Source organism: Poecilia mexicana, unplaced genomic scaffold, assembly GCF_051168715.1.
Source record: "Poecilia mexicana isolate PSO_F unplaced genomic scaffold, ASM5116871v1 scaffold_14, whole genome shotgun sequence".
Lineage (NCBI taxonomy): Eukaryota > Metazoa > Chordata > Actinopteri > Cyprinodontiformes > Poeciliidae > Poecilia > Poecilia mexicana.
This window is the reverse complement of record NW_028263383.1, coordinates 26,069,884-26,214,062: the sequence shown is the minus strand read 5'-3', so window position 1 is coordinate 26,214,062 and position 144,179 is coordinate 26,069,884. Positions and strand designations below refer to the sequence as shown.

General features: G+C 40.3%; 3 protein-coding genes and 2 long non-coding RNA genes across 7 annotated transcripts; 3 read left to right on the top strand and 2 right to left on the bottom strand.

The window, feature by feature from the left end:
- Positions 1 to 48,078: 48,078 nt before the first annotated feature.
- On the bottom strand, positions 48,079 to 53,259 carry LOC106926512 (protein sprouty homolog 3). The gene has a single exon (XM_015001483.2). It carries the CDS (start codon positions 53,137 to 53,139, stop codon positions 52,255 to 52,257), a length of 885 nt encoding a protein of 294 aa, XP_014856969.2. The 5' UTR covers positions 53,140 to 53,259; the 3' UTR covers positions 48,079 to 52,254.
- Positions 53,260 to 66,481: 13,222 nt separating this feature from the next.
- LOC148155614 (uncharacterized) lies at positions 66,482 to 68,270 on the top strand. Its single transcript, XR_015765260.1, has 4 exons — positions 66,482 to 66,693; positions 67,179 to 67,226; positions 67,329 to 67,382; positions 68,011 to 68,270. It is a non-coding gene; the product is annotated as an uncharacterized LOC148155614 (long non-coding RNA).
- A 13,981-nt stretch (positions 68,271 to 82,251) lies between these two features.
- pknox2 (pbx/knotted 1 homeobox 2) lies at positions 82,252 to 116,634 on the top strand. Its single transcript, XM_014986063.2, has 10 exons — positions 82,252 to 83,770; positions 86,177 to 86,313; positions 102,112 to 102,283; positions 103,275 to 103,460; positions 103,598 to 103,733; positions 105,411 to 105,508; positions 108,849 to 108,968; positions 109,246 to 109,322; positions 113,396 to 113,574; positions 114,737 to 116,634. Exons 1-10 carry the CDS (start codon positions 83,684 to 83,686, stop codon positions 115,012 to 115,014), a joined length of 1,470 nt encoding a protein of 489 aa, XP_014841549.1. The 5' UTR covers positions 82,252 to 83,683; the 3' UTR covers positions 115,015 to 116,634.
- A 2,434-nt stretch (positions 116,635 to 119,068) lies between these two features.
- On the top strand, positions 119,069 to 128,972 carry panx3 (pannexin 3). 3 transcript variants are annotated; one of them, XM_014986065.2, is made up of 6 exons: positions 119,072 to 119,319; positions 119,626 to 119,818; positions 125,519 to 125,661; positions 125,933 to 126,147; positions 127,230 to 127,981; positions 128,316 to 128,972. In XM_014986065.2, the coding sequence occupies exons 2-6, from the start codon at positions 119,635 to 119,637 to the stop codon at positions 128,372 to 128,374; spliced, it is 1,353 nt and encodes a 450-aa protein (XP_014841551.1). In that variant the 5' UTR covers positions 119,072 to 119,319; positions 119,626 to 119,634; the 3' UTR covers positions 128,375 to 128,972. The 3 variants fall into 3 exon arrangements, with proteins under 3 accessions (XP_014841550.1, XP_014841551.1, XP_087868560.1); XM_014986064.2 differs by lacking the exon at positions 128,316 to 128,972 and having other exon boundaries at positions 119,069 to 119,319; positions 127,230 to 128,305; XM_088012434.1 differs by lacking the exons at positions 119,072 to 119,319; positions 128,316 to 128,972 and having other exon boundaries at positions 119,353 to 119,818; positions 127,230 to 128,305.
- A 2,205-nt stretch (positions 128,973 to 131,177) lies between these two features.
- On the bottom strand, positions 131,178 to 131,642 carry LOC148155613 (uncharacterized). Its single transcript, XR_015765308.1, has 2 exons — positions 131,354 to 131,642; positions 131,178 to 131,262 (listed from the first exon to the last, which is right to left on the bottom strand). It is a non-coding gene; the product is annotated as an uncharacterized LOC148155613 (long non-coding RNA).
- Between the last annotated feature and the right edge of the window lie 12,537 nt (positions 131,643 to 144,179).

The following is a 144,179-nucleotide window of genomic DNA, read 5'->3' as shown; positions in this document are numbered from 1 at the left end:
TGGAGCGAGAATAGAGTTTTTAAATCAGTCAAGGAGACCCATCAAGACCCTAATATTTAATTTCAGTACAGTGTAGAAACATGCAAATCCTTCAGACCCTTTTAAAATGCCTGTAACTGCCTATTTTAATAGTTCAAACACCAAACATAGCAGAATATGCATTAATATGAATAGTGGAAACCACCTTAGCATGACATAGAAGCTGATATCTCCCATCTTTCTTATTTCTGTTCTCTGGATGTTACAGTCAATCAGTGACAAGAAAAAATAAATGGTGGTCCAGGATTGGTTGCTTTGCGAGTTCCAGGCAGAATGTCAATCAGCAGAAGGTCTAAGAATCTCATCTTCCCAATCAACCCCTATTTTATTTCTATTTTAAAGTTTGAAAATAAAGGAAATAACACTCAGCTGAATCATGGGGAAACAGTTGGTAAATAACAACCGTCAATAGGATTTATCCATTCTCTTAAAAGGTATTTTGAGATTACTTGTACTTTTAATGTCATTCTCTTGTGGAAATGCAATGCAATCATTTCCTAAAAAAATAATAAAAAAACTGCTAAAGCTGATATTTACTCTCTCTTTATTTAAAAAGAATCAGTTGGTTCAATTTAAATTACCAACTTTATTTTTGCTTTTTTCAGTTTTAGTCAATGAGCCATAGTGGAAGGTCCAAAGAGCCAGTTGTGGCTCCAGAGGCTCATGTTGAAGACCAACTTTTCTTGACCAAAATAAGATCGTCTCATCCGACTAGCCGCACAGAGGACGAAAGGCCTCATGTCATTAGAATATTCAGGTATTAAAAGGTATATTTGAATTTTGACAAGGCTGTTCGAATGCAATCGTTCTTGGAGTAAGGTCAGACGCACACAAGCTAAATGGAAAACATTTCAATTTCACACTTGATGTGTCCTTAAATATCTGTTCCCATATCCAACACGTGCACTGGAGAAAACTGTCAGTCACTCATCGCTGCACTTCTCCACAGATTACTGGATGTACAATCAATGGGACGATCTGTGCAACACCTGAGCCAAAACTTTACCATCAGATGCTGTTGAGAAACATGTCCAGAATGTAAAGTTTTCATTCTCTCAACATGCCATGGTTTCAGTTTGGGATAAAGAAACTTGAACTTGCAATCATCTTCTTAAAGAAAAAGAGTGCTTCAGCTGCTGTAGACAGGGAGGTCCAACGAAATGTCTGATCATATGATGGGAGGCGAGTGATATGAAAATGAGCTTTCGTCAGTTTTAAGACAACAAAACAGCATCTCCACTGAGTGAATCACAACAATTTTCTCCACCGTTTCATTTGAAGTTACTGTGAAGTCCCAGACGGAAGATTTTACATCTGATGGTTTTGCTGACTTTAACCTCAGGTCATGTGGAAATAATCAAAACACTAAAACTTCTCCTTTCTGTAGGCACTGAACCGTGATGAGATTATGTTGTTTATTTTCTAGAAAGTCCCTCCACTTGTGTTTAAATCTTTAAATCTGATAAAACCAGAGCTGTGGTTTTCAGTGTGTCATGTGCAGCTTTTATCATTTTTACCAACAATTTAAAATTGTTCTTACACAAAGCTACCAAAACAAATACAATGATTTAATAAGAATCTGCTTTATTTTTTCAACTCTGATTTAAGTTTCTTAAATAACATTTTATTTTGAGCTCAGTTGTTGGCTGCAGTTTCTTTGCAATGTTACATAGTTCAGTGTTTGCTAAGAGAGTGAAGAAAAAGAAGACCATATATATTGTCTTATTGTCTTCTGGGGAATAGCTAAGATGGTTTTCACTGCACACATTATTGCACAGTAAGTTATATTTGATGTTGGAACTATTAAAATAGGCAGCTACAGAAGCTTTTAGAGTAGGTCTTAAGAATTTGTGCATGGATTTCTAGTATATGCAAGTGGTTAGGGTCCCCAGCCCTGAATACCCGGGTTCCTCTGTAATCTGTTTTTGATTCCTACTGAAGGAGGCTTTTATGCATTTTATCTAAATGCTTCAGTGCAAATTTAGATTTTTTTTTTGTTTGTTTCAATTTGTTTCTTTCTGTGGTATTTTATTCTCAGTGCTGCCCTCTTTAGGTTTAACAGTGCCTACTACAGTTAAATGTTTCTAACAACAGTATAGATTTACGTCACACTGCCCTGTTCGGGTATAAAACCATCTCCCTCAGACACACACCCCCAGCGATGTGCCACTAGTTGGAATTACAAGCATGGAGAGCATTGATCAATAGTACTTTTTAGCTTTCCACAAATGTGATTAATTTGCAAGTGGACATTAAATTGAATGGGTCTCCTCTCTGTTGTGACTGATGGTGGTTTGGTGCAGGATGACTGTAAGACTGTCTGTAGTGCATAGGGAGTGGAATCGGCTCACAGAAGCAAACTCTCAGGTCCGAGCAGGGTGATGGGGTGAAGGATAAATGGTGCTTTCACATGTTGTCACCATAAAAGACTCAAACAACACAGAAAAAAGTTGATAGATTTTTCCCTAGTCACTCTTTTTGGAAAAAAAAGGCATTAGAGAGGTTTGAAAAGTCACTAAATATAGCAACAAAGTTGGTAAGTTGGCAACAGTGCTTCTCTTGTCCTGACTGCAGCTCACACTTGGCCCGGCCCCTAAGTGTTGGTATTGTTCAACTATTTTCTGGAGGAGGGGTTTTGTTTTCACAGGGAGCTTGATTGACAGCACTAAGGCCCTCCTCCTGAATCTGATTGGTTGTTTCTAGTTAGCATGGGAGCACTAGAAGAGGACTTGATTTTTTTTTTTTTTTTACGGACTATGAAAATGATTGAATACTGTCTCATACTATTCACAATGTCATGACATGGTGACAGTTTTAAGAAATATGAAAAGAAATACATGGTAAAACTTGATTTGATGGGGTGTGCATAAGACTGACATGACACTGTGATAAACATGACATAACACCTGTCATGAATATGAAGAAGTCTTTATGAATGTCTGACTGTTGTCATGAAGTGTTATTTGGTAAATAATGACACTTTTAATGCAAAGTTGCTCTAAAAGTTGCCTTGAAAGTCCATTAAAAGTAACACCTTTGCTTTAAAATGTAATTATTTACAAGATAATGCAAAGTTTTTCACTTCAACTTTCAAGGGTAACTTCAACTTTAACTCCTTGATAGTAAGATAAACTTGAATCTGCAAAATACTGCTTACAGAAATGTTGATGTTTGATTTAATAGCATCTTGTCAAAGTATCTGCTTCGCTCCTGAAGTTGTGACTAATTTCCAACATAGCAATTTAAATATGTATTTAAATTTAAATTTAAATTTAAATATATATAATTTAAAGATCTTAAACCAAAACACAACAACAATGCCTTTATAAAACCTGCTCTGCTTATAAACCATGGAAGTCAGCAGCACATCTGAACCTCCCTTGTGTGCTGGCTTTACACAAAACCACTCTGACACGTTTACTGTACAAGGAGCCCTTCAAACTGTGTGTCCTGCTGCCTGTTGGACCTCCAGGCCTCATTAATATTGTAAACTTGTACTTAGCGGACAAAAGATGGCAAAGACCAGAGGGGAGGACACCTGGGGCAGAAAGAGCAGAGAGGATGTGGGAGAGAAGTGGTAACTCTGTTTATCCATCTATCCGATTGGTCATGTGTGGGTGTTTGGACAGATGGATGCTACATCAGCAGAAGTGTACTTAAATCTAAAAGCTTTATGTGTTCATGCTCGGGTCTCAGTGGGCAAGATTTTATAATTCTGTGTTGAAGGGGCAAAGCTTCAGCCATGTTTTATTTTGGGCTATTAGTGATGTGTTTTAATGCACAAGTTTAAATTGAAGGATTTAAACTTGTGTGTTGTTCTGACATTGGAAATGTTGAACAAAAATTTAATGTGATATTCATTCACCTGATGAGTGGTTGTAAATTGGGGTGGGCATGCATGTATAATTTATTGTGATACATTTATTATTATAAGAATTTGCATAAATAAGTTTCAAATGATGATGTTTGAAAAAACATGTCTTATTGTTCAGAATTGTTAGTTTTACTGACTGTTTATTCAATGAAAGCATCAATAACTACCAACACATTTTAAAATACAGTTACCATGTGCAGATTAGTGATACAAATCACACCTCTTCATGTGACTGGTGTCTTAAATAAATGTAGTACAAATGAGAATGTTTTTCAAGAGCAGTATTTGTGTTTGTGGGGCTACAATTGCTGTGACACCTTTTCACAATCAAAGAGTTACCTAAAAAAAGATGCAATTGAATCATTTTATTTTATTATCACAATAGAACAGCAAAATATCATGATTAGACATTCAGCAGTAAACGTCGAACTTCGAGCATATTTCTTTTGTGATGTTTTCCTCCAAAATAATCAAATTATAACTGAATGAAATGATGAAAAAGCTTTTACTTTTTCGTGTGCAGCAAAAAATATGTAACAGAAAACTAGGGAAAGAAGGCCTTGGTGAGTGACAGAGAATCAAAAATGTGAAGGGATGTGTTTATGTCTCCTTGAGCTGAGTCTCCACAGCATTGGCTCAGTTAACAAAATCAATAAGGCTGCATGTGTGTGGACGTGTCACGAGGAGTTTATGAGTGTGTGGAGGGAGGAGGCTTGAGTGTGGACAGGTGACAGAGTTGTTCCCATGGCGGGATGAGCCTATCCATCCGCATCAATTATTGAGGCTTCAGGACACACTGAGAGCTCTGAGGAGAGTCAGAGGAGGGCAGGCGGGTCGGGGGGGTTACAGGTCAGGAGACCAGGACTCAGAAGGGCTGCAGTGTCCCTCAGCCACATACACACATGTTCATGCAAAGACGGAAAAAATGGTGCGCACTGTTTTATCGTCTCAGTGTCTTTTGGTCAGTTCGGCCCTTTGTAAGGGAATCAGTTTATTTTCCCATCCCATTACTTTCAAAACCACTAAAACAGAATTCTGACTTTTTCTCTCAGAATTCTGACACACTGAGAGCTCAGGTTTCAGGTCAATCATTAAGGAATGATTGATCTGAAACAAACTCCTATATATTGCTAAAAAGTTACCTGTAAGTTAGTTTTGTCTTATTTCAAGTGCACCAAGATATTTGCACTAGAAACAGGACAAAATACTTGGTAAGATTTTGTGCTTTTGCAGTAAATGTCCCTTTTGTCATTCCTCCATGACACCACTCTCTTTATTTTCTCCAATTCCTCCATCTAATGTTCAGACAATACTAGCCTAAGACAAACCGCTAACCTCCAAGTTTTCCTACAACTCAGTTTTCAGGCCTCCCTGACCGGAGTTATTATCTGAGAAACATCATATTCTTTTGTTTTTAACTGAATAATGATCAACAAAATTAGGAGAAGCTGAACTGAAGGTGTTCTTAAGAGATGCAAAGACACGGTAAACATTTTTGGTAAAGTTTCTCGAGCAAATATCTTAGTACACTTGAAATGAGACAAAATTAGCATACAAATAACTTTTCATCAAGATATAGGAGCCTGTTTTAAGTCAATAATAATAAAAAAGTACTAGTTTCACTGGCAGATTATTTCACTTATTACATGGGAACAATGTCTTATAATGGAAATAACAATGGAGATGGTACATTTTATAGTCAATATTAAGGAATTATTTACCTAAAACAATCTTACTTGTAAGTTAATATGGCATATTTTCAAATGACTAAGATATTTTCACTAGAAATTAGACCAAAAATACTTTGTAAGATTGTTGTCATGTTCTGTGGAGGTTGTAGTGAATCCATTTGCATGGATGTTGAAGCATCAAGTGAATTTGAAGATTTAATGAAAATGGTGAAAATGCTAACTTACAAAAACCACAGGGAGCCAGGGCAGAACAAAAACCAGAATCCACAGAGAGGAAACAAGCAAGGAGGTACAGAGAGTACACATGGGGCAGTAACGGAGTTTAACAGGAAGAACCAGCTTGGAGTCAGAGGAGAGAGGTGCTTACATACATGAAGACTGATTGCTGAACAAAAGACGTGGGGCTGATGAGCTAATGGGTTGCAGGTGTGGGCACAGAGCAGAAGGCAGACTGATGAGAGAGAGAGAGAGAGGAAGAGGAAGTGACACGGGGCGAGGGAATGAATGTAACCAAATAACTAGACAAAGAAACCTAATAAAACTGTAGTAACTAAGAAAGGACAAGACGCAAGAAATAAATATAACTAGAACTAGTAAGTAGGAACTAAATTAAAATTAGAAACAAGGCAGAACTAATATAGATAAGAAACTAACACAAACAACGACAAAACCCAAAAACAAACTCAAACATCCAAACCAAAGATCCTATCAATTTTGTGTTTTTGCAGTAAGATGTCCCTCTTGTCTCTCTTTAAACAAGGAAGAAGTCACTCTTCCATGACAGCACTCTCTTCATTTCCCCCAATTCCTGCACCAAATGTTCTGACTACCCAGCCTCTCATCCTTCTTCCCCCGCCCCCCACTCCTTAACCTCCCACCTCTCTCACCCTAGCTTTCCCCTCCACTAGCGCTTGCTACATTAAAGGCAGGGATGGCTGATGCATGTAGCGTTAAAGGGGCGGGCGGCCCAGCTGTGCCTGCCTGCGTCTGGGCCGGGCCCTGGCTCATGAAATATTGACGGCCGAGTGTCCCTTCCAAGAGCTGGCCCGCTCAGTCTTGGGAGGAGACGTGGGGGGGGGAGCAGGAGGGACACATTAATATTTTAGACTGCAATCTCCTGCTTGACAAACTCCCCCGCGTGATTGGCTAAAAAGCCGCTCACTTTGCCTAGCAAGCACTGGCTTTCTTCGCCCCACATCACCCTCTTTTTCCTCTTCTTACCTTTTTCTGGGTCTTCTCAATCTCAACTATTTACCATATTTGCGGTCACTCCTCTAAGATTCCTGAGTGTGGAGTTTGGCATGGAGATGCCATGGAATGAGCTGACAGCGTGTGTGTGGACGCAGGAGGTAATTAATTATGGCCGGTGATTTGGTTTGGTAGTTATGGAGCCCCCGAACTCGGCTGACCGTGGCCTCTTGAGGGAGGGGGGTTTCTGCCGGCAGGTCCCGCCAAATGAAGTGGCATTCATTTTTTATGAAGAGCAGGTTATCCTATTTAGTCGGATTAAAACAAGCGGTGGAGGAGGAGATGACAGCGAACCAGAAAATAATAATAATAATAAAAAAATCTCATATTTTCTCCCGCTTTCTTTACTCTTAAGATTTTCTCACAAACATCCCCCTCCTCCCTTTTCTCCATCTCCACCACCTGTCCCATCAGCTCCATCTAACACACTCCCCTCCCACGTCTCACACACCACCTACCCATTAACCTGGTTATGGGTGCAGAGTGCTTTGCTGACCCTTTGCCAGGTGTGGTGCAACCCTTCTGCATCGCTGCTAATCTCACATAAACCGTGTTTTTTTTTTTTTTTTTTTTTTTACTGCTATTTACTGCTTTGGTTTTATCGGCACCTTATAGTTTAACGTTTGGTAGCCGATACACATGTTTTGTTCTTGCAGAGCGAGTTAACACCGTTAGCATTTCTTCGATAGGAAAGAACATTAACATGAGAGGAAATTGCAGCAGAGAAAATTAAAATTAGCTGTGAATAATTTATTGACTGGAATCATTTCTGCCTTTGCTTTCACAGTGGATGAGTAGATTCAGCCTTTTCTGCTTTTTTTAATCAACCAGTGAGATTATCTCTGTATTGACGGCAGCGCTTCTGTTGTGTATCTAACTTTGGTCTCCTGACTCCAGTCTTCTGTCTCCAAACAACATGAATATTGGACATTTTTCTCTGAACTGAGTCAAATAATGTGTCTAATTAGTATATGAGGAAAAAACATAAGTCAGGGTGAGAAATATGATGGAAAATGATAATAAAAACTAGTTAATGGCCAAAAGCAGCACACAAAACCCAAAAAACACAGATCTGACACATGAATTGAAAACCAGAGGTACTTACACTGGGAAGAGTGATAGGATTAATTATAGGATTAGTAAATTTAACTTCACCCACAAGCTTCAATGTCATTCTTGCACTTTTTATCATGATTTATTATGATTTTAATGTTTTAGACCAACACAGAAGCTGAAATGAAACTGAAATAGCCTAGCCTCAGTCAAATTGGGGAAAGATGATCTGTAAAGAACAGTTTAAGTCTTTCCCCTTATTCTCAATTAGATTCAGCCCTATACTTTGACTAGACCATTTTAACCCATAAATATGATCTAAACCATCACATTGTATCTCTGGCTGTATGTTTAGGTCAGAGGTCAGGAACCTGTACAGGGCTAGGAGCCATTTCTGCCTTCAATAAATAAAACTTGTTTAGAGCCGACTCTATTTTATTTACTATTTTTTTTAAAGATTTTTAAGAATCTTAAAATCTATTCATAAATATATTATTACTGTTATTCTTATAGAAATGCTATAAATATATTGCATGAAAACATCTAGAAAAAGCTACTAGAATTAATACTTCCTTTAAAATGACCTTTACCTTTTGGAGCCTTGGTCAGTCCTTTGCTATTTTTGACTAAAGCTACTAGGAGCAACAGAGAAAGGTCTAAAGAGCCACATGGGGTACCAGAGTAAAGGAATACAAATGCATGACACAATTGTTTAGTTTTCTTTTTTTTTTTTCATGATTAAAAATGTGTCAGTTTACTTCAACATCACAATGCAATGCTTCTTTGTGTCGCTCTGTAATAACATAAATCTGTAGAGTGAATCCCTTTTACTTCTGTTCAGCTTTACGTTTCAATTGTGTGAAGCATCCATCCTGCAGACTGAGCAGGATGAATGATTCAAGGGCAGCTGCCGGGATAACTTACCCTCCTCACAGCAGAGGAGGTGTGAGGAAGATCATATTCATATATATAAATAAGACTTTTTCCTCCTGGGCTTTCATCACAACCAGGAAACATCCCACTGAGCTCTACCAAGAGCAACAACCGCCACCCAAAAGTCTAAAAGCTGGATGAATGAGTAACTCTTGCACTTGTGTCGTTTGCTGAAACATTTAGGCGATGAGGAGCAGAGAGGATGAATCATACTATTGTGGGACATATGTAGAGAGAAAGGGCAGCTTCTCCACAGAGAAATGTTTTTAAAGGTGGTTTTAACACAGAGAGCTATGCTATCTGGTAAATGATTCACATGAGCTACTGGTGAACATGAGAAGGACGGGAAACACACCCAGATATCAAATACAGTACAGTCATCACTGGTAAAATAAAAGATTAGGATTTGAAATGTGGAAAATAAAACTTGCTATGATCAATATTTATAACTGCATAAATGTGAACTTTAGATGAATAATCCAGTCTTCTTCAGTTTGGTACGGTCATCATTATAGAAAATAAGTGATTTTTCAACTCTAACTTAAAAAAATGTGGTTTCCGGTTTACAAACACAACACAGATTTTACACGGTCATTTTTAATTAAGTCAGAACAGAAAAGCTTTTTCTGGAAAATGAAGTACATTAACTGATTCAGGTTTGTTGAATCATTTGTTTTCTGTCTGCTTTTTTATATGGATTCAGTTACAGTTACTCTTTATTCAAATGAGAATGTGATTGTCTATTTTACATGAGAAAATTTGATATTGATTGATATTTCTGTTTTTCATTGAAGAAATCTTTTGATGCAGGTTTATTTTACCAAATGGGATTTTATTCTCTAAACGTTTTGTGCTTAACTCGTAGTAAATGTGAACTAACTGACTGACAGGTTTTCAATATGTTCAGATGAAACAACTTGATGTCAGTGTGCTTCAGTTCTTCATCACCGTCTGTCAAGGTTGGGACATGCAGGCACTTTGAGTTGACCTTTGGAATCGCTCCACAGAGGGCCAAACACAGCTTTTTGTCAGAGTACAGGTGTTTTCTCAATGCACAGAGTTTGCATTCTTGTTGAGGTTGGGAGCTTTAACCCCTGAGGTTTATCAATCTTAACAAGAAAGAATGTTTTCCGACAGAAAATCACGTCACATCCGCAAAAGCACAACAAATATGGAGCTGGCCATCAAACTAAAGCACACTCAAACCTTTTATGGCATTAAGGATTTCAGTATAACTTTTCAGGTCATAACAACCTTATAAAATAAAGATTTAAATAGTCATATGATTTCCGCCAGCAGGAAAGACTAATGTGTCTCTTCTCAGTTTTAGTTTGCAGGCTGCAGGGAAATTAACACAACACACTGCAGGCGGCTCTGTGCATTAAGCCAGTTGGAATAGGAAATAAATGAATTAATTACTGATGAGTTCAAAAATTTCATCTGATGTTCATTTAATGTTTTTGGAAGGGCACTTATGTTTACAGAGAGTTTATAATTCATTTTATTTATAGTTTTGTTTGTTTATGGTTTTTATTTCCACTTTATCCCTCAGTTTCATTTGATGGCTATTGTAAATATCCTCCAGTTCCAATGTCAAGTGTTCTTTACAAAATCAAAGTTTATTGATCTTTGATTAGGCGAACTTTCATTCCATTATTATTTTATTAATTGAAAATTATCTCAAAACAACATTGATATAATTTATCGCAATTACTTCTGAGACAATTTATGGTCCAGAAAAATATAATGCCGTGACGGTTCTGCTCTGCATATTTCAAAAAGAAAATAATTTCACATGTTTGTTTCCCTCTATGTTACACTGTATATGAAATAACGTAGGGAATAAACATGTACATAAATATATAAGATAGTTTTCACATTATTTGATATGTTCATTACTATCCAGTATTTTTGCCAGTTTATTGAAGTTGTACTCCAGCAAAGACAGTGAGAGAAAATGTTTGAACGCAGTGGCAGATTATTTTCCCCAAACTAAGATGATGTTATTTCTTTTTCCCTTTGCCCCTCTCTCCACCTCTTGTCTTTCGTTTTGTCTTCTTTTGTTATTGTCTCCATCCCTGTGGCCTCACTCGGCCCCTCCTCACCTCATCCCTCCCCACCATGTTTTCTTCTTCTTCTACCTGTCTGCTGTCCCGCTTTGGGAGGATTCTGTTAAATGATGCAGGAGACTGCAGACAGAACTGTAACACGGCAAAGCCAATGGCACGTAAAAAAAGAAAAGGGAAAAAAAAAAGAAACGAGCATGGCCAGCATGAAAAATCCTCTTGGGGTTGGAGGTGGAGAAGAAGAGCAGGAAGCGAGTCAGGTGGAAGCCAAGAGGTGGAGAAGAAGAACAGGAGCTTTCTGAGTCTGTAGTGAGTTCAATTTTAGTTCCAATGATTGAAATATTACTAAAGACACTTTATGTCTTGATATTAATTAGTTGAAGAAGAGGCTAACATTTTAGTCACTTGTCAAGTTAATAGAGAAATATGAAAACAATTGAAACTTTTCTTTTGCTTTTATTCAGTGCCTGTAAAAAGTATTCACCTCCTTCAATGGTTTAGTCTTTTTATTGCTTTTACAAATCAGTCATGATTAACAAACTGTGGCTTTTTTAACAAAGAAAAATTACAAAAATCTATTTAATGTCAAACTGAACACTGATATCTTCAAAATAACATTTAAATAAAAATCTGTAACATAAACAGCAAAATAAGTGATTGCATAAATATTCACCCCCTTCAGGTTAGCATCTAGTACATGTATCTCTAGGTCTCTGCCAGGTTTGCACATCTGGATGCTGCAGTTTTCATTCTGTACTGGTCTCCATGGATACTGATAAACCATTGAATGTACCTTCCAGACATGTGTCTTTATACTACTGTACACACACTTCACTCCGCTGATCTCCATTCAGTTCATTGTGAGACAGCACCAACTGGCTGGAGCTCTGTTGAATTTGTCACTTTTCAGGGCTTGAATATTTACTCAACTAAATATTTCATCTTAAATATTTTTATTAAGTTATTGTTATTTTGTTGAAATCAGTTTTCACTTTGACATTAAAGGGTTGTTTTTAGGTGTTAAGTTAAAAAAAGCCTAATTTTGTTGATTGCTTTACAGAAGTAATGAAAAGACAAAACATCCAAAGGGTGTGAATACTTTATTGGCTCTGTAGAGGAACACTTTGTGATGAGCTGAGGAGGTAAAGAAGAGATTGAAGGCAAACGACTGGGTAGGAAAAGATTACTGGGAAGCTAAATAATGAACACACACATTCACAGATGCACACACTCATTCTGGCGTGACTCTCTTGAACTCTACTCTCTGAGCAGAGCGCTGAGTTGTCTCCGTCTCTCTCATCTCTCCCCACAGAGCTGCCTGAGTAACAGAAATCATGGCTGAGGGTTAGTGCTCCGAGTCCAGCCATGCGGACAATTTGTGGAAGTAAGTCGGGAACACGCGTGGAGTTACACGCGCCTGCAAACGTCCTAACAGGGCACGCTTTGAAGGACAAGACCGGTGGGAACGTCAGTGAGCAGGAATCAATGAGGGCTGAGGCTCAGTCTGCCAGACAGACTGAGGGCCGCATATAGGACAGCTATGTGTCTGTGTATGTGTGTGTGCTCTTAGCCATCTCTGGATTTATGCTCAGCTAGTTCCCACAACTCTCTCTTTGTTTTCTTTACATAGCTTCAAAGCTTAGTTGTGTCTCTTTCCATGTTTGTGTCACTGATGGAAGTGTTGATGCCATTTAGTCTTTTGTTTGGTTAAGTTACAGTTCCATGGAGCAACTGAAGGACTTTAATGGGATCCATTTGCTTGTTGTTTTGTTTTCTTCATGGGGTCCGGTTCATTTGGGGAAGTACGAATGCATGATTGAATTCTGATGCAGACTGAAAAAAAAAAAAATAAAACACATTTTCAGCCTGCAAATTTTTTCCTTGTAAAACTCAAGGGCTCAGTTCGATTGAAGTAATCTGGTTTGGTTCGAATGCATATGTGAACAGACTGGAGACTGTTCCTAAAGCAGGAAGTGGACTCTAGATTCTAGTGCTAGCAAGAGAAATGGCTCAAGGACAAAAGAAAAATCCTTCATCCGCTAAACTCTGACGCCACTCCATTTACATTCAGCAGAAGTTGCTCTCAGCGTCTTCTTCTGAGGTATTTGTATCATTTCAGCAGATATTGGTGCAGCACCCCTACTGGCAAGGTGAGGAACAGGTTTTTCAAAGGTTTTGGATTACTGAAGATATAACAAATGTTACAGTTTTTGGACCCCAGACTTTCTGGTGTGAAAAAACACTAAATCTGACTATGTGACTGGATTGCATTATATAAACTGAACTGAGTCTGAGCTGTATTCTATTTAACTGAATGAGAAATTGACCATTTAATCTTGCTAAATATCTTGAGATCTTTCTTGTGCTGAATTAAAGCTTTAGGCAAGGCAGTTTTATTTGTATAACACATTTCAGCAACAGGGCAATTCAAAGTGCTTTACATTATTAAAAAGAAAACAAAACAACAAGCAAACATTTTGAACTTCCGATTGCTACCATTGGCGTTGTGTTTTCTTAGTTTATTGCTCGTATGATGTAATCCTGGCCCCAGTTCTGGTGTATTTGCATTTTTTTTCCCTCAAAGTAGGAAGCAGTGATCTTTCCTGTGACATTATAAAATATGTCCACATCAGCTGAGGTCAAGTCTATGTTTAGATTGTAGTAATTATGAAATATGAACGCATGCATCTTTAAGCTAAATTTGAAATCCATCTCTTTTCTCTGTAATGGCTGGTTTTCCTGCCATCACTAGTAAATTATTGGACAGCTTTAGCTCTTGTCTCACCTCAAAACAGGAAGCTCTTGTGGATTTTGCATTATGAATTTACTACGTTCAGTTCATTTGAGGACTCCCACAGAATCCCCAAAACAAATGGCCCTTTTAGCATCACCTTATCCTGAGATACTCTCCAGCCGTTCTGGATGATGGATGATGGATGGATGCAGTTAAACGGAGCAGAAGGTCCAACTCGACTCTCACATGTCCCTGATGCCAGCGCAGGTTGATGCTGAAGAGAATACAAGTGTCCTGGTGTCCTCAATTCTCCACAGAGATGTCACAGCCTCGATCACATTTGTAGAGAAAAAACACAAAACAGTCACTTCACTGGACTGTATCATCTTTCTCTCTCTCTCTCTCTCTCTCTCTCTCTTGCATTGGACTGACCGGGAAGACTTCCATTTCAGCTCATTTGTTGGACATCTATCTTTACAGCAATGAACAGAAATTAGTTTCCAGCTTCTTTTCCGTTGTTCTGTTATTATGTTTCAACCCAGACGTGTTAAAGTGAAGTTACAGTGGAAAAACATGAAGAAAACCACATAAAAACTACGATCAGGCAGGATTTCTCTATTAATGGATCTCCGCGCCCCTTTCCCTCGCATCCACCCCCCTCACCACCTACCAGCACTCTTACAGTACTCTTTCACCTTGTGAATTATGAATGGAGAAGCCCCTTGTTTTTCTGCCCCCGGCTTGCCTGGTGTCCACTCAGAGCACTCTACTGTACGCCCACACATCAGTTTTAAACACAGAGCAAAGCAGGACGAAGGGTGAAATTGAACGATCCGATCAATATGGATGAAGTTTGATCAAAAGTTTCAATATGATGTCCTTGGCTAATAAAAAAAAAGGGTTTGCAAATGTAAATTTATCACATATTTGGAGCCACTGGGAAATGATAATGATGTAATTGCAAGTTTTGTAGTTAAAAAACATAATTTTTAACTGCACAGGATTTTAGTTACTTTTATTATGTTTCTTTTATAAATGTTGACAAAATCGCTTAAAATAATGGCGTCAGACTAAACCAGGTTGTCCATATCATTGTGTAATCAAAATCTAATTTTGGGGTAAACCATAGATTTTCAGTTATTTTCATTCAACCAAACTGTTTGTTTTTAACATAAATTAGACTGGTGTCCCCCAAAGTGTAAAAATGTTGGAGTGTCATTTTTGAAGAAAAAAAAAAATAGAATCCGATTTTATTTTAATTTTACTAAAAGTTCCATGACAAAATAATTGCATCCAAATAACTAAAATCCACATATACTCAAGACTGTCTCTTATAACTGCTTATTTTATATAAACTCAACGAAAAAATCCATGAATAGATCAATTTCCCAGTGAATAACTTGAAAATACAGTTACAGAAAGATTCTCAAATACTGAACCACAAATTGGTGGGGGCTCCGCTGTACACCCTTTTCAATAATTGTTGGAAAAACCCTTATTTAGCTTACCCTTATTTTTTGTAATCAGATCGCTGCTGCTGTGACTGGTTTAGCAAATGCAGCTATTCCTTCAGAATAGAACAATGTACTATTCTGAAGAAATAGTACAGTGTTCTATTTAGCCACAATCTAAACAAACTCTGAAAACTGTTGATTGACCCAGCCTCCCAGCTTTGCTAGTTACAAACAGGTATATCTGTTTTGAAGGAAAAAATAAAGAAATTAGTGCAACATCATGCCCATTAAGTCAGTTTTCTGATAATTTGTTCTTTGTCAAATTCAAACAGAAATCTGTTTGTTTAAGCTTTTTAAACTAAAGTTCAAAAATCAAAGTTTAAAATTTGAATAAAGTGTCAATTCTTGAGTTATAATGACTTCATTCATCACCTCGCTGGTTGCCACAACCAGTCAATTCTCCTGTAATGAGGCCCCGGCAGCTGTAATTATGAGCCGCAGACATAATTAGCCTCCTCTGAACGACTTTCCGAGTGTTTAATTGAACTTAATTAGCTTTGGTATGCAAGCCAGTGAGCGGACTTGCAAGCTCAGACGCACGCCGTCGTGCACACACAGACACACACATAGGTCTGCACATTCACTCCCTGCAGACTCAGCCCTGAGATACTGCGGTAAGGCGGGCTGAGAGTTTAAGAAAAGCATTTGGTTTTAAAAGTTAAATGCCACTGTGTAAATATATTTCCAGATGATATCTAGGGAATAATCAAGTTTTAATTTAGCTGCTAATCTAATTAGCTGCCACAGTGCTCGACTATCTCCCTGAAGGGATTCAACAGAAAAGTGAGAAGGAAAGAGAGCTGAAAAACCTACAAGGAAATTGCTTTAAAAGAAAAAAAAAATCACTATGAGAAGGTTTCTCAGCCTCTCTGTCCGGGGGATATCTCTACATTTGTAGAATTACAATAAGGAGAAAAGTCAGTAAAGGGAGTGGAAAAATGATGAGAGACTCTGAAGAGTTTTGCCTGCAGATGTGAATCTCCATCCCTTGTTAACTACAGCGAAAGTTGATGCAATAGCATATTAAGTCAGTCAGTGGATTATATCATGACCATGATCCATTAATAGACAGCAGCCTGCAGCACAAAACTGCAGAGTGGAATGGGCTGAGCTAATAGATTTTATATATGTTGATGTGCTGCAGGTTTGATCATCTGCAGCCCAAGAAACAGGAACAAATGTTTTGTTAAATGGAATTAATGGTTTAGAGCTTTTAGGAGAAGAAAGAAGCAGATGAGTGGAGCTAATTTACTTTTAGACTTGTAAACGTTGTTCAATCTGTATCTGTAAAGGACAATACACATTAGTAACACAGTTTTACAGAACTAAATATGTTTTGACACCACAATGAGTATACTCACCACAATGATAACAGTTGTGTCAAAACTATTTGTGTTTAAAGCCAAACAAAATTTTTTACCTAATAAACATGCAGACACTGGTTTTAGATAAAAGTGAGGATGCAAAAATCGTTTGAAATATCTGTATCCTGAAAATCTCTCTGAAAACTGTATTTGTATTTGAATCTGTGGTGTCAATATGTAAGATCTGTGTTGAACTCCAGGTTGGGTGGAACAAGTTTAGCTAAAGCTTCTAGTAAAAACATTCTCAGTCTATGTTTCTATTCTATTCTCATCTCTCTGAATAGTGAATGAAATGAAGATGTTTCTGCTGTTACTCTCTGTTTATTCATTCACTTGCAAAGCTTTAAGTTATGAGATGACTAAAGACTGCATATGGCCTAGCAATATTGAAAAGGTTGAATCAACCTAAACCTCTTAAATACATGGTATATATTAATTAGTTTTTAATAGGTTTGCTCTGTAAATGAGCATATTTAACGTGTGGTCTGGTGTGCGTATTTAAGCCTGATAACAGTTGTGTAGTTTGTTTGATTCGAACGACTCCCATCATGTTCAGTGATCTAATTATGTCCTGATTAATAGGCTTCTTAATGGGATTAAAAGCAGCACTGCTAGTATTGAGGAAATTCAATTAACACAAGCCTGATGGTGATGTGAGGCTCCTGGATGGAGACCGGCTGTTTGGAGCTGCACCTACCAAAGACTCCGGGAGAAGTGGAAAGGGTGGGCCCCGCAACTCACCATTCTACTTTCGGACCCCGCGAAGTCTATAAACCATAAGGTGTGTGTGTATGTGTGCGTGTGTGTATTCCTCCTATGAAAAGGTTTCAGCAGGAAACTGAGCAGATCTTTGTCTAACTGCAGGGAAGGATGTAGATCATGCACAAGAATTAGGAAAAATCAGTGACTGATTTCATCATTGCTGAAAGTCAATGATTTGATGCAATCTGCTGGGTTTCCTTAAATGGAAACTTTTGCTTTGAGACACCATTTTTGTGAATTGGCGCTATATAAATCAACTGAATCAAACTGAGTCATTTCATTTTTTTATCTTCATCTTAAAACCCTTCATTCACAGACTGATGAGAGTTGACAAAATGCTTTTTAGATTAAAGATGCTGGATTAATCGAGGCAGTTGCAACTCTTAATCTGTTATTTAAGATCTAACAATTTCAAACTGGGAACACCGAATGATTACAGCAAAAGAGTAGAATTCAAATAAAGAAGGTCTTTGGACTAAGCCTTGTGGAACACCACATGAACAGAGAAGAAAACATGTTTTTCTAATGGAAAAGGTCGAATCAAATAATTAAGAGATAGCTGTCAAATCTATTGTCAAAAGAAGCAAAAGCAGCACTCAATTAAAAGACAACAAAAACTTTATCTGTTACTATAAAACATCATGATGTGAAAATCAGGCTGAAAAGAGTCACACATTGGTACGCTACATACACGTGGCATGCATATCGCCACAAATATTTCCAATAATTTACCTACAGTTGGTAATTTTGCAAAAGATGCAAAGTTACCAATAAATCTCTAATGAAGATCAAGAAAGTTTAATTTAACCTCAGTTTTATTTATTTCATTTGCCAATTTTTGTTGTTCAATCTCAAATCTTTAAGCCTGGGCAGCTGTCTCTGCAAGGCTAGAAGAATGTTTTATGCTTAAGAGCTTAAAATGAAAACCTCACAACAGCAAAGATGTTTTTTTTCTTTTTTTTAAAATCTGGTGAGGCACTAGAAAGAAACAAATCTACTGAAATGAATTAACATAAAAACTGTGTCAGCTTTAAAAAAAAAAAGCCTGTTTATGCAAATTGGTGAGAGCTGAGATTTTTCTGAAAGCTAGTTAGTTTCTACTTTACAATAAAGATAACCAAAGTGATCAGGTATCACATACATAGAAACTGCTAAAAATGTTGTGTTTTTTTAGTGTTAAAGCAGAGCATTTTATTGCCTCAGGTGAAACTCTCTCGTTCAAAACATGACATTTTTTCGCATCATTGACATTTTTTTCTGCAGCCTGTGTTGAGGAGGCCGGGGGCTTCATTAGAGAGATCTGGAGGCCGACCCTATCAGCCCGGGGGTATGAGGAGGAGGGAGTGAGGAGGGATCTCTGCAGGAGACGGGCCTGGATCCCCTGGGCTCCCCAACGACCGACCTCCTGCTTCTGCGGACGGGGCCAGAAAAATCAACGGCGTTCCCCCTTGAACAGCCTCTTCCTCCTCTTCTGCTTCCTGCTGCACTTTTTCTCCATCGCTCTCCCTCTTTCTCCCTTTGCTCTCTCAATCTTTCTGTGCTCCTAATGAATGATTCATTTAACCCCTCCACCACCTCCACGGGCACCCAACTCCTTGCCTTTTCAGCCAACCACCCATTCTGCTTCTTCTCCTCCTTAGCACGTTAGTCTTTTTCTGTTCTATTTTTTCTGCAAGCGGGGCCTTTCTGTCTTTCTTTCTTTCTTTCTTTCTTTCTCTCTTTCTTTCCTTTTTTTAAATAGTACCCTTGGGTGGCAGTACCAGCGATGGTGGTGGTGGTAAGGTTTAGAGGAAACAACAAAGGGGTGAAGAAACGCTCCTTTGTGTCACAGATCCCTTCGCGTATTTCATTAAAGGCAATGTTTGACAAATTACTTTACACAGCTAGGATTGTGATTTCCTGTGTGTGTCTGTGTGTGAGTGTGTAAGCCGATGAAGCTACGGTCTAGTGCATACACTTCACTCTGAACCGCTAATGAGGGCAATATGTTAGAAAAGGCCTTTAAATGAGGTGTAGCCACACACCAGAGCTGGAGAAAAAAGGAGGCTAAAAACGAAAGACCAAGAAAAAAAAATCAATTACCGTCCGTATTATCTTGGAAGAGTCGTTAATTTAATGGAATAATTGGTCGGGACACGAAAGGGCTAATTGCCATGATGAAACCAAATTTCTAACATGAAAGAAGAAATAAATGAATCTAGATGGTGGACTTGAAAGGCCTCCAGAATCTGGGGACACTTTCAAAGAGGGGTTTTTATATTCTTGGTTGGGTTCTCCCTGGGCTCCGACTGGCAGGCTCAAAGGGAAGAAAACAGGCGTAATTTGATTGGAGAAGAGATCTCTTTTAACTCCATGTCAGCTGGAGAAAATAGAACGAGGAAGGGCAGAGCCAACCGAGGGGAAACTGGGCGGAAGGTTCTGTAATAATGCTTGAAAATGAAACACAGTTCAGGGCATTATAAATGGTTGACATAAATTTAAAATAAAGCATGTAAAATAGAAAACTATTTAAAGTAGTTCAGAATTATTAAGATATGCCTACATGTCATATATCAAATATAGGGAAAAACTGGAAAGGTTACTTATATTATTTCAAAAGGCTATTTAGGATATTTTCACACAGCAGAATTTGATTAGGGGCCCCGTTTGACAACGTCACCACAACTAACGGGAGTCAAGACAGATTTGCTGGAACCTGGGAGAGACGGTTGAGTTTGATTGGATGAGCTTGAAAGCAGTCAGAGATAATTGTTTTTTTGTTGTTGTTTGTTTTTTTGAACAAACAAATCCAAACAAAACTCAGCATTGGACTGTAACTATGGTGACTCAACAATCAAACAGTGGAGATAATTCTTTGCATTTTCACAAGTAAACTCCTAAATCGTAACTGTTACTCAATTAAGTCTACTTTTAAATAATGATAAAACTTTTTTTTTGAAAATCTACAAAACCTTTTTCACTCTTAACCAACAGACCACTTTGATCGGGAGTGGAGCTCTCCTGACCTTTGGGCCTCAGGTCCCTTTAATCCAAGTTGCTGCACAATTCGTAACAAATAAATAAATTTACAAACCTAGAGGGAATAATATTTGATACCCAGTGGTGTTTCTGTCAAAATTTGATAGAAATCCTTATAACTGAACTAGGTTCAAGGTCATGGGAGGTCAAGGGTGAGCATGTTGAAAAAAGTGAATTCTGAAGTCAACATTATTCAGCAGCAGTGGTGGGCACCATTAACCCTTAATTAAAACACACGGTTGAATTTAGTGCTGATGCTGAAGCGCTAAATTCAACCATGTCTAAATGGCATGTATTAAAATATTACTCTCAAGAATGTCAGATTTGTGATTACACTCCAATCTGTACAGTTTGCAGTTCAGGAAATGATTCTTTGGAGCAGAACACAAGAACAAACTACAGAACTGAACACGAATGAATTAGGTGATATGGCAACAAACAATAATGAACACGGAGAAATAAATAAATCTGACAAGACCTACTGAAGATAAATAAACCACAAGGAAATGATCAGTTCACCAATCAAGTTATGAAACCAATAATGAACATTTTATTTTGTCAAACGCCATCGCTAAGATCATCGACCCGTGTTGGTCCAGTGAATTTGGGTTGAAAGCAACTCTAAACAGGTGGGATTAGAGCTTTGATTTAAAGGAACTCAGGGTTTCAGCTGTTCTGCAGTTTTCTGGAAGTTTATTCCAGTTGAATGAAGTTGAATGTTGCCATTTTGAAATGATCAAAACACAAAAGAAAACCAAACTAAAGATCGAGTCCTGTTGAATAGTGGCAGAAGGGAATCTGGTACACTCTTTTGGAGTTAACCAATTTTAAAGATGGAAAAACTACTAAGCACAGTAACTTTAGGGTAAGCTTCCTGTCTGATAATGACATTTGTGGACTTTGTTAAAAAATTGAACTGAATAAGACCTTCCTTCTGCCATCAGTTGGCAGAGAATAAAGAAACTTGGATCTTGCTGTTCACATTGGCCAGATTGTTTTTGTGTGAGCAACTGTGATGTTTGGCAGTGACATCTGAGCGACCCCAGAGAGAGAGACGAGACACAACAGCTTCCGGCCACTCTTGGCCTCCCCACCTCTTTAACAGCCCTGAAGACGACTCCACAGCCAAGTGGCAGCTCTTCAGAAACCAAGATGGTGGCCTGCTCCTGCTGTTCCTGTCTAAATATAATGTCAGAGCTGCATTCAGGACAAAAACATGCTCCATTAGTCTCCCAGTCATTCCATTGCCTCTATCTTCACTGAAACTCAACTTCAAAGTTTTCGGTTCTTTGCACCCAAAGCACCTGGTTTCACCGTTAAAGGGGTCGTGTTGTACAACTGCATCAAAAACAGGCAACTTTGCTAACCAGATCCGGACACCCACTGGAAGTTTCTGCTGATTGATGTGTGTTTTCTGCCTTTTGATCAGCGATTATCTCGAATGAATAATTTAAAGTACTAAAAAGTTAATAAAAATCTCTCCGATTTGGACTTCTGAGACGAAAGAGAACATTTGATGGACACGGAAGGACGCCCGTTGGTGGAGCGGACGTGGGAAATAAACATGAAAAAGGATGACAGGGAACCGGACAGAGGACGGGCGGAGGGAGAGCCGAGCCGGGAAGAGGAACGCTGTAAGAGGAGGAGGAGAGGTGTGGCGGAACGGGCCGAGGGGAACCCGCCCCACTAATTGGTACTTAACACCCGTGCCGAGCAGAACTGTTGCTATCATAAGAAATTGATGAATTAACTGAGTGAGGGATGGGCAGAGAGAGAGCAGGAGACTGTGGGACGGCTGAACGAGAGAGAGGGGGTTCTGAATCTTTTAACAGGATAACTTACTTGGGCAAAACAGCTGTTTATGCATTATTTGTGCAGCAAGCCATTTACCGCCGTTTAGGATAAAAAAAATCCTTGGTTCCCGGGCTGCAGGAGTTGCCCGCAGGGACACAGAGGGGTTTGGGAAGGACCCGGCGGCCCATCAGTCACTGATAAAGGATGAAAAATTAATTTGCTAGTAGTTTCGTTTTAAAGACTCAGATATTGGCCTGTCAGTCTGTGAGGTTTCGTTTAAGTGACAAACTGGTGTGCAGGGATTCATGCAAAAGGAATGAATGCAGGAAAAGTTTATGTAGCCATCCACTTTTTTTGTCCAAGTGGATCAGATATGCTTCAAATTGTTATCTCTTAATAAACTAGTCTTCATGCCCCAAAGACAAACTGTCGTAGACTGCAGAAAGGTTGGCGGCAGCCTAAGAACTGATGAAAAAAGGTTTCTTTTGAGTGATTTGTTAGCATCTGTAGAGTTAAAGTAAATCAAATTGTTTTATTTTGTAAAAATACTTTTATTGTGAATATAACAAAATAAGCCTGAGGTTCCTGGATCATTTTCTTTAAAGATTCCAGAATTTTTCAGATTCAGTTCTTGTGGTTTAAACACGGAACGTGCAAAAAAAAAAAAAAAAAAACTGCAAGGAAGTTAAGGAACAAAAGAAAGGGATGAGGGGAGGACAGATAGAAGGAAATGAACTAGGTAAACCAGGTGAAAGTAAGGACACAAAAAGGAAAGGAGGAGGTACGACACAGGGAAGGACACAGGAAAGTAAAGAAAGGAAGTACGCAAGGAAGAAAGGAAGGAAGAGGGGAGAACAAGGATGCAAACAGGGAAGCAATGAAAGAAAGGACAGGAAGTAGGACACAAGAAAGGAGGGGGAGACACAAGGTAGGATTCAAGAAGGCAAATAAAAAAAGGACATAAGGAAGAATATAAGGAAACATAATAGGAATGATGCAAAAAGGACTGAAGGTATGACAAGGAAAATAGAAGCTACACAAGGAAACAAGAAAAGAAAGGATTGACAAAAAATGACAGGACGAAGAACAAAAGGAATAAATAAGAGAATGACAGCAGGAAGGAGGATGGAGGTAAGGAAGAAAATAGAGGAAACAAAGGAAGAACAAAAAGAGGAAAGGATGGAGGTAGGACACTTGGACAGGTTCTCCTTGGAAAAAAGTTTTCGGAATCTGTGGGATAAAAGTTGAATGAAAAAAAAAGTTCTGTATGCAAGTCAAGCATAAAGACATACCAACCAATCACTGACACATGCTCTTATTCCTGAAACAGGCTTTTGGCTGCAGGATGAAACCTGGAAAAATCTCAAGAAAGCAAAACAAGAACATACAAACTCCACTCAGGAACATCCGGGCTCCTCAGGTTTTGCCCAAATCTCCACTGACATTCCCTTCATTGTTTCCGCTTCACCCAACTCCACACTTCACACACAACCTGCAGGGTAAAGTGTGGTTCAAGTATGAAAACTCAGCTCCAAAGTGAAGTTATCAGCAGAAAAATCCTGGCTTGTTGAACAAAGCCTTCTACCTTTGAGCCTCCTTATCGCCAAGGGTGGTTGATTTTCTGTCTCTGCTTTTGTTAGGAATTACTTGTGAGGAAAATTGTTGAAGCAAAATTAATTGCAAATGTCTTCTTTTTATTTTACTGGTGTAAGAATGCATTTTTTTTCTCTAGTCTTACATGAAAAACTAGTGCAAATGAATGAAATAAAATTAAAATAAATATATATATATATATATATATATATATATATATATATATATATATATATATATATATATATATATATATATATATATATATATATATATATATATATATATACACATATAGTTCTTTACTCAGGAATATATTTAGTTTAATGTTAAAATCTAAGAAAAGGCTGGATTTATTAAATCCTGGATACGTTTCTCTGTGATGTGTGGAGAACACCGGTGCAGCAGAGGTGTGTCATGCCTTGAATTGAGGGACGGGTAATGACCTCCCTAAACTCTGTCCAGAGGGACGATTTAAACCCGCCACTGTTTCACTTTGATGTCTTCAAAGAAAGCCTTGAAGTCGACGCTGGAGAATCACACGACATGCAGTAAAACATGCGCCGTCACACATCTTCAAATGCCTTTGCCTGTCACTCAAAAGTCCCAGACACAAACTGCAGTTCCGCGTGAAAACAGGAAGAGAAGGAAATTAATGTGAGCCAACCGGCAAACAAAGATGAAATCTCCAATAAAAGGAAGGGGTTTGAATAATATGTGGATGTTAGATACTATTGATTTTGAAATATAGGTGAAATAAGTTGTTGCAAGTTGCAGATTTGTGAAGCAAGCAGCAGCTTGCCTTGTGATCATTTGAGGAAAATGGACAAAATCCTAACTCCATGCACATATTTCTCTCAAAAATCTGTAATTTTGTAAAACTGTTGGGAAAATCTAGAAATCTACATTTGAAAACATGCTATAGTTTAAAGGAAAACTTTGCTGAATTCTCAGCAGTGGATATTTGCCGCTGTAAAGGGGTCAGTGTTCAGGTGGAGGGTCGTTCTGCCACAGCCTGCCTCCTCTCCTGTCATCCCGTTTGCCTCGGGTTGACAGACACTTCAGCTCTGACGCTGATCAGTCCTGATGTTGGGAGCTTTGTCCCTGTTTGTTCACCTAAAGCACCGTCATGTCACAGCACCACCTGGACGTGTAGCTGTCCCTCACTCTGACACAGTCATACCTGAATACCTGAGTCCTTTTGACTCAGGTAATACATTTGACTGAGTCCGTTTCCCCTGAATTATCTGACCTCTGATTATATTCTCTCATTAACAGTGGCTGATCTCTTAATGAGAGACCCATTCTCACTCCTGCTCTGTGTTTTATTCCTTTCCCTTTTCTCCTGTTCAATAAACCTCATTGTTGGTTTGAAATGCGCATCTCCTGATTGTATGAGGGGCCGTTTAGGACAAAATTTACGTTTTGTCTCTCACACACTACCAAAAACTCTCACATACTCCAAAAAATAGCCACGCACACTTGATTCATCTGTCACTATTGTTCGACTGACTGACTTGACATCTAAATAAAATGGATTGGATCGGACATGCTGACCACTTTCCTGACTCTGGTAGTTTCTCCAGCCTCCAATGACGTCATATCTTCAGTTATTGCTGCTTTTAACTTTGTTTTCTCATCTTTACTTCCGTTATATATGCTTGGCACTTTCTTAAAGGCTAGCCTACTGTTGCCGAGAACTTCATGTTATGTTTCCATAGAAGATACAATTGTCCCTGGTTTTCTCCCACAAAGAAATTTGGCAGATTGCTGCGAGTAACTTTGTACTGTTATTTATATTCGATAAATTTCACAACCCCATCTGATCTGATCTGTTTAGTTGTGTTTCTCTCCTCCTCTAAATAAGCCGCTGATGCCATTAACTTTTTGCTTTTTCTTTAACATAGAAAATACTCCTAGACCAGTTTATCTGCTCTAACTACAGTGATTATAAGAAAACTCATTTCCACTTTCATCACATTTATGCTCAATATAAAGGTTTGGTGGGCATTTTCACCTGGACATACACCACCAGTCTTTTTGCTCGTAATGAGAGTCAGGTTTTAATGGAGGAGTGGACTTTTCCTGGAATATCACCATTCAGACTGGATGTGCTGGATGACTTGTGATTAGCCGGCAATTTATTCTGGTGGGTACGATTGAGAGGAAGGGGCCCTGAAATGGTAATGTGTTTAAATGTCAGAGGAAAGGTAAGGTTCTCATCAACCTTTGGTCACCCGTCCGCTTTGAATATTCTTATTGCCATCATGTATTAGTAATGAGAGTTGAAAAGTAAGTAAAATTTAACCTTCGCTGTACCTGAGGAAACTATGAATATTAACGAAGCCTATTATGTGTACCTGATCTGAAAGAATTTTAACCCTGCTCCTGGATCGCTCACTTGCTGAAAATTAAATTTCTTTATTTCTGTCCCCATCACTTTTCCTCTCCTTTTGCATTCCCTATTTTAACATTCTTTACCTTTCCTGCAATCTTCTCTGTTAGCTTTTTTGGTTTCCATTGTTGTTCTTTTTAATAAATTCATCTCCACACGTGTCATTTCTATTATTTTATTTCTCAGATTGACTCCCATCTTTTGTTTTTTAAGCTTAATTCAAACTTAATTTAAGTTGATCCACAGCAAACATCATCTCAAGGCACTTTACAACACTAACCAGGCCCATTTTATGAAATCCACATCAGTCTGAATTAAATTCAAATCATCCAGTTCACCCAAGACAATCATATAGTTACAGTCCAGTTATGGTTGGTCAGTAAATTTGCACCAATAACTGGGAAATGTTCAGCAAACAGAGTCAATAATTTTGCAGTAATCCATTTGTCTGAAGAGATTTCATAAGTAACAGTTGGTGGAACAGTTGGGAGAAGATGCTCTTACTATGACATTTCTGTGGAACTCGTTTGTGTAACTTACTTATTCCTGGTGCAAAATCATTCAACTGCAACGAGGATCTGAACCCCAAATCACATATCTGTCAGTTAACAAGTTCTGCACCTACTTTTACTGACCCCACACAGCCTCGTCCATGTGCTGGAAACATTTCGTTTGCTAACATGTTTCTGCCTGATTGAGGCCGAAGTAACAGCTGGACCAGATGACACCCTTCTTCTTCCTTTCTCTTCTCCTCATTCTTTGGCTCTCTTCTCTTTCTGTCAGTCTTTTCTCTCCGTCTTCTCATTTCTCACGGGAGGGGAGAAAGCTGTTTGCCATGCAGAAATGCTGTTTGCATAGATCAGGCCAAAGTGGGACGTGTGTGTATGCGTGTGTGTGGCTTTTATTCCCTAGATTGAGGCTTGATCAAGGCATCATCAACACGCACACACAAACACACACATGATCGCACCGCTGAGAGTCTGGTGCTTTGACACGTCTTTCTGCAAAGAACAACAAAGATTATTACTGTTTCATTGCAATAATTAGGCTCTAAAAGTGAGGCGGCATGTTGTCTGTCTTTAAATTAAACAGAATGATGTGAAAAGACGTCATGAAGCGTCTATGGGTATGCTTAATAAAAGATTTTTCAAAAGGAAACACTGCAAAACCACACAAGTGTATTTGGTCTACTTTCCAATGCAAACATCTTAGTACACTTGAAATAAGGCAAAACTTAAAAGTATCATTTCAGCAAGACATAAGGACGTGTTTCAAGCAAATAATTACTTAATATGAATTTTAAAAAGTACCAGTGCTAATGGCAGAGTGTTTAAATTATAACAGGACATGTTTTCTGTGTTAAAAATAAAATAATCTGCCAGTGGAACTAGTACTTTTTCATGAATATTATAGATTTATTGACCTAGAACAAGGTCCTATCTCTTTCTAAAATGTTACCTGTGAGTTAGTTTTGTCTTATTTCCAGTGTACGATATTTTCACTACAAACTGCACCATACAGTTAGTGAATACATTTAGAGCCCCTTCTTGTTTAGTAAATTTGGTAACTGTCTTTAATCAATCTGTCAGTCACTTCCAGATGAAACTGATCAAAACCTTTTCATCACAGTGAGCCGGACCAAAGAGTTTTCCAAAGAAAGAGACAGAGGCTGGAATGGAGAATGACGCCGTCAGCTGGAAGATGCTGAGAAGCTGCTGTGATTATTTGGAAAAGAAAGAAATAGCTAACTTCTTTTTGGTCAATCCTACGTCATGGAGTGACGATGGTCATATCAGAGGTGAAGGATCAGCCCTTGGTTACATATGAGGAGCTTGTTGCTAATCGGAAGAGAACTACTAGTCACCAAGACTACCAATTACATTGGTACTCCTGGTTACTTACTGAAAAATAATGTTACAAGTTTGTGTTTTTTGTTTTAAATATCACAATTTTTCTTGATATGTTTGTCTGTGTTTGTCGCAGGCACTTCCTCTGCTGTACCGCTCGCTCTGTTTGATAGGAAGATTAGATCAAATGTGTCTAAAAAGTTTTAATAAAAAATCATCTTGCCATCATTAAACCATAGAAAACTTGAGTCTGTCAGTCAGCCTCTCATCATTCTGCTCATCACTGAAACCATCCTCACCCTCTCCTCCTCCTCTGCTTCCTCCTCCCTTCTTCACCTCTTCCTCCTCGAGCCCTTCACACCAAATTCAGTCAGATTCCCGCTCTGAGCTGGGAGCTATCGATTTGCCGGAGTGATAGAGGTGGGAGGTGTGCTCACAATGCAGCGGGGGTCCGGCTGCTCAGGCTGAATCTTTCACAGGGCCCGATCGATACCAGCTCCTTTTCTCCCCCTTCAAAGGTTTTCATTCATACAGACAAACACAGAAGAGGGAAGAGGAAGTAGAGGAGGCACGAGGAACGAGTGACGAAGAGGGCTGCTTTTCTTTTCTGTCCTTACTCCTCGTTTCTCGACGGAATCGTCGGCTGACCTCAGGTCAGACCCAGAGGGGAAATGAGGAGGAAAAGCAAAGGGGAAAAGTGAGCTATTTTTAAGGGAGGAAATGAAAATGTTAGGTAGAGGGTAGAGCTGGAAGTGAAATGGAAACCAGTTTATAAATGACCAGTAAAACGGTGACAGATTGGGACGACCAGAGGAGATGAAGCGTTAGAGACTTTTTCACGTAACGAAGAGGAATCCCGAGGACGCTGAGGATCTGAAGCAGGGAGTGTGAGAAAGTTTTCCCTCAGCGAGGGTTAAACTTCTATAGGTTTTTCTCAGTAGATTCTGCCTCAAGGTTATTACATCAGCTTTCTTCTTCCTTTATCGTTCTATCACCTTTCAATGCTTTCCCACCTTCTGCACCCTTCTGCACAAAACTTTTTTTTCTTCCACCTGTTCCCCTGTTGCTCCTTTTTTTCATGAACATTGGATTGCTTCCAAGCTCGGCAGGCACCACCGCTGCCGTATTGGAATAGAGAATCTCCTGAGTTATAAATTTCCCTCTGTAGATAAATATCTATAAACCCAAAACCGAGCTTGACAAGGTTACACCTTCAAGTTTCAGAAGTTTGATTGCTATGTTTGAGGGCAAAGCTGCTCGTATTGATGTGTATCGATTAGAAGATCCTTGAGAATCTGAATATCAATTTCTGTGTTGGTGTATACAATGACATGTACTCCATTTTTATAGAAACTTGAGCTAATTGGGGGATTTCAAAATACACAGATTTGCAAGTCAAGGTAAACAAATGTTTTTCCATCTTAAATTTGAGAAAATATTCTGCAAATCAGGCAGAAAACGATCAAAACAGAGAAAAAGAATGTCATAAACATCACATATTACCTCACTTTATTAACAATTGGATTTTATGACATATAAATACATTATTAATGTTTTGTCTCGAAACAGATTCTACATTCGTGTGACAAAGTGGTAAAGACTGTATTTATTAACAACATATTTCTAATTTATTTGATCTCCTTACAGTTGTCCACAATGATTTAAACTTCCTGTTGTAACTTATATTCTAGCCCAGGGGTGGGCAACTCCAGGCCTGGAGGGTCTCCTGCAACTTTTAGATGTGTCTCAACTTCAACACACTTGAGTCAAATAATGAGGTCATTAGTAGGACTCTGGAGAACTTGACTGCTCTAAGGAGGTGATTCAACTGCTGGATTCAAGTGTGTTGGACCAGGGAGACATCTAAGAGTTGCAGGACATCGGCCCTCCAGGACCAGGATTGTCCACATCTGGTCTAGCCAGAGTATTTTTGTGGTATATTATATTACAGTTTAAAGCTAACACTACCGAGCCAGTAAACACATTTCAATGTTTCTTCTGTTGCTTGGTTTGACCTATTTTCTAATGGTGCAGACTAATTGAGTGCAGGTGTGTTTCCAGTTCTGTAGGTAGGAAACCAGTACTGAGAGGTTAAGATGTCAGAAAATAAAACCCGCCATTATACCTGGATGAGTAACTCTTCAAGGCTCAACTGAATGTCTGAATTGGAGGTTTCCAACCACCGAAGGCACAAGGTTGTATCTGAACCAACACACTCAGAGGCAAAGGGCTGGGATTTGTAAGGCTAAATCCTGCCCATTAACAAACAGGAAAAACAAAGCCTTGATTATTCAAACACAGACGCCACTCTGCGGCCTCCTGAGGGAATTCTGATCCCGGGCATCAAAGACTTCCAGCGTGTTCGCTGAGCTGTTCCGCAGAAAACAACCTTTCTTCATCAGCTTCAGCGGGTGTCTTAAACCATGACAGACCCTGAAAAGATGATACAATGCAGAGGAAACCATCTGGTCTCTCAAGCTGTTCTTTAATGGTGTAATTCAGTGGTATGGATACAGGAATGTCAGTTGTAAACTACAACAGGGCTGTCTGTGGGCTTTCCATGAGAGCGTCTCAGCTTGCAGCGTTATCCAGGGCTCAAAGCATCAGAGACAATTACACATTGGTGATATCTCTTCCTTTCTTCACCAGAGGTTCTCGCTAATTTGATGCTCTGGCGAGGAAGATTGTTGGCTTTAATACAAATCATGTTTCAATCGTTACTTGAAGACCTTAAGCCCCAGCGCCGGCTCTCCGGAGAGCCGTGGTAATGAGGCCTGCTGGGATTTCAATCATTTTTACATCTGTTGAAAAAAGAGAAAAGGAAAATAGCAGAGAAGAGAGAGAAATCAGCCCCCCCTCCCCCAAAACTCCCTCCCAACCTCCCCTTCATCTCCTCCTCTCTCTGTAGAAAAAAAAATATTTGTTTTAAGGACTAGTGATGAAAAAAAACTAAATGAAAAGCTTCTTTTTTTCAAATTTGACTTTTGTTTTCTCAAATTTGTCTTAGGCCTTGGAATCGCTCGATGCTGGAAACTCCCCACACGTTTCATTCAAGCCCTCTTCTCGCCTCCCCCTGTTGCTGAATGAATAAATCCTTCAGTAATTGGGTTTCAGGCACCTCTTTATCACACAAACCTCTCATTTTGGGCTTTAATGATGTATGGTATTTTTCCCATCTCCATGGAAAAGATTTATCCACACGTTTTCATTTTTGCTCCATTTCAAGCTTCAGAAATTAACTAAACTTTGTCAGTGTTACGCTAAAAAACTGTTTTGCATTTGCAGTGTTTCCATTAGCGAAGAAACGCAATTAAAATCATATAAATGAGTTTGTTAATGTGGTAAGTTATTAAAAATCATGCCACGCCATCATTCTCCTACCACTTCCTGTCATCTTCTTCTTCATGGTTTGCGTCACTGGCAACATCTGATGGTTAATCGTGTGACTCTTATGATGTAAAAAGTGTTTTCACTGCAGTTTTACAAAATTAACCAATTTTTATTTGGCTATAAAAACAACCTCATCCTAGCACCAAAACCTTTGTATTGAAAAATGAACATTTTTTTTTTTTTAAATGAACTTTTTTTTTAAATTGATGTATTCCCTTAAGAGAATTTATATATAAAATGACAGGACAGAGACCCACAGGAAAACGGGACTGAACACAGAAAATCTCAAAAGTAAACACACAGAAACACGGATCATGACAACTACAACCTATCACAAAAAGAAAAGAGAAATCCTAACAAAAACTAACTAAATCGTTCATAAGTTTGTACATTTCAGATGAACTAATAAACAATGTCTTGGCTCTTTTCTCAGTTCTGGAGTCTAAGTTGGTCAGGATGTCCAGCAGGATGAGAGTGTCTGAGAAATGTGGAAAACTAAGCAGCTCAGAAGGGTCTCAGAAGGGTCTCTGCAGCCTTGCAGCTCTGATGTAATGCTTGCAGGGTCAGTCGTAGTCGGATTTATCACGTCTCCAAATATCATCAGTTTCCTTTCGTTTTTACTGGAAAAATGCCGGGAAGTTTTTAAAGAAGCCAAGCAGATCATGTCTTTTCTGTGCAACCATTTTATAGTTTATGGATTCTGTTCAGCCTCATTTGGACCTTTACATAGCTGGGCACTTAAGTTTACATACCCTGAGAGATTTTTCCTATGGAACATGAACAACATGACAAAATGTTTTCTCTAACTCATCGGTGTTCCATTTTTAAATCTAAATGACAGAAACTACCCAAATGTCCCTGATCAACAAAATATAACTTGGTCCTCAACACGGTAAAAACTTTGTTAGTTCCACTGGCTGATTATTTCACTTATAACAACACATTTTTTTGCCATATTTTTGTGAAATAATTTGAGAGGAACTAGGACTTTTTCATCAGTATTAAGGGATTATTGACTTAAAACAAACCCTTACATAGTTGAAGAGTTACTTGTAAGTTAGTTTAGTCTTATTCCAAAAGTACTAAGATATTTGTTTCAAAACTAGATTAAAATACTCAATAAGATTTTATGTTTTTGCAGTGTGGTTGTGTAATTAAGAACAAAAATCTCTTCCTCTCAGCAGCACAGTACAAGAAGTATATAAAATATACGCTGTGAAAAACATGAGCGATATTTTTCCTTGCATTCTTCAGCTGAATGTAACGTTCTTTCAAATGGAGCCATTTTGGAAGGTTTTCAGTGGAATCTGGCTGCTGGAGCAGCCTTTGAAGCAGCACCAGGGGGCTCAGCTCTGGCTGCAGCCCCTCTCCGGCTGAACTGAAGTTTGCGTTAACACTCCACCTCCACGGCGGATCAGAAGCTTCCTGCGGGGAGACGCCTCACCTCGTCTCCGCACCATCAGAGGCGCTTCTCGCCTCCCTGGGAGCGCGTGGCGGCCCTCTCTCCTTCCATCAGGATCTGGCTGCTGCTCTCTGTTCCAATCATTCCTCCTGTGAGTGTTTTTCTTTGAGCTGCTTCTCCTGCATCAACTCTTGACAGTCTGCTGGCTCGGCTGTCACTTTGACTTCTTTCTCCATCTCATTGGTTCTCTAGTTTGGCTGAGAACTGTGTGTACTCCAGCTTCATGTCTCGGTTGTCAGCTTGGTGTGACATCTCAACCCTCTTGAGTTGCATTTTGCTTCCCGTTCCGACTTCCTGTTGTTTTCCCTTCAGCTTGACAGTAGAAGCTCCTTTTCTGTTGCACAAGGAGATAATCTGTTAATTCATACAGGGAGCACACGGCTTTCATGCTGTTGTGATTTATTAAATAAAGTTTGAGCCAAAATGAAATGGCTGTGTGTGAAAAGTAAGTATGACTGAGTGGCTTACAGGACTATAGTTAAGCAGCAAAAAAAAAATTAAAAACATTTCCAAGCTGCTTTTTAAGAATTAAAGCATAACATTTATGTTAAAATGGCCTTTAGCTGCTGAAATAAACATGAGGTTTGAGGCAGAGATAAGGTGTTTGTTTCCAACTTTACACAGTGGTGTAAAATAAGCAGTTTAAAGTGTCTTTAGAGGACCTGAGGGAAGTTGCCACCTTCACCTACTTCAGATTAAACAAAATTGGCGTCAAACGTTTGTGCAGCAAAATAATTTGTGTCACTAAGACACAAACAAATTAACACAAACACGAAGAAGCTGTTATGTTTATGTTCTGTCAGCCCTAATCCTTGTCAATACTGGGGGTTCACTGTGATGCAAAATTCAACAAGTGACCAGAAACATTCGTGAAAAACAACAAAGAACGAAACAACATGAAAGTCACAATAATAAGAAATTACACTCAAATCTGCACAAAATGCACTTGTTATGAAAAGAAAAACAAGCCAGCAGCGATGCATCTCTGGGTGTTTCACTTTTAGTTTAAGCTGATTCTACAAGCATGACGCCTCTTTTGACACGTTAAAAAGTAACGAAGGGCCGGAGAAGCTCTTGATTTTCCACTTTATTTCTTATTTCAAACATTATAATCTCTACACCGACTCAACAATTGCCCTTTCTTAGATCAGTCATTGGAAGAAGTTGACCTCCACTTTTGTCCTGTATCGCCAAAAAATAATGTTCCAAAAAAAAAAAAAAGCTGGAGAATCATTTTGTCTATCACGACTGAAAGTGAATCACCAGATCATCAGAAAACCGGCTCTGAACACAATCAGTAGGTCAGTCAGTCAGTCAGTTCTGGTGCTGCAGGCGCTCTGCAGCAGTCAGACCCTGCAGGAGTGACAACTAACCTCCCTCAGCGCTACTTATTGATCAGCTCCATGCTGCTGCTGCGGTGCGTTCACGCTTCAGTTAAGTGTGAGTGTGAAAGCTTCTCAATGACATGCCTCACTTTGGGTTCAAGGGTTGTAGTTTGTTTACCCGTATTTGAACACCGTAGTCAGCTCAACAGGTCCAGACAGCGGGGAAGTGTCTGCCGCAGAGCTGAAAGCGATTTATTTTCCTTTAAGGTGCTGAGAGCTGTCTCTGTGTTGTTTTCCTACAGAAGTTTAAAAAGTGCTTCTTCACAGTCAGGAATAACACTTTGACCTCAGTGAAAGTTGGGTTCTGGCTGCACAGATGTAGAGTAAAACACACATATATTCATAATTCCATGCAATTTAGTATCACTTGTTTAGATAAAACATTGATCCAAACCTACCTTGAGATTTTTCTCAAGGCAGGTTAGGGGTACGTTTTGGTGCACATGTGGAAATAACACAGCAGGAAATACCAGAAGACCCAACAAATTGTTGTTGAAGTGTATTTTAAATCATATTTTGAATCCTAGAATAAAAAAAGCCTCAATTATGTCAAAAATTATGAAAAGATGTCCAAAAACAGGTGAGATTATCAGCAATGTTCCTGAAAATAAAACAAAACACTGAAGTAACTGAAGACTGACAACAAGCTAACAGGTTGTGATTCTGCTGAATATTTTATATCATTAATCAAAATACATGGATAGAAAAATATTTGTGCTCACTAGGGATTCACAACATCAGTATTGACAGATATTAGTCATTTATTTAACATATTGTTTTGGTCTGATAAATTACACTGGGCCAATTTTTAACAACTAATATTTTTTTTCATCTTCTTGCCGTTTTTTTGTAAAGTGAGTGGAGAGGATTGGTTATTTGATATTTGTTTGGTCATGTGACAGTGACAGTCACGTAGCACAGGATTATGGGTAGCTTAAATGAAGCAGTGATCAGTCAACAGTGTGGTGAAGTCAAAGTTGTCAAAAGAATATTGTTAAATATCGGTTATTGGATATTTTGTGTTTTTTAATTTAACCTTTATTTTTATCAAGATAAAATTCCATTCAGATTTAAAACCTCTTTTCAAGCTAATAGCAATTTTAATATTGGATATTGATATTAACCTAAGGGCTGCACGGTGGTGCAGTTGGTAGAGCTGTTGCCTTGCAGCAAGAAGGTTCTGGGTTCAATTCCCAGCCTGGGGTCTTTCTGCATGGAGTTTGCATGTTCTCTCCAGGTACTCTGGCTTCCTCACAGTCCAAAAACATGACTGTCAGGTTAATTCAAATCTAAATTGTCCCTAGGTGTGTGCATGGTTGATTGTCCTGTCTGTCTCTGTGTTGCCCTGTGACAGACTGTCAACCTGTCCAGGGTGTACCCTTCCTCTTGCCTGAAACATTAGCTGGAGATAGGCACCAGCAACCCTTCCGACCCCACTAAGGGACAAGAGTGTTAGAAAATGGATGGATATTGACCTAAATTTTCATATCAGTGCCTCCCTAGTGCTAGCTCCTACTGCAGCAAACCATGGCAACAAGTAATCACTGGAGGATGTTTATGAACAGTGTTAGATATTTCCATAGATGTTCAACAAGTTTATCATCAGGTCTCTGACAATAAGAATATTTAACAACTTTTGAGTGCTATTAGCTCATTTTTCAAAATAATTTTCTTTTCAGATGAGTAATGCGCTGCAGCTGAGGTTGTGCCTTCTAATGCGGGCCGGTATGTTGCACTCCAGAAGTTCAAAACAAAACTGATTCCCCTTCATGTGTCACAGTGGCCATGGTTGTACCGATTTAGAGCTAAATACAGCAGGACAAAAGGCACCGTTTATGTCTCATCTACCCAAAGAAATGTCTCACAATGATCTGTCTCACAATGATCTAAAGTCTGTAACTATACTTGCTGCTTTGCACCTTTCTTTTAACAGTTGTTCCTTGCGCTAAATTTTCCATTAAGTTTCCTTCATTAAGTTCTCTGTGATGGCCATTTATTTTTTATTTTATTTTTTTATTTTTTTAACAATCTTCTTTGGGCTCCTTTTCAGGAGAAGTACAGTATTTATTTAGTGAGCTGCATGCTTCATATTTTAGAGCTCCATCAGGAACGGACAGATGGTGTATAACATGACATTTCTGTGTAAATGATGCATGATTTGAACTAAGCATGACAAATAAATTATGACAGATTTATATGATAAACAACATCGACAATGTGGCGTACAGTAACATTTGCTAAGCACCTTGTCTATGTTGTGTCCAGGACGCCCCTCACTCTGTTTTTGCATCATTGGGAGCGCGTTGAGCCACTTCTGTAAAGTATCTATGGTGGCTCAATACTGCCACTATGTGGTCACAAAGAATATAGCAGCTTTACTCATTTATGATCATGTTTATGTCTATTTAGTTTGTTCCTCGGCTCCCCGAGGTGATCATCACAAAAAGTGCTAAAGAGTAAAAAAAAAGTATTTGGTGGAAAAACTACTCATGTAGGGAAAAATCTTTCGCTACTACTCACTATATGTAGTAGTGATTAGATATTTGGTGGAATATCTAATCAAATATTTTTTAAATAATATTTGACAATAATATGGGAAAATGTCCATGTTTTAACCTAGTATGTCAAAAAAAATCACACGTTTTAAATAAATAGTCGTTGATTCATTCTAAGCTTAATTTATTTGTTATTTTGGAATCTTTTTTTTTTCTTTTTTTTCATAAAGTTTGGGCAAATTTCTAAAGAGGTTTTTAAAGTTACATTTAGAAAAATATGTGTCCAATGTTTATAATTTTAAGGACATTTTCTAACTGAACAGGCTGAAAGTAGCTATGGTCCTATAACCGTATTGGCCAAGTTCATTTTTTATGTTTATGCTTTTTATTCCAAACTGATGAGAATTGTTTGGGGTGGGGAGAAAAGAAAGTGAATGACTGAGGTGAATGAAAGATGTTTCTGTGCATCCAGCTAATAACTCTAATATTGTGTCATTAAAGTTATTAGTCATTATGTATACATGTAGAAGTGTCATGTTACATTTTAGTAATTATTTAAACAAAATAATCTATATTAAATTTGACTAGCAGTGTTTTATCTGCCAGTGGATTTCCTGTATTTTTACTCAAAAGATCTTAACTGAGACAAATTGTTATTTCAGTTAACATTGTGCTAACTTTGTTTCTTTCTGAAATCTGTGAGCAAAATTACCTGCATCAGACTCCAAGGATGCATTTATAACTGAGTCCAGTAGAGGGAGATAGAGGATGATGAAAGCAGACTTGGTGTCACTTCCCTCAGCCTCATGGCTAACTAACAGGCTTTCTACCAACTTGGACCAGTGTTCACTAGGAGAGAAAACATGACGTACAATTGAACAGATATAACGGCTACATAAAGCGTAATTTACTGGTGTTATGTCATACATATTTTAATTATAGACACGTTAGTATCAAATCTTTAACTTTTTCAAGCTCAGATTTGTAGTGACGGATGGAATTAGACATTTTCTTTTCATATTTCAACCTACTTGATCAACTGAATTTGAGCTTCATTAGTTTGTTTACAGATATTTTTGTAGCAGGTTTATCACAGCTGTACCTCTGGATTTTGGATCTTATTTTACATCCAAAACCGAACTGAACTCATGTTGAGGAACTAGAACTATGTATGTTTTGTGAGTTTATGGTGATTGTAAATGACACATTTAGCTGCTATAGCATCTTCTGTGGTTTGTAGACAATTGTATTCACTGTGTTTGTGTTAGTGGTTGATGGACCGATCCAAATTATCAGTTATGTATCAGTTCTGATCAAGTAGAGATGTGTTTGGTACACTGAAAGAAGCTGACCTCTAGTCGCTCCCAGCTGGGACGTAGGTCCTCAGAGCAGATTGTTATGTAGATGAGTTCAACAGGAGCTGTCTTTGTCTGTAAACTGAGGCCACCAGCTGGACATCTGAGCTAAAGAAAAACTAGCTTCAAAAAAAGAAGAAAAAACTTTAAAAAACCTTCAGAAAGACGGAGGAAGTATTGATCAAGAGCCCTTTATAACATCGTCTGAAGGATCTTGCTGATTGGACCCGAGACTTCTGCACAGTACTTTGTTTAAAAACTGACCAGCAGAATAGATGTAGACAAGAAGGCCTTGGTATTTTTAGACAGGCCTGTGTGTGTTGAGCTGATATGGTGCTTGTGTGTGTGTTTGCACTGTGACCTCTCCTTCCTGTGGAGTCAGTGGGTCGTCTACCCAGAGTCCCCTGCGGGGCCAGCTATCAGGGCCCTCGTCCAGCGTTGTCCAGCTCCGACTGTGGGAAAGTTGCAGCTCTGGTTTGTCCCACAAGTCTCTCTAATATCTTAACAACCACCTCCTTTTTCCCATCCTGCTTCCTGAGCTTGACGTCTGAATATAACTCTGATAGGGCTGTGAATTCCCCGCTTTGTCCCGGAAAAGAATTTCACAGTTGAGATTTTCTATTTCTTCTCTCAACTGTTGTTTCAGAGTTTCTGCAGCTTCAGCTGCTGCATTTTCCAGGATAATTTGATGTCCATGTATTTAAATAATCCAGCAACAAACCCAACCATGACGGGTGGACAGACAGATGATTGGTTGGCTGGTTGCATGGTTGGCTGAGCGCTCAGAGCACTTAACCCCATTGCTCAATACCACACCATCATCAGCACCATGGGCCATTACTGTCCAGGAAATATGTTGAATTATTCAATCACTTCCTCTCTGCGTTGTCCACAGGATGCAAACCTTCACAGCAGCGATGCTCAGATTGGTGCTGGTCACAACCTACATTAGAGTTAAAGAGGTTATGCACTTCAAGAAATATATATACATATATATAATTTACTTTTTATACCTAAATGCAAATAAAGAAATTTTACTTTGTAATAATTTCTATTATTATATTTTAGCCTAAACAAGGATGCTTTGTAAAAGTATTTTTGCACCTTTGAACTTTCTCACATTTTGTTTCAAACATCCATTCATCCATTTTCTAACACCCTTTTCCCTTAGTGGGGTCAGGAGGGTTGCTGGTGCCTCTCCAGCTAACGTTCCGGGCGAGAGGTGGGTCATCCTGGAGAGGTCACCAGTCTGTCGCAGCATTTTGTCTCATTTCAATCACAAATTGTATTTCAGTTAGGATTTTATGTGGCCAGTCAACGTAAAATATTGTACAGTTGTGTCCACTTTGGTTCCGTTTACACAACAACGTTTCCAAAAATGTTTTCCATTGTGTATAGAAAAAAGAAAAAAAAGCATTTACACAACAGTGGAATGGAAATGCTAAAGGTACTAGAAACAATGTAGTGCACATGCCAGGCCTCTAGGAGGCAGTGAAACTTTGAAAAGTGTGTTTTCGTAGCGCCTTTTCTTATACAGAAGTGCACATAATGAAAGAACGGCACCAACCATGACTGTGACTTCAGGCACCTGTTTACCCATGTCTTATGTTATTTGTTTTTTGTTTGGGACAGGCTGCAGTAAAATGTCAGGTTGATGACATGGCTGACACAGTCGCATCCAAATGGTTTTGGTTTGTTGTTACACTGATATGACCAGCATGCTGTCTCTTGGACCTGTGGTTTCCAAGCTTCTGAGCTTCCACTTCACAAAGTAGCCCTCCCACATGACTCTCTCACAAAACCCCTTCAGACTAGCCATCAGCAATTAGCAAACACCTGGTGGACCTGGTGAGCTCATTGTATGAGTTACTTCTCAGTAAATTTCTGGTAAAAACTTTATTTAAGGGTTAATAAGAGCGCTGTTGTGATGACTTCCTCACTGCAGAGTTTCAGAAAGAGCAGGAGATTTTAGAGAGACGGAGATCCAATTTCAAGGCGTCAAAAAATGAAGTAACATTTCTTCTAAGTCATATTTAATTTATACAACATTTTTATACGGACTTGAAGTAAAATAGTAGCATGATTTTGCTATGAAATGACACTATTTGACTGGAAAATACATAATACATAATACTGCCCCTTGGATAAATAGAGCAGACTTGATTCACTTGGCACTAAACATTTTGCACTTAGGCTATAATCTATGAAGCCAACAGACCCGAGTTTAAAGCCTGTTTTTGTTATTTCATGTGTATCACCTAGTACAGATCTGATAAGGTCAAAGCATTTAAATCAAATCATTGTGCTTCCTCTCTGCCTTGAATTTTGAAATATCTGAAATTTGAGTTGCTGGAAAAACAATTTGGGAGGAATGAGTGTGATGATGGATGTGATTTCCAGATTCTAGAGAGAGGAGATGTTTGTCATCCCAGAAGAAGAAACAGGAAGAGAGTTAAAACCACTCTCCTGACCTCTTGACCTGACAACGTTCCCACCCTCCTCCATCTGTGCACCCTGCCTTATTCCGAGGGTTTTTCTTTTTGAGCTCCAGTCGTCCCACTGTCCGCTTCTAAAACTGATTCTAAATTATCCACAGCATTTCAGTTGTAATTTCTGAGGGAGGAATGTGCAACTGAGTTGATTAAATTAAAAAAATTACATAATGTGTATGTGTCTTTGAGCATTAAAAAGACAGACTATGTACAATTAATGATAATAAAAACTGTGCAGTAGCTATACAGACTTTTGCTTTAGATTAATTCTAAATAAGAATAATGTCAAGCAAGAGTCAATAGCAGAATAAGATGTTTGGAATTGGAAGAGAGGGCTTGGTAAGTTTCTTATTTGTGCAGCTCAGTACAGCTGAACACAGAAACGTTTATCTTAACCCTCTGATGCGTGAATGACTGACTATACAGTCTTCCGTGAGTGGGTCCTTTTTGACCCGGGTTACAATCAATGTGTTTTTATGCTACTTTTGTTATTTTGATTCAAAGTAATGTTTTGTATAATACTTTCTACTGTGTTTTATTTCACACAAGAATTATTTCATGTTTGAAATATTTTTATTTTTCACTTTTTTAAACGTTTTTAGAACAATTTGTAGAACATTTCTGACAATTTGTAGAACATTTTTAAAACAAAATGACAACAGCAGCAATTTTACAACAACGATGATGAAATGTCAATAATGGACAATGTTAACATCCATTATGTGTGTGTGGGTGTGTGTGTGGGCATGGGGGGGCTGCAAAAGAGCACGTTTCCTGAAACTAGCTAGCTAACTAAGCTAGCTAACATTATTGTCTCTAGTCTATTATGCTATGTGTATCACGCATGTGAATGTATGTATGTGTGTGATTTATTCATCCATCCATCCATCCATCTCCATCCATCCATCCATCCATCCATCCATCCATCCATCCATCCATCCATCCATCCATCCATCCATCCATCCATCCATCCATCCATCCATCCATCCATCCATCCATCCATCCATCCATCTTCTGTTTATCTGGGGTCGGGTCACTGGGTTAGCAGCCTAAGTAAGAAGGCTCAGACTTCCCTCTCCCCAGTCTCTTGTTCCAGCTCCTCTGGGGGAACCCATGGCATTCCCAGACCAGCTGAGAAACATCGTCAGCGTGTCCTGGGTCTTCCCCAGGCCTCCTCCTGGTGGGACGTGCCCGGAGCACCTCACAGGGAGGCATCCTGACCAGATGCAGAGTCACCTCAACTGGCTCCATTCAACATGAAGGAGCAGCAGCTCTACTCTGAATCTCTCCTGGATATCTGACCTTCTGACCCTATCTCTAAGGGAGAGCCTAAACACCCTACAGCGAAAACAAATTTTGGCTGCTTGTATCTGTGACCTCATTCTTTTGGACATGACCCAACACTCCTGACTATAGATGAGGGTAGGAACTTAGATCAACCGGTAAATCAAGAGGTACGCTTTTTGGCTCAGCTCTCTCTTCACCACGACAGATTGGTACAGCACCGCTTCACTGCAGACGCTGCACCAATCAGCTTGTCGATCTCCTCCTCCATATTTCCCTCATTGGTGAACAAGATCCTGAGATACTTGAACTCCTCCACTTGGGGCAGGACATCCTCCCCGACCCAAAGAAGGCACTCTATACTTTTCTGGCTCATTTATTTATGCATTTATTTCTATAGCTATGACTTTTTATTTTATTTATTGAGATGATAAAAGAAAGAACCTTGAACACATTGACCAACAGGTTTTGCATCTCATTCAACACATTCTCTCTCTTGGTTTTCTCATCCAGGGTTTCAGTCACACACAGAGACACACACAGACACACACACAAATAATACATATGCACAATAAAGTATAGGTGGTAATGTTAGCTAGTTGGTTAGATAACTAGTGTTGGCTAACTTTGAAGAAGGCTAATATGTTGATTCGTGACAATAACGCTGTCACAGTACTCAGGATTGACACACAAACACATTTGTGAGATAAAAAATAAAGATAATACTTACATGTAAGAGTTCTTGCTGTGTAAAATATTATTACTCAGGGGTGACACTTAGGTCTCAGTGTGTTTGGTTCACAAAAAAATGTTTTCCTGACACTCACAGTTGGTAAGAAACAAAGATTCCCATTAAATTCCATAGGAAATGAATGCGGGTCATTTTGGGCCCACTCACGTAAGAATGGGGTAGTGATATAAAACATGCTATTTCTTAAAATGTATTAAAGGTAAATTAAAAATTTGAATTGCATGATATCAATAACATATTTCTTGAGGAATTCCTTGAATATGAAGTGATGAAAACTTTTCATTACAAAGATATTGCAAAATAATGACCTCACCGGGTCAAGAAGGACCCATTTACGCATCAAAGGGTTAAAAATGTGTGCCCATTTCAAGGGAAATAAAGAGACTTTCAAATAGTATAACATTTATTGTCAAGAATCATTATTACAATAAAACTAATTCGTGCACAAACAAATTTTCTCACTCTTTCTGCTAATATACAAAGATGCAATAAAGACACTTAGCAATAGCTGTAGAAAATAGACAAACACTTTCATTACACAAGTTTTGAACTTAAGTCCTAAACAACTTTAGTGCATTTCCTGCAGCTTCTTCAGGGTTCATCTTTTCTTCTTCTTGGGTAACAGATGTGAGCGTGACATTCTTGGAGTCATGTCATGATTGTGAAATTAAAAGTTATAATTTTTAAAGTGTCTGAACAAAGCCGGGTTCCTGTCCCCCCCAATATTGAAGAGAGCCACATTCGTCCCCCCCAATAATTTCTCTGCTGTTGCGAAGAATTTTAAAATCTTCCACTCGCGTGCTTTTATTTTGAAGGCGCACAACAGCGCATTCAGCGGAGCGCTTCCTCCCCCTCCCCCCTCTGAACGGCTCAGAGTAAAGGCAGCAGCAGACGGAGTCAGAGAAACTCCGTTTGAAGGAGGTAAACTGTCTGTCAGGAATGTTGCCATGAATATCGCTCGTTTATAACATCTTGTTGTCAGTTTACTTTCATATATAGAACTAAATCTTTTAGGTTAAGCCGTTTTAATTCTAGGATAGTCACATGTCCAAAATTTTACTGCTAACTTTGTTTAAAAGTTAGCTAGTCTAGTCACAATGATTTAGAATGAGACTGAAACAGCAACGAAATTAGCCTTTTTATTATTTAAAGTGAGCAACATCTGATCATACTCGACCACTTAACGTGTAATTATATATTATATTATACTATATTATATTATATTATATTATATTATATTATATTATTTAGATATTTAGGAGAACAGCAGTGCTAGAATGATGTTGAAGAAAGGTGAAGAAGCTCTGGTGAGATCTTCATTTAGTTTACTGAAATATGTATTAACTGTTTTTAATTTTTAAATAAGCTAAACTATTTTATTATGAGAGGAGCAGATCAGGGAAGACATAAGAGAGCCAGGTGGAGTTTCAGTGTAAAGATATAAAAATTATATTAATTAATTATATTAAAATTATATTAATTACAGGAGACAATAAGAAAAGTGCTTGAGGAGAGGTTTAAAGATAAATTAGTGAAAATTTTTGCTACACAGTAAATAGAGTTGAGATGTATAATAATGCATACATCTGAAAATTAAGTTGTTTAAATTCTCATTCTGTATGATAAAAACATTTTTTTATATATTTAGTTCACATTCTGACGCTGTACATTACTGTAGTGTCTGTTGTAAATACATGAATCCATGCAGGAACATCAGGCTGCAGAGAGTCAGAGGGAGGCAGAGACAGAAACACATATCTGTAGATATTTTAGTTAAATGTTTGCTGAAAATGACAGGAGAAAAAAAACATTTAGTCTTTTTGCTTCAGTGTTTTTCATGGATCTTTAGTAAGTTACTGAATGCAGAGCTGGAAAGTGAGACTGAGTTAACAGTGAGGAGCTAAGGTATCTGTTAGACATGAAAAGTATAATTTTTATTTATTTTGTAGATCAAACTGTTGCACTGATGTAGAGAGATGTTCAAGAAGAACAAAACTTGTTTAGATTTTGTTTTTGTTGGTCAAACTGCTGTATTGAGTTTAAAACTGCGGAGTCGTATTTTATGAGCTGTTTTTACTTTGGTTTTAGAAAGAGGTAGAACCAGTTCAATTACCAGTCAATTTATATCAATGCATTTTGACCAATAATCAAATGTCTTTTGACCAATAAAATATATCAGAATCTGGTAGCCTGTCTGTGCTACCATAATATTTAGCTTGCCAGTTGTGAGGCAAATGCTAAAGTGAGTGTTCATCCTGGAATGACGGTCATTGTACTATGCATAACTTTAATCTGATTATTGGATTGTAAATAGTAACATGTTAGAATACTTGTTACTGAAACAAGGGTCAGATTAGAGTAACGCGTTACTGATGTGTTGATGGCATCAGGCACGTGCAGAGGGAGGGGCTGGGGGGGCTTGAGCACCTGCCCCTTTTGCTCCTTGCCCCCAAGTGCCCTTTTGGTCAAACTTTTTTTTTTGGTCTTATTTTCTAAGCCCTCTTCTGACACATAATAACGTACTAAAATTATTTGTTGTTTACATTTTTAATAGTTTAGTTCTGTAAAGACAAAATATGTCTGGTGGTTTAGCTCTGATTTACATATCCTGCTAAACTGCGGGTTTGAATATGGCAATACTTTCTTATAACAAAATAGACCTGCAGAAAGAAATTACTAATAAAATATCTTACATATGCATAGTTGTATGGTCTTTTCCTTAGCTTTGATTGTGTATCTCACAATTTTGTAAATTATCATTGTTTATTAAACTCTGAAAGGTGTGAGGCTTTGTTAATATTCTGTCCTAGAATGCGGTGAGATGTACCCTTTTTTTTGAGCACCTGCCCCTTTAGTGGTCCCTGCACGGCCCTGGATGGCATAATTGTTTGACAATTCTGCTCAAGCTATTTACTGATCTGTCAGGTTTCCGATATGCGTCCCCCCCAATGACAGACTCGTTCCTACGCCCTTGCTTATGCAGCAGCTTCCTGTCCTTTATCCGTCTTTAACTGGTTTTTTTCACTTGCCTGTGAGAGTCAGTGATTAACTGCATGGACTCTTGATGGGCAGGTGATTTTTGTTTCAGGTTTCTTTGACGTAGGTTTAGAAATGATTATGCAGCTGTGGATTTTATGCTAATTTTTCTATTCTGTAATAGAAACTTTGACAGTAATAGAGACTGTTCAACTGGTTTTTCTGCATCTTCCTCAAATTGTCTTTGAATATGTGCTGAAAAATGTTGGGATGGAGGGAAAATTGTAAGTATTGTTTTACCATTTGATTTGAGGACAAAGTGCAGATCAAGTCCCGATACGGCAATGATCTTGATCTCTGTGTTTGTGACCGAATGTCACCCCAGACATGGCACCACAGAATTGTGAGCTGGTAAATGGGGTTTATTGGTAAAAGCTTGTGGCGAGCGTGCATTATTGATGTTCTTTATGACACTTTCATTGCTCACACACAGACGGTCGGCAGAGTGTGTGTGTTAACTTCTATTTCACGTATAGCTGCATGTGCAGGGCTGTGTGTCGAGTGTCGTCATGGTTTGTTTGAGGTTGCTGGGGGCGGGTGCAGAGGAAAAGATGCATTTAGTCTGCTGAGAAGTATTTTGATTTTAGGTAATAAAAAGGGAACAGATTTGCATAAAAAACACAACACACTCTGGTGTGTTCCCATTCAAATATATCTCTTCTAGGTCTCTTTTTGTGTTTCTGTAACTCCCATCCATTTATATTCACTTCTTTAGGAAGCCATTAGTCTGAGCCAGCCGTGATTACTTATTTATGGGCCCAGCAGAGTACATTGAGGGGAGTGGAGCACCAGGATGGGGGAGCAAACTGTTGTTTGACTCCTCCGTTGGATTTTACCTGCAGATGATATTAAGGTTCACAACAACGCCAGCAAAAACACAAGCACACTGAATCCACACCCTGTTTCAGGAGATGTTTAACTTGATTGCAGGTTAGGGACATGAGGTCAGAATGGGTCATGTTCGGGATCTTCATAGCAAATGAAGCTTTAGGGAAATCAGACCCGCTAATGGACACCAGTAGTGATCCATTTGTCGGAACGCAGATTGTGAATGAAGGGTTATCTGGGGCCAACATGGATGCTGGAACGCAACACAACACTTAGTGTAGGCATTTAAGTGTCAAAATATGTCAATTTAAATTTTGGTACTCTATTTTTGTTTTGGTACTCCTCATCCTTTCCCCTGCTCCGCATTTTGTTTTGTATGCAACAAGGAAAAAAAAGTAAATTGGACTGTCTTGTTGACGCCGTGGTCGCTGTTATTTTTTGGCTTGTTACTTTGTGTAATATGACGCCCCATCAAACATTTCACTTGACATTGTAAAACTGATATATTAATAATGAAAATTTTATTAATGACCCACCTAACTTTAAAACTGATTTTGCAACGTAATTGTGTTTAATTATATTTGTCTGTTTTTAATAAAAATGCCCTTGTATTTGGACTTTTAGGGGTGGAGCTCTAAGGGTGAACAGAAAGGCCTACTGGCAGGGACAGATCTTATGTGATATTAAGAAGTTCATAAGACGTTGTTATGTTTGGAATTCATATTTTATGTAATTATTTGGCAATTACAATATACTTTTATTGGTTCAATGCAGTCAAATCTGTTTTCAACTTTATTTTTATTAGTATGTTTGAGACTTATCAGATAGCAGGCAGATACTGGAACACTTCCTATCAAATTAAGAGCGTGCCATTTCAAAAGAACCTGATCTCAATGTGTTTTACAATTTGAAAGAACACAGATTAACATTTAACTCCAAAATGATAACATCCCCCATCGATTGCACCGATTAATTTTCTTGCAGCACTTCTCCAAGTATGAATATAAAACAGCAGCCACTGACTCTGAAGCAATCCCTCACACTGAGCAAGAATGTAGAAACAGTGAGAAAAGAAACTCTCATTTAAAGAGGAAGAAACTTTCAGCAGAAGCTGGCTCATTGTGAGTGTCTGTCTGCCGCCACCGACTGACGTTTGAGAAGCAGCTAATGACAATTATAGTGGCTTCATTTAGGTAAAACAAACACAACATACAGGAGTTTGTGTTATATGAATAATTCTTTAATAAAAAGTAGCAGTTCCACAAGCAGATGATTTAACTTATAACAGGACATATTCTCATGTTATAAGTGAAATCATCTGCCAGTGGAGCCAGTACTTTTTTATCAATATTAATAAATTACTGGCTTAAGCTCCTAAATTTTCCTGAAAAGTTACTTGTAAGTTAGTTTTGCTTTATTTCACTAGAAACTAGACGAAAAATGCTTTTTGTGTTTTTGCAGTATGCCAGGTCCTTGCCTTGCAGTTCTCAGTCAACCTTGCCTTGCCTGCAAGTGCAATCCTGCAGAACGTTCATGAGACGGTTGATGACTCAACCGTAGATGAGACAGGATGAATGGAAGTTAGTCTGGCCTCATCGTTAGAATAAAACTGTCATCTTGATTACTGGTAAGATGGAACAGCTGCATGATAAAATCAGACCATATGAACTCAGCGTTCGTTTGAAAACTGTTGTTTTATTGGTTTGTCTTTTGCCAGGAGGGCAGCAGCAGCCACACCACACTGAGAGGAACAAAGAAACTCAAACAACAACATTGGTGCTCTTGGCTTTCACTGAGTGCTGTAAAATAAATACAACATGGTTAATGTTAGCACAATTGTTGCAACCATTCAAATAAATATATAGATGAAGCAAAAACAGCAGTGAAACCAACTGTGAAATGCATATTGCCTATATATATATATATATATATATATATATATATATATATATATATAGATAGATAGATAGATTTCTTTATATATTTGTTCTATATACTCTCCCTAGATTCTTTAACAACTTACAAGATGCCAATTAGCACCAGGAACGATGCTTGCTACGACCCAAGCAGAAGTGGAGTGGTTATTGTGGGAGCCTTCAAACATTTAGCAGCAGACAGATTCCTGACGATGCATAGGATTGAATTCATACAGACACATACAGAATCATCTGGTCAGGGGAGTTGAGGAGAATGAGGAGCAGCAATGCGTGCCAATCAAAACTCTTTCAACTGAAATTAGTTCTTAGTCAATGTTTCGTCATTTTTTTAATTGCAAATTGAAAGTGTTTCTTATGATTTTACAGAAAATGTATCTATTGAGGTCAGGATTAAAATATAATACTTGCAAGAAGCAAAAACAGGAAGACATTTAAGACGTGAGGAAGCAAGGAATATGAAGTAATAAGAAGAGGAGGAAGAATAAAAGAGTGCACTGTAAAGAAACATGAAGAAACGTATCTAATTTATGGTAAAATATCAGCAGCTGTGGTTGCCAGAATTTTACTGTATTTATATGGTAAAATTGGAGATGATTTTTTTTTTACAATGTAAACAGGACAGAAAGAGGGACAGAAGAATGAGGAAGAAAAAGCAAAGTGAAAAGAGGGAGTAAAGAGAGAAAGGAAGGAAGGAAATGAAGGATGAAGAAGGAAAATGAGCAAAAGAGAAGGATAGAGGGAGAAGAAGGAAAAGGGTAGAAGTGAAAAAAGAAAATGAGAAAAAAGATGGAAAAATGCAGGAAATCAACAGGAATAAAGTTAGGAGAATCATAAACTCAGTTCATGATTCAGAACATTAACATTAGTTTGCCAGGATGTGCCAATAAAATATGAACACTTAAAAACTATTAATTTAAACTACGTTTGTCTGGAACTGAGTTTGGCTGAGTTTGACTTCTCCTCCACAGTTCCCCTCTCTGTGTGTTTCTGTACACAACAAACCAAACAGCTAAAGAGTTCAAGCTAAAGCGTATCCAGAATGAAACAGTTGTTCCTCACATGCTCTTCACAAGCACCAAGGTTTGACTGCAGGCATTCAGCCACTGAAGCAGAGATTCTGTGCAGAATCCATCTGAGTCCACAAAAATGAAGATGCAATTGAAAAACATTATTTTAAAAATGTTTACCCGAACACGCCAGTGTTTTTAAATCAGGCACCCAAGCTGTTCTGCTGCTTTTGAAGCATAGTCATTCACAGTTGCATGCATATACCAGCAAAGTATCAAAAATGGCTCCAATGAGGAACTTCTTTTTTGTTTTCAGAAAGCATGGTTTTATCTGTCTAGAATATAAAAATGGGTCCTCATATGTATCTTCATTGATGTGGACGTAACACTTAGGGATTTGATTACTGAGCATCTGATTATGTTGTTTGGACTATTTGCAGTAATTATGGCGGAGACAATAGTAAATGCAGAAAAAGTTGCAACATTGTGACTTAAAAAAAGGGAGGAAAACATTTATAAGTCAAAACTCAACTTTCAGTGTAGGATCAGTGATGTATGGAAAAATCTAGGGCAACTCTCAGGCAAAAACTGGACAGTATCACTTCATAACAGAGACATGAATAACAAATGCTGCTAAAATAATATTACAGTGCTGGAATATGTGTTTCTTATTATTTTTATTATACTCAGAAGTTTTCAAGTGCGTATCGTGCAGAATAATATCCCCTTTTACCATTTTTGTCTTTATTAACTAACACAACAGGCCTATGCTAGCTGGTCAGGCTTTCTGCTCAGGTACCAGGGCTGCAGTTGGTTTGCTAACAGACATGACATTTCGGACACTGCACCTTAGTCAACATTACCATGATTCTTGGCATAATAGCTCATTTTCATCCTTTGTCCTAAGACAAAATTACAAAATGAGCAAAAAAATAATGAAACAACTCAGTGCACAATGAAAATAGTTGTTTGAGACACAGACCTTCATAAGGTTTTTCTGATGTGGCTCACTGTGGGACCAGGTGCACAAGGCAAAACCCATTTGTTGCTAACTGCACATGTCAGCTGGGTGTTAGACTTGTTTCTAAAACCCATCATGCTTGTGAGAGTTGCCCTAAAAGTTTCAGAAAAGATCACAATTGTGTAGGAACACAGGAAATTTCTCACTTTAATGGAAAACAATATTACTGTCTGAAAATAACACTGAATAAAAATAGTTATACAGCTGAAGGTCCACAATTACATATAAAAATATAGCAAAGTAATATTTAACATATCAGGTCAGTGTGTACGTCTGTGCTTATTCATGCACAGACAGGCTAAAACGTATTCATTCTTAAACCTACACACACACACTGTAAAACATATGCACACGCCCAACCCTTCACACAAATACACACCCATACTCGTGTGACTGTTGTACTCATTCGCCTTAGATGCTCCCTTTTTGAGAATGTCTGTTGCATTTCTCTTGCTTTGAAACCTGAAATAAAAAAGGATGACCTCATTGCAACATCAACCACCTCTTTTTCCCCCTCTTAGCATCCCTCTCTCCATCTGCCAAACACCACAACTCCTCCTGCATCCTGTCCACCCTCTTCCCTCCCACACTCCAGTCTTCTATGGCCCATTAAGAGCTAACAGGAAGCTAATTGCCTGTTTGATCAACTCTCTGTGGGCCTGGAACTAGAGGCTTTTAGCCGACTGAGCTTTAGAGGGAAGACAGATGAGGCAGGAGGGAGATACAATATAAATGCCTCGTGTCTACTTTCTAGTTGGATTGTCTTATTCTCTTCCATCTGTCTGGGTTGAGCCTTCATCAGATGTCATTATGACCGAAAACTTCAAACAATCAAAAGGCAAGCTCTTCTCGTGGTAATTTTGCTTATTAACAAATCTAACCCTCATAAACCAAGGTATTACCTGATTGGTGGATGAGTAAATAGATAAGAAAAAGAGGAGTGGAGAAGGAAGATGGAGTTCGGTCAGTGGGGTGAGGCTGGCGACAGACTGACTTCAAGAGGAAACCTGACCAGACTCCTGGAGCTTGACTAAAGCAGCACAGCTAAAAATAAAGACAAGGGAGGCTTCTTCTGCTGACAAAACAACACACACACACACACACACACACAGGTTGTACAGTAGGAGGAGACACACAAACACATTCGCACGCTGCCTTGACACAATGGATGCATCCTCTCTGGTTTAATAATCCCCAGTTCAGTTCTGGGTGGAAAACATTGTCCATCCACCTCACAGTGCTTTTCTTTTACAAATGAGCTTAATAGCATTTAAATTCACTTAGTCAGTACAGTGGATGGTCCCATTTTTTGGTTTCAGATTGTGAAGACAGTCACTTTATGGCCTTTATGCTTTGCTTAGCCCTAGTCAAGCAATCAATGTAGCAAAAAGATTTAATGTGTTCCCTTTTTGTCCTTAGATTGCAGTAAGTCCTCAGAACATCACTTCAGGATTAGTTTCAGTACTTGCTCTGAAATTCTGTTTCTGGAGAACGGAACTCCTGTTGGCGAGGATTGTACACACCGCCGCGGGTCAGTCACTCCTCTCTGTGCTCCACTCGAACCTTCTGCAAAGGGTGGGGAGGAAGGAGGTTTAACAATAAATAAATAGATTTTATCACGCTGAGATAACAAGACAGAAGGCAAAGAGAGGTTGTTCTTGTCTGAGAGTCTGGGTTAAAGGTAGAGCTCTTGTTTTCAGGCATTAAGTCTCCAACATGAACAGGCACAGTAGGTCTTTGGTCCCCCCTGAGTTGGAGATCTAAATTCAAAGTGTTTTAGGAGAACAACACTTGACGTTGGGTTTGTTAGGTTGGTATTTATAGGCAGGTGGACCACAATGTCACCATTTTTTTTGGTTTGATTTTCTCCCCCAACTCTAAACGTGTCATAGTGACTTTTCCAGGTCTTTGCTTCGTAGCGGTGGGTGACCGGCGTTAGGGTTGGAGGCAGAAATTTTGCGGCAGACTGTGTTGGTGTTGCTGCACCTGCAGCCAGGCCGTGTTGCTCGGTCATGTACGCACTGGCATAGTGCAAGACACATCTTGGCAGGGGGGTAGCAGCAGAGGCAGGGCAGACAGAGTGCCAGCAGTGCCATGGTGCTCCAGCGAGCGCAGGCGTGGGCTGCAGAGCAGGAGCATGGCCGATCAGCGCAGTTATCCTCGTCATCTTGGGCAGAACAGTGATAGAACAGGCCTTTCACACAACACAAGCATGTACCATACTCCACGGCGCTCTCGGCAGAGCAAAGACAACGTTGCTCACAGGCCCAGCATGAAGGCAGGCGGCGGGGGCTGCAGCATTCTTGACACTTGCAGCGGCCACATCGTTCACAGATGAACAAATGTTCAGCTTCCTCGTCTGTCAGGCCTTTACCAAAGGAAGTGTTGGACTTAAGCTCCCCTTTAGGCTGAGAGTGGATGACTGAACTGAATCCGGAGTGAGAGGGCGTCAAACCTGCCAGAAGCCGCTGATCGGATGTGGCACTGGTCCGAGAAATCGAGGAGCTTACGGTGCTGGAGCGGCTCAGGTGTGCCAGATGAGCATGCTGCTGCTGACTTTGACTGCGGGACAGAGCAGAGGAGAAAGAAGAAGGCTGGGAGTGATGGCTGTATACTATACGGTCCTCGTGGGCATAGTAGAATCCAGATTGGGATGCCGGTTCCAACGCCACTGGTCTGTCCACATAGTCATTGTTCGCCCGGATGGTCCGTATCTGGTCAAGTGAGAGTACTGAGTCCTGCTCATTTCTCAGGGAATGAGTGTGTTCCATCCTGGGGAGCCAGCAGTGTGGCACCGGGGCCGGATGCCAGGGCAAGGGGCTCCCAAATCTCAAGGGACATCAGACATATCTGCAAATACACATAAGAAGAGAGAAAGCTGCTTCAGTTGTTGGTGCTTGAGTTATCTGAGATGATCAAAAGTTGTCAAAACATTTCAAGTCCAAGTTTATTTGTGTAGCACATTTCAGCAACAAGGCAGTTCAAAGTGCTTTTCATCATAAAAACGTTATGCAGTCACCAGTTATGAAACAAGCAATAAGCATTACATCTTGTCAATTGTCATCGTCAAAATCATAGATACTCATCATGTTGATCAGTGTTCCATTTAGAACTAACCAAAGACAACTCCAAACAGACAGGTTTGTAGCCTTGATTTGGAGGAACTCAGTGTTTCAGCTGTTCTGATACTTTCTGGAAGTTTGTTACTGATTTGTGGAGCAGAGATTTTTGGACATTTGGTTAATTAATTTTGGCAGCAGAGGCTACAAATAATCATCCACCGTGTCACTCTGACCGTGGAGGATCTCTGCTTCTCAAACTAACAGTTATTAGTCTGCCAGAAGCAGAGAGAGGCGACCCGCTAATTCAGCATCTGTTAAACACAGCTGCTGCTGGTGCTGGTTCTGCTGCTGCTGCTGCTGCTGCTGCTGCTGCTGCTGCTGCTGCTGCTGCTGCTGGAAATCACTCCCATCTGCAGACTGAGGCTAAATCCTTCCATTCCATTCTCTTGAATTAACTAAAGTTTTTTAATGCTATTTGAGTCTTTACATTAGTGTGTTTTCAATAACACACTAAACTATTCCTACCTTCATAGGAATAGTTTTAGTATCACTTGGGGAAAAGTGTAAGTCAAAACCTAATGCAATTAATTTTAGTATTTTGATGACCAAAGATTATTTTTAATGATGCAACTCTGAAAACCACAGGTAATAAAGCCCAAACATTTGGCATCAATAAATGTCCATGGAACTGAAGACATGTGGTTTCTGTGGTTTGAATATGTAAAAACGGTTCGGTGGGTGTGGTTTCCTGGTAGTGTTACAGATTTCTGTTACAAAAAGAGAAAGAAATGAAAAATTCCTCCTCAACTTGTTGAGTTAATCTCTTAAGAAGTTTCACTTGGTCTAGACATCAAACTGGAAAGAAAACAGCAATTGTAAAGGCACAAAGAGGACGAAATATGTTTAAGACGAGCTGGTTTATACTTTTGAAAGTTTGGTTGTCTCATAACAGAACGGTAATAAGAGGTGAATGGAGACCAGCTGGTTGATTAGTAACTACCGATTGTTTACAGAAATACTCAAGTATAATTTTTGAGGAAACATGGCTTAGTATAAAATAATCAGAAAATTATATGGAATTAAATCGAATTATTTGATAATTAGATTTGAGAGTAAATATAGTCATATATTGCTATAATTAATCCAAATTAAAATAGGTTTGAACAAAATGGCAATATGTGGCTGCAAAAATGCAAAAGACACACCATCTGCAACAATCATGCAGCAAGGCATAAACACACAGTAAAATATCTGTCCATGCAAATCTCCAAGGTCAAGAGGTCACTGCCTCATCCTATAAAAGATAAATGGAAATGTGTTTTGCACAGAAGATTGTTAAGATGGCTAAAAGAGTAACAACAACAGTACTATATAACCTGGTATTGTTTTTGAGGCAGGAAAAATATTTTATAAGTTATCGGCATGAAGGGGGATGATGTTTGACTCCAAATATATGTGGCACCTGAAGCTAAAGGCACATAGTCAAGAAGAAATAGAAGGACTTTGGAAAAAGTTGTGCAAAAGTGACAGAATTATGTTTATGCTTTTATCCAAATTGAGTTATTTATTTTTTTCTATTTCTTTTTGGACCTAATGTAGGTGGATAAAACCCAAGAACAGCAGTTCATCACAGGAAAGATAAGTACACTGATTAATTAGCACTTTCTGAGTAACAAAAAATACTGAAAAAGCCCCATTTACCCCTATGTATTAAGAAATATACAGAACAAATTGCAGCATTACAGTTTCTTTTTGACTCAGTGTGACCAGTCAGCCCCTTGGTTTCCTCCTTCCGCAGGTCCAGCCATAAAGCAGCAGATAAGGAAGGATGGGGCTGGTTAGACGAAGATGCATTTTTCAAATTAGTTTGAGAGGAGAGGTCCTGGTGACTAATCTCATCAGACAGAGCGGTGGCTGCAGCTCACTCCTACTCTGCGCGCCTATCAGACCATCTAATTGTTAAAAGGGAAGAGGCCTGTGGTTCATTTTCATGACCTCATATTTACTTACAACTCATGCCACCCTGAACATGGCACAGATCCCGGAAGTCATGAGAGATGGTTGAACACAGCAGAGCCTAATTCTTTTCAAGCTCAACTAATTGGAGGGAAGGACTTTCTGCTCCAATATAATTTTTCACTCAGGATATTAGACTAAGGGAGGGCTACACTTCTGCAATTTTGTTTTACACTTTTTGCTTACCTCAATGTTTTTTGTTTTGTTGCGTTAAAAAAAAAAAAAAAACTAATTAGAGGATTGTTTTTTTTAATAGCTGAAATAACCATGTCAGGCCAGGAGGGGGCGACAATAATAATAATATCTCTAAATGCAAAGAAGAAATCAAACATCGCTGGTCATTTTCTGAGCAACTATAGTTTTATTTACTTGTTCATTTTTGCACTATTGAATCAGTTCAGTCCAAAACACAGTTTTAACCTAAAGGAAACTAAATGTCATATTATTCTAAACGTCATTATGGATGATGATGCTGTTGGGATGGATGGGCCTCTGGTAGCAGTCAGTCTTGCACCAAATCTGAAGAGGCCTCTGGCTTCTCGACACACTGTTGATGTTTGATAGTCTTATGACTTTTATGCAGATCTGTTTCCAGGAAGAAAAGACAATATTTCATCTTCTGGATGACACCATTAGTTACTAGGAAGTACTGTTAATCCATCTTCTTCGCTTTTACTGCTCTTGTGTATTAGTGCAATTCCCACCTAACTGGGTTTCTAGCCTGTGCAGTCAAAACTCCGATCATCCAGAATGTGCTGCCACATCTGGTCAGTCTGAAAAACAGACATGTATTTATAAGTTGCTTTAACACCAGCCACAGCTGAAACAAAGTACTGGACATATGTGACAAATAAGATAAAAGAAAGCATAAAAATAAAGTGACAAAGTTAAGCATATAATAATGAATAAAAGAGGCTCAATTCAAAATGCAATAAAACGACACAGTTAAACATATCAAATCAATACCAATAAAAGTTAAGTAAAATCAAGTCTCAGCTGGGTTTTCTAATGGGTTGTAAAACTGGACAGTGAAGGAGCCTGTCGAATAATAATGGTACTTTCACCACTAAGCTAGCCAGATGTAGAGCACATTCTAAAAATAAATAAATAAATTTCTACTACTATTGTGATTTGTGGCATGAGCTAAATACCCACAGCAGCATTGCTGAGGCAGTGAAGGGCTCAAAGGTTCACTAATGTCTTTACAAAACATTAGAGAAGAAACTGCATTACAAAGATAAAGGAAGACAGCTTAGAAGATCTGGAGACGTTTACAGCAGGATTCATCTCACAGATCACGGTCCCATTCATAATCCAAAATGACAACTGCCAACCTGGCAAGAAATGAGTTCTTACTGAAATGGCAGGTCGGGCAGGTACAGCATTAATCAGAAAAAACACCCCACAGTCACTTTAGAGGTGCTGCAGAGATTTGTAGCGCAGGTAAAACCATTACTCCCCCCTGAGATCCTCCAGACTAGTGGCAATGGCAATTAGCAAACATCTGAGCTACTTCTCAGTCCAACACTCATAATAAGAATAGTTGTAAATGGCCTCAGAAATCTTGTTGTGATAACCTGAGGAAGCCAGAGCGTCAGAAAGAGTAGGAACATCTGAAAGAGACAGAGACCAATTTCAAGAGATCAAATTGTGAAGTCAAATTTCTGTGAAGTTATGTTTGATATAGCTTGAATTTTCATAATAATTGAAGTTAACATAGTTCCTTGATTGTGCTTAAATATGACTATGCTGAGTGTTACTGTTGTTTTGGCTGGAGCTGCTTGGGAGTCTGTTATCAGTTCTCTGTCCATAGCAGCTGGGAGAAGAGTTGATGTGTCTGCATGTGTGTGTGTGGGTGTGTGTGTGTGTGTGTGTGTGTGTGTGTGTGTGTGTGTGTGTGTGTGTGTGTGTGTGTGTGTGTTTGCACAGGTGAATTAACAGGACATTTCGCCTGTATACACGCAACACTAACGGGACATTTTGAATTAGTGGGACAGTGCCGATGTCCTCATAATTCTTGCAACATAAAAATGATTGGAGGGGGTTTGAATGGATGTCAAAGGGTTAAATTCCAAAAATCAGGCAAAGTCCCCATAAGTCACAATTACAAGACATGTGTGTATAATGTGTGTATCGATTTGCGCCCCGGGTGGTAACTCTTGGTATTGCACTTGCTCATGAATAATTCACACATGTGTATCTTTTTAGACACGCTGATTGGCCAGCATATGCGGGTCCCTGTAATGAAGGTTTTTGTCAGGAAAATGTGTGTTAAATAACAATTCTCCTAAAAATATGCTACTTTATTGAATGCAAATCTGGCTAAATTAAAACACTGATTATTTTAGATGTACTAAATCTGTAACTGGCTGTTGAGTGATTCATTTCAACAAAGTTAATCTTTAATCTATGGTTTTATAGTATACTGAAGGATGTAAGAGGATTGATAATATTGAGTCTAAAAATTTCAGTGGCTTAATGGTATGGTATTACTGGCCATAGCATATTTTTGGATTGTAAATTAAATTTTGAATGATTAAAAGATAGTTGTTAATAAATATTGGGAGATTGAAAGTTAATTATCACATGCAAATGTAATAGCTTAGGTATAGGGACAAACTTTACCCAACTAAATCCTAACCTAGAGTAATGCAACTCACTAGATGTTGCAGATTTCACTAAAAAGAGACTTAGACTTGTAAGAGGTTATGTGAACATCCCTGGACAACACCTTTTTATCCATATATACAGTGAATCTGGAAAGTATTCACAACGCTTCAATTTTTCCATGTTTGGCTATGTTATAACATTTTTCCAAATTGTATTAGTCCCTTTCCTCAAGATTCATAACACAAATGCCCTATTATGACACGATGTGTGAAAAATGTGTGATTTTTGCAAACTAACTAAAAACAGAATTACTAAGAAATTAAATTTACATACATAAGTATTCACAGCCTTTTTCATGAAGCTCGAAATAGAGCTATTTTCACTGATAATTGCAGAGATTAAGTTCTACAACTTAAATAGATTCCACCTGTAATAGCCAATTCTGTTGATTTGATTAGATCTGGAAAGGCACACACCTGTCTTTATAAAGTCCCAAAATGGACAATGGATATCAGTATGCAAACACCAAGCATGAAATCAAATACATTGTCTGTAGACCTCAGAGACAGCATTGTTTTGAGGCAAAAATCTGGGGAAAGATATAAAACATTCTCCTGCTTTGAAGGCCCCAATGAGCTCAGTGGCCTCCTTCATTCATAAATGGAATCAGTTTGGAACAACTAGTACTCTCTATAGAGCTAGTTGGTTGTCTAAATTGAGTAATCAGGAGAGAAGGGCCTTAGTCAGGAAGGTAACCAAGTACCCTATGGTTACTCCAATGTTCCTCTTTTGAGAGAGGAAAACCGAGAATCTGACCCCTGGCTACAGAAACTGGCTCTTGGGATGCGAAATGTCACCTCTGGTGGGGAAGAAGCCTAAGCAGGTGTGCAAGGTTGAGAGGTTCCATCTAGAAATAGTCGGTTTCACCTTGACCCATGGCTCGGGTTCTGGAACCAGTCTCCTTGAGAGGGGTTGGACACTCTTTCTCTCTGGAGTTGCCCCCAGTGACAGGCAATTGGCCAGAGTGGACATACTTTTGTTGCCCCCCATCTCGGTGCTTACACATTGAGGTTCGTCCCGGTGAGTGAGAGGGTAGCCTCCCTCTGCTTAGAAGTGGGGGGCTGGGTCCTAACGGTTTGTGCATGTGCATGTTCAGATTACCCACCCTTTTTGGAGTCCTTTGAATGTTAATGTAGAGTGCACCTCTTGAGGACTCCCTTGTTCTGCTTGGAGACTTCAATGCTCACTTGGGCAATAACAATGAGACCTGGAGGGGCACGGTAGGAAGAAATGGATCTCCTGACCTGAACCTGATAGGTGTTCTGTTGTTGGACTTCTGTTGTTGGACTTCTGCCCTGATATCCCATATCATGAAGGTCATGGAAAGACTCCTGTTGGCCCACCTGAATAAGCTGACAAGCACATATCAGGACCCCCTGCAGTTTGCTTATTGCCATGGAGTAGGAATTTATGGTGCCATCATATACCTGCTTCATCAAACCCACTGTCATCTGGACAAAGCAGGCAGCACTTTGAGGATCATGTTCTTTGATTTCTCCAGTGCATTTAACACAATTCAGCCTGATCTGCTCTGTGAGAAACTTCAGAAGACACAGATGGAGGCCTCAACAAGGACTGTGTGTCTAACCAGGTGGTCAACAACACAGGAGCTCCACAGGGCACTGTACTCTCACCATTCATTTTCACTCTGTGCACATCATGCTTTCAGGATAAGTCTGACTTCTGTCACCTATGAAAATACTCGGCTGACTGCAGTTGTGGGATGCATCAGAGATGGACAAGAGGCTGAGTACAGAGAGCTGGTGGACTGCTTTGTGGCATGGTGTGGGGACAATTATCTCATCCTGAATGAAAATAGAACAAAGGAGATTATTGTTGATTTCCGGAGAAACAGTGTTAGATCAAGCCCCATTTCCATCATGGGAGAAGAAGTGGATGTGGTTAAGGAAAATGGAGTAACACCTTGGTGTTCAGCTAGATAACAGACTAGACTTGAAACTCAACAGTGAAACCGTCTACAAGAAAGGACAGAGTAGACAGTATTTATTGAGGAAGCTAAAATCCTTTAAGGTTTGCAGCAAGATCCTGCATATCTTTTATAAGTCTGTTGTTGAGAGCACCGTCTCCTCTGCTGTCATCTGTTGGGAGAGCAGCATCAGACCCAGGGACTTAAAAAGCTTAACAATTTGATAAAGAAGGCTGGTTCTGTTCTGGGGACGACTGTTAAAATTCTGAAGATGATGATCCACAGAGGAATTTTGCATAAAATCAAAAAAAGTTTTAGACAATGCTCACCATCCTGTTATTTCAAATCCGAGTCTCTTCAGCCAGACGTTTCTACAGATTGGTTGTAAAGCGGACTGCTACAGGAGATCTTTCTTGGCCACAGCCATCACAATCTATTATAACTCCTTAATTAGTTACGTCAACATTTAATTTCCGTTTTGAATAAGCAAACTACTTTTGAATTTAATTGAATAAAGACCCAATGAGATCAAGATATACACCACAGGTCACTAATAGGTGGACCCTGGTCCGCATCTAGACTAAAATGATGTCTCATGTGGACCCAAAACAAAAATGACAACCTAAAATCTTGTTGAGCACTGTCTGATTTACTGGTGCAGCTTTTACAGTATAAGCCAGTGTTTCTCAACCCTGGTCCTCACCGCCCCCACTGTCCTGCATGTTTTAGGTATTTCCCTTCTGCCACACACCTGGATTGTATCTCTGGGTGATTAACAGGCTTCTGCAGTATTGGATGGTCATGCAATCATTTGAATCAGCTGTTCTGGAATAGAGACACATCTAAAACATGCAGAGCAGGGGGGCGTGAGGACTGGGGTTGAGAAACACTGGTCTAAGCAGATTTATCCATGAAGGAAAAGTCTGTAAGGACTGATCCCCTGGCTCCAAAGGGCTACTGTCCTCAAAGCTTTCCCAGCTCTGAGGTAAGTAGGTAAATCTTAAATCTTAGTAGGTAAATCTTAATTATGTTTGGCTCCACACACGTGACACGTGAGTCAGCTTTCTCTACAATGATTATAGAAACAAAATATTGTTCCTGGCTCACCAATGAGCACATCCACATACATGAGACTGGTTCTGACATCACTCAAGCACAGGTTAAAATTATGGCATGACAAGCAAGCACTCACTTCTGTCACTGAAAGCAAAAGAAATACGTGATCTAAGTCTAAAAATGTTCAGTTATTAAATCTGTTCATTTTTAAATAGTTTAAGTCCAGATGGTAAACAAAAATATAAAGCTTTCTTCAATTTGTTTTTCTGAGGTTAGTCACTTGTAAACAAGTTTTCTTGTTTCACCTATGTTCTTCTTTTGACTCGACATCCTACTTTTACTCAGTGATTGAGACATACATGTTCAACTCCCTGTTTCATGACAATAAATATTGTCAAAAGGTACTCGAATAAGACTGAATTCATTTAATTTGAAAAGCAAATCAAGTCATGCAGATGCTGAAACAACTACCTAGCTAAGTTTTTTTAAGTATATATATATATATAGTTCCCTTCTCACCCTCCGCGGGTGGTCTTCTTCATCCTCTGAGCTCGGGTCCTCTACCAGAGGCCTGGGAGGTCGAGGGTTCTGCGCAGTATCTTGGCTGTGCCTAGAACTGCACATTTCTGGACTAAGATGTCTGATGTCATTCCTGGGATCTGTTTTAGCCACTGCTCCAGTTTGGGGGTGACTGCCCCGAGGGCCCTGATGACCACTGGCACCACTGTGGTCTTCACCTTCCAGGCCTTCTCCAGTTCCTCTCTGAGGCCCTGGTATTTCTCCAATTTCTCGTGCTCCTTTTTCCTGATGTTGTAGTCATTTGGTATTGCTACATCCACCACAACGGCTTTCCTCTGTTCTTTATCCACCACCACAATGTCCGGTTGGTTCGCCATTGCCATCTTGTCTGTCTGGATCTGGAAGTCCCACAGGATCTTAGCTCGGTCATTCTCCACCACTTTTGGGGTTGTTCCCCATTTTGATCTCGGGGCTTCCAGTCCATATTCTGCACAGATGTTTCTGTACACTATGCCCGCCACTTGGTTATGTCGTTCCATGTACACTTTCCCTGCCATATATATATATATATATATATATATATATATATATATATATATATATATATATATATATATATATATAATATTACTTCAGACCTTGGCATCATGAAATATTGCTAAGATATCATAAATTGAATACCCCTGATATACACAATTGCACATACTATATAACTGATCACTATGGAAATGACATCTGTAATAATTTTGGAAATCACTGTCATGAAGGTCCCAGGTAGTGGATAAATAATTATTCTATCACAAAATCTAGTGGATGATTTGTTCATCAAAGAACACCAAATTGGAGAGAGGAAAAGGGGTGGAGCCTTAATCCCTCCCCACCTGTCATTTTCCTCCCAAGACTGATGTTGCACTCTCTGCGAGGATACACAATTATACTGCACTGGAACTCAGATGGATGTGGAGAAGTATGCAGGTAAGTCTTTGTTAAAGTGCTTTGAACATAAGCAAGGTTAGCAAACTTTTACTGATATTTGCAATGTGACCAACATATATTTTCATGCAGCACTTGCTAATTAAGCTAATGAGCAAAAGCTAGCTTGTGTTGAGAACAGGTGACCACTTAGAACAAGGTTTAAACACTCCATGTGTTAAATGGAATGACCATTTAAAAACAGGAATTTGAATGTTACATTTGTGTTCAAACTGACTAGATGTCGACTAGAAACAAAAACAGCAACATGGGCTAATGGCTGCTGACTTCAGTTATGATGTTAGCATGTGCAGCTAACCTTGTCTACTGTTAAACATTTTCGTTTTATAAAGTAGTGCTTTCTAAATATTTTGTAGATGTTATTGTTGGCTAAGTTAAACAGATATGAAAATATGAAACATTAGCTGCAACTGAGGTTAAGAGAAGTGCAGCCCTATGTTAATTTTCATGATTGTGATAAGAACACAATGCAGTAAAAAAAAAACTAAAAAAAAAACTGTGAGTAATGAATAAGTGCATGTATTCAGGAAGGAACATCAGACAACAAATAGTGTGAAGTTGTTCCCCATTCAGTCCCTTTTTTATTAAATCAAAGAGGAGTTTTGTTATGCTTAATTGTCAACCATGGTACTAAGGGCCCACTGTCCTGTATATTTTCCTGCAACTTTTAGATATCTGTCTTTTTCAGCATACCTGTCTCCAATATAAGCACAGTATAGCTTGTTTACATACTAGTGAGGACATTTCACCATGTATTTTAAGAATACTCCTAAGGTACCTGCTCGAGGCAGTCAAAGCAATGGTTATTCCTGTCAAGGCACAGCATTTCTAAGACTGTGTATATATAACCAGAAGAGTAATATTGTTTTCTGTCACTAGGACCTTGTTTAAAATACTTTGGCCAATTGGCTTACCTATCATTGCATTAGCTCTATATACAGTGTTACTGTATCTTGAAGTTAATATTAAATGAATCTTAATGACTCGTTTGCTGTCTTCTCCACAGGTTTCTGCCCGCTCTGAAAAAAATGTAAGAGAAGAACCAATGGGATCACTACCCTCGTCTCGTGAACCGCAGGTGAACAGCTGTCCAACTTGGAAATTTTTGTAATTTTTCTCACGTGTATTTTGGTGGACATGGGTTTTTGGGAGAGTAGACACAGTCCCAGCAATGCTTGTTCCTGTCAGGGGACAGCATTATGAGGACTGTGTGTAGATGACCCGAAGAGTAGTATTGTTGGCATTCATTGGAACATGTGTGTTTGAGAGCATAGACACAGTCCCAGCAATGCTTGTTCCTGTCAGGGGACAGCATTATGAGGACTGTGTGTAGATGACCCGAAGAGTAGTATTGTTGGCATTCATTGGAACATGTGTGTTTGAGAGCATAGACACAGTCCCAGCAATGCTTGTTCCTGTCAGGGGACAGCATTATGAGGACTGTGTGTAGATGACCCGAAGAGTAGTATTGTTGGCATTCATTGGAACATGTGTGTTTGAGAGCATAGACACAGTCCCAGCAATGCTTGTTCCTGTCAGGGGACAGCATTATGAGGACTGTGTGTAGATGACCCGAAGAGTAGTATTGTTGGCATTCATTGGAACATGTGTGTTTGAGAGCATAGACACAGTCCCAGCAATGCTTGTTCCTGTCAGGGGACAGCATTATGAGGACTGTGTGTAGATGACCCGAAGAGTAATAATGTTGGCAATCTCTGGGACCTTGCTTAAAATACAATTGCCAAACAATTTGCCTAGCTTTACCGTAGCTCTTTATAGAGTGTTACTCTATGGTGTTCTACGTTGAAGTTCATTTTAAATGAATCTTAATGACTCGTTTGTTGTCTTCTCCACAGGTTTCTGCTCACTCTGACAAAACTGTAGGTGATGAAATGATGGGATCACTATCCTTGTTTCCTGAAACCCAGGTGAACAGCTTTCTGTCTTGGAAATCTTTCTAATTTTTCTGATAGGTATTTTAGTGGACATGGGTTTTTGGGAGAGTAGACACAGTCCCAGCAATGCTTGTTTGTGTCAGGGGACAGCATTATGAGGACTGTGTGTAGAAGACCCAAAGAGTAATATTGTTGGGAATCATTGGGTCATGGGTGTTTGAGAGCATAGACACAGTCCCAGCAATGCCTGTTTCTGTCAGGGGACAGCATTATGAGGACTGTGTGTAGATGACCCAAAGAGTAATATTGTTGGCAATCACTGGGTCATGGGTGTTTGAGAGCATAGACACAGTCCCAGCAATGCTTGTTCCTGTCAGGGGACAGCATTATGAGGACTGTGTGTAGATGACCCGAAGAGTAATATTGTTGGCGATCACTAGGACTTTGCTTAAAATACTATTGCCAAACAATTTGTCTAGTTTTACCATATCTCTTTATACTGTTATACTCTATGGTGTTCTACCTTGAAGTACATTTTAAATGAATCTTAATGACTCGTTTGTTGTCTTCTCCACAGGTTTCTGCTCACTCTGACAAAACCGTAGGTGATGAACTGCTGGGATCACTATCTCTGTTTCCTGAAACGCAGGTGAACAGTTTTCTGTCTTGGAAATCTTTCAAATTTTTCTGACAGGTATTTTAGTGGACATGGGTTTTTGGGAGAGTAGACACAGTCCCAGCAATGCTTGTTCCTGTCAGGGGACAGCATTATGAGGACTGTGTGTAGATGACCCGAAGAGTAATATTGTTGGCAATCACTACGACCTTGCTTAAAAGACTATTGCCAAACAATTTGCCTAGCTTTACCGTAGCTCTTTATAGAGTGTTACTCTATGGTGTTCTACGTTGAAGTTAATTTTAAACAAATCTTAATGACTCGTTTGTTGTCTTCTCCACAGGTTTCTGCTCACTCTGACAAAACCGTAGGTGATGAACTGCTGGGATCACTATCCCCGTTTCCTGAAATGCAGGTGAACAGTTTTCTGTCTTGGAAATCTTTCAAATTTTTCTGACAGGTATTTTAGTGGACATGGGTTTTTGGGAGAGTAGACACAGTCCCAGCAATGCTTGTTCCTGTCAGGGGACAGCATTAAGAGGACTGTGTGTAGATGACCCGAAGAGCAATATTGTTGGCAATCACTACGACCTTGCTTAAAAGACTATTGCTAAACAATTTGCCTAGCTTTACCGTAGCTCTTTATAGAGTGTTACTCTATGGTGTTCTACGTTGAAGTTAATTTTAAAAGAATCTTAATGACTCGTTTGCTGTCTTCTCCACAGGTTTCTGCTCACTCTGACAAAACTGTAGGTGATAAACCGATGGGATCACTATCTTCGTTTCCTGAAACCCAGGTGAACAGCTTTCTGTCTTGGAAATCTTTCTAATTTTCTGATAGGTATTTTAGTGGACATTGGTTTTTGGGGGAGTAGACAGTCCCAGCAATGCTTGTTCCTGTCAGGGTACAGCATTATGAGGACTGTGTGTAGATGACCCGAAGAGTAATATTGTTGAGTAATATTGTTGGCGATCACTAGGACTTTGCTTAAAATACTATTGCCAAACAATTTGTCTAGCTTTACCGTAGCTCTTTATACTGTGATACTCTATGGTGTTCTACCTTGAAGTACATTTTAAATGAATCTTAATGACTCGTTTGTTGTCTTCTCCACAGGTTTCTGCTCACTCTGACAAAACCGTAGGTGATGAACTGCTGGGATCACTATCCCCGTTTCCTGAAATGCAGGTGAACAGTTTTCTGTCTTGGAAATCTTTCAAATTTTTCTGACAGGTATTTTAGTGGACATGGGTTTTTGGGAGAGTAGACACAGTCCCAGCAATGCTTGTTCCTGTCAGGGGACAGCATTAAGAGGACTGTGTGTAGATGACCCGAAGAGTAATATTGTTGGCAATCACTACGACCTTGCTTAAAATACTATTGCCAAACAATTTGCCTAGCTTTACCGTAGCTCTTTATAGAGTGTTACTCTATGGTGTTCTACGTTGAAGTTAATTTTAAATGAATCTTAATGACTCGTTTGCTGTCTTCTCCACAGGTTTCTGCTCACTCTGACAAAACTGTATGTGATAAACCGATGGGATCACTATCTTCATTTCCTGAAACCCAGGTGAACAGCTTTCTGACTTGGAAATCTTTCTAATTTTTCTGACAGGGATTTTAGTGGACATGGGTTTTTGGGAGAGTAGACACAGTCCCAGCAATGCTTGTTCCTGTCAGGGGACAGCATTATGAGGGCTGTGTGTAGATGACCCATAGAGTAATATTGCTGGCAATCATTGGGACTTTGTTTTAAATACTATTCCCAAACAACTAGCCTAGCTTTACCATAGCTCTATATACAGTTTTACTCGAAAGTGTTCTACCATGGTGTTAATTCTAAATTAATGTTTTTAAAAGCTGTCAGATACAGTATAAGATATGACTACCTTAACAACCCTCCCCCTCCTCCTGATTAATAATTTATTTTCAATAATTTAACATAGTAATCATTGCACAATATAATAATGTTCTTTAATTTTGGCTAAAGGTTAGGTTTCTGTGCAGTTAAGACTAATATAGCAGACAACTTGTTTTGTATCTCTAATTTGACAGGATGCAGAAAACCTCAATCTCCTGTTGAATTACATGGGAACTCTTCTGGTATGACTTACTTCAATTAACCTTTCATTGGTCATTTAGTAACTGATTTGAAATTTTGTATCTTTTATTTTGTTGGCCTGAAGTATTACTAATGTATTGCAGGAAAGGGAAAGGAGATTATTCCACCAACTGAAAAACCCTCAGAACCCCAAGATGGTATGGCTGTCTTCCTATTCATGGTGGTTCTTTACTTAGTGGTAAGGTTTAGAGATTCTGACTTAAGGCTCATCATAACATGTTACAAGAATTGAGTATTATCCTTAGCTTTAAAAAGCACAGTAAGAAACATGCAGAGAAGTGGTTGGGTCTGTGCAATTTTTAAAAAATAAGGCTGAAACAATCTTACAAAGTTAGTTGCTGATTATGAACAAGTAATACACTGCTTAAACACAGAATCGACAGGACAGAATATGAATCATGACAAGCATGACCTTGTTCTGTAATAGGTAATAAAGCTTGCAGTGTAATATAAAATGAAGCTTTGAGTGATAGTTTATATTTGACACACCAGGGTTGTAGCTTCTTGATTTCTATGTGTAATAAATGCACTGTTTCACAACTTGGTAATCAATTTAATAATAATAAAAAAATTGGAGAAAAATAATTTTAGGTGGATACATATTTAATTCATTGCACGTTGAGAAATCAAATTGTCAAAGGGTTCTCTTCAATGGACACAATAAACAGAACTGGAATGTAAAACTTTATCACAAGCATACTTTTATAGCACACTCCCACATATGATTTATATTTTAAAAAGTAAAATTGTCTCTCTTGTTTGTAGATTATCCTGAAAAGGACCATCCTCAGAGAAATCAAAAATGGCCCTGGTCTCCTACAGAAATTGCAGTGGTGTTGAAACAGATTTGTTTGCTTCTGAATCTGTTTAAGTAGGATTTTTTGTTTTGTTTGAGTCATGTGTATTGTGTGGTATCTAGAAGAACTTGGGTTTAAAGGTTTTAGTCAAACTGTTTTGAAAAACTAAGCTTGATAAGAGCCTGTGTTTTGGTTTGCTCCAAAAAATAAAAATTGCAATAAAAACAATGTTGTTTTTATTCCATTATACATTTTAATTTGTATAGATCTAAACATTACCCCATTGGTAATGAACAAGGGAAATCAATTGGTGACCATATTTCTATTTGATCATTATTTTTTTCATATTTGGACTGAGATTTTTGTAGTCCATACCTGTGTTCATGACAAATGAACACTACCATTATTGCAGGGTGTGAATTAATCCATTTGATGTTCATTTGGGTACTTTAATATATTTTAGGGACATTCTATGAAGTCTTATTTTAAATGTCCTTGCAATTCTCATTGGTGCTTATAATATACTGTTATGTCAGGGGCGTGGCTTATCTATCTAATTATCAATGTCCTGTTAATGTTGCATAAAGTCAGGTCATTATATTTAGAGTTCTGTAGTGTGTATACACAATTTTAACTGAGATCTTAGTTGAGTGGCTCATAAAAGATTTTTTGACACATTCAGCCAGTCTGTAGAACAAGTGAAAAGGGGTGCTCCCATAATTCACCACTGTGACTGGTTCGGAAAAATTGTCCTTATAGTTCACCGGCACCTGTATAGGTGTGTGTGTGTGAGTGTGTGTGTGTGTGTCATTTTTAAGTGTGTGTGGGGCTCCCACTATCAATCAGGAAGGGTCGGGTCCTGCTGCTGAAAGGGGGCTACAGTGGGCCACCCATCCAGCCAAGCGCTCTGGGGAGATCCAATGTCCTTACTGCTTTAATGCGCTCCAGATGTCCTTTCAGCCAAGAAGGAAAGAAAAGAGAGGCGAGAGGGGAGCACAGAGGGATAACTGGAGGCTTTCGTACCTCAAAGCAGACCTCGCCTTCGCCCACAGACTCCAGCTCTGGCTCGTCAAACATTCTCCTTACAGGGATTGTTGTCGGTGCACCTGCAGTTTGTGCTCTTAGAGAAAGCTGAAGAGAGTCGCACTGGCATTTACACAAAAGGCAAACAGTCACTTCTCTCTGTGGCCGTTTCGTAGGACGCTTGCGTTCCGTTTTCTTTATAACTCGGCGGAGATTTGTCTCCCTCTCATGTCGTCCAAAAGAAAGGTACGACCTGTTAGCGACTCAGGACTGTGCTCTGGCCAAAAGCTTCAACCAGGATTTCAAGTTTCTTTCAACAAATCTGAAGTATATACATTTATGCGTGTATATATATATATATATATATATATATATATATATATATATATATATATATATATATATATATATATATATATATATATATATATCATATATATATATATATATATATATATATATATATATATCATATTTACTAAAGACTAAACGAGCAGTCCCACGTTAAAAAAAATAAAAATAAAATCATCGATTTATTTCCATACATCAACAGGTACTCAGATTACTTCTGGCACAGCTTAGCTTGTCACTCTGGTGATATTTATGATTTGTGGTCGCCACCCACACAGACTGTACAAGACTTTTAATTGACTGTTGTGTAAGAGAGCAGAGGTCATGACTTTGACTCCCCAGGCTGAATGGAGATTTAATGTTAGACATTAAGGGACATGTCATGGCTGCCCCTTTTGGTAGCTATTAGCTGGGCTCATGTGAATGTTATGTTATGTAAGTAAAAAAAACAAACAAACAAAAAAAAATTCTCTTTTAAAAAATATTCCTTTACTTTGAGCTTGTCTGATTGTGGAAGTGTCTCGATAGCTTATATAGCATGATAGAGTTGCTCAGTGCTCTGTATGAAATAAGGTTCGGTTTAAGTATCTTAAATTGAACCTGCGTGTGTCATATCTGTACTACTTTTAGCACAGGCACATGCTATAGACAGCAGACGTCAATAGTGCTTTGCAATAGTAATAACACCCTTTGAACTCTTCTACCAGAGTTTGCATTCTCACCTCCCCAAGCTAACCCCAAGCTAACCAGACTTTCTATGTAAAAAACTAGAGTTCAGTTAAAGACGACTAAACTGGGCTGGGGTGAACGCACCTGTAAATCCAGTTGAGGTCCTTTTGCTTGACTCTAGATAGGCCATTCCTGCTTGAGACCTTCTTCTTCTGTGGTTGAAATCACAGTAGACAGTGTCATAGGCGGTCATCAGCTTGAGGCGAGGATTCATTTCCCCCCCCATAGTTCCGGGCTGGTTCGAGAAGCCCCCGGTTGAGTTGTTGTTGCATTTGGGGAGTCATTTTGGTTACTCATCGCTGCTCCAGGTTCTCTCCATATGGTAAATAAAGACTCCCAGTGTGGCTCTCAGGCTTTTGTAAGCCTATCCAGACTGACAGATGTCATTATCTTTATTTCTCATCTTTGCTTTATGTCCTTCAGATCTGGACAGATGTATATATATATATATATATATATATATATATATATATATATATATATATATATATATATATATATATATATATATATATATATATTTTTTTTTTTTTTACCGTAACGTATGATATACGGTACTTGACGCATGAGTTGCTCTTGGATTGGAGCACTATATTTTATTCTATGTGGCAGTGATATTAACTCCCAGCTCATTTGTTATTCAGATCTATAGAACAGCAGTGTCATTTCTATACGAACAGGACTAGAACAATGTGCTTCCCCTCCCAAACAAAGCCGGACTGCTTCAGGGATATATTTGCTCGTTCTGCGGACCTCTCTCTTGTTCTGCATGTCCTTCTCTTTTCACTACTCTTTTGTTTCTCTTCCTGTCTCCCAGCTTCTCTTTCTTTATCCACCATGACCTTACCCTCTCCTCTTCCCACCAGACTTCCCTCGCCTCAACCCCCATGCCTTCGTTTTTAGGCCGCAGAATCTCTCTCACCTTAATGTCTCTTTTATTTGAAGCTGTCCACACACCCCTTATCACAGAGTGCCTTCTTTCCTCTCACCCTCTGCAGTCTGTGTGCCTCCGCCGTCCACCTCTCTGTCTGTTCTCCCCCCGCCAGTCGTACTCCACGTCTCTCCCCCATGGCATTTCAGAAGAAATTTAATATGGGTTTGTTTGGTGTTTCCACTCAGCTGCCGGCTCTCTTTGCCCCCTCCCGATACTAAGACAAACAGAGTCCATCCAGCCAAGAGCAGCAAACACACGCTGCTGTTGGCCTCATTATTTGCTCCTCACATTTCAGGTGACTCCTGCCTCACTTCATTCTCTTTTTTTCCTCCCGTCTTAAATGGAAAACTCGTTCTGGATCTATTGGAAAAGGTTTTTTGATGACTTCTGTGGATGTATTGCATTGTTTTGAATTGCAGTCGAAGATCATTATTTGGACAAAAACAACTTTATAAAACTGAGTTGCGAGTTGTAATGGGTGGTTTGTCTTTACTTTTTGAAATACAGTGGACTGTGATGTTTTTATAGTTTTCTCCTGGCTCCGTCTGACCGACTCACATTTTAAGAAGTTCTGCAGAGGTGGAATATATTAAATAAAGCCAAATAATACTTAAAATATTGCTGATTTTCACTGTTAAACCCTTTTCAATGTTCAGCTTATGCTGTATGCTACATGATTATTAATATAATCAAATACTTGAATAAGTATTCTAAATATCAGTTTTTATGCACATTTGAAAGTTGTTCACAGAAACATCTTTGTAGCAAATTAGACAGTCGAATCCTGACTGATTGAAAATGGGGTGACGTTGCTGCTCATCCATGCCAGGACAGGAGAAATAGGAGGTGAAAACAGAAAATCAGGACAAAACTAAAACAAGCAGGGCCTCAATCAGACTTATTTTCTCTTTTTAGTTACAAAAGAATCACATTAGGAACCACACAGAAGAAATTAAAGTCAATCCATCCATCTGTGTCCATGGCTTAGGGTTAGTCCTTGTTAAGAGATCTTTGCCGTTTTTGGTCCTGAAATGTGAATTTGGAGTGTAAAATTGCTTTAAGTCATTGGCTAAGACGAGAACGGTGTTGGCTAATTGCAGTCTGTTTGCTGTTTAAGACGTCAGAGTTTTAAGTGGGCTACATTAATGGTGAACTAAAGACGGACATTACATTTTTTAAGCGTAGAAGAGTCAACAACACCAACTTTTCTCCTCTAGGTGAGGGCTGGCTGACTTCCCGGTGTGTGTGTGTATGTGTGTGTGTGTGTGTGTGTGCGTGTGTGTGTGTGTTTGCAAGCCCACCTAGCTGTTTGGACATCGCCTTTTTCATGATCAGACATCTGCAAAACCTAAGTGGTCCTTTTTTTTTATCCTTTTCACAAACAGAATAAAGGGTGTTTAGCTTGAAGCACTTATCTCTATACTCAGGTGTCATAATGACAGATTACACTTTTTTCCTCACACAAGGTCATGCTGACACTACCTTCGCAAGACTAACTTCACCTTTTTGAGAAACACTGTGGCATTTTAGTCAACCAGAGATGGTTTACTTTTGTTAATCCGTCATGGGAAATATTTGAATATTTGTGACTCAAACCTAAAAATTGCACAGGTTAGGGCCGTGCAGTTGATCAAATTAATTGTGCAGTTTCGATTTTGCCTCTAAACAATCACAAATTATAATTATCAGCTGTGTTTTTCCTGCCTCTGTGGGTCTGACTCCAGGCGGGAAGCTGCCACCGGCTAATCGCCTCACAATCAGGGCAGAAAGTAAATATGACATTGTCTTTGACTAAAATAAATCACTGCGTTTCTTCTGCATATTTTGGTTTGTTGAGACTCATGTGTTGTATACTTGAATAATTATTTCCCTGAGGGTAGGCTCCTCAGCGGACCACAGGTTTATAGTGGCGATAAAAAGTATTCATCTCCTTGAATGTTTTAACCTTTTAATTGCTTTTACAAATCAGTTATGGTTAAGACAGTAAAAAAAAAAAAAAAAGATAACAAAGCAAAAATATGTAACATAAAATAAGTGACTGCATAGATATCGACCTCCTTCAAGTCAGTATGGACAAAACTCAGTTAGGCTTCTACATCTGGACGCTGAATTTTAGTCCATTCTTCCTTGCAAAATTCTTCAATCGAGGTCAGGGGCTTTGACTGGACCTCTCTAGAATATCCACCCTGTTGTGTTCAAACCATCTCTGTGAAGCTAAAACACTTGAGTAACTTATCAAGGTCACCAGACCGAGGTGGAAAAGTGACCCGTTCAGTACAAATTCACACTGATGACATATAATGATGATCCTCATTAAAGTGCACTGTAATGGCGGAATCCTCGATCTTCCCTGTGGATTGTGCTGTTGGCCTCACTGTTCCTTTGGTGAAGTTTTCGTGATGTTACCCAAACAAATGCAGGCCACAAGGACAACGAATCACACCAGATGTGTAGATGTGGAGAAATGTCCCCATGTACCACTTGCTAAGCGAAGCTTGATCCCAACGTCTTCACATGTTCAGACCATGCAGACTGCGACCGGCCCAGTGGAGTTCCTCGGTGCCAGCTCAGCCATCGTCTGCTTCTGTCTGCTCTGTTAGGCAGACTTCTGCCTGCCTGATGCGTTTTGCCAAGACAAACTCACCATCCCCTCCCCGCCCTCATACCCCCCAGCCCGAGAGCCGCAGAGACCCAAGTGGCCAATATTAAAGACACAGACAGGCACAAGCATACAGACCCACAAATGCACGGAGACAGACTACCCCACCTGCTAATCCCCCCCACTCATTAATCCTCCTTCCACTCTCCTCAAATATTCCCTTCTGCTGATCTCATTGTGAGGAAGTGTGCAATTTGGGGCTCTTGCGGGGCAGAGGGGGATTGTGCAACAGGACCATCCCTGGACGCCAACATTCATACCAAGACGTATTTCACTTCCAAACCAAGAACATCGTCTGATGACGTTTCTTTTCAGACTTTTGTTCGACTCGGATCATTTAGACAGCAAACAAATCAATAATTGAAGTTGATGTCATTGTAAGGTGGACATTAAAATAGAAGTACTACATACAAGTTCAGAAGCATCTATTTTTTTAACAAGACTGTTATGCTTAAATAAAGGTTGTTGGTACTTGGCTGTTGTTACAAACTCTACCTTAGATTCTTGTATGTGAAATGCGCCTAACTCTTTGTCCGTATCCTCTTGATATAAAGCATCATCACACACATCACAATGGCCAAACAATAAGATAGTGATGGTAACGTTTCACCTCAAACATCATGTCAGATATTGAAGATTCTCATCCCAAATGTGTCCCGAGAGAAGGAGGTGGTCAGGTAGAAATTCAGTCCTTTGGAGACCCGACAAACATAACTCCTAGGAATTTAAAAGTTTTGTTCCTCTGCAGGCCCAGTCTATAAATGACCTCAGTGGTAAATGACTGTGTTTACGTAAAAGTTGTCATTTCTAGCCCACGTCTGAGCTGTTAGTCTGAGTCAGGCTGGCAGGGATGGGTCAGCATACCTGTCTTTCCTAATTACCGAGCCGCAAGTAAATCAGAGAGCAAGTAAGCAGTGAAGACAAAAAGTCTCACTTTGATAAACACATTTTTCTATGTGAGTTTGTTTACAGTTAGTTTTCCCATATCAGCATGTCATTTGATCTTTAAAGAGAACAAATGACAAACCTTTGAAGGTCGGAAGGGAAGTCAAAATACTTCACTGATATGCAGTCTGCCGTTCATTTGGCTCAGGCACCGAGAAAAATGACCTGCTGCTGACTCTCCTATCTTGTGGCACAAAGTTCTCTTTATCATTTTTTTTTTCAATCAATGATGGGTTGTTGCCTCCTCATGTTTTGGTTGGTGAGTAAAATAAAAACATTCTCTTTATGTTCAGTCAGCTGTTCCATATGCTATGTCTATCTACAGTATTTTATTTCTGCTTTTCAGAGGCGTTACTCCAAAATCCCTTTTTGTGGAACATTGTGTTCTAATGGCTTGTCTGCTTTTGAAATATGAAAAACTGAGCTTCGTTCATTTTACACTTTGGATCACTTGCTCACCGTCTGTCTGGTCCCACTTCTCCTGGACAAATTTTTAATTTTGTTTCAGAAATTATGAAAAATTTTCTTCATATTGTTTACCAGAGATAATAATAATAATAATAAAAAAACATGTTCTACAATTCTGCTTTTGTAATATAAGAATGTTTTCTTTATGTTACCTTTCTATTTTAAATATAATATGATTCTTCCTCTGAGCACATGTCCAAATAATCCACATCAACTCAATACGTTTGCTCACACTGACATTTGAGATTTCAAAATGAAAAAAAATATCCACTCAGTCTTATATCTACTTTAAATGCTTCCCTGTTTAGAGTCACCATCTTTTTAATACGAGCTCACATAGAGGGCTAGCACTAGTTTCTTGTGTTAAATGCTTCAGGAATTATGCTAGCAAGACTTCCTGCAATCCGTTTCATTTACTTCTCAGTCACGACACTCCAGCAGTAACCAAAGTGGTTGCAGAGTGACATGGGTGGCACTCTCTTTTTCTGATAAGAAAGTGTTTATTTACAAAAAAAAAAAAAAAAAAGAAGAGGAGGAACTTTGCTGATGAAGCTTCAGATAAGCGGCACCGACGCGTGTGCCAACAAACACAACGGCAGAGAAAGCGAGGAGCGAAGAGGCAGTGGTGGTGGGAGAAGAGACGGAGAGGGAGGCAGAGCGGAGGTACTGGAAAGGATTCAGCGGGGGAACTCGTGTAAATTATGTTTCTCTCCTCAAGCTTCTCATTTCGTTCCCGTTTGGGTCTTTTTTTTTTTTTTTTTTTTTAATGCCCTCGGTGTTCTGATGGATATCAGCCTAAAAGGAGAAATCCTCCTCCTGCCTGTGTTTGTATGTCAACCGCAGAATTCAAACACTCGGCTCGATGCCACATTTTAACATCGGGATGTTGAAGCTGCTGTTGCAGGATTTCACGACCACATAGGATCCTTAAAGACACCTTCGAGTTCGTCACTCGTGAACTTGTACTTGTACGAACAAATATTGTTCTATAAATAATTTCTCTTGACCTCAGATTTCTAATATCATTATGTTCCCATCACTCTCTGTGGGCGTTTATTATTATTATTATTTTTATCTTGATCACTATAATGTGAATTAATATCCCCAAATACTCCAGCGAACTTCACTCCAAAGAGGTAAATGTACTCAAACCGAACGTCCTCGCAAAGATAGTTTTTGTTTTTTTTACAACTGCATATGCGCACTCTGTGTGGAAACGGCTCGGTATTCACATCGAACCGTTTTGTATGTGACGCCGATAAGTTTGTGGCAGTGGCGCAAAAAGTGGGTATGCAGCGCATGCAACGCATAGGGGCGCTGCACCAGAGGGGGCGTCAAAAGGGGGCAGCGCCCCGATGATGCCTTCGCACTTCACCGCGCCCTTACGCTCCTTCACCTCGCGCACATGTAAATGTAGCGAGTTTTACTTTTCACGTGTCTTTGTCTGGGGGGAGGGGGGGAGACATACGATCGCTCATACGGATAGAGCGACCATATGTTTTCCACGCTCCTTCACCCTTACATACTTTCCGTGTGTGTGTGTGTGTGTGTGTGTGTGTGGGGGGGGGGGGAGAGGGAGGGGGCGCCGATTTATGTTTTCACATCCACCTGAATAATATGAAGTGATTATATAATAACGAAGTAGCCCACTTTGGTTTGTTTTTGGAGCAATGTGGGGGGATGGTGAACTCTGGATGACCTAAAAAATAATTTTTAATACCAAAACTGCACAAACGAAAATTTTAACGGCACAGACCTGCACAAATGGAGCACTAACCATTCAGACTATTTGCTGGATTTTTAGAGCTGCTCAAGCTACGCATCTCAACTGTCCGCGCGGCTTACAGGATACGCACGGTGCACCTTTATGCGTGAGCATGAAGTTGTTTCTTTTTACTGCAAAATAGTACAGCGTTTTTGTCACGGCAAGTGTCAAAAACGTTTTGAAATAATATATCATTGTCTCATTTTTTCGTCCCACAAAACTCTTGCATTTTAACAGGGGTTAAAGTGCAAATATTTGTTTTGGAGCTTTCGGTGCTAACTGGCCAAGATAAATTCTGAAATTCGTAGCATATATATTTGCTCTGCATGTAACTCTCTTTAACATAAATAAGAGCAACAATATAATTAACTCCTATAAGTGATTAGAAATTACCCTCTGGCTTAAGATTCTTATAAAGTTTAACTTCTCAGAGAGAAATGATTAAGTTCTTTCAGCTGCTGTAACAACGTTGTTTGCAAGCGGACCGCCTATCCCACAGGTATACTCCAGCCGTTTTAACCGTAGTGTTGTTTTTACACTATCCATATTGTTTAATGTTCTTTTTGAAAACCCGAGGCAACACAATCAAACTTGGAATGTGCAACATCCAAACAGTCATTTACATAAATACAAAGAAAACAAGAATTGCAGTCAGATCGGAGCGCCGACGCCTTTGTCAGCAGTCGGGAAGAGAGCCTCGCAAACTGCCGCACCCGAGGGAAATCCTTGTGTCTTCATTAAGGCTGTGGGGTCCATTTGAATACTTGAAGGGCGCTCATTAAGAAGTTCAAGATGAAACAATAAACTCGAAAGGTTATAGAAATTCAAGGATAAAATGTCATTGTGAATTGATAAGGACAAGTGAAAGGGATCTTTTGAAGGGAAGTAATTGAGAAGAACGGCTGATAGCTCAGCCTTTTCTATCCTTGAAGAAAAGTGTTCAGTTTCCTTGAGATGAAGCTCCAAGGTTTTGTTAAATGTACACCGTCTTCTTCTAATCTACTTGACACTGAAACGGCTATCTGAGGGAGTAAAAAAAATCTTGTCACACTCTAACAAACTCAAGCTATAACTTAACTGTTCTTGGTAGACATGTTCAATGGCTGCCTACACACGAGCTCTTCCTCGTTGCGACCGAAAATACGGTGCAGAGATCTCTCCTTTGAATATTTTATTCAGAACAGAGCACCTCAACTGTAACCTTCACCGGTATGTTTGCGGTGAGGCAAGACGAAGTAATGTACAGAATGCCAAGATAAAAAAGTTGAGGTGTACATCGTTTTGACCCAAGAGAGGTAGACCCAAAGCTTTCAAACCGTGGTCAACACCAGCCTCGCCGTGCCTGACTGTGTTCGTTATGACCAGTGTTGTCTGCAGCTATGCTGAAGCTCACCTTCGGTTTCATGCCTTATCTTATACTGTGGACAAGACTGTGTCCAATCAACTCGAGAACGGATGATGAATAAATTATGTTAGCAGGAATTTGAGGCATTGGCCGGAATGGAGCAAAGCGTTGCAAGCCTGGTTGGACGGAGGGAAGATGGGTGGCTGGGGTTAATGAGGTGGCCTGGGAGCGTGGACTGGATTCTGACTGCAGCATCCATGCAGCTTGCTTTCGCCTGGGGGATATTTGTAGCCCTAAAACCACGAGTTAGACTCTCCTTGCCTCCGGCTATGTATGTGCTTCTACTTTAATGTGTGTGCACATCTGTACTTGTACTTCAGGCTGTGAGGTTGTGAAAGATTTATTGCCCCAAGGATGACACCGGTTGAAGCTTTAAGATCTCTTCGCGCAATGCGCACATCATTATAAATGCCTGCGTTTGCATGTGTGTCCGTCCATTCCTGCATGTGGAGGCCTGCCTGACCTGATCTATGCGAGTTTCGATTTTTTTTCTCTGTTGAGTTCAGGCACAATTATGTACACAGACTCCTCCCTCGCAGGTCCAGATCTCATTACCATTCTGTCCTTCCCTCCGTTGCTTTACTCAACGCCATCAAGGCTTTGCCTCCTGGTGTTTGCATTGTAAATCAGGCCTGACAATAAGGCGATGATTAGATCCCACTCATATTCAAAAACACCTGATATATTTATTCAGCAACCCTCAAGATGCATAATGTCTGACCAAGGTGACGTGCCTACTGCCAAATGTTATTCATTGCTTTTGCAGGTCAACTTCCTAACAACAATATTCAAACGGGATAGATCAAATGAGGTTTTGGACTGCTCTCACACATGTAGGCGTGCTTTCTGGACGGGCTGCCAGAAATGTCGCCCTGCAGAGCATTTTTAAAATCAGTTTAATCATGACTGAGGACGGGGTCCATAATGGGAATATTATTACACTTTGTGTTTCATAACGTCAAAATGGTTTAAATATTAGCCAAAGACAACACAGGTTGACCAAAAAAAGCAGTTTTTAAATGAAGGTGTTTATTATTAAGGGAGGAAATAAAAAAAAAATCCAAACCTACATGGCGCTGTGTGAAAAGAGGGTTGGATGAAGGAGAATGTTTGGCCATTTGTGTGTGACCTCAAGCTGAAACCAGCTTGGTTTCTGCAGCAGGACAATGACCCAGAACACACCAGCAAGTCTACCTCTGAATAACTGGAGAAAAATAAATTGAACTTTGGAGCGGCCTTGACAAAGTCCTGACCTGGATCCTATTGAGATGCTTTGGCATGACCTTGAAAATGCAGTACACGTTCAAAATCCACCCAGTGTAACTGAATCACAACAATTCTGCAAAAACGCTTGACTGCAGTTGTTGCTACTAAGGTTGGCCCAACCAGTTATTAGATTTAGGAGGCAATCACTTTTTCCACACAGAATTTTTTCCTCTCCCTTAATTGTGAGCACCTTGACTGAAAATTAGCATTTTGTGTTGACTTGTGTGGTCTTTGACTAATAATTACAGTTGAAGGGGGAAAATACTTTCACGACACACAACTGTCTTCCTCAGGGCTCTGAACCCATCCTGTTGTGTTTATATATTCCAGTTTAGGACTATTAAAAAAAAAAAAAAACATTAGGATGAATTTTGACTAAAGGGGATTTAGGTTCATTGACCGGCTCTACCTTCCAGCACTAGTTTGAAAAATCCTTGGTTAATACTTGAATAGGTTTTGCTGTATCTTTTATTGAATATTTTAATTTCTGCAAAAATAATTACAAAGGCTAAGAAAGACATTTGTGGCTGTTTTTATTTAATGTATTTTTCAATATAATCACTCTTATGTACTGTCATAACAAATGAGGATTGGTTATATCCACTTTAATAAAAAAAATAAAAAGACCATGGTGCTTAAATAAGTGTGTAATTGTGGTGAAATAATAAAAGGATAACATTTAATTTGTGTAAAACATCATTCTGTAAGTCAGACTACGTTTTGTTTGGATCTCCCCTGTGACAAAGGCAAAATGAAAGCTGAGGTTTTTGAGTGTTTGCAGACAAAAGGGACTGTTCCAGTACTAGAACAAATCTACAAGCTATGGATTTCTTACTTTCAGACTCCGTTCCAAAAGAGCGGCGCTCTGAGAACACACAAAGAGCGACATGGGGACTTAACTTTCCTAATCTAAGGACATCCTCGGATCTCTGTGGAAACACAAGTCAAGCAGGGATGAGACGAGTTTTAAAAGTTCCCGAGGAAAGAAATGGTTCTGGATACAAAAAGGAAATGTCGCTTTGTTTTTTTTGTGGACTCATTACCAAGCTTTGCTTTTTACAAAGGAAGTTCAGTAAAAGTCACGCAGTCACAACGTTGTGTCCATCGTAAACTAACTTGGCTGAAACACATTTAAGTTTATATTTCAGTGCTGGGTGTCGATGTGTTTATGATTCTAAAAATCTCACTGGAGTTCAGTTCATTTGGAAGCAGGAAGCAATCCCAGTCCACATTTATTTGAATTTCAGCCACGTGTGACAAATTTTCCCTCCAAGCTGACAAGAAAAATGACTTCAGACATGTTTAGGCTTTAGCGGTGGCGGTCAGTAATCAGATTACATGTGATCTGATGTGATTTTTCATCTCATTGCTGCAGGTAAAAGGGTGAGAGGGAGGCTACGTAACGTGGATGCAGAAGGAGGACATCGTACGCCCTGAGATTGTTAGAAAATTGAATTGTGAACAGAAGAGTTTCTTACTGCACAGAATCCACTGAAAAAAAGGAAATTGCCTCCAATCTAAACTTGGGAAAGCCTTTGATGTTGGTTGGAATAATTTTATGCCTACTTCTCTCTCATTTTCCACTTTATGCTTGCTTTTGAATTTTGATTGCGACTACAGGCGCTCTCCCGTTGATATGCATTATGAACTGTGTCATAATTCCAAGGCCTTTTGTTGAGAAACAAACATGTCATTTGTCCTCAAAATGAATTCTACACCCTATTGTGTAACTGTACACCTTTGGTGAGTTCAAAGAGAGGTTTGTACTTTCACGCCGAGGAGGACATGTGTGTTAAAATTAGTCTTTTTTTCCTTCTCTCTCTCTCTCTCTCTCTCTCTCCTTCTTGTCTTGCTTGTATGTGTTTTCACGCCTGGGCAGCCAGCGTGCGGCATGTGTTTGTGCACACATTTCGTGTCTCTTTGTGCATATTTATGGATGCCCAATTGCCTGCTCAAACTTGGCATTTGGCGGCTTGTTCCTTCGAGGAACAGCGAAAAACTTGAGAGGCCCAAAATACCATGTGGTAATTGGACTGGCTTTATCTTCAGTCTCATCAATTAATGTGCAATTTTCCATTTAATCACTAACACGCTCGCTGCATTTGCAATTAAAATGAGGGCTGATAACAGAGAAGATGTCTTTCAGCTGATACCAGCTGGAATGGGAACAGAAACCAGAAGACGCAATCAGAACACAGAATGACTCGCGGAGGTAGCGCGCGCGTCGCTCATAAACAACTGCGGAGGCGCGCGATGCGTCGCACGCGGCCACGGCGAGGCACGTTAAAAATGCAGATTTTTCAGCTAAAAACCTTAAATTAGAAACCAAACCACCATTTATTATCAGGACGTTGGCAGCGACACTTGGTTTGGATGCCAATCAGACAAAGAAGCATCTCAGTCCTATTGTTCTCCAGGCGGAGGCAGTGCCAGGATCCGACTCTCTTAGTCATGCTGGACTATTGTGCAGATTCAGAGAGTGAAGACGAGATTACGGCACAGAGCAAATGCAAAAAAGGGCCTAAAACGTATTTATGTCTCGTTGTCGCCCGGACATAACACACAGATTAAACAGAGAACTATGGAACAGTGGTGCTAATCTCTTTGTGTTTAACAATCTATAATCTATTATCACAAAGCCAACTGACTTCATCTCTGTGTCATGCATGATCTTTTTAAGCAATGTGGGGATTTTTTGTACATCAGTGAAAATAAGGACTGAAAACATCAGTGTTTTTCCTGTTGAATGTAACGAGCAGGGTTAATTTCGTCAGCACATTTTAGTTTAATTTTAGGCATATCCTGTTGACTGTCATTTTGTTATAATTAGTAGTTAGAAATGTTAATTTTAGTCTCGCCGTAGTCGACTAAGTTCTTCTATTCAAACGAATAAAACATCCAAACAGAGAAGGATGCAGTTTTATGGCCTCGTGAGTATAAAAGGAGACATTTCTGAATGAAATGTTTAACCCAGGATGGAAGAGGAATTAAAGATCAGCTTTTATTTATCCAGTCACAACCTCATCGCCTTCCACTTGCGTTCAGATTCTCGGTGTGCTTTCGCAGCTCTGGAGGAACCAGAACTGGGATTGTGCTCAGATGTTCCGGTTCCGTTTGACCGACCTGTAATGAAACGTTCCCTCTAGCTCAACACCAGTCGACCCGAGTCGACTGGCCCGCTGCCTTCCATAGACTCACATGGATTTATATGTGGCCGTTTTATAAATAATTTTAAGAGCTTCTGTTAATATTGGGGAAAAAAAAAAAAAAGAGAAAAGGTTACATATTCAGGTGTGTTTTCAAGCGGTGCGAATGCACAGGTTATGTGGAGCTCCAGGCTGGATGACCTGCTGTGTGTGTGTGTTGTTGGCGGTCGGGCAGGGGGTCTGTTGGTGTGGCAGTGTGTGTGTGTAACGTTCCCCCCAAGCCAATTAGCTCCATCAGTGGGGGTGGGGCCAGTGGTTACGGCAGAGTTCCACAGGGTACTGTCCTCGACCCCGTGGGGGTCCCGAAGAGCCCTAATTAGCCTTCATGACTTGCTTGGTTAAAGTGCAACAACAACACCGGCAGCCGACTGACAGAGACGACTGTCCTACTGCGGCTCCGTCGTGGAGCGTGGCGTTGGAGCCCGCTCTAATTAGTAAACAGGCCCGGCTCTCTGTAATTGGGAAACAAATACTTGGGCTTTGTCTGTGGCGCCGTTAGAGGCCCGCTGCCGCTGCTCGGTATTTGCTGAATATTTGTGGGAACGGGCCTTGGTGATTGAGGATGTTCTCATTTGTTTCCTTTCTGCTTGGTTGCGTCGTTTGATCACTCCGTATTAATACATCATCCTGACTTGTCTGCTGGTTCTGCGCAGCACCATGCAGAGGCAGACTCGGGAGAAAAGAGAAAGAAATGAACCAGTCTGTCGAGATCAGGAGAAGAAGACTGAGATGCTGTGTGTGTGTGTGTTTCATTGTTGATTACTCAGTCACAGCAGCACCTGGTGGCTGCCGGTGAGATAGATTTTAAAAAGTGCCTTTCAAACCCGATTCATGTTCGGTGTTCTTTCCTTCCCTCTGTGTGTCTTCCAGTCTCGATGTGAAGCTGTCCCATGATGCAACATGATTCCCCACCGCCTGCAGTGACAATGATGGCCACCCAGAGCGTTCCTCCTCCATCGTACCAGGAAAGTCAACAGGTGAGAGCGACGTCTTCAGCAGCAGCCCGTCCCCAAAGGAAAGGTTGAGCTGTCAGATTGTGGATCATTTTGTGCTTCATTACAAAATGTATTTGCAAAATCTGGGGAAAAAAAAAAAAATCTTCTTAAAAATATCGGTGAGAGCAAGAAGTTAAGAGTGGGATTAACAAAGAGTTAGTTCACACAACATTAAGATATTTGTAAAGTCTCATTTCACAATCCCATTAGATTAGAGTTTAGCAATCGCTTTGGGAAAACTAAGATTCCCACTTTTTCTACTTTCAAATAAATAATAATAATAAAAATAACCCACAGAAGTACAAATTAAATAATCTTTAATCAGTGTAGCATAGTCAGTTTTACTTCTGTAAAACATGTTTCATTCTGCAGAATGCATGTGACATGAGTAAGTAATGATTACAGTTACATTGCAACCTAATGCAGACATAAGGGTTTATATAACCCTTACATAAGCCCCAGTGGGAAATCTTTAAAACTGAAATTGTTTTGAAATGACCGATAATAACAAAAACAAAAATCCTGTACTAGTTTTGCAATGGTATTCCACACAGTAAACAGAATAATAAAAGCATATGTCTACCTATAAGTTCTCCAGTCTCCCCTCACGCACCCCGCCAGATGTTTAAAAATTGGACAGAGACGGGAGTTTCAACAGGACAACAATTTCAAACACACGTGAAACTAGTTTTTTAAGTAGACAACAAAGGATAACCTTTAGCTTCTAGAACTTCAGTCTTAGTTTTTTTTTTTTTTTTATTAAAAATTAGCTGACTGATGATAATTACAGTCATATCAGTCATGTTATGACGGGGTCTGTAACACAATGCCCACTCATTTCAGTGAGTTCTGCCATTTCTAATTAAAATAGTCGAATATGTCGCCAGAAACATGCTAACGGTTTCAAAACGCGCACGAGTCACCTGAATGTTTGTTTTAAATAATTCAAATCTTGTGTGGATTTGAGTAATCTGTGCCCCAAATGTAAAATTATACATTGTATTTAGAAAAATACACCCCCTCAAAATATTATGTCTTTTGTGCCAATCATGAATGAATGGAAGTATCTGAAGAGACAAGTAGAAATCCTGTGGAAATTATGGAGGCTGCTGGATAATGCAGGAAGGCCTAAATTTGAAACAAACCGCCACCTTGAAATAGATGCGCGCCCTGAAGCGCCGTGCCGAAGGTCCGGCGGCTGCACCGCGCGGCGTCCTCCTCTGATCGCCTATTATTTCCTCCTCGTCCGCATTCCGGTGTCGCCCGGAGGATTAGTGCCAGGGGGAGAGGTCCAGAGCGGCAGCACAGGCGCACTCCACGAATGCAAATGAGAACTAGTTAAGTGTGAAGAAGGTAATTTATTTCCCATTTGTTGTTGGGATTAAGACTTGAAGCTTCCTGCTACCTCAGTCTGACTCAAAAAAAAAAAAAAAGAAGAAGAAAACAGGGGGATGGGAGACGTTAGACCCATTTCCATGGAGTGATTGATGGAGAGAGAGAGGAAAGCGGGGTATGCAGTGGACTCGGTTTGGAGGACTTGGTCGCTGACTTATCAAGCCCTCAGAAAAAAAAGTAACGTGAAAGGCAGGAAGCGGTTTGTTACGTTATTTATGCTGAATGATGAGTTTCCACACCAAAAGTCGGAACCACGTTTAATGTCGGTTTAATAAGCGCCGGTCCGACTTGAGCAGTTTTTCTCTAGTTACTTTGCACAACTTGATTATATTTTCACATTAACATTAAAACTGACAATAAAGCTGAGACGACTGACGTGAACTGAAACCTGGATGGGAGTATCCATGGTCCCCCAGGATGAATCGCAGCCTTTTGACAAAATAAACAGTTTTATTCTGAATTAATCTGTTTGTTTGTTTTTTGTTTTGTTTTTTTACCCCAAATGGAATCAAATCAAATGATAAAGCATTGAATTTGAGTGAATGTCACTGAAATAATTATCTGATTAATTGACGGTGCATAGGAGAATCAACCGATTGAAGGAAATGCTTTTACGGTAGTGATATGGCGCAGTAAGGTACCATGGTATATTAATCTACTATTATACAGTAATGTTATTTTCCTCTTTATTTTCCTAAAGTTACTTTTTTTTTTTTTTTTTTTGCTTTTGGGTCCAAACTCGTTGTTTTCTCTCAGCACATTAAAGGCCTCTTTAGTTTTCCACTGCCCTTTGCACCAATCTGTGGTGCCGTTTTGGCGAAACGGGGACCAGTAATGAAGCTGTTGTGTTCTGTCATTTACTAAATGGAAGCAGAATATTGTTTCCCAGCTCTGACTCTGACTGATCAGCACCCAAACACTTTGTGGGAGTTCTAAGTTCAAATCGTCATTAACTTTGTGGGCTTTTTTTTTTTTTTTGTCTCTTGTTGCCAGATGACGGGCACAACTCAGCAGAACTCCAAGACCCCACAGGTCCATATCCCAGCAGCCTCTGCAGCAGGAAATAACTCTGTCAGTGTGACCCTTGACCCCCAGGCCCAGCTTGAGTCTGATAAGAGAGCTGTTTACAGGTAAGTAAAAAAAAATTGTACTAATTACATCATTGTTGCATAAGAACTTCTCCTTGAGTTTTTTCCTTCATACCTTTAAAGTCTGACCCATCAGATTCCTGTAATGCTCTGTGATGTTAAACAGTTTGAGGAGCTTCTTGTTAGTAAATGTCAGGACGTGTTTGCTTCTCGTCCGTTCTGAGCAGGCTTTGTCGTAAAAACGTCTAAAGCTGTACCCGAAAGGTTTCTTTTTAATTACCTCTTGGTGTGATTCATAAACAAAATAGTGCTTTCGGCGATTAAGGGAGGCCCAGTTCCTCCTGGGTTTATAACTTCCAAGAGGAAAGAAAGTATTCTGCGCCAGCAGAAGAATGCACTGGGAGAAGGAGCTCTGGTTATTTGACTGGACCAGTATTTCCAGTGAAAGCTAAAAGAAGCTAAAACATTTTTTTAAACTAGTCTGGTAAAAAAAAAAAAAATAATAAAATGGAAAAAAACAAAGTAAAATCTGATCTGAGACTTTTCAGTAGTCAAACAGAATTTGTTTTACAGATATCTGAGATCAACATTGTGAAATGAATTTATTTCTCTTTCACGCCAACAGCCATTTTCAAAGGTAAGGATTACTCTCCAGATCACAGAGGTCTTATGAAACATTCTGACTTTGGAAAAGCATCAGGAATGAAATGATTAAGACATTTTAGTTTTAGTAGATTTCACCATTGTCACCATTTTATTTTAAAGACCTAACATGTCCCATCCGATTACAGGGAATTAACTTAAGCAGTAAAAAAAAAAGTACCTGATGGTTCTCTGTGAATTACAAGACACATGATGATGAGGTTTTGGTTAAACTGTGATTTTTTAAAAATTTTATTTTATTTTATTTTTTAAGCAGCCGTTGTGTCACGCTGCACATCCGTTAAATCCACTGTCATGTTTGTCACATTTAATCTTGATGATAACAAAACTTATCTTAGTCAGCAGTGGTAGTCTTACTACGCCATTTACTGTCCTTTTTATGCCGCATGCATTCAAATATAGATGTTCAAATGTTGAATTTGCAGAATCTGAAGATAGGTATTAATTAAATTGCAAAAAATAAATTTTCCAAAGACTCTGCTTCAGTCACAGTAAGTCTAAAAACTATCTTTACTGTCCAAAAAAAAAAAAAAATCTAGAATTATTTTGAAAATAGAAACTATCCGGAGGATTCACTTTATGTCTTTATGGATATAAACCGCTCACGCTCTGCAACAGTTCTCTATCTCATGATAGGTGCTCGAAACGTGCGCAGCATTTCTGCAAAACAGTGATTATCTGCAAATGTGGGAGCCGCTGTGTTCTCATTTCTATTGTCGGTCTTATAAAACACCGTCATGAAGCCAACGCTTGATTTGAAAACGTTATTTTTGCTGGGATCTAAATGAGGCGACATATGTGAGATATAATTATCATAACATACAAAAGCTTTGCATTTATTTATTCGTTTATTTGCTGCATTAATTATAGCCAGGGAAGGTGGAAAGTGAAAGCTGCAGGGAGTAACAGAAAGTTAGAACTGTCCTTTCTGTCTATTTTAACTAGTTCTGGTATCGGATTTATTGCTCGGAAACGTCCAATTAACATCTACATACTGATTTATTTCTAAGGCATAATTATTGAAATAAAGCTTTGATAGTCATTCATAATAATCAGTCATTTTTGAAAGTTTGGGATTTTTCGAGTTTCTAAATAAATCTGAGAGAGCTGCATGCTGCTAGCCTCTGTGGCTTCACACACTGAAGCTTTCATGTTGTCCTGCATGCATGCATGTGTGTGTGTGTGAGTGTGTGTGCGTGTGTGCGTGTGTGTGTGTGTGTGTGTGGGTGAGAGAGCGAGAGAGAGAGAGGGGTGGGAGTCTTTTAGCAGTTCAAACACATACACAGTACCTTGTTCAAGGATTCAGACCCTTCAGAGAGAATCTCTCAACACCAGTTTTCAAATCCTGCCACAGATTGTGAGGTGGATTGAAGACTTTAACTTTGACTGGGCCGTTCTAGCGCGGGTTTATGCTTTGATCTGGTTGGAGGGTTTGGCTCATTGTCCTGCTAGAAGGTGAACCTGCGCCTCAGTATTCTGCAACCCGTGTTCAGCTCCATCCATCTTCCCCACAGCGTGACGCTGCCAGCAGTTAGTTTTCCAGCACAACAAAAAGGTAATATTTTTCCCTCATTTACCCAAATTACACATTTCTGTCACATTTGACGTCATTTTTTTTCCCTCCGACGTTCTCAAATAAACAGCCGAGGCCTTCGGGTTTGGATCCGTACTGAGATCACACCCCTCACAGACAGACACTAACTGCTGGTGATTTGTGGGAGCTGCGTACAAATGCACGCCGCACTTTTAAGCTTTGACTTTGTGAAAAAGTAATAAATGATGAGTCATTCAACTTCCACTTCCAAACAGAATAGAATCGAGTTTAGAGATAGCAGCAGTGCAACGAAATGTGAAAAATGTTCAAGGGTTGTGATTATTGTTCAAAACGCTGTATGTCAGGATAGTTAGCAGCTCTGAGCCGCTCTCAGCGTGTTCATGGCTGTAGCTCCTCTACGTCTCTGTGTTGATAGATTTTCTTCTTCCCTGCAGCTTCGCGTTTTCCTCAGTTATCTCTGGGTTGGAGTGAATTCAAGTCTTTGATTCTGAACCAGATCAGGCAGGTGCAAACACGACGGAAAAACACTGAATAAATTAACAGTTAGAGCTTCCTCTAATCTTGTAAATCATATCATGTAAAGTTCATTTCTTGATAGACATTGAGGGAATTTCATGTCTTCTCTTTTACCCTAAAAGCACTAAATGTTGTTCAGATGTTACCCCAGCTCAAGGTTTCAACTTGTATTTACTTGTATGAAGCGAACTAGTGTGAAGGTTAAGCTTGTACAAAAAAAATAAATAAATAAATAAAAAAAGCCACAGGCCCGAAGCACTAGAGATTGAACCCAAATCGTATCTGCTACAGCAAGAAGGAGAGACATTTGAGGTTACATTTATTTTACCTTTACTTCACAAAAAGCCCCAAAGTTTCCATTCTTGTTCGGTGGAAAAAGACAAAAAAAAAAAAAAATGGCTGCTGGGCGAGTCTCAAAACACAACCGCCTCCTTCTGCTTTCAGCTTATCACTACAATATTGATGTGCCTTCATAATGAGATTGCATTACCTATTTATGAAGTGAAATATTCAAATACACAGACATGTCTAAAAGCCCGGCCGCCGCCCCCTCCCCCGATGGAGTCAGCAAACTAGCAGCCAACTGGATCTGTGGAGGGCGCCGTGCGCTCCCTGCCGTCCTGGAGCTCCCAGCCAGCAGTTTGCCATCTGCCTCAGCTCCTCGGGTGCAGCCCGCAGGTATCCGCCACCGCCTTCTGAGGAGGTGAGAGCTTCCACGCTTCGACCCGAGGCGAGCCACCGCGAAGTCCTGAGCCGCTCCCGCGGGAGACGAGGCGGGCTTTGATGTGAGCAGCCATGTTTGAAGCAGCTCCTGGTGGTGCCGGTGGAGGCAGCTCCTCTTCCTCCTCCATGTACCCGTTCTGGCTGGCTGCCGTCCTCCTTCTCCACCCGTTCAGGAAACCGCATCGCAAAGGATAAGCCTTATGATGGCGACGAGAACAACACGGACGTTTAAAGGGGCGCCGTTTGAGGTTTTTTTTTTTTCTTTACTCGTCTGAGATATGGTAAAATAAACAAGCAGGTGAATAATAAAAAGAGTAATGACTAAATAAACAGCTAAGCCAAAGTTGCTTTGAAGTTATCCATGTTAAAGTCATGATTTTTATCCAGATGTAAAGAAATATACAATTATTTTAATCCTTGTTTTGTTACCATTTAAATGTTTTTATTTTCTGTCTTAACCATAATTACTGATTGAAAAAAACAACAACAACTCAGTTCAAATTTAACACGCATTAAGGTCCGTTGAGCACATTTGAGAGCAAAGACAAACGTTACACTTGTAGGATGTTGGCCCATTTACAGATCCGGTCATTGTCTTCATGCGGTGAGACACCTGCACACCAAGACAACGTCCTGATTGTTGCAGCTCATTCACTGCGAAGGAAGTTGTGAAGTCGCTACATTCAGCACTCATCATGTGCGTTTTTCTTCGCCGCCTTGAGCCAAAACGAGCTCCGATGATGATCCGACTTCTTTACTGTCATAATTACATCAAAAACCGATGGAGAGTCCTGGAACCTACCAGGATGCGGTTTTGGGATGCGGTCATCATGGTCTTATCGCGGTCTGCAGAAAATACGGGGGGGGGGGGGTTTCCGCGCCTCCACCGTTAGTGTCTGCTTTTCTAAGTATGAGGAAACATTTTTTGCTCCTCATCACGGGCTGCGACCATGCTGCTCCTAGGACCCCAGTAAGCTGCCACAGTTCCAGTAGAGAGTTGTTCATGCCTAAAAACCCTCTCATGTTCTCTTATGGGTAATTAAGAGCAAGCTCAGCATGTCTCGGAACGGCTCGCTAAACCTCGCTGAAACCCCGCAAAGACCACTCAGGCAGGGCTTTTTTGTTGTTGTTTTTTTTAACACCATAACGACGTCCTCATCCGGTCCTGTAGAGCTCATGATTGGTTTATGGCATCTTTAAACTGACTCTGGGATAAACCTGCTGGGCTGAGAGCAAATGTTGGAAGAATTAGTAAAATCAAAATAATAAAAAGACGAAACCCTCCTTCCCCCCCAAAAAACAGAGAGAAACATCATAGAGATAATGAAGTGATAAAAAACACTTTAATGATGTAAGACATAATTAAACTAATAAAACTGTAATAAAATGAAAAGAAATTATCGATGAATATTTGTACATATTTTTTTGTGTTTTGCCATCCTCCAGCATTTTTACATATGATGTTTAGATGTTTGTTCTGGTTGTTTTTGTTTATTCCCTCTCTCTCTCTTTTCTCCCCCATACTTTAGATATCAGTTCTTTTTGTGGAGTTTCTTATTATTTCATGGTCCTCATCAGAGATCATATTTATGTTAATTATGCTTGTGCGCACCATGAGCGCTGGGATTTGTGGATCTATTCTTGGCGGTGGAAATTACTTGAAAACACTTGATAGGACTCAATAAGAAGAGGAAGACATGCTGACTTTTTATTTTTTCCTAACATCACATCCCTCTCCCCCCATATGTTCTTTAGGATTTTAATATTTTCACTATAATTAATTAGAGCACAGACTTTTGTTTCTTCTTTTTTTTTTTTTGAAAAGTTAGGACGATCTTACTTCAACTGAAGTCTTAATTCAGTTCAGATTGAATCTAATATGTGTTGCTTTTAACCCTTCATGTAATGTTGGCTTTTTGTCCCTACTGTCCGAAAACAGGACGAGTAGAGAGAGTATTGTTGTAACAGAGTTTTTTGTCAGGTTATTTTTCTTGAAATACACATTTGTAGAGGAAAAAATGCATTTGTGTGTAGATCAGCAGAGTTTATCATGTATATGTCACTTTGTTTTTGATTTGAAGAAAAAAAAATAACGTGTCTACTTGGTTTAAAGGAACCCAGACTGAAGTTGCCCCAAATAATACTTAAATATGAAGCAGACAGCGACTGACTGCTGCAGCAGGTTTTAATCTCCAGGGTACAATGCCTTATTGATGCTTGAAACTCAAAACCAAAGTCCACAGCAGAATGAGCTGTTTAGTTTTGGCATTTGGCAGCCAGATTTTTCCTACAAATGTGGCACCATTTAAATGGAAATAAACACGATTTCTGATAGTTTGTAGTTTCCTGCCGAGAAGCATTGCCGCGATAAAGAAAACGTCGACCGAACACAAATCCACTTCCTTCACGCAGGTGATTTTGATCCGATACGATTGAGATAAGAGCTGAGACTGAGAAATCCTCTGGCATTAAAATATTAATATCAGGAAATCGTCTGAACTGCAGCAACGTGCCAGCTGCGTTGCCGAGACTTCAGCTGCCTGAATGCGGTGGAGAAAAGACACAGATCTGCGTTCGTCACGCGACGAGTTGGAGCAGTTCGCTGTCAGGCACGATTCAAACTAAGAGTGCAAATGAGAGCAAACAGCAGGATGCAGTGTGTTGGAGCTCGCAAGAAAAGGTAAAGCCAGATGACAGCCAATGAGTGCGCTCCAGCTCTTGCTGCCTTTGGGGCCTTTTTGTCACAGAAAGCACAGCTGTTGCTGCAGAGTGACTAATCCTAAAGCTGCTCTGATTTTTATCTCAGGTAGTTCTGTGAAAGAAAATGATCCGTGTTCTGATTCCTGACTACAATTATGGCAGTAATCTTCCCTTTGCTGGAGAAAGCGACCCCTTTCGGCTCTTATCTACATGCGGCGGCGCTGATTTATGTTTCTGCTGGTGGATGCTCACCGCTGATAGGCCCATTACCGGATCTGACTTTACGTGACTGTCCTGTGTCACATGCTTGTCATCGTATTGCGTTGAGTTGCGAAGAACCTGAAAAAGGGACGCGGCGTTTTAGTTGTCAATACAATGACGCTCGTTGAGGTCCGAGGGGATATTCTTTCGCCACTCAGTAAAAAAAAGGTTTTAATTAAAAACAAAAATGGTGTCGGCTGCCATGGCGACGGCTGTGCATGTGGTATACAGCTGAGACAGAGCGAGAGAAAAGAAGATTACAAATGGCTTTGAGTTGCTCTTCACGTCTTCTTCTTCTTCTTCTTCTGCCTCTTCTTCTTCTGCCTCTTCTTCACCAAGAGCGTTATTTTCTCTTGGCTGTGGCAAAACTCTAGCTTAAATTAACGACAAAAACAGGACTGCCTTATTTGCAGAACGTTGTGTCACAGTTGCCAAATTGGATAAAATATTTCTTAAAGAAACGAAACTGTTTCTAGATTTATATCCAGGGAGGGATATTTTGATGTATCAAAACATCAGAAAATTCCTCCGCTTTAAATTATATTCGATAGAAGTCAGATAAGAAATAAGGGCACTACTAACACTTTTGTGATTCCTGCTCATCTGGCATCAGAACAACCTGGTTGACATGAATCAAAGCAGTTGAAGATGCACATCACTAGCTATAGCGGCTAATAGGCACCGTCCTATCCAGTAATGTACGTCTATGGTCCTCACTGTGGTCGGAGGACTTTTGCTGTGGCAACACAGGATGAGTCCTGCGTTTACTAGCAACTCTGGAGAAAGTGAGATGACAATGAACTTAGGAATTATCACCACCAATCGTCAATCTGCCAATCACATGACAGCAACTCAGTGCATTAAGGTATTTGGAGATTAAGGGAAACCGACTTCCTGAAGTTAAGACGAAGCGTCAGAATGCTGAACAAGGTGATCTCAGTAAAACTGCAGACGTTTTCCACTAGACCACCTCTGACCCTTACGCTCTCGCTCCGCTTCGACCAGATGCGTTTTCCACTAGCAAATCCGGCATGGCTCAGCCCGGCTGTTCTCAGACTTTACAAACCTACTTCAGGGGTAGAACTAGCAGGACCGAGCGGGGTATGGCACCGACACCATTTGGTCTACAGGTGACCGCATTCACTGATTGACTCGTGCTTTACGACATCACTGAAAACTGCAAACGACACTAGCATTTAATGTTTACTTTAAAAGCTCACTACCGAACCGCACGTTAACCGATCACTGGAAAAGCGCCGCAGATGTGGGGCATGGTTGATGGTGCCAGGCAGGCAGACTGGTTGGAGAGTTTCACAAACTGCTGCTCTTGATGGGATTTATTCTTTCATTTTGAACACCAGATCCAGTTTACACCGTAAATTCCTCTGTGGACCCGCATGATACTAATGGAGGTCTTATTCGTGACCGGCTTATCACTAAGTTTTGGCAGTAAACAAGCAGTAATTACACAGTGACATATCCACCACACCTGTTACAATCTGATCCCCAGGTCAGTCGTCTGGCATGGAAAAGAAGGGTGAAGAATAAACGCCGCACACGTAGAGAGCAAAAGCTAAACGCGCCTCGTCTTGCTGCTACTGTCACATTTAAACTGGACTTCATCTCCTGCTCCCACAGTAGGTAGGATGATGTAAGGAGGCACAAATAGCTGCTGTGTCGTTTCTATAGACGCTCGGATCTGTCAGCCTTCCTGGATCAGCGCCGTGCCTATATGGAGGCAGAAGGCTGTTCGCATGAAAGAAGTCAACATCCCTGCCATTTTTCTAAGAATCATTTTTCCTCAGGAAGTCGGCGGCTGAGGCTTTAATGTTTCTTTTCACTAATTGCTGGAATGCCAGCTTTATGATGAGATGTGTGGTTTCCTCTCTCTCTCTCTGGCTGCTTTGTTATTAACAGCTGAGTGTTTGTGTGATAGGGTGATTAGCCTAATGAGTTGTGGCATTTACTGTAAAGATCCTTCTGGATTCTCTGCATCTCATTAAATAGGCGGAGAGGGCTCTCGATTTTTATATCTTTTTTTGCAGGTTGCGGATGTAACGCTCTCCGCGGCTCGGAGACAGAAATATGCGTTTAATTGAAAGAGACGCGAGCCTCCGCTCCGTTTCAAACAGAAGCGTCCTTGTGACTTCACAAGCTTTGACTTGGAAGAACTTTCTTTACCAGAACCCCCCCCACCCCACCCCCCCACCCCCCACCCCCCAAAAAAAACAACAAACTCCTTTAACAGGACAACTTTGCCGTTTGTCTCCCTCAGATGAAGATCAACAATAAACAGCACCGTGAGAGTGCTTTTCGTGTCATCTTCTTGTAAGAAGTCTAATGTAGCATGTTGTACTAAATCAGCAGGAAGAACAGATGTAGGATTTCGGGGTTTCTTTCTGCCACATGCACATTTTTAGTTATTTTTAAAAGCCAAAGAACAATAATGAAATACGCAGAAATTTGAAGTTCTATTACCCAACACAAGTAAACACGTTTAATTCCATGGATCCAAGGACGTCGTCCAGAAGGTTTTGGGGCTTGGCAGTGTGTTCACGGGTCTCTGTAACGCACCATAAAGTCTGTTTATCCTCGGTGCCAAAATGCATGAATGCGTCCTCCTACAGCGAGCTGTTCAGGCCGTCTGATGGGCTTGAAAAAATAAAAATAAAAAAAAAGGCCGTGCCTCTTTCCATTTCACAGGTCAGCATGTGTTGGTGCTCAGCGGTTCCTGGATGCAGGAAACTGTGTCAGAGCTCAAGTGGTTTTATTGGCTGTTTCTGTTGGATACTTATTTTTACGAGTTTCTTTTATGGTTGACTTTAGATGAGAACAAAGTTCAAGATATATTTTTCTTTTACTAGTTGGTGCTTTTTTTGCCCCCCGATGACTTAAACAAACAACTAATTGTTCCTACATTGAATTGGTTTTTCATTAGACCAGAAAAACAAAACAAAACAACAAACTTTCTTTCTTTAGCTGTTGCCAACAAATTTCCAAATGTGTGCAATTATTTTCACTCTTAACTGACAGACAGGTTAGGTGGCTGTTAAAAAGAAAAGCAGCTAAGGAAACTGCATTGTTAGAAACAAAAAACATCAGATTAGGACAGCGCATTAGAATAAAACATGAGTCTAAAATAATAAAAGTAGTCAAACGGAAATAGGAATTATTCAGTGCTCGGGGTTATTTAAATGTGTGTGTGTGCGTGTGTGTGTGTGTGTGTGTGTGTTCCTTTGTGCACTCTAACCCCGCACCTTTCCTCGAACACAGGGGTGTGTTTCAGACATGTAGCCCGGGGAAACAGGGGCCTTGTTGGGAGCAAACGCAGCTTGACTCCAGCAAATCTGGTTTCTAATACGCGGGCGTACAGCCGGCCTGATTAGACTGCTGCACGGTGGGGAGCGCAGACACAGAGACCTCCGGCTCGCACGCGTTCAAATAAACACATATTTTTTAAAGCGCTGCCCTCCATCTGTGCCCTCTTGGTGGTTTGCTAGGTTTCTGTAAACACTGGCAAATGCAATTTGCTCCGAAGATGACTGCGGTGATTTTCTTTTCTTTTTTATTCAAGCTTGTTTGCAGCAGCGCCTCGAATGAACAGGTTTATTATTCTTCACTGTGTTCAGAAAAGCCCTTAAATTAAATCCTACGTTAAAGGAGGATCCGGTTTGATCCCGGTTCTTCTCAGGATGCGGAAGGTTTAGGCGTGCAGAGCTGATCTCTGAATGCGTACATGCAGCACGCATGCAGTTATATGAAAGAAATAGCCTGTGAAAGCCTGCTTGTCTTCTGTCAGTATCTAGTATCAATTTTAGCAAAACTGAACAATTCAAGTAATAAAAGCAAACATGCTGACATACTTTAACAGTTTCTATAAATATAATAAAAAAATAAATCATATGGTGAATAGATTTGGCCACCCACATCTTTATTTCCAGTTAAAATGGTAGTTAAATCAGCCGCATAGTACGAGAGCGTCATTAGTTGTTTCTCAGTGGCTAATATCAATAAACATATATTTTTATATTAGCCAAGCAAGTTCACCCTCAAAGCAGACCGCACGATACCAACACAAGTTTTCAAAGACCTGAAGATACACCAGACTGCAGCCGGCCCTTGAGACGGCTAAAAGCTCAACCGCCACTAATCGGTGCGCTTCTGTGTGACGTCTGCATTCTTCTTCTGCACCTCTTTGGGTTTGTAAAGCGTTCACATAGAAGTCTGACTGCGGTCATTCGATAGCATGAACGACAAAGCCGAGGTAAAAAAATAAAAATAAAAAAGAAAGATTTATTTGAAAAATTGGAATTGAGAGTCAAAACCTGCCGTGTTACAAAACAAAAAGCGCGCCAGACAGTCCTAGAGAATGTAGATAAGGACTTCTGGGATGAAGTTTTCTAGAGAAATCTAAAATCGACATGTTTGGACAGCAAATCAAAAGCAACATAGAATCGGTACAGAACAATGAAGAATTCCACCATGTATCAGACACTGAAGGAAATCATAAGACAATCTGTAAAAAAAATAAATAAAAGAAAGAAAAAGAATAAGCTGGTGCAGAACTGGATGCTGCAAAATGACAAGGACTCAAAAGAAAAGGGGTAAATTCACCCAGGAAGGGCTACTAAATAATGGAAAGCTGTGGAATGATTCAAAGCCTCATCTCAGTGAGATGCTGCGATGTGACCTGAAACAGGCTGAAGACGCGAGAAACTGAAGAAATCTGAAAGTGAGGGAAACCTTACATGGACTAGATGGCTGCTCTGAGTCTGTTATTTCAGAAACACTGGCTGCAGTAGTGCAGTATGCTGTCCGAACCTTTCCTCAACTAGAATACAGATTTCTGTTGATTCCCTCCGTTAATTAAGATGGAAAGATGAAGTTTTGGTGTTTACCTGCAAACAAACAACTTTCTTTTACTTGGGACCAAACATGAGACAAACTGATGGAACCGAATAGTAATCTATGTCACTCTTTTTAGTTGCATATTTGTACATTTCCTTCTCCTTTCACTTCACATGTATGTCCTTTGTGTTGGTCTTCCACGTTAAGACGAACATCTTTTTGGGTTTGAACGCATTTCCGTACTACTTCATGCATCCCCTTCCAGAAACTCAGATTCACGACCACCAGCTGTTTCCTATAATCCACAGAATTCCCAGTTGTAACTCTGCTGGACATCTCGCCACTCGGCTGAACCTGAGCAATAAAACGGACGCCTGTTTCCGTCCTCTGACTCACTGACCACAAACCCGACGCTGCAAGCTCGCCCCACAGTTCTCAGCTCGGTCCGTACCGGCCTCTGATTCTGGGCTTTTTGCTGGTGACCCAGCGCGGAGCGGCGCGGTGCTGCAGGGTGGGAGGACCTGCCGTGCTGACTCCACTCACTGGGCGATCTGTAAATCGCTCTTTTATGGCCCTTGTAATGATCCCCCAGCCAGCAATATCCCCACCGTCGCACTGCAGATAGGACATGCCGTGCTCGCTTGTGAACACGGGGGGAGCGGAGGGGGGGTTTAGAAGATAGTGCAAGAGAGAGAGAATAAAAAGCACACATAATGTGACCACACAGTCACGCACACATGCAGTCCCATGTACGTAAAAAGAGACCTGCCTTTTCATACCCCATCTGTCTTAATCCTGACTGTGTAAAGGTCATAAGGAAGCACAAAGCAGAGGAGTTTCTACCTCATCCCTGGGTGGGTGAAAAGGAAAAATGTGAGCAATTTTCTTTCACTCCCGCCCAGACAGCACTGGAATTGCTTTATTTTTGACGTTTTCTTCAAAATGTAAAGTCGTGCAAAATTCCCCCAATCAGTTTTGCTGCGGGTTCTTTCGGTTTTCTGACAACTTCAGTTTTTGAATCTCAGAAATGCTCCAGTCTCGTTCCGCTCTAAGCTCAGTATGTGCGCTGAAGATGGAGACCGCGATGAACCGCAGTTTTTAATTCATCAACCTAAACCTTTAGCTGCAGTGAGACTTTGCTCAGTAGTTACAACAGAACATAATCAGATGGAGGCTTTAAATAATGTTTTATTTTTGCAACATGTTTCTTCCAACTTGAAAGCATTATTGTTGTTTCCAAGCAGATCAACTTGAATCCTACAGCTAATGATAGCATACAGAGTGCAAAAATGTAGACAGCTGTTGTTAAAAGGATCAGATCGATGTTGACCAGTAAAGATTTTAATGATTTAGAAGTGTGTATCTATTTTTTTTATTTATTATTTCAGTGTAAATACTAAGATAAATATCTCCTTTGTTACTCCTGGATTTGGAATTCAATATCTTTAGAGAGGTATTCATCTCATTTCTTAGTAGATGCAAAACATAAATCTATCAGGAGGATGAATAACTTTGGTCTTCACTACATGAGAGGCGAACTATGGCCTACCTTTTTCACACCTCTCTCTGTCTCCTCAAATACATTTTAGTGGTAAATATTCCTTAAGAGTAAGCGCACATGTTACACAACCCACCTACAGCAAGTGCGCCACATTTCTTTTTTATCTCTGCTATAAGGAGCCCGAAGCCTTCTGTCCGGTCTTACAGTCTGCCTTATGTTGCTGTTATCTAGGCGGATTTGCTTTGCCAAGTTTTGTCAGGCTGCACATATAGTTCTCGTCATCAAAACATTAACAAAGAGTTCCAGACTTTAACGGGACGCTGCGATGTCGTCCAGTGAAACAGCCGTAAACGCTGCTTCTCTGGTGATGAAGAGAAGTTGAAGGTCTGGGTAAACCCTGGTGAGAATAAATAATTCTGTGTCTTCCTTCTATCTCTGTTAGCTGCTAAAGCGAAAAGAAATGACATGTTAGGAAACGCCCTCAAAGCTAAGGTTACAGGACACTAGGGTCTAGGTAACGCCCTCTTTGAGGCGTAACTTAGATAAAGGCTAACAAAGGAGATCACAACCTCTTTTTGTCTGTTACCTCTTAAAGTTGGCAGCTCATAATGGACCAGCTGTATTTTGGTATTAATAAGTGGAATTCATGAATTCAGCTCACTGACTCCTCTGTAACCTCGTACATCAAGAACTCAGCCTGGAGAACGGATAATTCTCCACAAACCCCTGAATTTAAGACATCCACCAAAAGTTCCTTGAGATCTTAAAGGGCAGCTTACAAATTGACGAAATTTGTTCTGCTACAATTTTGCTCTTTATTATTAGCCAACTTTTAAACATTGCAGCTGGACACGACAGTCCCATATTAAAGGTTTACTCAGTGCGTCTCGACTCGGTTCTATGGGTTTTCCTCTAGGAACGGCTGCGTGGTACCAGCACGTTTTAGAACCTGCTTCGCTGGGGTTCTGCAACGTCAGAACACTATGAGTCTCTGATTGGCCAGGGAGTGAACTCTTACCTGTACTTCTCTTTTTTTTGGCTTTCATTGTTTTTAAAATCAGACTAGAAGTCGCAGACTGAGCCGACTGTCCAGCATAGCTTCCTTGTCCCCATAGTTACGTTGCAAGATGTGACCACAACGTTCAACGTCGTACTTTCTACTGTGCAGTTGGGTCTTTCTAACGTGCAGTCTCATTACAGCTGACTTTCTTTTAGGGCTAACCTCAACAACCCATTATTAATACTTATTCATTGTCAACATTTCCTTTACTTCCTTTGCTTGCAGCAGTTTGACACCCCTATACATTCCCCTTTTTAACTGTTTATGCTTTAGACATTTTAGTAGATTCAGATTGTTTGTCATGCTAGCACTTAAAGAACAGGTTAGCCTATTGCTGGGACTGACGGTACAAATCTTAAACGGATTTGCACATCATCCTGCTATCAGTTTTGGCCGCGTTTTTGCCTCTCTCCCAGCTGAGTACCGCGCTCTCTCCTGCAACACGAGCACAAACCCTAACACGCAGAAGGTAGAGGCCTTCCTTTCAGCACGTGGACCCCCTGTTTAGTATTCCTGCCATGCCTGTTCGGTGGAGCAGCATTAAATTGGGATCAGGCAGATTAGAGTATAATATAGACAACTATTAAAGGCTGCAAATGGGAGCCAGGGGTTAGAGTCTGAGCAGTGGCCTTGCCTAGCCATATGCTAAGCTGTGCAATTAGTGCTTCCACACACGTCTTTACAAATGATGCAAAGTAAAATAAAAAATACCAATGATGTTCAGAACAGGATCCTTTTTTTAAAAAAAAAAACAGCAGTCACTAAGTTAAAAGGGCAAATTTCAACAGAGGTCATCGTTACATCATTCGATCCGCAGTTAGTTCTTTTCAGCTTTATGGACGCTTAGTTCACCACATTATATATTATTCAGATCAACTGTTTATTCCAAATGCAATACAATCCCAATGAGATCTAGTGATGGACAGTGGAAGGAAGTCAGTTAATTATGTAATGCTAATGCTAATTGTTGAAATCGCTTTTAAGCGAAAAACAAACAACACAATCCATTCAAACAAGCCAGAAGGACTAACAATGAAATGAAGAACGATGAGGTTTGTATTTATTGGCATCAACATCTGCATTGGTAGGTGGTGCTGTAAATTCAAGTTCTTCCGCCGGATGAATTTTGTCATTTTATCTTTTTGAGTTGACATAAATCATAAGCTTCATGTGTCCTGGTTAGCTAAATTTTGCAGAAAATACCTATAGTTGATCAATTTGGATATAAAAGTTTCTGCCATGTAATCCCTATAGAGTGTTCATAAGTCACAATCTATCTCACGAAGCGCTGCGGAACATTTTCTGGACAATGATGCCACGACTCTGTCCTAAAAACAATAAATATTATGCGCTGCCATATAGCAGTTGGTAATTGCAAATTGCAATTACAAGTATTTTTAGAGGTAATTGTAACAAAATACAGTTACTTATACATTCCAATTAGATCACATGATGCTATTAAACGTATTTATGCGTTAATCCTAACTCTGGCTGGAGTGGGATTAACCTGAGTGTGTGAGACACAAAGCAGATGCAATCGGGTAATTCTGGTTCTGCTTTTATTGTGTTAAAAACAGGTAGCTTTAATCGTTTAGCAGCATCACATGCCCTGAGGAAAATCCTGAACATGTTAAGCAAGGTTCTGCTGGAGATCTTTGAAACGATATTGAAATGAATTGGATGTGATTGAATGACAGCACCTTCAAAGTGTCTCCTACATTCCCACCTTTAGCTTTTTGCAGGAGTGTCACTCACTTAGGATCGCTCAGACACTCTAATTGTCCATATCGCTTGGATGAATGTACAGCATTTCATTTGAACAGAAAACGACTGACATCGGCGAATAACATCAACACTTGAAATTTACTACTTTGTTTTCTGAAAAAGTTAAAATAAAATGTGAAAATCTTCATCAGGTGATAATGAATTGACGAATCGTTTTTTTTTTTTTTTTGTCTTGCTCTATTTGGTTTGCACTAAGTTCTTTTTTTTTCTCCCGCTCGTCTCCTTCAGACATCCGTTGTTCCCCCTGCTGGCTCTGCTGTTTGAGAAATGTGAACAGGCCACGCAGGGATCTGAATGCATCACGTCGGCCAGCTTCGACGTAGACATTGAAAACTTTGTTCACCAGCAAGAGCGAGAACACAAGCCTTTCTTCAGCGAGGATCCGGAGCTCGACAACTTGGTGGGTCAATGACCGAGGCAGGAAAACACTGAGTGCATAAAAGGTTGGGAGGTCTCTTGTCCACGTCCCTCTTCGGGTGTCCCCACAGATTTGCTGCCCGGGCTAAGCGTCGGGCTAATTTCTGGCATCTCCCCCTCCCTCCCTCCCCACACACACCGCCACACACGCACGCACACACACACACACACACACACACACACACACACACACACACACACACACACAAACACACTGCTTGCAATAGCCATGAAGAATTACAAATAAAAAGAGGATGCCTGCTGATCAAGAGAAATTGGATTTTAAATGGTCAGCCTTGTCATCACAGTACAGGAGGGCATGCTGACAAGTGCTGAACAGTCAATTAACCCTGCATCTGTGTGTTTCATGAGCCACTGGGTGTCAGCACCCTTCCCAGAGGGCACTAACTCTTCCACAGGGCAGTGATGCCACTCTGGGCCCTGCTGGCTGCCACAGGTACATGAGTTACCGGTCCCTTGATTAAGGGAGGGCAGTTTCATTAGCTCATTTATCTTCACCTTGGCAAAGCACTTTTCTGACCATTCTGTTGACCTTCAGTGGTGACTTTAGAGCAGAGTTTCACAGCGTGCCAAAACAGTCAACTTCAGTGTAAATATGGATATATTTAGCTTAAAATAATGTTAGAAGTCACCCGTTTAAGGAAATCAGTACCATACCTGCAAGTTTATTTGGCCAATATTATGGAATCGCTCAGGCTGAATGGGTAACTTTGCCTAGGCTCTAAGTAGGCAAAGGGTTGGCTCAGACTCAAATGCCCAAACCTATTTGATCACACTATGGAGGTCTTAGCCAGTAGGTCCACCAAGGACTGACTGAGAGTTTCAAAGATCCTCTTTTTCTCTAACTCGGTGGGCACTGCACTCCAGAACGTGGTGGAAAGAACTTGTGCCGACCGCAAACTTAACATGCACAAAAGTGACGTGGTTTGGCGTGTGCCTGTGTGTACTCTTAGATGGTGAAGGCTATCCAGGTATTACGGATCCACCTACTGGAGCTGGAGAAGGTCAATGAGCTCTGTAAGGACTTCTGCAATCGCTACATCACCTGCCTCAAGACCAAAATGCACAGCGACAACCTTTTGCGCAACGACCTCGGAGGGCCCTACTCTCCATCCCACACCAGTCTCAGCATGCAGCAGGTGAGTCTCGGCCAAACCTCGGAGCAGAGCTGTTTCCTCTGGGCATTCCTTGTCGCGTACCACCAGGTATGCTTTGCTCTGTGCTTTGCCCCGCACCACACTTGCTCACCATCATCTCCTTCTGCGATCCCCCCCAGGAACTAATTCAGACCTCCTCTCCATCCATGACCTCTGTCTCCAGTTCTGTTAACTCTTCAGGGATTGTGGTGCCCGCCGGAGGTCTGCAGCAAAGCAACGTCGCCATGACCACCATCAACTCACAAGTGGTATCAGGTTAGGATGTGATTGCACACCTGTGGCACAAACTTGACAGAGTTGAGATCAAGAACCGGAGGTTTGCCGAACTGCAAGTTAAAATGTGGAGGCCGGTTTTCATTTATGCCAAGGTTTGAAACTGCAAAAACATTTCACCATGGTATTGTCTGATCACAGATTACTTCACTATTCCCATGTTAACTAAGAAACTAATTTGACTGTTTGGAAATGTTTCCATCTGCAAAAATCAGAACAGTACTTGCGTACAGTATTGTGAAAAATACTGATAAAAAAAATGATCCCGCACCCCAACAAATTTGTTTCTGTTTTTATTTTTATTTTTTTGCTTTTTTGTCACAATAGAATCTCTGTTTGTCCCCTGGAAACATTCTAGTGGCTGATATGTATATATATATATATATATATATATATATATATATATATATATATATATATATATATATATATATATATATATATATATATAATTTTAAGAACCTTTTGCTATCCAGTTATTCATCAGTTAATCCAAAAATAGTTGATGTTATATGAGGTTAAAGGGCTGAGCTTTTCACAATTTGATTTTAGGAAGATTTCTTTCTTGTTCTTATTTTCTGCGGCAGATGAGTCCTTTGGTACAAATGATCAAGAGTTCACTAAAGTCATGCTGTTATATGCTCTAATATGGTTATGATATAATAATAGTAATTTACATGTTTGTCTCTTTGCAGCTTTTATTGTTGCAAAAAAGGCTTCAGTTCTTAACAAATGAAAAATCTCCAGAACTTTTTATCTGATTAATCATCACAGTAATTGACAGAAGAATTAATTACTAAAATAATCATTAGCTGCAGCCTGCTATAACAACAAAGAATGTTCACTTTGCTCTTTTCTCTCTGCAAAGGAAAATCCTGTTAAAAGGTGATGCGTTCTTGACCTGCTCAGTATGGGCTCTAATAGATTTTTCAGGAAGTACTCCACATGTCCCTCCCTCTAGTTGGGAGAGCATTATCGATGTGTCAGAAGAGTAAAACGTATCCGCAGCGATGCTCCGTTGCCACGTGTGCGCAAAGCCGCGTGGAACGATCCGAAGACGACTTGTTTGGAATAAATTAAGTCTGACACGCAAGCGGCTCCCGTAACCGCGGATACAAATCGATACGATCAAGTACATACCGTCTTCTAATGAGAAGCAATCAGCGGAACTGGCATGCCTTTTATTGCGGCCATAACTTTTATGTCTGTGTATGCTCGAGCGGGAGCTTGGCTTGCTGCTTGGCTCTTATAATGTCAGGCTTGTACAGTGAAATGTTAATCTTGCCCTCTGGAAATCCCTTTTAACCCAAAATAAATCAATGTGTTCGCCTTTGATCACTGCACACTGTAGAGCTCAAACAGACTGTGATAAGAGTCTCTTGATCAAGACTAATTAAGCCAGGAGCAAAAAAAAAACAAAACAGAAAGAAAAAAAAAAACAAGACACTCCACCTCCTTCTTCTTGTTTTGTCAGGGTTAAAGGACATTACGCCACCTTGGATTTAATCACTTGCTTTATTTATTTGCTGTGTTTTTTTTTGTTTTTTTTGATTGCGAGACCGACAAGCAGTTAATAAGCCTCCGGTGGTGGCGCGTGATGGGGGCTTCCAGTAGCTGTTGAGGCCACTTGATACTCACGGTGGCAAATTATCCCCTCAGGTGGAACCTTGTACCAGCCGGTTGCCATGGTGACATCGCAAGGGCAAGTGTTAACGCAGGCACTACCTCCAGGAACCATCCAGATTCAGAACTCGCAGGTAATGCCGTGTACACTGCGCGGTGCTTCGTCAAGCCTCCCACTGTTTTACAGTTTGACTTTTCAACGTGTCTCTTTATGTTTCACTGAACTCCCCTCCCCCCTCCATCTCGCCTCCCCCCCCCGCACACCTCAACCCGCTCGCTTTGTTCCTTTTCATTGTCTCTACCTGAATGTGCCCCCTGCTGCCAAACGAATGGAAATTGTTTGTTCTTCCTGATGTTTATCAGGCAGGATCATAAAAGACATTACGATCCTGTCAGGACTCATGGCTGAAAAGTCTAAGTGTGGACACTATGGAAGATATGCACATGTTGCAAAGGTATCACTTTAGCAGCTACTGTAGATGTACAGAAGAGTTTATTACAGAACATGTAGGGGCCGACATGTCCTTGCATATGCAACCTTTAGCATCACAGACTAAATGGTAAGTGTAAATTAATTTATAAAGCACCTTTCCGGTGATGCCAACCAATAATAATTCTATTATAAAATTTTACCAAGTTTTAAAAAACTTTAGCTGTTTCACCAGACTTGGGCTACTGGGTGAATCCTTCCTGACTGTATTCAGAGGTGGTGGGTCTCGATCAGCATGCCCAATTAAACTTTTTCACAGGATGTCGTCTTGCTTTATTGGGGAAAAGAGGGGCTTTGGTGTGACAGAGCAACACAACGTAGTTCATACATGACAAGTGGGAGGAAAATAATGAGTGGTGGGACTCTATTAACATTTTGAATTGAGGTCAGTTCACGGTTCTGTAATTAGTGGCAATTGGTTGCATTTTAATGGAAAAACACATGTCGTGTCGAGGATACAGCAAACATTTGCAAAAATAGGTTTTGGTCATATTATTCCTTTTTTGGTGAGATTCAAAGCGGTAAGAAGAACATTGGACGTCACCGTGGAAACGTGGGTGGCAGCATCATGCTGTGGTGAAGCTTTTTCTCAGGATGGACGGGGAAGCTGGGTGAAACTGACGAAAAGATGGATAATGCTACAAAGTATCGACTCAGGGGGCTATAGAGGCCTGCTACACTTTTCTGAGTTTTATTTATTTATTCATTTAAATTCTGCTTCTCAAATAGAAGCTACTTTGTTGTTTTGTGACCTAAAATCCCAGCAGAATCCATGAAACGCGGAAAACATCAAGAGGTAGGCAAGGAACGGTACTCCAAGGAGTTTCTGAAACAAGTTTAATTGTACATGCACTTCCGAGAATGCTTGCGTGTTCACAAAAGAGGATTCTGATTACAGAGTTAGCGACGTCAAATGCATCACAGAGTTACCTGTGTCGATGCATTAAAACCTGGAGCAGCGGTGTTGTATCTGCCGCAGTGCTGACTTAGATTTTCACACAGGTAATTCTGTGCTTGACAGTTATAGAAGAGCCCACTGGGTAACATCAGCCCTGCCAAAGCAGAGTGCTACATTTGTGCTGGGAATTGAACACCGCCCCACAGCTACTTTGCAGACAAGCCCCGGGTAATCACACTCTCGAGCTCAGTGCCGCCAATTAACTCGGCCTCCCTTTGCCCTGGAACGCATACATACCCTGGGCTAGGGAGGTTATCCAAGTGAAGCCCATCTGCTACTGTAATGAGTCTTGTTTTGTGTCACGACTATAAATGCGACGTGAAGTTGTACTCATTTGTAATAAGCGAAGTTCCCATATAATGCGTTGCACCGCCGGAGCACACGGATGATTGTTTAAGTTTGGACTTCACACACTTCCTAAGGCGCACATCAGTCCAGTTTAGTTTTTATTTATCGTGGATTTTATCCTGGTTGCCGATAAATGTCAAGTATTCATAATGCCTAGAATTTACAATATTAGGAAGCGTGCTGGGTTTTATTAATACTTCAATGCAGTTCAGTGTAGTTAACCAACATGACGTAAAGTTCCAACATGGCATTTTATAAACAGGGAGAATCCAGTTTGAGCCAAATCCAGTTCAAATCAGTTCACATGTGACCCAGTTACATACCCTGCAATTTGATTATAATGAAAATAAATCAGTTGATCCCATGAAGCCAGTTAGTCAAAAGTCGTCCTCGGTCATCCTATCGAGTCATTTTTAGGAGGACAAAGCTTCCATCCTGTCTGATGGAAAACAGACAGGTTAATAAAGTCTCAAGCAGCAACAGCTCCCATAACTCTGCGCGTGACAGAGGCGTACTTAAACCCATAATGGAACAGGCATTCCTTCTGGGGAGATAAAAAAAAAACAAAGAACAAACACATATGGCAAGGTAATAGCGACACAAATGCCAAACAATGCAGGAATTGAGAGTGGAAGGAAAAAAATAGCAGAGGGCAAGTATTAAGGAGTCTGAAAATTGAAAGATCAACCTCAGATTGCAGTAGAACGTCCAATGAATCTGTCTTGCTGAGCTGCGGTCAGATGGGTTCTGCACCGCTGAGAGGTCACTCAGAGAGGAAGAAGCAACAAAGATAAAACTAGATTACAGTTTCAGGTGAGCTAAAAGACAAGGACAACACTTTTTGTTGACATGTCCTGTGGTTCTATGACACTAAAGTTTAAGGCAACGACCATTGTTATGTTGGGAGGAAGAGGGCGGAAGCTTGTCCCTGATGTACTTCACAAAATAAATGGCATAATGATGACAGAAGAGTATGTAGAAATAACTCTGGTAACCCTAATCAACCTAAATGAGAAAAACCTAATGTTAAAGTCAGAAACTGAGCAGAAGGTTATGTTGTTGTTGTTTTTTTAACACTGGATGTAAACATGTGGTTTCAACTGTAAATATTGGTATCAACACTTAAGACATTGAAATGCATGATGTGATTTTGCTTCATCCACAATAAGCTCAGTCTCACAGAAACACACACCGTCCATATTTACGCTACATGCTGCCAATGACTGGAACGGCCCTAAGACCGTTTCTTTGTCTTGCGTTCACACTCCAGATAAAACCTTCTGAATAATCATTTCTCTCCAACAGGCTTTAGATCAACAACTGTGAGCAACGCAAGTCAAACACGTTCTGCTTCCCCACCAGTAGTAAACTAAATCAGTGCCGTGCTGTGAAATTCAAACTTGGGGCCTGACCCTGGGCTCTTTTAACTCTTAATGTAAGACACCGAGCAGACTACAGACTCGTAGGCTCCTCTGCATTTTTATATTTTAAGTATCATTACTCAAATTCAGTTACCATGGTGACACTTTAGAAGGTGTTTCTGCCCTTGCTGCTGAAAAAAGGGAAGGTAATTGGTAGTCTCCCTTTGTTTCCGTGGCAACAATAACTAAGCCTAACCATTTTTTTTTTGCCTCCCCCCCCCTTTATGCTCTCTCCTCCCTTCTTGCCTTTTGCAAAGGTAAATGTGGACTTGTCATCTCTTTTGGACAGTGAAGACAAGAAGTCAAAGAACAAGAGAGGGGTCCTGCCCAAACACGCCACCAACATCATGCGTTCCTGGCTCTTCCAGCATCTCATGGTGAGCTTTAGCATCAGCATCCATCAGTGCTGATCCACTGTTTTGAAGTGGCTGCTGTAGAATCAGAAGAGGCGAGGATCGCATAAAGTACTTCGAACTGCCTCGTCGCAGAAACGTGCTGTACAAATAAACTTGACGGTGAATAGTCAAGCGTGAAACGGGGACAGGGAAGTAGAATTATTTGTTTCAACAGAAGTCGACCTTCATTGACAAGTTAAACACTTGCATGAAACCTGGAGGAAAAACTGAGATTGTGCGTCCTCCCTCCTTTTTCCAGCATCCGTACCCAACAGAAGACGAGAAGAGGCAGATTGCTGCACAAACAAGTCTCACCCTCTTGCAAGTGAACAACTGGTAAGCTGCTGCAACCCTAACAGCTCCTAATTAGATCTGCACTGAAGGGTGAAAGTCTTCATACAGAGAGGCAGCACTGGGCACATGGGCAACTCCTGAAACTATAGACTCAAGACGCTTTGAGCTTCAGATTATTTTTGCTACAGCTTTGCTGCCATCTGCTGGCCGCAAATGTCAGATGCACCAGAAATTAAATACTTCCCAAAGTGTCAAATATGAACACAAACAGTTTTACCTTGTGGAGAATACCTTTTAGATATTGGCTATTGGCAGTTACACCACCTAAGAAATAATTTAGTCAAATTTAGGATCTATAAGTATTGTTCCTTTTGTTCCCTTTCTTTTTCTGTTGCTATTTCCCCATTCTTTCCTGTAGCATGTTGTCAATAGACTCACCTGTTTTAAAGCAGATAATCACCACCATAGTATATAAACCACTGGGTTTTTATTCACTCATTGCCAGTTCCTGTTACTGTCCTTCTTGATAGTTTCCCAATTTTTGGTGGTGGAGGAGGTCATTTTACTGTTTTTGGGTATTTTACCACTAAACACTCACACACACACACACACACACACACACACACACACACACACACACACACACACACACACACGCACACACGCGCACACACACACAAAATAAAACATAGATAATAAAGAGCACAATGAAACACCTTGTACATACAGGTTGTCTTGGTCATGGGATACAATATGACAACTAAGGAAAACTCATGTCTGCCTCTTTAAGAATTATTAAATAAATTAGCATTTGTTAGCTTTTATTTAGACTCTATAAGCAGCAACTGTGAGGAACCATGCAACAACTGGGGTTTGCAAGGTTTACTGCTTTGGAGCATCCAGGTGGATATTAACACAATGCGATGGGGCAGATACATCAGCACTAACCATAGAGAAGGAATTTTTGTTGCGTATGATCTTTCTGAGAAGGTTTGCACACTCATCAAAGTCCATACGTTCAGGAGATTCTCACTATGGACTCAAGCAGGTTATTTATAATTGAGAGGCATTCAAGAAAATCTTCTAAAAGTGTATGTCTTACCAAGCTCTAGGCAGGTTAGATTGTCTGAGAAATTCCAAGAAACCCAGAAAATGCATCTGAAAGAACAGGAAAGACTTCCGGACCATTTTCCTCAATATCTTTTGTTGGAAATCGAACACAAACAGCCGCTCACGTCAAAAAGACTGAGCAAGTCTGGAATGTTTGGGTGGGTTGATAAGAGAACAAAAAGAAGATATGAGTACTATATCCACATTGCTGCCTCAATTATTCACACGCATAAGAAAAATGTGTTAAAACAATTTTAACACAATGATATAAATTCAAGCTATACTGTGAAATTACCATTAGCAGTGAGTACAGTTATTCAGTATGATAAAACAATTCACATATTTATTTCTCCCAAAATAAGTGGTGCAACACTTATTGCTGTGAATTCATTGCCCCACACAAGGTTGAAGCATACAGGGATCTTTTTATTTTTTTCAAAGGTTTTATTGGCCTTTACAACCCCTGGCAAAAAGTATGGAATCACCAGTCTTGGATGAGCAGTCATTCAGACATTTCATGCTGTAAAACAAACTCGGATCAAAAACATGATACAATATTAAGGTCATTCCAAAGTGCAACTTGTTGGCTTTCAGGAACACTCAAAGAAATGAAGAGAAAACATTGTGGAAGTCAATGAATGATACTTTTATTGACCAAACACAGGGAAATAAATATGGAATCACTCAATTCTGAGGAAAAAAGTATGGAATCACTCAAATTGGAGGTAGAAAAAAGGACACACCCAGTCTATTTCCTTTCCCTAAATGGACACCTGCCCCAGATTAGATGTGCCCGTTAGTGTGCAGTTCAAAACACCTGCAGTCATGACACCTTGGAGGGCTGCTGGACGAAGTGGAGTGCCGAGAACCATGACTCCAACAAGAGAAATGTCCCTTGAAACAAAAGAGAGGATTGTGAAACTTCTTGAAGAAGGTAACCCTTCACGCATGGTTGCTAAAGATGTGGGCTGTTCACAGTCAGCTGTATCCAAGATATGGTCCAAACACAAACAGCATGGAATGGTTGTTAAAGCCAAGCGTACTGGTAGACCAAGAAAGACATTAAAGCGTCAAGACAAACAACTAAAGGTCATTTGTCTTGAAAACCAAAAAAGTACAACTAAACAGATGAAGCATAAATGGGAGGAAGCTGGAGTCAATGTATGTGACCGAACCGTAAGAAATCGCCTAAAGGAGGTGGGATTTCAATACAGGAAAGCTAAATGAAAACCAGCATTGACACCTAACCATAAAAGAACAAGATTCCGATGGGCTAAGGAGAGGCAATCATGGACTGTGGATGACTGGATGAAAGTTGTCTTCAGTGATGAGTCAAGAATCTGCAATGGACAAGGTGATGATGCTGGAACTTTTGTTTGGTGCCGTTCCAGTGAGATTTATGAAGAGGCCTGCCTGAAGAAAACAACCAAATTTCCACAGTCCTTGATGATATGGGGCTGCATGTCAGGCAAAGGCACTGGGGAGATGACTGTGGTTAATTCTTCTATCAATGCACAAGTTTACATTGACATTTTGGACAGTTTTCTCATCCCTTCAATTGAACAGATGTTTGGAGATGATGAAATGATTTTCCAAGATGACAATGCATCGTGCCATAGGGCAAAAACAGTGAAGGCATTCCTTGAAGAAAGACACATTCAGTCGATGTCATGGCCTGCAAATAGTCCAGATCTCAACCCAATAGAAAACCTGTGGTGGAGATTGAAAAAAATGTTCCACAAGAAGGCTCCAACCTGCAAAGCTGATCTGGCAACTGCTATCAAAGAGAGTAGGCACCAAATACTGTTTGTCCCTCATCAAGTCCATGCCTCAGAGACTAAAAGCTGTTATAAAAGCCAAAGATGGTGCAACTAAATACTAGTGATGTATTTTGAATGGTCTTTTGTTTATGTGTTTTTCATGATTCCATACTTTTTTCCTCAGAATTGAGTGATTCCATATTTATTTCCCTGTGTTTGGTCAATAAAAGTATCATTCACTCACTTCCACAATGTTTTCTCTTCATTTCTTTGAGTGTTCCTGAAAGCCAACAAGTTGCACTTTGGAATGACCTTAATATTGTGTCATGTTTTTGATCCGAGTTTGTTTTACAGCATGAAATGTCTGAATGACTGCTCATCCAACACTGGTGATTCCATACTTTTTGCCAGGGGTTGTATTTGACAGGAAAGTGGGTAATGAGAGAAGGGGAAGACATGCGGCAAAGGTCACCAGGCCGGGAATTGAACCTGCAATGACCGCATCAATGATTAGGGCCTCCATATGTGGGTTGTGCTTAATCCCTGCGCCACCACAGCACAACCCGCATACAGGGATCTTACCATTACTCTTTGCAGAGTTTAATGACATACACTCAAGCCTTTTATGGACAGACTCCCAGCACCTGTGGTTCTCCAACATCCTCAACAGTCGATAATAGGAAGCTTTTCAGTGTATATACAATGTCTTACATCAGACCCACATGGAGTGTTTGGTGCTGACAAGCCCAGTTTTGTCTCCTTTGACAAAACACATTTTTCTCCAATGACGTACAGTAGATATATATTGTTGGAGGCAGAGGCCTGACATGGGCTATACCACTGGCAGATAGCTGCAGTGGTTGGTATGACCACCTTCTACCAATGGTCAAAGAGGGTAGGTCTGAAGGACAGCAGTGAAGCACTGATCAAGGCAGCACATGTCCATGCCTTAAGCACCAGACCCACCAGGTAAGATCCCATGTGCAGGAAAAATGAGCCGATGCAATATTTGTACAGAGAACTGTTCTGCAAACCTCAATGTTCTCAAAAATTCAAGTCCTAAAGAAGACTTGTATCCACCAAAATCTCAGAGACTGATTGCAGTTGATATCTTTAGACTGTTGTCACCAGAAGTGGTCCATGTGCTTGAATGATTGAATAGTTTTTCCAATAGTTTTTTTGTTCATTACCATCCATGTTGTTAGGTTTTCCGTCATCCTTTTTTAAAATTTTTCGGTTTTTAAGGTTCATCAATGCCCGGCGCCGGATTCTTCAGCCCATGTTGGATGCCAGTAATCCAGACCCGGCTCCTAAAGCGAAGAAAATGAAGTCCCAGCACCGCCCCACACAGCGCTTCTGGCCAGACTCTATCGTGGCCGGAGTACTACAGACGCACAGATCTCAGACAGTGAACAACTCAGAAAGTAGGCCAACAGTCACACAAAAATCAACATCTTATCCACAAGTCACAGTTTGCATGGACACACATTTTGTTTCATGTCTTTAACATTATTTTACATGCTGTTGCGGTAAAATTTCAAATGAAATGAGGCTGCGTCTTCCTCAGAGGTTTTTATGCCGTTTACTTCAGTGGTTCTTGGTAAACACCTGGTAAGCAGGTCGCTCAAAGAGTTTGTTTAGTTTGAGACAACACACTCCATTTGTGACACATCCACGTTTTTATCACGAGTAGACGTGAACTTAAATTCTAGCCACTAGATGGCGGTGTTGCCTGGCTTTTGCGAGCTGAGCGGGAGTTTATTTCAAGGGCAAAGCTTGTCATCTTCTTTTTTTTTTTTTTTTTTTTTAAAGAGAGAGAGAGAACTTTCCCCTCAGGAATCAGATGAGCATGTTTTTAAAACTAGTTGGAAGTCTCCTGAGAGCAACTCAGACAAAGACAAAGGAACCGTCCCCAGAGTGCAATATGGATTTAAGCTGCCTGTAATTTATTCTCTGTTATCTCGGCACCGGAGGTGACGCAGGTGAGAGACTGAACGATGCAAGGAAGCAAACTAAACTCCCCCATTAGTTCCATTCCCCACCTGATCTAGTCTTGCACCTCATTAGCGTGTCTTCTTCGTGTGTTTTACATGTTTGGATATTAGATATTTTTAGATTCTCACATCACGATGACCCGGATTTAAAAATACAACAGTTCCGTGGTATTTACTGAAACAAACAAACAAAAAACAAGTATTCATTTGTCTATGTTTTTTTTTTTTATTTGCTAAAAATACTTCTACTGCTACTTAATTAAAAAATAACATTGATTATTTCAGCTGTGGCGATCATATGCACAATAAAATAGAATAACAATAATGATAATGCTCATCATTCTTTTCATACCTTATATATTCCTTTATTTTAATCCTTATTGATGCTCTCGTAGCCCAAAAAGGGAAAACTTTTTTTCGGCCCAGCATGTTTTTTTTTTTGTTTGTTTTTTTTCCTGGACATCTCATTAAAATAAACTGCAGGAAACTGCAGGAGCAGCAATGATAAAATATTTAAGCGTTTTTCTTTTTGCAGTAACTGCGTGGCTAGCTTGTTCCACGCCCAGACTAACTCCGCTGCCCTGTGCCGCAGACCCGCTCAGCATGGACGGCCTCCAGTCGCTGTCCTCGGACTCCGCCACCCTGGCCATGCAGCAGGCCATGCTGGGAGCCGACGACTCCATGGACGGCACGGAGGACGACGAGGACGAGGAGGAGGAGGAGGAGGAGGAAGAGGAAGGCATGGACGAGGAAGAAGAAGAGGAGGAGGAGGAGGAAGGAGAGGAGGAACACGACAGAGGAAGGCAACTGTCCGGCAGGGGAGGGGGACAAAGAGAGCTCAGCATGGACGCAGGAGACGAGCTGGAGTAGCCGGACAGGAAGAGGGAGAGAGGGCAGCGTGAACTTTGACCCCGAGCTGTCAAGCTCAATGCGAGCCCCTTTCGCACCACGCCGGCCCGGCTCGAACGCCGAGCAACTCCTGCTTCTCTAAGGTCACATTGCATCGTCACCACAGACAAAACGTCCTGATCGTAGACAACAAAGTTTAGCTCGCTGACGGGATTTGTGTTGTTGCATCTTCATCGTTGTACGTCATCATTCAGTGAGCAGCCGGGATGTTTGGATGGTGGCACATCTTTGGACTTCACAGCTTGGGCTAGTTATGGAAAGGAAACAATCCCTGTTGTTTAATACATTCTGGGATATTTTGAAAAATAAAAATGAAATAAAATAAATAAAAAAAACAGAGAGAATGCTGCACAGAACAATGAGGAGTCGTTTCCATGCATCAAAAATGTTAAACTCTGCACAGGAAGAATTTTTGATGATTTGTGGGAACAGATATTAAACTGAATGTAATATTTTGGCACCTGAAGTTCCTAAAAAAAAAAAAAAAATTTTACTGACAGGAGGTCATAGTTTGATTTTAGCAGCAAAACGTGTCATCTTATTTTCTAAAACAGGGGGCACGGTGGGGGAGGAGAGGAAAAGGTCGACAGGAGGGAGGGAGGCGTTCCCAAACATCTACAGAAGGGAGTAGCTTCCTCCGCTGCGACACGCATTTAAACACGACTCCGAGGTTCTCAGGTTGAACAGAGTCTCTTCCACGACCCCCGAATCGACGCTGCAGCGAATCCGCATCTTCAGCATGACGTTTAGAAACTCGCTCAGTTTATAGTTTCTTCTTCTGTGAGCCAAAACAAAAAACAAAACTAAAAAAGACACGCACACACACGGGGGAGGAAAACAAAAAACAAAAAAAAAACAAACAGTTGTTGTACACCGGTGTATACCGACTGCTCATACAGTATGTAAATTGGATTTTTCCCTCTGTTTGCATCCTGATGTTGGGAGGTTTGCATATTTATTCAGTTCTGTTCATGTGTCTGCCTGTGTGTGTGCCCTCAAAGAGTAACTTGAGCAAAGGTGACAGTTCCTGACTCAAAAGAAGTGGCCGACATGTACATACGTACTCCAATCCAGCCGTGGACCCTCGGAAATAACGGCCTGTGTATTTTTTAATCACCTTGCCGGATTCATCGCACTTGTTGCAACAGCAGAAATCCCACGGTGACGGCTGGAAACTTCAGAGCTGAGAGACTTTTTTAGCAAAAAAAAAAAAAAACAACAAAAAAAAACCGAGCGAAACAGAGAAGGCATTTTGAGAAAACTGGGAATCACATGAAATTCTTTGGGGGATTCTTTTTGTCCAGAACACAAACGAAATCAGTCATTTCTAATGTGAAAATGTTTAACACAGAAAAAACACACACACAAAGAAAAAAAACAACAATTCATGCTGTATTGAATGTTCTGATAGTTCATTGTGAAGTACTTTGCTCATTAATATTCTTTTCTTGATCGCCTTTTTTAATGGATCTTCCAGAGCAACTAAGGGAATATTTCTATTTCATTTGTACACTTTGTTGTCAAAATCTATTGTGTTTCAATAGATCAGTTTTAATAATTAAAACATGTAAATCTGACGTACTCATTTTGCATTTCCTGACGTCTTCTATGTTCGGTGCAACACCAGTTTAAAAACCTGCTACAAAGACAAGAACCAAAAGGAACAAAAATAAAACAATCTTGAGGGTTCACTTGCTTTTCCCTATGTCTGAATTTCCCACAGTGCATTGCCTTACCTCACTTACTTACCTCAGCTCTTTGTCACATGCTTTATATAGCTTCCCACCCACTGGCTCTCCCTCCAACCTGTAATCTAACGCACAGGAACACACCCACTCAGCTGGCGCTGCTTTAAAACTGCAGCTTTCTGAAATTTAGCTTCTGCATTGTTTGCTCATGTTTAACATCGCATGTGCCATGCTTAAAAAAAACCCCAAAAAGGTATTTTTGGTAGTTGCCAGGAGATTCCTTTTATTAACACAAACAGTTTACCTGGAGAGCAATTAGTGGGAAATCAATGAGAATTTTAAAATCGGCTTTTGTACCATGGAAGCAGCGTTTTTCAACTGGTCACAGTGTTAATGTTACTGATGCGTCTGAAGTGCATTTTGGTGATGACACCCCCCTTGAAGAAAAACATGAATGCATTTATTTTTGGTTTAATTGTGTTGACGTTGGGATGATGGACTTTGACAGAGTTCCTTAGTGGTCCATAGATATGAAGTAAAAAGAATGAGTATAAATATATGATATATGTTGTGCCACAATAAGAGCCTAGGTTTGGGTATGAATAACTATGAATAATAACTTAGACCAAAATGATCAAGTCGGCGCACCAGGAAAAGAATCCGAATAGTTCAGTCTCATCGCTCTGAAGAAGCTTATGTTTCAAAATGATCTATGGAGACGGAAGTCCAGCGCTGGTGTTCTCTGAACAGCGAGACGCTGCGCTTGTTCTGCAGAGACATTTTGAGCAAATTAGACCTAAATGAATTACTACCAGCTTAGACCAGCTGACAGATTTTATATGTATTCCAAATATTATTTCACAATCCAAAAGACAGAACTTTCTTTTGAAGAACTAATGCTTTATTAGCATTTGGCTGAATTAGGAAGCAAGTAATAAGGGCCATAAACAATAGAAATTATTTATTAGCAGTGCTGTTTTTGGGATGCAGGAGCATTAGCATCTAGACTAGCTGTAGCTTAATAAGCAGGGAAACTCCAGTAGGACACAGTAAACATAGTTTAGTGCGATTAAAAGTTACTCTATCCTCAAATTAAACATTATTACACGATAGGAACCAAGGGCTTGTTTCTGCCCAAGAACAGACAAACTTAACAGACTTTAATCCAAAGGTGAAACTGGAATGAAGTTTGAACAGCTGAGTCATTGCTGGCCTTAGTTGGGCCGTGCTAGACACAAACCCAGGCTCACGTTCTCTCTGACCCGCATTTTACAGATACTAACCATCCTGTTTGGTTTGACTGTGGGAACGACCAGGGAGAATGTGTGTGATCTCTACACCGCCATACAAGTTAAGTTCAAAACTGTTTTAATGAAGTGTAGTAAGCAGTGTCAACAGGAAGCATTCTGTAACAACTTTACCTGTCCAGTCGAATGAACAGGTAAGAAAAACACAGAAACGTTTCCGTTCCTGTGCTGTTTTGTAACCGTTTCCACCGCCTATTAAAAACATATCACCTGAATCCAAAGAAACGAGGAATCCGAGTCAACTGCCGACTCCGGTTAAAGATTTTCTCCGGTCTGCGAGAGAACACGATCAGAAAAGCCGCCATGAAATGATGATCTTAAAACTTTTTCTCTTTTTTTTTTCTTCTTTTTTTCTAGTGTTTTGGAAAAGAAACTGCTCCAGTTCTTCAGCAGCGCCGACATGTTAGCACAAAGTATCTTTTCAGTCACCAGTGTTCCCTGTACATCAGGCCCCCTCAAACAGAATACGCGCTCCATGTTTGATTCTCCCTTAACGCGTGCAGTCGGGAACACGCCTGCCTGCACGCCGCGGCGTCTCAGCAGCGGCTCAGAGGCTGAAGAGCAGGGGGGGAAAAAATAGAATCAGAATGACAGAGGCTGGAAAAGCCACTGGCGAAGGTTCACTTGTTTGAAGTGGGCCACAGCCAGCATGCTTCACAGTCCAACTACAGCAGAGCCACAAACACACACACACACACACACACGTTTGTGTGGCTATCTTTGTGGGGACTTTCCATTGACTTCCATTCATTTCTACAGCCTAAACCTTACCTTTACCCTTTTCCTAACCCTAACCATCACATACCTAACCCTAACCCTAACCCTAACCAAAACTCAATTCATACCTTAGCCCTAAATCTGACCCCTGACCCAAAAACAGGGTTTCCCCTTGTGGGGACCAGGCTCCGGTCCCCACAAGGAGCAATTGGTCCCCACAACGTAGTATATGTCAGGAAAATCGTCCCCACAAGGTATTACAAACAAATGCACACACACACACACACGCAGAGGCTTGCCTCCAGGCCCACTGTTGAGTACTGGAGGTCTGCTGCTGTCGGTGCCATCTGGGCACATGTACGCTCCCAGATGTCCACTCTGTAATTAGAGCCAGACCCGGCTCGGCCCGGTCCAGCCCAGATCCAACCCCTCATTTACCAAGGCACTCCCTGAATACTTAAGGAGCTTTCCAGCTCCACACGGGCCCTAAGAGGGAGACTCTTTGGCTCCGCAAACAACGGATATCAGGGGGGGGAAAGACTGGAAAACTAAAAGTAAGAAAGTTAAAAGTTTCATTACTTGTTGAAGCTTTTTTGTTTGTTTGTTGTTGTTTTTCTTTAATTAAAAAAAAAAAAGCCTGCGAGACCCAGTGACATTTCCGTGTTATTGTATCCCATTTTGTTAATAACTAACGACGCGGAGGGAGTGACGTGTTGAAGGTCACGAGCAGGACTTCTTCTCTTTTTTTTTTCTTTTTTTGTGTGTTATTATTTTTTTACATGCGCAGCTGAACGCTTCAACCGTCTCCCTGTCCTCCTTTACTGTCCTGAAAAATAAGAGTCTCTGTTATCACCGGGTAGGTGTCCAGAATGTCAATCGCCCAGGCAGCGGCCAAGGCCATGTTATCAGATGCCCTGCTGCAGGACAGCTCTGGGATATACAGGATCAACCACCTGGAACTGGAGCTTCCTCTGGACAAGGTCATCAAGTATGTGTCTGTGGGCCTCCCACTGATGCTGGTCTGCATGGCCTTCGCCCGCGAGATCTCCCTGGGTGAGCAGTTCTGCCTCCAAGCTGTTTTTTTTCTTTTTTTGTTGTTGTTTTTTAAAAACACAGTGACAGGACATTTGCTTTGGTTTCCATTTGCTTTTGCTCTTTATCAGACCCTGGCTTTGTGTTCCACAGTGTGTGTGTGTGTGTGTTTTATTCTTTTCTTTTGTTTATTTTGCTCTTTTTAAGTAATATTAGAATTTTCTGCATATTAATTACGTTGTGCTTGTCCTGAACGGCATTGTGCCACTTCACCCTCAACGGGAACTACTTGTAAATTCATTCAGCCCAGAGTAAAATAATAAATTCATGATCACAGTTCAGCGCAGCTCCCACACACAAATTAGTCCTTTTTCAGTTATTATTTTATATAAATATTTATATATTTACACATCACTTTTACAGGATTTTCACCCTGGCCTTTAACAGCTTATTAATTTGTTTAATTCTCTCCTGTTCTTTTGCTCACAGAAATGGCTAAATTAAAAAAAAAAAAAAAAAAAAAAAACCTCAACCTCGTTTTACAGCTTATATGAAGGGAGAGTTAATTTGAACGTGTTCATGCATGAAGTTGCCCATTTCTTACTCGCTAACTAAATTTAGTCAAACGTTTCAGGAATATTAGAATAAAGATGCAAATGATTGATGTGTTCCAATTAGCCCGACTCAGAATAGTTTCGAATCAACGGAGTTAAAGTCCATGAAACCGAACGCAAACACTGGCTGCGAGAGGAGCTCTGAACGCGTGGCGTCTCATTCGTGTGAGCTTTCCAAATGGAGCAGCGTCGCTGACTCTTGCCGACTGGGATTTTGGCACAAACTAAAACCGCAATGATCTCCGCCGCAGCGGTTAACGTGAATTTGTGGTTTTTAAAAAAAAAAAAAATTATTTTCAGAAGTAAGTTAAATGACAATCTTTCTCCTGCAAATGGCAGCAGCAGCAGCAAAGACACAGCAGCCAAACAAAGTTGCTGAAAGAGAAACTCCACTGGGGAGTTGATTGATTTCTCTGCTGTTTCATTTGTCATCTAAAAGGTTTTCAGCCAATCTGAAAAAAAAAAAAAAATATATATATATATATATATATGTATATATATATATATATATATAATGGAAAATCTCATGACCAGGGTGTCTGGAGTCATTCTAAAAGGAGGGAGAGAGTGAGGAGACTGACTCTCATGACTTTGAACAGAACATCTTCCCTTCAGAGCTGGCCTGCAATCAGCCTGATGCTCCTGATGCTAATTACCACAGGGGATGATTGAGAGCCGCGTTTACCGAGACGGGCAAACTGTAATTACAAGGCAAAGTTCTTGTGCGGCGGCTCCTCTCTATTTGAGTCAAATGAGGGGATATGTTGATCAACCAGCAGCGGGCGGGGGCGGGGGGAGGGGTGGTGGTGGTGGTGGTTTGGAGTGTCGGGGCTCATCTCATGGATCCTGGCTGTCGGGCTTGCTAGACTGTCAATTTCACAACGGTGCTTGATTGCTCTGCCGCAGAGAAGTCGGGTTTACTTGCACCTGCACTCTCAGCCAAGAAAATCTTGTTCGAGGCACAAATGTGGCGGGGATCTGCCAACGTTAATTGGGGATTGGGAGATGGAGGAGCAAGCCTCTGCTCCAGCGCCAAATAGGCAGAGGCTGAAGGATTTTCCAAGATTTCCACTAAAAAGTGGTGATTTGTGCATCTACTTTACGCCAAGGCCGATCTGCTAACTCTCGTCTGCCCATGCAGTCACAAGCAAAAGAAAAACGAAAAGTGATTCCCTTCAAGGCGGCATTGTTGGTTCATCTCCTTGAGGGTTAATAACGTTAACTCCTGCCTCTCGTTTTTGGAGCATTTCACACACGGAATCGCCTAGCAACTGTGTGCACGGAGAGTGTCGTTGGGGCAACACTTACAGGGTTACGCCATCCGTGTGGCAGCATTATGGTATTTAATTACTGGCAAAAGCCGAGCACGCGAAAACAGATGCTCCTGCATGTATTACGAGTGCACAGAACCGTGTCTGCAAGCGCAGAACGTCTGCTCTACAAAGACAAACACAAAGCAGCAGCAAGCCGAAGGAGGACGGGTGCAAGGACCCGCTCAGCGTCTCTCCTCATGTTCGTCGCGGTTTCGCCGAGGCTTGACGGCCAGGTTGACATTTGAGACAATGGCTGACGTCTCCTCTCGCGACTGCGTAACCCAACGTGTTCAGCAGGTTCAGATGATGGATGTCTCTGCAGAAATTAGACTGACTTGAGTCGAGCCGATCCGAGTGAACGGCGACACACCTTCGTGAGATTTGCCTCGGTTTTGCACCTTGGACACGGAAGCGACACAAAAACCAGCGAGCAGGTGGCAGACGAGTGATTACTGCTGTAATTCCACCTCTGCACATTGATTGGCCATGTGAACTCCAGACTTTATTGCAAAATTAATTGCTCTGTTTACTTGTTTTAGTAATTCGAAATCCTTTCTACTATGCATGTCTTCCATCTTTTTCCATGTTTTTAGAGTTTTTAGGCATTTTTTTATTGTTGTAACACATGTACTCCACCAGTACAAAGCCACGTTTCACTTAACTTTATTTTAATTCGTGTTTTGAAGTATTGCATCAGAAAAGGTTGATGTAAACAGCAAAACTTGAGAGAACTTGGCAAAAAGGATTTTATACCTCCTTGAGGTGGTTCTTCGCTTTTCCAAAAAATTGCTCACGTGCTAAAGGAGAGATGGAAGCACAGTTGCTAAATAAATCATGCTAGGTAAAAGTAGCAAGCTTTCACCTAGCATGACCAGCTCTTTCCACTGTTTCAGTGCATTATAATTGTATTTCTTTCTAAACGCATGCGGACAGCACAGAACTTCACAAACAGTTGACAAGACAGAACAGCTGCAACTGGTCCAATAGTAGCACAATCCTGAAAACATAGCTCCATTTCTCTGAGATGTGTGCATCATGCTAGTTAGCAGCCTCTACTTCCTGTCTATCGCAGCCATGCGCAGCGTCAACGTCTGACGAAGTTGCCTTGTTGATTTGCTCCAAATCAAAAACAAATCAAATCAAACGCGTCTAATTTGCATTCTACTCTCATTTTCTGCAACCGTTTGAACGTTCGCTCAAAATTTCTCTTCACAATCAGACAATAATGTGGCTGTTACGCATCATCTGCCTTGTTGCAGATTGAGACGCTGAATCTAGCAGCTAGTCGAGCAGCGGCAAAGATCAGAGCTGTCAGCCACCTTAAAACAACTCCAGAACTTTGAAAAACGCCAAAAGGAGTAGCAGATGTAAAACCTCTGGTAGAAAAGGGAAGCAAAGAAAAATCAATAACAAAGCATTCATTAAATGTCTAACTTTTTTTTTTTTTTTTTTGGCTTTGGCTTACTTTTATTTCAGAGATACTCTTACAGCATGTTCTTTATTTGATGCGTTTTCTGAGTGGGTTTCACAAACAAGGATCACTCATCAGATGAGGTGACACCAGAGGAGTGTCTGATCCCACGTACACACACAGAGGCTTCTGGGTAAAGCCCTGCAAACACATTCAGCGTTCTCCACTCTGCTGGTTCCGTGCCTTAAGGCAGTGCTTCTGAACCCGGGCCCTCGGGGGCCCTGCGGTCCTTTATGTTTCGGAGCTTTTTCCTGTTACGGCATAACTGATGCAAATGATTGTGCAACCCCATCAGGGCGTCGCCGAATGCTTTCAGAACCATGGAAAAAAAAAAAAAAAAATAAATAAAAAATTCTCCATTAGTTTAAGTCAAGTATGTGGCAGAGGTGAAGCCCCCAGTACATGCAGGACAGAGAGCCCTGAGCAGCAGAGTTAACTTGGGGAAACCCTGAAATAGAGCCTTTAAACACCCTGTTGAGAAAATAAATTTGAAATAAGCTAGTTTTAAAACTTAACATGTCTTGATTCAAATGGCCTAATTGTGGTTTTGAAATTAGTAATGTATTCTGACTTTTTGACCTTTTATTTACCTGTAGTTACAGCAGATGGTTTGCTAGGATCGTTTGAACTGCCTTTTGTCTGTGTGGGAAAACAATCAGGAGAAGTTCCAGCTTTTCACACTCATCTGTGAAAAGGCCGTAAAGACGGCAGGAGTTTCTGGCTTGAGAAAGAGGGTCAGAGATAGCTCCTGGTTGGATGAGCAAAGATACGCCTTATTTGAATAAATTAAAGATAAGAATACGCCTTTTACTATAAAACTCTCTACAGAGAAGTAACAAATTAGATTTGCTCTTGCAACTCTCCAAAGATGTCTTTGCACGTCTTTGCTTTTCTTCTTCTCTCCATTTATGTCAGGTAAATGAATGTATGTCTCCGTTGTTCTGCAGTTTCTGGTGTAAGTTTATGCATTGTCTTATATTGGATTAAACTCTGTAATTCTGTGACGTCAACACGCATTGTTGCTTTCCTTGTGGCCACACGTGGCTCGCCGAGAGGACCTGGGATTCAGAGGAAGAGAGAGCCAGACTTTTTTCAAAGTTAACCAATTTAGAATTTCTTCCTTAACAACCCCCTTGCATATTATGGGCTGCAGCAGTCTGTAGTAGTCTGCTCAGCAAAACTGGAGATACATCTGAACAGATTCCAAGATGTTTGGTTTATATGTAAAATATTTGAAATAAATTGTAATGAAACACTAATATTGATCTCTTGTAGCCTTAATTCACAGCAATGAGTCAAGAAAGGTCAAGGGAAGGACAGGGGGAGATGTACAGGAAAAGGACCCGGGACTGGGAACCGTAGACAGCCGTGTTACAAGCCTTTGCCTCACAGAAACGACAACTTTCATTAAAAGTTTGTACAAAGCCGTAGAAGATCCTGAATTTAGTTTGCATGGACCAGTCAAAGGATAAATATACCGTACATTGGCAAGCTGCTTTCCAAAAAATAACAAAAAAAAAACAAATCTTAACACGTTCCACCACAATTGTTATTGTCCATTTCACATTTGTGTTGAGCTAAAAAAAAAAAAAAAGTTTGAATTAGGTGTCAAGTTTAAAAACAATGAAACACCATCTTAACTACAGACATTCGCCATAAATAAAGTGGATTTAGTTTTAGCTGACTAAGAACACACACACATATGATAAGAGAGCATATGGAAACATGTAGCTGTGATCTATAATAAGGTTGGCTTGTAGCAGGAATCACACCCTCTCAGTAAATTAGTGGCTGCGTGTTTTTACTTCCAGAGCTGGGCAACTGAAGGCCAGGCTGAAAAAAAAAAAAAGTCTCTCTCCCATCACTCTGAAACGGGTGCGACACACCAAGGGTGTGGCCCCACCTCACCCTGCTGTTAGAGGGTGGAGCAGCCATGGTAAATGACAGATTGGTGCAGAATGGATTCAAGTGGTTGAACCACATGTGGTAATATCTAGGTGAACTAAATATAAGGCTGCAGAAGCAACAAACTTAGGAGTCATCCAGGGTTTTTAAATGTCAGGTTGCCATTTGGAAGCATGTGATTTCTCTGCTTGAAAATCTGTATCACTGAAGGGAAAAGGGCAAAAAAAAAAAACAAGCTCAGATATCTGCATTCGGTAATGAACCTCCAGTGCTGTTATCTGTCAGTTTCTATGTGGAGATCTGGGAGTGCAGGGAGGCCGCTCGCAGGCGCTCCAACACGGCACGATCAAGCGAAAGTTGTAGAGCCGTTCCTCACGTTTGCAGCTCACATTACAGCTCCGATTTGTTTATTTCGCAGGGCCTCAAATCAGCTGCTTCCCTCCCAGCAATTTCACAGTCAAGCAGGCCGGCTATGTCGACACGTACTGCTGGGATTCTCTGATGCACCACGAGTTTGACGGCGACGGGAACTTTGAGGAGCGCTCGCTCTGGGTGCACAAAGTGAGTGGAAAGCGTTTGACTGGGCTCCCTTGACTTGCTTCACCCATTTACCTCGACTGATAGACTGCGAGCAGCAATACGCTGAAGCCCTTTTTTCTTTTCTTTCTTGCAAAAAAAAAACTTCAGCTGAAAATGTCACCATACATTTTTAATGAGGACCTCATTTGCAAACGCAACAGAAAGTTCAAGTTCTAGTTTGTTTGAACTTGTTCCTGCCTCCTTATTGTTTCCTTGGCCCACTTCTGTCATCTTTCTCTCGTCGTCGTTTCAGATGTTTCCTTACTCTCTTTTGGCCATGGCCATCCTGATGTACCTGCCGGCTCTCATCTGGCGCCAGCTTGTCACGCCCACACTGGGCTCAGACCTCCTCTTCATAATAGATGAACTCGACAAGTCTTACAACCGATCGGTCCGACTGGCCCAAAGCATTCTGGACATGCGGCAGAATACAAAAAACCCGCTCACATTTCAGGCCGAGCTTCAAAGGTAAGACTTCTCCCTGGCTCTGCTCATGGCACAAACATTTGTTATTTTATATTGGCCTGTCAAATTCTGCGTAGCTCTGTGGTCTCGCTTATAGCGACTACTAGCCCAACCTCATGGGTATTCATTCACCCCTCTGGAATCCTAATGATTCCAGAAAATGTTATTTTTATTGGAGTGGTAGAAAAACATACTGAGGCAATAAAAAAAGAAGAAGAAAAATACAGCAGAGAAGCTGTTGATGTCAGATATAATGGTGTCAACTGGAATATCTTGGTAAAGGAAGGAAATTTAATTTGGGAAGTGTAAATTTACAAATGTTCTGTATTGACTCAACCCTGGTAACATCAGTGCTGGAGATGCGGTGAGCAGCCATTACTAGGCAATAGGTCATATCCACCAAGCCATGCTGCTTTGATGAAATTTATCAAAAAAAAAAGAAAAAAAAAAAGATCACAGCACCCTGTTTTCCTATCTCATTTCTATCAAATATGACTTAATCTACAGACAGAAAACTGGCCACATTTTGATACATAAAATATGTATTCTCCCATTATGCAAATCTATAAATAGTCCGGTTTCCATCAAGTTCTGCCAAGATGCAAGTGAGGACTAAACACATTTCTCTTTTATATTGAACAATTAATTTAGTTTGACACAATTGTCGCTGTAGGAGACACCGTTTGTACGTCGTTAAATATTAAGCATCAGCACCTACACGTTAAGGTTGTCCTACCTAAGCTGGCATGACTCACCTAAGTGACACGTCCTTGCTACTTTTTTCTTCAATTGCATTTTTTTTTACTCGACTTTGAAATGTGAAACACACGGACCTTGCTGTCTGGTAGTCGTAGAGTTCACAGTTAATGCGAAAACGTCCCTTTCTCAGACTCTTTGCTTGATTTTGTCTTTTTATCGACCGTCGATATTCCTGACTCATGATTTGTGTCACACGATAATCATGCCATGTCCAGTCCAGTAACATGTCAAAGCAGCATCTCGAGGACTATGATTGTGTTTGAGAAAACACGCTGCTGTGTGAAAAGCGACGTCTTCCTGATTCTCTTCTTCTTGTCTATTTCCAGAGCCAAGCGGAAGAGATACTTTGAGTACCCCCTACTGGAGAGATACATGCAGTGCAAGCAAAAGTCTTACTTCCTCGTCAGCATGCTGTTTTTGCGGGGCTTCCTCCTCCTGACCTTTATGACCTCTGCCTGCCTGTATCTTGCCTACTTCCACCTTTCGGCCTTGCTGCAGGATGAGTTTAACTGCTTTGTTCGTACAGGCATGCTGCGGGATCAAAACTGGATTCCTGAACTGGTTCAGTGCAAGATGATTGGGCAGCTGGTCTTTCAGGTGATAAGTGTGGTCAACGGAGCGATCTACCTCCTGCTGGGACCCATTGTCCTTTTTAGCATTATTCGACTCTTTGTTTGGGACACTAGCTTCATCTCCGTGTATGAGGTCCTCCCGGCCCTGGACCTCATCAACCGCCGAAGACTAGGCTGCCCACTGAACGACCTCAACGTCCTCCTGCTGTTTTTGCGTGCCAATGTATCTCACCTGAAGTCCTATGGGCAGGTGAGAGCTCTGTGCTCCCTTGCGCCACCACAAGTGGGCAACGCAACAGCTGGGCAGGGCTTGAACGCAATGCTGACCCAAGAAGAAATAGAGGAACGCGAAGAAGCGGCGATGGAGCTCGCAGAAGAAATAGGGGAGGCCAAGGAGGAAGGAAAGCTCAACTTGGTGGACATCATGACTATTCTGGGAGCGGCTCAGGGACGAGTGGTGAACTGCAGTGAGAAGAAGCCCCTAATGGAAGAAAATTTGAGCCTGGGTACCACAACACTTATCTATACACTCAAACGCATACTACTAGCGTCCATTTTCACTTTCATCATCTGGGATGTGCAGAAAATCATTAAGTAATCTCCAGAATGCTACTGCTGCTTACATGCTGCTTTTCATGTTGTTGCGTAAGGAGATTAAACGTAGGCGAGAGCAGCTCAAACTGTAGACAATTAACTCAAAATGAATGGTTTCTGTATTTTTTTTTTATCTCCGTTGCCTTTCTGTGTAAAACAGAAAGAGCTGTAGTATTTCTTTAACATGCAGAAGAGATGGATTTGTGGTACTTCTTTGCCCTAACTGACCTCTCTGTTTCTTTACAGAGCCAAACCACCAGGGGTACCATGAGTTGAAGGAGACTGCACCATTTAGTCAGTACTAGACCTTCAATGGACTCAATCAATGTGATAGTGATGGGGGAGCGGAGGAGGGAGGTTTAAGAGGTTTGGGAGAAGAGAGGGTTGGACACCAGTTGGGCCTCAGCACTCTAGGAAAAAAAAAAGCCTCCTTTAGAATTTCAGGTCAAATAGTTCTGACTGGAAATGTCAATGGGATATGGATTTGTCAGGTTTTAGCTTCTGGGCATGTGTAGCTGCCACAGATCTTTCTTCTGTCTTTCAGCAGAGACCTTAATGTATTTTTAAAAAAGTGTCAAAGGAAAGTTTGTGTGAAAAAAAAAAGTGGTTCTTGTAATTATGTTGCCAGGATGTCACTTGTCAGGAGAAAACACTTGTGAAGAGCTCAAGCTTTCTGCTTAGTCAGTATTTATTTGATGTCAAGAGACAAAACGCGTGTTAAATGGAAACTGCTGTATGATTGTGGTGTTTGATTTTAGTTCATTTTCTGTGACATCCACTGTAACATTTAATAAGTATTACTTATACTCCGTGTTATGCACTTGCTTTTCTGTGACAGCTTGCTTTTATAATCTGTTATTCTCTTTTCACTTCAACATCAAATAAAGTTCTTGGTATCTGTAATTTTTTAAAAATATATAAACATAAAGAAATTAGTGTAATTTTTTTTTCTTTTACTAATGTTGTCAATCAACCGATATGAAATGTCACACTGCCTAAATCTAACAGTGTGAAAAAAAATATGTCCGAGGGATGAGTGGTGAGCGACAAGGATATTTGGAAAGAAATGATCAGAAACAAAGTTAGAAGATCAGGAACAAGAAGAGCAACCAGACGGTCCTGGGTATGAATCCTTCCCTGACGTCTCTCTGCATGTAGTTTGTATTTTTTTCTGTCTGTGTGTGGGGGGTGGGGGGTCTCTTTGGCGTAATCACACACACAGTTCAGTTTATTTATATAATGTCAACTCACAACACATCATCTCGAGGCGTTTTACCAAAATAAAGTCTTGCATACGTTCCATTTGCTCCTACTTATCCAACAGTGCATTAAGTTTGGTTCACTATTCAAATTAGTTTTTAAAAACGTTTTCTGCCTAAGGAAACTCAGCAAATTGCATCAAGTCGTTCACTTCTCCTGGACAGTCTGGACACATGGCTGTTCAGTTAATTGGTCTATCTAAATTGTCCTTAAGTATGAGCGTGGGCGCGCCTGGTTGTTTTGTCTTGTGTCTCGATGTTGCTCTGTAATGGACTAGTGGCCTGTCAAGGCTGAACTCCACCTCTCTCCCAATGACCGCTGGAGAAACGTCCCGGCATCATCACTATGACCCTACAGGTGTAGAAAAAGGATGAGCAGGTGATTAAAAAACAACAAAAAAATCCTCCTATTATCTGTCTCACCTCTTTCTGACACTTTGATCTTTTCCAATATGTTTATATTTAGGAATAGCTCCGTCAGGATTTTTTATTGATACAATTGACTGAGATCCTGATCCAGTTCCGTTCAGCAGTCTCCGTTTGCCGGTATCTGACAGAAGTGTCCGCAGAACCTTTTCTTTCTAAAGATATAGCCACCTTGATGAGTACAGCTGTCACCTCATTCCAGGAGCTGAGAGAGACTTTTAAATGTGTTGACCTTTTTTTTTGTTTCCTGTCATAAAAGTTAATTAAAGTAGCAGAATTTATGAGTGCAGGAAACTCTTCATAATACAAACTGACGATAAAGCATCCCCCCTCATCCCAGACGATGGAGTTGTGTTCTTGTCAAGTCCCATTCCTGACAAGAATTGCTGTGAAGATTTGATGGCAGTGATATATAGCTATCACGTCTGAGCTAGCAGGTTGATGGGGCTCTCTCTCTCTCTCTCTCTGTCTCTCTCTCTCTCAGAGTTTCACACACAAGCAGTGCCCATTTTTCTCTGTGCTCTGTTTTGTTGTTTTTCTCCAATCAGCCAATATTCTGTGTTATATTCTGGCTCACACAGATATCCTCTTATCTCCCCAGAAACAGACAAGTCATCTTCACTGTCCTGATCACTCACTCTTACAGTCTCTCAGTTCTGGAGATTTATTTTGTGAAATGACAGTGTCAGCTGTTTGGCGAAAACGAACAAACTAAATGTTGCAGTCTCTCACTTTTTACTTCACTGTAGCCTCGGTGTATATAAAGGTTCAGACTGCTGATGACTTCGTCACAAAGCATTATTTCAAACAGTCCAGGTTGGTTTTTAAACGTCTTCAGGGTCCATATAGTGTGCCACAAGTTCAGAGCTGCCCTTCCATTTGGTAGTTCAGTGATTTAGGCCCTATTTCACCTCGTCCAGCCTTTTATTTCATTGTGTGTAATGTAAGATGGAAAAAAAGTGCTGTCAGAATGTGTGAATGTGCCTCATTGTGACAAACTCTTAAAGTGGTGAGTGAAAAAAAAAAAAAACACATAAATGTAGCTGAGCACCCGTCAAGCTAATGGACGTTCAGCATCTGGCTTTACCGTTGTACCACGTTCTTTTGCGATGTAACGCAAACCAACTCAGGGGTCGAAGCAGTTACTTTGTACCACAGACGCACAAGCAGTCATGTTGCCAGACAATTAAGCAAGGAACCTTTTCATATGGGACACACTAGTGAAACATGCTAAGGCCATGAAATACATATTGATTTAAGAACCACTCTTGGTGGTGCAGATCAACACGGTAACTTATGAATTATGGTGCTCTATCCTGAAGATGAACACGCTACGGTCATTAAGGAAAGGACAAGATTAGCAAATGTAACCGGATCCTTTTCTGCGTTGTGCTGGTTATTGAGTGAACAGGCCGTGACGCAGTTTATCTTTTAAAAGATGATTCTCGGTTTATTTCTGACGAGAATACAGACAAAACAACCGTGTTAAAGGCTGCCCGCTCCAAGTCCTACACAAAACAAAAGTATATAACAAAAATTAACTTAATAGATCTATAAATAAACTGAATGTATTTAGATGGAAAAATAAAACGCACACACCTCTCCCGCAGGACAACATGACAAAAGGGGAGGGGCTAAGGGGCACAAACAATTTAAAGACAATACCACAGAAGAAGAAATAAAAGGGAGGGGCTTCAATCTTAAAGTAACACGGTTAAAACAATGACAGAGGTGTTTCAGTAAGATAAGGAACAAGACAAATAATCAAAAAAAGACATTTTGTGTAATTATAACAAAAGAGAATTACAACCAGGTTACACAAAGACATTAATGCAGGCGGAGCATTCACCTGATGTTCATTTGGTACTAAGTGACCTAATGTGTGTCAATACAAGTACACCAAATGCAGCCCTCTGAAACGATATATGCTGGTTCAACACGTTGTCTTTTAGAGACGGTATTCAGGAAACCTCATGTTTGAGCTGCTATTGGCTCTGAAAACAAAGTGTCCCCTTTTCAAACCATTTTCTGGGCGAAAACCTCAGTTGATTAGACCAGGCTCTCTGGCACCAACAACCACGCCGCCCTTCAAAGTCACATTCTTGCTCTTTCTGAGGTTTAGTTAAGTTGTCTTCCTCACATTTAATTACCTAAATGCATTAAGGAGCTATCCTGTGTTTGAATTATTTGCCATTCCTGTGAGGTATCAAGTAAAATATCCAGACAGTGCATGTTAGCGGCCTTTATTCACTCCACATTTTCTCTTGACTTCAACAATAGCTAAACTTTAAAGCAGGCGGATATCCGCTGATATACTTTCTATCAAAAGCAGGGCATGCCACCTCCTGTTCTCCGCCCTTCATCTGGCACACAGTAAGATACAGGCGGCGGGGTTATGATAATGAATATTCCCAGCCATGTATTATGAATTGAGCGCAGTCTTAATTCAAAGCTTAACACAAAGGCAATCTCACAGGCCTCTGCTCTCTGCTGTATCTGATGCAGCTGCTGCGCTCGGGCCACTTGAGGGCATCATTGAATCACGCCTAAGTGAGACCGTCGTCATTGTTTGGATGCCCACAACGTACTAATTTAGAGCAGCTTCACAACCGAGCCTGCTGATGATATTTATAATTCCTGTAATCAAAACCGAGGAGACTGCCATCCTGCTTCAAATGAGACTTATCAGACGTTCAGCAGGTCCCCGTCTCCGCGGCCGGTCTGTTAAAGCCTCTCTGCCGCAGCCAGATTCAAGCAGTCGTTGTGTGTGAGGATGCCGGGCTGGCGTTGGCTGGAGCCTTGCCTTTCTGGAACGGAGAAGTCACTGGCAAGTCTTCGCTTTGTCAGCAGGCTGGACATCAATTTCCCCCTGTTTTAGCTCTGCACAGCTCAAAATGGCTGGCACAGTGCTCACACTTTAAAGAGGTGTTTGACCGAGAGAAATGAGAGACCAAAGGCATCCAAAGCCTCCTGTTCAACGTCCCCCTGTTTGCAAACACGATAGCAATGTTGTTGCAGGGTTAGCACAGATGGCTTCGTGCTAGCTCTACAGGCTGCATGAGGCGGAGACGGTGAAACGTTGATTGTTGACCAACTACTTGTGTCACGACTGGTCCTGTTGTGATTCTTCTGGTTAAAAAAGAAGCTGTAATGCGATAACAGTAAATAAAGAAACTGTTCTGGGCATTTTATAAGTAATGAAACTAATCACATAACTTTTCAATATAAGATTTATGAGATTTATGCATACAATTTTTTTAAGTGTAGGTTAGATGACCACTGTTTGCTTCTTGAATTATTGCACACTGATCTAACAACCAAATGCACTTCACAGTAGTTATTTAAATAATAGTTATTCATACCTTAAATTATGAATTCACACATCTAAGCCACTGGGTAATATGCTAACTAAAGATATATTATTATATATTAACATTCTTACATAAAGTATTTTTGAATTTGAATAGTACAAGGACCTCAAATTGGCCCTTACAACCTCAATCAAAGAGCTGTGGAGCGCAGATCCTTGACTGAATGGAGTTGATGAGCGTTGACTGCACACTTCACTATATTTACACTGATCAAACGGCACAAAAAGCTGCAATTAGTGTTTTATTTTCAACAAATGCAATCCTATTTATGAATTTTTACAGTGTCTCAGAAAGCTACTACATTTTCAAAGGAGTTTTTTTTAACTGCAGTAACATGAAATATTACGATCAGCAAAAACAAAATCCAAAAAAATTGTGGTGTAATATTGCCTTTATAACATTTAAAATGGCCAAAGCAGGTTAATGTAATATTAGAGTGCTGAAACATTTTTGAGTTCCTATAGAGTCCACTGCAGTAGAGTCCCATGTCCACATGTTGCTCGTTTCATAATTTAACTTAATTTAATTTGAATGTCACAGCCAGGATATTGTCTGGCCGTACTGCCTTAAAAGACTTCAGAGTTGGAGTATATTTATTGCTTAACACTGGATGCAGTATTTGTTGCTGGCTGTTATAACACTGGACAAAAGTGCACAGGATACACTTCTTTCTTCATCATGTAACTCACTGTCTACCAGAGATCTCCCTGTTTGATAAGAATTGTTCATGTAAGAGTTGTGTCTGGGCAGAGGTTAGCTTAAAACGAACAATTTGAATATTATCTGTTTATTTCACTGCGTTTTGTTTTTCACAGGACTGTAAATCCTCCAAACTGCCGGCGCATAACCAGACCGTACAGCATGTGGTATAAACAGTGTTTTATAAGATTAATGAGTAATTAACAGTCCTTCTGACTATGCAACGTGACTCCATTTTCCCAAAGTCCTTCTTCTGTTTCCACCATATTGTTGGTTAAGGTGCTTTGGACTTTTAAAGAGACTGTTGAAAACAGCAAAAACTAGCTTACTGACGTCTGCTGAGCCACTGCCCACTGCTCCATTCAGTTCTTGCTTGCAGGTCAGTCTGGGCCGCCTCCTATTGACGTGAATTCCTCTGACAGAATTTCAACCGGGCCGATCAGCGAACAGAAAGAGAAGTTGTGAAGGACGACTGATTTTCTGTGCCGTTTTAGAATCGCAGTCTGCCTGTAGCTGTAGCAGTGACAGCAGTGGAAGTGAATGAAGCCGCTCAGTCGGTGTCGGCCACGCTTCCGAATATTGAATTAACATTAACAGCCGCCTCGTTTGTCTTGACGCTTCTGTCTTCGCGGTGGAGGACGGTTGTTTACAGTGCTGGTAATTTCCGGCAAGCTTCATAGCGTCGAACTGGCACGTTACATAAATCACCACCAAATATGAGCGACTGGGTAAAATTTAAAACCTCGACACAGTCTACTCCTCTGGCAAGAAATAGTTTCTCATTTGCTGAGCGCTCAGACCTTCTGTACGAAGCAAAGCGTTAGAACAAGGGGCTGCCATCTTGGTATCCCAAAATGCTAAATTAGCATTTTGGGATACCAAAATGCTAATTTTGGTGAAATGTAATTGTGAATTTGGTTGAACTGATTGGACCGTGCTAAAATTAAACGGATTAATTTGAACTTAAATGTAAATAAGTTCAAATATGTCTTTGTAAATAAGTGCTGTATATGTGACCTAAGCTGAATTCATTTGAACATAAGTCATCAAAATGAAGTGAAAGCGATAAGGACACGCACTGAAGGTCAAGGAACTAAATCAAGGACTTCCACCTCAACAGTTTCCTTATTAAATTTATATTGAAAACACCAAAGAAGTTCTTTGTCGTCATCCTTTTTTCTCTCTCTCTCTCAACCGACTGAATGTGTTGATGAAAACTGATGATGCAGAAGCTGATCACACAAGCACATAATTACTTCTCTCTTCCAGAAGCAGCGATCAGACACAGGAGATGTAAAAAAAAAAAAAAAAAAAGAAGAAGAAGAAGCATTTGAATTTTAAAGGTTTGATGCCACAGTATCTATGGTGAATTTAAAACAACTCATTGTTACACCTTATTTCATTAAATTCAGCATGAGAGCTGGTCGCGCATTGGAGAAAAGTGTGACAATGGAATAACTTCTGCATAAAAATGTGTAACTGTATGAAAAATTCATATGCGGAAACAGCTGCAAAATAAGTCTTTCTGCTAAGGTTTATGCAATTTATGTGTAGGAGTTTTTAGACATGCTATGATTTTAAGATTTTTTATTTTTTGTTAAGTATTCTTTTTACAGCATTTTCTACACCAGTAGTTAGATTATTTGCCACGCTCCATTCTCTCTTCACCACCCAGAACTGGATCATGTGGCTAATCACCTTCATCCCTCTGACTGCACATCTGCCTTGTTGTGAAAAGCTGCACCAGCACACTTGTCCTCTGACCATCTGACATCTTCTCACTCTCCGGGACTCCGCTTAACAAAAACAAGCTCATCAAAAACACCTCCCACTCTCATCTCCTCCTTATCTGCTCTCACACCAGCCCTCTTGTAGTGATTTATTTATTTATTTTTTTTTTACCCAAATAACCTACCTGAACTCATCTGTCGAATGCTTGTTCGATTTCCACCGTCGAGCCCTTGGCTTCTTAGTCTTCTTTGTTTCTGCCGTCTTCCTGAATGCTAACATCTTGTGCTGCTTTATAAAGTCCTCTGACGGCCTTACTTTATGATTCCTCGTCTCTTTTTGGACACAGTTCTGCATTAACCCTCCTCCACTTCTGCATGTGATCCTACGTTCCGCCGTCCCCTGCTGATCCTTGCCGTTTCCGTTTAGCAAACCATCTGTTCCTTTCACCTACCGAGCACCTCCATGTCACCTCTGTTTCCTTCACTAACATATTTATCGAAATCTCCTGCTTTCGCAACTTCCTGCCCTCCTGAGATTCCTCTCTCCACCTCTAAGTTTCCTCCAGAAATCGTCTTTCTCTTCAAAACGACATCCAACTTAACATTTCACAGCAACAATCCCCCCCCCCCCAACTTCTAGCTTCGAGATAATGATCCTGTGTAATTGATAAAGTCACTGCTGTATCACACGTGAGATAATAGCTCCCTGTAAGCAGCTTCCCATTTATCTGTCTGAGACTCACAGGATTGAAGGTGCTGATAGAGGATGCTTGCTTAATCTTCCAACTGGCCTCGGCTCTGCTTGGTTTTCCAGAGCAGTCCACCAAATTGCCTACACAATCGATCTGTTTCCTCGTTGTTGAGTACCGTCATCAGGTCCCGGTACATTAATCTGTCGCAGTGTCACAGCTGTGACTGTCGGAGAGAACAGGCAGCGGCTGAAGATGATGCTTAAAGTAAAAGTTTCTCTCCTGAATTTTTTTTTCTAGAGCCCCGTAGTTTTTGAACTAGTCAGAACCAGAATGAGCCTTGCGTCTCCGTTGCACCTCTTAAAATTCTGTTCAGCCTCATCTTTGCTTTGCGGGGCCTGTTGATGGACACGTCCATATGAAGTTGACTGTCATTCATGCTGATTCTGACCTCTCCCAGTGACCTCTCCTGCCAGCCCCTACGGTGGCTGAGCTGCATCGCCTGTCATTCTCCCACCGCCGCTACACATCTGTCTTCTGCTCTGATGTTTTCAGATCGTCCACATCAGCATAGTTCTTCATCTTTTTCTTTTTTTTTTCCTTAGATGTGCCACTCAGAACACATCTGCAAACTCTGGAGAAAACACTTTAATCCACTTGAGAGAAAACTGTGAATGCAAAGGTTTGGAGGCTGAACTTATGTTTTATTTGTTGAAAGAAACATTGAGCTGTTTGTACACTGATTATACCTTTTAAGTGTCGAGTTTTTTTTTGGAGAAGTGATTTAAAAGGTGCATACTTCTGAACCGTGAGGGTTGCATTTGGCCAAAAAATATTTTATAATAGGTTGAATTTACAGTTTCTGACTGATTGGTGCCACACAGAGAAGTACTGTTCGTAGCACATTGTAGGAGTTTAAAAAGTAGGATCTTAGGCACATAACGTTGCTTTGGCACTTGAGATTCACAGCTGTCAAGAGGAATTTTTTGTTACCTCTGAAAACTGCGGGAAAATGCTTGAACTTGGTTGGTGTTGCCACCATCAACCCTCTGCTCTAAGGGAGACTTTCAAATGTAATGGAAGTTGTTCTGTACACAAACAAATCTAAGGGCTAATCAAAATAGTGACCACTAGACAATGAGCTCACTTTAACGGAGATTCATTGTTCCAAATGACAAAAAAACAAAAAAGAAATAAAGTTGGAACCAAAGTTGTATTTTTATTTTCTATGATTGAAAAAAAAAAGAATTGGAGATTCATATTCTTTGTAATGTTTTAAGCGTTTTTCCTTCAATATATGTGACAGCTCTGTTTTTAGAAGCCTCCATAGAGGCAGTAGAAGCATATTTTCTTTGAAATATGAGCTGTTTTTTTTTTTTTTTTTTTTTTTGCCAAAAGTATGAAATTTAGACCTGTCATGATACAAAGGCTTCAAGAATTGTTTAAAGTGAAATTAAGAGTGAATCTGTAAGAATTAAAGACGACAGATTTTTGACCAACAACATCCGACCTAGACATTCCCCCTTTAGTCTCTAAATACCCATCTGCAGTTTTTATCATTGCATAATTTCAGCAAAAATAAGAAAAAGCAATCTCCAGAGCAGCTTTTAATACAAAAATGTGGCAATGAGTTGAGCACCTTTACCGACACGTTTGTTTGTGGCTGTGTTCATGTCTGTTGTACAGTCCAGACTAGTCTGGATGTTCGCATAGCAAATATTACCAAATAAATGCGGGATGGACTATCTAGGAATAGACACACAGGCCTGACTAAAAACTACCTGGATGTCAGACAGATTCTGGGACTTGATCTCTGCTCAACTCCGAGCCCAAAGAAGCAACTTCACATTTAGAAACAAGCCCCGAAAGACTTGCATTAAAGTGAAGCTAGTAAGTAGTGAGACTCTCAATATTTTTTTGCATAGGGAATATGCAAAAATATGTGATGTTTGGTTTCATGAGGGAAACCAAACATTCCAGCTGGGCTTCCTGATCCGTGTTGGGATGTCAGGGAATTGAAAAGGTCAAACTGAGACATTGGTTCGTCGTGCCAATAGTCAAAAACGCAACTTTTGTTTTCTTCGGTCCTTCATCGCATATTTTTCTATAGATAGCTCTACTCTTTAAATGTTAGGTTACGTTCTAATTTGTAGTGAATTCAACTAGACCCACAAAAAAAAAAAAAAAGCTCTGGATTCTTACTTTCGGACTGGAAGCATAAGACAGATAGCATTTTTTTTTTTTTTTTTTTTGATCTTCTGTGTTGCTTTTCCAACCACCTGAGAAGCTCATCCAGTCTGCACATCTGTTCTCGCACTTTTCCTGATACTGTCAGATTACCTCAGACCCGAGGGAGTCAGGAGTCAGCCTGTTCCTGCCAGCGAGAAAATCGTGTCCGCTGTTTGAGCCGTGTGCTTCAGCTTCATGGCCTGTCTTCCACATAAAGCAGCCCTTAGATTTGTTTAAGTAGGCTAAACTCTGTTTGTGTACGTGAAGACTTTGGCTTTTGCCGCGTGGCCCTGAACACATTTTCTTCAGCTGATAACGTGGCTTTGGACTCCACTCAATCCAGCAATTTCTCAAGCGATTCTGACTAAAACTCAGAGGTTTATATGAACATATATAATATCAAATTGAAATGTTGTGGCATCTTGTCAAATCCAGCTTCTGTTTCTCTAGATACAGCCTATCCTCTGCCTCTCCTGCATTAGGGTTGACATAATGCAGCTCTTTTACCTCTTCCAACTTTGTGCGTTGCTGTTCGTTCCAGCCGAACGTGTACGCCCCTCGTAAAGCGAAGCGATGGAGGATGGATGTTTAAATAAACAAGAGACATAAAAAATGTCATTCGAATAAAAAAACCACTCAGTCACTCAGTGAGAGGGTTCTTCTCATTTGTGTTCCCCGTGTTTTTCCACCAACTCCATGTCTTAGAGGTTATTCTACATGACAAGCACCAGGACGCCCTTCAGGTCGGTTCAAGGGAGGAGTGAAGGAAGACATCTACAGTGTGTCTTTACAGAACTCTTCTGTTTCTTTATTTAACCCACGTAAATAAACAAAAAATGTGGATTTCTTTTTAGCTAATCTAAGCTTGAATGAAAAATAATTCCCCCCTTAAATATCACAATTTGTTGGCCCGTTCTTGTTCGAAACAACAGGCATCAAAAATGACTCGGGCGATTTCATAATGCACAGAGGGGCTGCTCTGCCATTGGGAGGTTAGGGAGTTTCCTGAATGGCTGGTCTGCTGCAGGCCAAACTGGCCAACGGTCAGGATGCTTCTATACCCCATGAACAAAACGCGTCAGCTCTGCTACTTGGTCGACTTTGTTGATTTGTCACTTTTTAGGCAGTGAAACGTCAGACTGGATCTGTCTGGTATTTTGCATATCCTTTTATTTAAAAGGATTTACATAGTGGGCTTTATTTAAGGGATGTCTGACAGGAAAGTGGGTTGTAAGAGAGGGGGGAAAACTTCACGACTTTGTGTTGTACGTGTTTGCGAACGCCCTCAAATGTTTTTGAATTTCTTTCTTTCTTTATTTTTTTTTAATCTTTTGGTGTATACCAGTTTATCAGACAGGTTCTCCTTTGGGGGATTTCTCAGTTCGAATGATCCAGGCTGTAATCAGGCATCACTGTGGCTTTTGAAATTTAACTCAGAGCCATGCTAGCTTTAGATAACAAGTTTTACCCTCAATAGATGACAATAATTTCAAAACTGCTTGAAATGATTGTTGATTTTCTTGAGTTAGTAAGATCAACTCCATTTTATACTTCACAAGGAATTCCTCATTTGGACTTCCAGCTGTGTAAACCTCACTCGCTTCGATTTCTAACCAGTCATGCAATATTTATAGATTATTAGTGGAGATCACACATAAAATGATTTTACTTTTTTTTTTCTAGCAGTGTCAAAAACAACCTGCAAGAACTTGTTGCTTTTGCAGAGCATGTGCAGACCTTATGGTCCTCTTAAATCAGGTTTTTATTTATTTATTTTTTATTGGCCTCTCTTGCATGTTGATCAAAGCATTTTGGCTGCTTCTTGATTCTTTCAGACCTTTCAATTCTGCATGCAGTGAATACATCAAAATACATCAATGTGTCTTTGTGTACAGAAACCTCTGTTGAGATCTGTACACCGCCCATCTTCCGCTCTGGTGGTTCTTTTGAAAGTCAGCTTTAATTGAAGCTAAAAACATGCCTTTTGAACCTCTGAGCTGATTTCTTTATCGCTATACAGACTTGGACAAGTGCAAGTTTTCTGGTAATATCTCTTGCTTTTTTTCCATCAGTATGCAGCACCTTAACAGAACATTTGGGTTTTAATTACGTCCTTGAGAATAGAGAATTTATAGGTGCTTTTTATTATGTTCTAACATGCCTTGCTTGAAATGTATCGTTAAACGTAGCTTATTTCTTTGGAGGTGTGACAGAGGCCCTTGAGGTTTTCAAATAAAGCCAAATATTAATCTTTTTCTCTGTATTGCTGGTCAAAATATAATGAAAGAAATCCATGTTAGTTTCCTATGCAGAAAAACCCACAAGTACAAGTCATTCCACTTCAATAATTGACGCATGTCCTCCTGGCACTTTTCAAAATTAAACTCCTAATTACGTTCCTCTGCACTACGCGGGTCTCTGGTTAAAGCCGCTTCGGTGCAGGAGCAGCTTATGTATCCAGTCTTAGGGTCCATTCACACCAGCCATGTTTAGTCCACTTTAACTGAACTCTACTTCTTTTGTTAAGAAATTCAGGCATGTCTGGGGAGGCGTGAATAGACAGTCAAACTCTGATATGAACCAAAATAACGAGCTCTGATCTGCTCGGTTCGGTTGAAGTGAACTCTGGTGTGGTTTAAATGAACGCCGAGCAGGCCAGAGGTCATTCCAAGAGCAGGAAGCGGACTAAAACAGGGGACGGAGGGATTTCTGGCTAAATAAACCCAGCATAAACATGCGTTTCTAACTTTAGCAGTAGAAATGGCTTGTGGTCTTTTTCCAAAGACGAAAGGAGAAATTCTACATTTGCTAAAACGTAGGATTTATATTTTGTGAAGGAAGTCACGCTCAGTGTCTTCCTCAGAGATTTCTGTGTCGTTTCCTCCAGCAATTCTTGGTGTAGCGCCCCCCCACAGGCAAGGAGGTCAACAAGTTGCTCAAAGGGCTCTGTAAGTTCAACACAGTGCAATATTATAGCTCAAAATGTATTAAATGTTGCGGTTTTGTTCCCAAATCCAACTCAATATACTGTACTTGCACGTGTAAAATCATCCTTGAAGAGCTTGCACGTTTTTTTCAAAACCTGTCTCTTGATATACAAATTGACAGGTTTGTATATCAAGCCTGCAGCTGTGGAGGCTGAATAAAAAATGCCACAAATTTCAGATTCCTAATTGCAAATAATTGTCATTTGGCTTCACAATTGAAAACTCTTTTATCACATAAAATACACTGTGATGTGATGAAGAAGAAAACATTTAAGGGGTGCAAATACTTTTGCAAATGTTTCAGTATTAATGTTATAAATATGATGCTACGTTTGTAAAGAAATGTATTTGTGGATTAATCACCAGATTTGAACATTTGTGTTGTTCATTAACTGTTGAACCAATCAGTACTGGCTTAAAAAATGAAAAGCATAAAACAGATACTCCGAAAAAAAAAAAAAAAAAAAAAAACTCGACACCTACCTGCATGCCTACACAACATTAAGACTGTTTCCTGTAATTTGTATACCAAGCTTGATCATTGCTGCAGTAATAATTCGGTATATAACAGGATTTTACAGAGAATGTTAACACTGTTGTCAGGACACAGGATCAGGCCACTGGTGTATATGCGTCACATCGTCACCCAAAAAGAGTTGGAGGAACTGAATTGCCCCACTAGTAAACTAGAAGATTGTGATTTATTGTTGTTATAACTTATATATCACTTTATATTCCAAACTGGAGAAGTTTGCTGTGAACAATAACGAAGGGCTTGTTGACTTCATGGAGCAAATCAGCGAGATGTTTTCCTGCTGCTGGATTTTAATTTGGCTCTTGGGGGAAAAAAAAAAAAAAAAAAAATGCCAACTACTTTTCAAACAGTTAATGAATTATTAGGGGCAAACGCATTAATTTTAGCCTGAGGATAGGACTGCTATTGATTTTTCAAATGATCAATTAACCAGTGTAATAGGTTATTGTTTTAGACCTCATTCCCAAAGGCCTGGTCATTAATCTCAATCAATAGTCCATAAGCATGACTTATAGAATTTCAGTTCCTACCACCCCAACCCATCCGCCCCACCTCCAGATACACTCAGTTACATTTACACTAAAATGATTTTTTTTTTCTTTCTATTGCTAATATCTGTGGGTCAGCAGAGACGCATCTAATTCTAATGGGGATGTTGCTGATGGAAAATAGCTGTTCATTTTAACGCTATTCTTCTTCCTGTCAGACGTTTCTGATGCTTCTGAAACTCAGGAGGCGGGGAGATTGCTGTGCGTTTTCCTCCCTTCATTGGAGCGTGTGCAGCTTCAGAATTATTTTCTCCTCTTATATTTTGTGCATTAAGTTGTGTATTTTAGCAAATGCGCACACAGGAGGGATAGATGGCAGCAAATATCAATTTGATATAAAATTAACTGACTCTGTAAAACTTGTAGACTCTGTAAATTCTTAGGATCTGACAGGGAGACGTAAATTTTAATGTCTATCAAAAATTAAAAGAAATAAAAACCTTAGTAACTAGCTTCTTTGCTTTCTTTACTGTATGAATTTGTTGCAAATCTCCATCCAGTTCTGGGCTGATCGCAGCTTGTGAATAAATTCCAGTCTCAATGACGGAGTTCGAATTATTTGGAAAGTTTGACCTCATAAATATTCCCAATATTCGAATGGTAGTTAAAACTTGTGCACTGTTCGCACTCCCTTTGTTAGACTTTGGATCAGAAAAGTGTCCAAACTCCTGGCTCTGTCAAACTTGCTAATCATTAATTACCAAAAACAAATTTCTTTATGTGCAACATGCTGTTACTTTTCCCTCATAAATCTTCTGGAGGCAGAAAGCTGTAATTCTTTCTACTTTCTTATAATAGCAATAACATTTAGCTGCTGTTAAGGAAGAATATTCTAAATTAGTTAACTTTGGAAAAAAGTTGGCTCTCTCTCTTCCTCTGGATCCCAGGTCCTCTCGGTGGGCCACGTGTAGCCACAAGGAAAACAACAATGTGTGTTGACGTCACAGAATTACAGAGTTTAATCCAATATAAGACAATGCATAAACTTAGAAGTAAGACAATGCACAAACCTACACCAGAAACTGCAGAACAACGGAGACATACATTCATTTACCTCACAGACTTGGGAAAGAAGGAAAGAAAGCAAAGATGTGCAAATACATCTTTGGAGAGTTGCAAGAGCAAATCTGATTTGTTACTTCTGTGTAGAAAGTTTTATAGTAAAAGGTGTATTCTTATCTTTAATTTATTCAAATAAGGTGTATCTTTGCTCCTCCAATCCAGGAGCTATCTCTGACCCTCTCTCAAGCCAGAAACCCCTGCCGTGTTTACGGCCTTTCACAAATGAGTGTGAAAAGCTACAACTTCCACTGTATTGTTTTCCCACAGACAAAAGGCAGTTCAAACGATCCTAGCAAACCATCTGCTGTAACTACAGGTAAAATAAAGGTCAATAGGCCAGAATACATTACTAATTTCAAAACCACAATTAGGCCATTTGAATCAAGACATGTTAAGTTTTAAAACTAGCTTATTTTAAATTTATTTTCTCAACACTGCGTAACATTAAAATGATGAGGACGTTTCACAAATGTTTGTAGAAGCACACTTCAACCAAAGACATTCGATTTTTAAGCAGTTGGGGCCGTGGAAGTGATTTGAACGCCGACATGTTGTTGTTTGGAGGGGAGTTTAAT

Excerpts from the sequence above, each read along its gene's own strand:
- LOC106926512 (XM_015001483.2), bottom strand. The coding sequence starts at position 53,139 with ATGGAACACACTCATTCCCTGAGAAATGAGCAGGACTCAGTACTCTCA.
- pknox2 (XM_014986063.2), top strand. The coding sequence starts at position 83,684 with ATGATGCAACATGATTCCCCACCGCCTGCAGTGACAATGATGGCCACC. Across the intron at positions 83,771-86,176 it reads CGTACCAGGAAAGTCAACAG|ATGACGGGCACAACTCAGCA; the intron begins GTGAGAGCGACG and ends TCTTGTTGCCAG. Across the intron at positions 105,509-108,848 it reads TCCAGATTCAGAACTCGCAG|GTAAATGTGGACTTGTCATC; the intron begins GTAATGCCGTGT and ends CCTTTTGCAAAG.
- panx3 (XM_014986064.2), top strand. The coding sequence starts at position 119,635 with ATGTCAATCGCCCAGGCAGCGGCCAAGGCCATGTTATCAGATGCCCTG. Across the intron at positions 119,819-125,518 it reads CGCCCGCGAGATCTCCCTGG|GGCCTCAAATCAGCTGCTTC; the intron begins GTGAGCAGTTCT and ends TTTATTTCGCAG. Across the intron at positions 126,148-127,229 it reads TTTCAGGCCGAGCTTCAAAG|AGCCAAGCGGAAGAGATACT; the intron begins GTAAGACTTCTC and ends GTCTATTTCCAG.